General features: G+C 48.0%; 6 protein-coding genes across 7 annotated transcripts; 5 read left to right on the top strand and 1 right to left on the bottom strand.

Moving 5' to 3' along the window:
• Window positions 1–2847: 2847 nt before the first annotated feature.
• Tmem102 (transmembrane protein 102) lies at window positions 2848–6337 on the top strand. Of its 2 annotated transcripts, XM_070001508.1 has the most exons (3): window positions 2848–3532; window positions 3629–4884; window positions 6236–6337. In XM_070001508.1, exons 1-3 carry the CDS (start codon window positions 3319–3321, stop codon window positions 6272–6274), a joined length of 1509 nt encoding a protein of 502 aa, XP_069857609.1. In that variant the 5' UTR covers window positions 2848–3318; the 3' UTR covers window positions 6275–6337. The 2 variants fall into 2 exon arrangements, with proteins under 2 accessions (XP_069857609.1, XP_069857608.1); XM_070001507.1 differs by lacking the exon at window positions 6236–6337 and having other exon boundaries at window positions 3629–5714.
• Window positions 6338–7689: 1352 nt separating this feature from the next.
• Window positions 7690–13237, top strand: Fgf11 (fibroblast growth factor 11). Its single transcript, XM_070001379.1, has 5 exons — window positions 7690–7945; window positions 9669–9779; window positions 9950–10053; window positions 10590–10788; window positions 11259–13237. The coding sequence occupies exons 1-5, from the start codon at window positions 7753–7755 to the stop codon at window positions 11327–11329; spliced, it is 678 nt and encodes a 225-aa protein (XP_069857480.1). The 5' UTR covers window positions 7690–7752; the 3' UTR covers window positions 11330–13237.
• Window positions 13238–13468: 231 nt separating this feature from the next.
• On the top strand, window positions 13469–25927 carry Chrnb1 (cholinergic receptor nicotinic beta 1 subunit). The gene is made up of 11 exons (XM_070001378.1): window positions 13469–13532; window positions 13613–13752; window positions 14650–14694; window positions 15527–15636; window positions 15734–15842; window positions 16163–16310; window positions 16555–16764; window positions 21837–22060; window positions 24128–24300; window positions 24612–24759; window positions 25077–25927. The coding sequence occupies exons 1-11, from the start codon at window positions 13475–13477 to the stop codon at window positions 25215–25217; spliced, it is 1506 nt and encodes a 501-aa protein (XP_069857479.1). The 5' UTR covers window positions 13469–13474; the 3' UTR covers window positions 25218–25927.
• Window positions 25928–27665: 1738 nt separating this feature from the next.
• Window positions 27666–46734, bottom strand: Zbtb4 (zinc finger and BTB domain containing 4). Its single transcript, XM_070001506.1, has 4 exons — window positions 46620–46734; window positions 34621–34688; window positions 33153–34210; window positions 27666–32512 (listed from the first exon to the last, which is right to left on the bottom strand). Exons 3-4 carry the CDS (start codon window positions 34199–34201, stop codon window positions 30574–30576), a joined length of 2988 nt encoding a protein of 995 aa, XP_069857607.1. The 5' UTR covers window positions 34202–34210; window positions 34621–34688; window positions 46620–46734; the 3' UTR covers window positions 27666–30573.
• Window positions 46735–48072: 1338 nt separating this feature from the next.
• On the top strand, window positions 48073–50757 carry Slc35g6 (solute carrier family 35 member G6). The gene is made up of 2 exons (XM_070001377.1): window positions 48073–48179; window positions 48630–50757. Exons 1-2 carry the CDS (start codon window positions 48177–48179, stop codon window positions 49641–49643), a joined length of 1017 nt encoding a protein of 338 aa, XP_069857478.1. The 5' UTR covers window positions 48073–48176; the 3' UTR covers window positions 49644–50757.
• A 278-nt stretch (window positions 50758–51035) lies between these two features.
• Window positions 51036–75118, top strand: Polr2a (RNA polymerase II subunit A). Its single transcript, XM_070001505.1, has 29 exons — window positions 51036–51542; window positions 57648–57780; window positions 57919–58055; window positions 58154–58327; window positions 58516–58797; window positions 59141–59302; window positions 59417–59637; window positions 59767–59899; window positions 61503–61627; window positions 61757–61967; window positions 62774–62983; window positions 63069–63237; window positions 63403–63497; window positions 64217–64420; window positions 65228–65450; window positions 66464–66647; window positions 67021–67192; window positions 67279–67384; window positions 67476–67681; window positions 68606–68830; window positions 68984–69230; window positions 69552–69652; window positions 71823–71927; window positions 72010–72192; window positions 72384–72587; window positions 72763–72949; window positions 73080–73193; window positions 73331–73480; window positions 73564–75118. Exons 1-29 carry the CDS (start codon window positions 51450–51452, stop codon window positions 74718–74720), a joined length of 5913 nt encoding a protein of 1970 aa, XP_069857606.1. The 5' UTR covers window positions 51036–51449; the 3' UTR covers window positions 74721–75118.
• Window positions 75119–108185: the final 33067 nt, after the last annotated feature.

Raw genomic sequence — 108185 nt, 5'->3', positions numbered from 1 at the left:
TTTGATTTTTTGGTCAGTTGTGGGGCCTGAACTCTGGGCCTGGGTGCTGTCCCTCAGCTCTTCAGCTCAAGGCTTGTGCTCTACCACTTGAGCCACTGCGCCACTTCTGGCTTTTTCTGCTTATGTGGTGCTGAGAAATCAAACCCAAGGCCTCATGCATACAAGGCAAGCACTCTACCACTGAGCCACCTTCCAAGCCCAGAGCTCTGGTTCTTGTAGTCTTTATAGGCTTTTCCTTTATAGACCTTTAATTTTTCAAGTGTCTCTGCTTAATTCTCATGTCCAAATATTTAGGACTATCCCATTCTAAAGAGAGAGATTATAGGCAGAAAAAATAAAAGTCCAGTCCACCAATGGATTGTTTTGATCTACAAACATACTAGTAGTTTCCTGACTTCCTAACCCATTATCCTGGCTCCTGGTTCTACTTTGTGTTGGAGCTGTATTTGACCCCTGATTCTGGGCTCTGGTAGCCTAGGTTACTGAAAGCAGTTTCCTGTCCTTATTTTCCAGGGGCTAGGAAGTTGGCTCAGTGGTAGAGTGCTTGTCTCTCATGCATAAGGCCCTGGGTTCGATTTCTCAGCACCACATAAGCAGAAAAAAGCCAGAAGTGGCGCTGTGGCTCAAGTGGTAGAGCGCTAGCCTTGAACTGAAGAGGTGAGGGACAGCGCCCAGGCCCAGAGTTCAGACCCCACGACCAGACCCCCCCCCCCCAATTTTTTTTTCCATTGCTCTTACCTAGCTAAGCTGAGTTTCCTCCGGCCTTTTTATTTTATTTTATTTTTTCTAGCCCTGCTAACTCTTCCGTGTACAAATAACTGTGAAATTCCCAAGTGCTTTCCCTACCAGGACTCCTCCACGTCTGAGGTGGGTGTTCCTAGTATGTCTCTCTTCCACCAGTCATATGTCCATTACAATGTTAGGCCCTGTCTGTTCCTACCCTAAAGTTACCATCACTGAATTTAAGAAAATATCTCCAAGCTGGGAGCTAGTAGCTCATGCCTGAAATCCTAGTTGCTCTAGAGGCTGAGATCTAAGGATTGTGGTTCTAAGCCAGCCAGAATAAGAAAGTCCATAAGAGGAGCTGGGAAGGTAGCTTAATGGTAGAGTGCTTGCCTAGCGTGCATGAAGCCCTGGGTTCAATTCCCCAGTACCGCATACACAGAAAAAACTGGAAGTGGAACTGTGGCTCAAGTGGTAGAGTGCTGGCCTTGAGCAAAAGAAGCTCAGGGATCATGCCCAGACCCTGAATTCAAGCCCAAGACTGGCAAAAAAAAAAAAAAAAAGTTAAAAAAATCCATGAGAATCTTATCTCAAATTCAAAGTAAAAGTATGGTTCAAGTGGTAGAGTGCCTGAAAGGATCCATCACATCCATCCCAAGGGACCACACAGAAGCAGACAGGCACAGGAGAAAGATTATTACAAGGTTTATTAGAGGAGCCATATTTCCCCTAGAGAGGGAACACATGGGATCAATCTCTATCCAGGTATCAGGGGAGTCTCTGGGTAGGAAGTGAGGTAGATTGGAGCTCAGGTGGGTCTGGGCAGAGAGAGGGAGGGGCCAGCTGTATGTGGAGAACTCCAGGGCTAGAAGGGGCTCAGGTATGGATGGAGCTGAGGACCAAAGGTGGGCATAATACTAACAATGTCAACCTAGAGAAAAAGCTCAGGGTCAGCACCTGAGTTCAAGCACCAGAACAGGCACAAAGAAAAAAAAAGAGAAAAAAGGATGGGAAGAAAGAAATAAAATATCTCAGCTGGGCACCGGTGGCTCACGCCTGTAATCCTAGCTACTCAGGAGGCTGAGATCTGAGGATCGTGGTTCAAAGCCAGCCTGGGGAAGAAAAGTCCGAGAGACTCTTATCTCCAATAAATTACTAGAAAACCGGAAGTGGTGCTGTGGCTCAAATGGTAGAGCGCTTGCCTTGAGCTGAAGAGCATAGGGACAGTGCCCAAGCCCAGAGTTCAAGCCCCATGACTGACAAAAAAAAAAAAAAACCTGGACTTTCCTGCCCAGGCTGGCTTTTTTAGGGGGGGGGGGGGTGGGAGAGAGGTGGTTAGACCATGGAGCTTGAACTCTGGGCCTGGGCCCTGTCCCTAGGCTCTTCAAGTCAAGTCTAGCACTCTACCACTTGAGCCACAGTGCCACTTCCAGTTTTCTGGTGGTTAATTGTAGATAAGAGTCTCATGGACTTTCCTGTCCGGGCTGGCTTTGAACCGAGATCCTCAGATCTCAGCCTCCTGAGTAGCTAGGATTACAGGCATGAGCCACTGGCTCCTGGCCAGGCTGGCTTTTAACAGTGAATCCTCAGGTCTGAGGATTCCAGGCGTGAGCCAACTTTTTGTTTAAGAAAGGGTAGGCTGGCCTTCAACTTGCAATCTTTCTACCTCTGCCTCTCAAATCATTTGTAACCTTTCTAAGTTGCAGTCTCTGTCTCTAAAATGAGGAAATCATTATTTCATGAAAGGATCCTTATGTCTAAGTGACCAGGGTATTTCTACTCACACACGAATATAGGACATACCCTTTATTATTTGCTGTTCAAAACCAATTATCCCTCTAACTCCAAGGAATGTTTCTGTGGGGATAGGCTAACCACAGCATACTATATCATCATAGGAACTACAACTTCCATTAGGCACCACTTCAGCTGAATGAGGGGAGAGAAAAAAAAGATGTGGAGGCGTGGCTCCATGGCGGCGCTGTTAAGCAGGAGAAACGAACTACAACTCCCAGGGAGGCACGAGCTGTCTGAGCCATGAAAAGCTGGACTGAACGCTCACTGGAGGCGGGACCAGTCCGGAGCCGCCCCGACAACCTCTAGAAAAGGGCGTGGTCAAAATTTAGGGGCGTAGGCCTATGGGCATCAGGAAGAAGTTACCTGTTGAATCCTTCCGTCCTTTTCCTCCCCCACTTTTGGAGCTACCTGAAAGGGAAGCTACAGATCTATGAACCTCTCCTGAAAAAGAGAGCAAGGGAGGCGAACCAGGGGCGGGAAGGTGAACCTGGTGGACCGGCGGCGAAGACTGGCTAGTGCAATCGGTAGGAAGTGCCTGCTGAGTCAGGTGAGCAGGTTCTGGAGGGGCCGCAACCTGCTTAGGAGGAAAGGGCCAGGACGAGGGAGGTATTCATTTGTTCATTTTTGAAAACTAAGAACTCATTAGCAGCAGGTCCATTTATAGACTTGGGGCACCTACTCGGCCCTGAAAAGAGAAAAGAACCGGAGAGATTTGGGCAGAGAAGGATAGACACGTCTAGGGAACCTCCGGCTGGTTTTTTAAATTGTCCCTAGGCCAAAAAAAAATAACGATCTAGCATGGCTTCCGCGGTCTGGGGGGGTGCCCCCTGGTGGGGCCCACCGCCCCCAGCTCCAGCCCGGCCGCTCACGGACATCGACTTCTGCTCAGGCGCACAGCTGCAGGAACTGACCCAGCTCATTCAGGAGCTGGGTGTGCAGGAGAGCTGGAGGGACGGGCCCAAGCCGGGAGCCGACCTCCTTCGGGCTAAGGACTTCGTCTTCTCTTTGCTCGGTAAGTAACCCTTCTTGCCTGGAGGTAACAAGCAACCCTCAGCTTCACCCCCACCCCACTACGATCCGGCTTTTAGACGACGCTGTTTTCCTTTAGGTCTAGTTCATCGCCGGGATCCCCGTTTTCCGGCTCAGGCAGAGCTCTTGCTGCTCCGCGGTGGGATTCGCGAGGGCTCCCTGGATCTGGGGCATGCGCCCTTAGGTCCCTACACCCGGGGACCTCACTACGACGCCGGCTTCACCCTCCTAGTGCCGGTGTTTTCGCTGGACGGCACCGGGCCAGAGCTACAGCTGGATCTGGACTCCAGTTACGCGTGGCTCCGCCTCCCATGGCCGGTGTGCCAAGCCACGGAGCGGGGTGCCTGGCAGGACTGCCTAGGGCCCCCAGCCCCCGACGAACGCGATTTGATTCTTCAAATCGGTAGCGAAGGAAGAAGTGACAAAGAACAGCAGGACTCTGTGGCCCCGTCGCACGGTTACGAGCCTCCCAAGTCTCTGGGAAAAGCGCCCTGTGACCTCTCAGGGACCGAATCGTCGCAGCATGACGTCACCGATGATGGTTCTACCTCAGTTTTGAAAACGCGTGGTGACGTTCCCGGGGCGGCGGCCCAATGCCCAATCCCCAAACCGTCGGAAGCTCGGGAGGAGTGGCCTACACTGTGCCCGGCCCAGGTGGCCGCCTGGTTCTTTACAACTCTGGCTGAGGTCGCTAAGTCCCTAACCCCGGTGCCGGGCGCCCCGCGCCTGGTGCACGCAGCTCGACACGCGGGTTTCACCACGATCCTCCTGACCACGCCCAGGCCCCCGCGCCGCCTCCTGCTCTTTGACCTGATCCCCGTGGTATCGGTAACAGGTTGGCCCGAAGGTGCTCGGATCCACTCGTGGGCGGGTCCTCTGGCCTCCGAGACGCCTTCCTTCTACTTGGCGCCGGGAGGTGGCACCGAGCAAGCGGGCACCTCCCGCTGGCAGCTCTGTTTTGCCCGCCAGGAGCTGGCGCTCAAAGCGCGCATCCCAGCGCCGCTCCTGCAAGCGCACGCGGCGGCCCAGGCGCTGCTGCGCCCGCTGGTGGCCGGCACCCGGACCGCAGCGCCCTACCTCCTGCGGACGCTGCTGTACTGGGCGTGCGAGCGACTGCCCGCGCTCTACTTGGCACGGCCGGAAAATGCGGGTGCTTGCTGCCTTGGGCTGCTGGATGAGCTGGGCCGTGTGCTCGAGGCCGGGACGCTGCCTCACTATTTTCTGAACGGTCGGAAGCTGTATGCAGGGGCCTGCTCCGTCGCCCTGTTGGCAGCACTGGCTCAGCTTCGCGGAGACCCTGCCCAGGCCCTTCGAGCAGCGGTGGAGGAAGCCAAGGTTGCCCGCAAGGGGGGTGGTTTAGCGGGAGTGGGGGGCGGGGCCCATTAAAGACTCTCCTACTCCGGTGGAAAGTGTTCGTTTGAGAAGCAGGACGAAAAGATGGCTTGTCTCTCCCAAGGGAGACACACTTGTGACCTGGGCCCAAAGTCTGACTTCCAGGAGGCCTCCCTGGGGTTTCTTCCATTCTCTCCACCCACCCAGCCCCCAAACACCCTGCTGCCTCTCCTGCAAATCTCTCCCCAATTCTTTTAAAGTCAGTAGAGATGGGAGAAATGTATTTGCTGACAAAATATGGGAAGGGAGAGAGGTATGGAATACGATCAGTTTGGCATGCATAAAAGAGATATTGCCAGGCGCTGGTGGCTCTCACCTGTACACCTAGCTACTCAGGAGGCTGAGATCTGAGGATTGCAGTTCAAAGCCAGACAAGACAGGAAAGTTCTTGAGACTCTTGTTTCCAATAAACTACCAGAAAACTGAAGTGGCTCTGTGGCTCAAAGTGGTAGAACACTTGACTAGAGTAAAAAGAGCTCAAGGACAGTGCTGAGGCCCAGAGTTCAAGGCCCATGATCTGAAAAAATAAAATAAAAGCGCAGAACTATTGACAGGAGCTGGTGGTTCATGCATGTAATCCTAGCTACTCAGGCTGAGATCTAAGGATGGCAGTTCAAACTCAGCCTGAGAAGGAGTCTATGAGATCTTCTCTCCAATTAACTACAAAAAAAAACAGAAGTGGGGCTGAGAATGTGGCTCAGTGGTAGAGTGCTTGCCTAGCATGCATGAAGTCCTGGGTTCCCTTCCTCAGTACCACTTACACAGAAAAAGCCGGAAGTGCCCAGTCCCTGAGTTCAAGCCCTAGGACTGGCCAAAAAAAAAAAAAAAAAAGCCAGCAGTGGAGTTGTAGCTCAAGCCGTACAGCGGTATCCTTGAGCTTTTTTTTTTTTTTCTGGACGTGGGGCCTGAACTATGGGTCTGGGCACTGTCCCTCAGCTCTTCAGCTCAAGGCTAGCGCTCTACCACTTGAACCACAGCGCCACTTCCAGCTTTTTCTGCTTATGTGGTGCTGAGGAATCGAACCCAGGGCCTCATGCATGCAAGGCAAGCATTCTACCACTGAGCCACCTTCCCAGCCCTATCCTTGAGCTTTTGTGCTCAAGGCACAGTCCCCCCCCAAAAAAAGATTCCCCCCACACCCTGAGGCTGGATCTCATGGCCAACTCCATCTCCACTCCCCTTCTTCATCCAGTTCCACCCTCACTTCCATCCCAGGTTAGGGTGGCTCTCCATTCTCCGGCCCACTGTCATTTCGTCTGACACCTAACCTCTCCCTAACTTCTCGACCATCCAGGGTTCGGTTCAGAAGAATTTCTTGTCCCTCTTCCTCTGAACACCGAGAAGTGGGAAGTGCGGCCTTGTCTCAGCTGTACCGCCTGCCTCTGAGACGGTCCCCACTCCCAGCATCCAAGGAACCCCGGGGTTCCGCCCGCCCAACATCACCCCCCTCTTTCCCAGCGTCTCCGCCCCCCGCCCCGCCCCCGGGCTGGCTCTCGGAGGAGGGGGAGCTGCTGTCACCGCTGCCGCCGCCGCCGCCGCCGCCTCAGCTTCCCACAGCCGCTGCCGCCGCTGTCATCGCTTGCCGGGTCCCGCCGCCAGGCCCAGTGCTTTGACTTCGCCGGACCGGGGCGCTCTACAGAGACTTCCTTACTCCTTCCTGGGGGTCCGGGACACACAGCCCGGCGTGGGGGGAATCTCCGCTGGCGGGGGACAGAGAGGGAGGAGCCTGCAGCTGGAGCCAGCGCCACCCGTCTTCCGGATCAACAAGACAGGACAGGTTGAGGGGCGTCGGGGAAAGGAAGAGGGGGTGCTTCAGGCAGTCCCAGGAGGACAAGAAAGCCCGTCGCAGGAAGCTGTTCTGACTTACTGGGGGCCTGATCACATTTGGGAAGTAGTGACAACGTGGGTGCACTCTTCTTTTGAGGGGCTGGTTAGACTGGAGGGCGTGGGATCTAAACAGCACCAGCTGTTCCTGAGGAAATTTAAGGGGTAATCAGAGAGAGAGACAGAGAGGGAGGGAGGGAGGCTCCTTGTTTTGATGTGACAGGGTCCTCTAGAAAACCACCTGGTGTACAAGCACTGGGAAGGGCTGACTGGGAGGGGACCACCACAGGAGCGGTGGGGTGACGGGTGAGGGAAGGAAGGGGTCTTGAGCAGCTGCAGTCTGTGCCGCCTGAAATGAGGGGGACAGTGAAAAAGGCCATTGTCCAGGTACAAGGTCTGGGTAACCCTTCTCACTGAACTTGGACAGTCTGGAGAGTCTGAGATCTACTGGAAGGTTCAGAGAAAAGCAAAAGGCACCACGGTTGGGTTCCTGCTTGACATTGACAGCGGCTCAGCAAGGGTGGAGCGAGCTAATATCCCCACGGCTGAGGACCCACACCCTTGGATTAGAAAAGCTCTGTAGGCCTGTGGGTGGCCCTAAGATTGGGAGGAAAGGGGCCTGGGGCTATTGGGACTACCTGTGAGGAATTTGGGGGTCTTGGCTTTGGGATAGAGAAAGTGAGGACAAAGACACTGGAGAGGACGAAGGAGGCGAGTTTTCAGTAGGAGACAAAATTCGTGGGTGAGGTCCATTTAGGAGCGCACAGGCTGCTGGATCGGCTGGCTGGAGCGATCAGAGGGGAAGGGTGGGAGCCGGTGGCTGTAGGGGAATCTGGGGGAGTTTGGGGCTTAACCTCAGGTCCTGTGGGTGGGGCGGTGAGTTGGTTCCTGAACATCCACAACATGCCCCGGTGAGAGGGCTCCTCTTGGGGAGCCCAGCGCGCTCCGGGCGCCTGCTGGTTTGGGGGTGTCTCCTCCCGAAGCGGTATGGCGGCACTGGCCAGTAGCCTGATCCGGCAGAAGCGGGAGGTCCGTGAGCCCGGGGGTAGCCGGCCGGTGTCGGCGCAGCGGCGCGTGTGTCCCCGCGGCACCAAGTCCCTTTGCCAGAAGCAGCTCCTCATCTTGCTGTCCAAGGTGCGACTGTGCGGGGGGCGGCCCGCGCGGCAGGACCGCGGCCCGGGTGAGTGCGGCTGGGGCGGGGTGTCCGGGGTCTCTCTGCCTGGGAGCTTAAGGCCAGGGACTCCGAAGAATGCCACCCGACAGTGGGAGGGGTCCCCCAAAGTGGAAGGGGAAGGGGTCAGGACCACAAAGTCTATCGGACCATGCCTCAATTTCCCTCCTCTTTCGTCCAAAACGCCGAGTCTCCTTGCTTTCGAGGGCAAGGGGGGAGAAGGTTTGAGGGGCCAAATCTGGAGCCCCGAACCTCGCAGCTCCAGCCTACCCTCCCCAAACAGGAGTCCCCACCCCCATCATCCTCTGTCTACGTGCTGGTTCTCGCGATTCTTTCAAATCCAGAGCCTAGGGGCCTGGGGGTTTCTTCTGGACGCTGGGTCACCTGGAGACTTTCTGCATCTCGGGCCGCCCCGCCCCCGTTCCGGCTCTCCCCCCTTCTTCCCCGACCTGGCTCTGTTCCTCCCGGTCCAGCTCGCCTAGCTCAGAGCCAGTTTCCCCAGCTCTTCCTCGGGTGTCCTTGCAGCTACCTCGCCAGCCAGGACCCCCCTCCCCGCCCCGCCCCGCGCGCCCTCCTCCTGAGACCTGCGCCTCGAGAGGGGAACCCGGCACCCCCTCCCGTTACCCCCGTGCGACTCTGAAATCGGGCCCCACAGGCTCCGAGAACCCGGTATCAGGAGGAATTCGACACACAGTTCACCTCTGGAGAAAGGCAGAGAGACTTGGGGGAGGGGGTCGTACCACCTACAATGGGGGACAGGGGAAGCCGGCAGCGAAGGGCGACTGGAGAGAAGAGTTGTGAGGGTTAGCATGTGGTCCCGGTCCAGGTCCAGCAGTCAGGGAGGGAGTCCCCTCTGGCCCCGCTCCAGTCGGCTCCCAATTCCCCTAGAGGTAGCCCCTCGCGCCCTCGCGCCCTCGTCCCCGGCTTTCCGCAGTGGTACGGTCCGCAGCCCACCCTCCAAGTGGGACCCGGCCCCCACGTGACTCAGCCTGCCTCTCCATCTGGCCGGCCCCCTCCCCCCATTTCCTTGCTATGGTCTGAATGTCCCCTATCCCAGGCAGGTTACCTGGCTGAAAGTGTGGGAGGGGGGGAACTGAGCCTCAGGGAGAACGTCTCCCGCCCCCCTCCCTCCCCCTCCGTGAGCCAGCAGACTGACAGACAGATAGACAGACAGACAGATGGGTCAGTGTCAGACAGACCGGCGCTGGGCCAAGGCAAGGCTCGAGCCAACCCAGCGGCCGCCGCAGCAGCAGGTGCTGAGTCAGCGTCAGGCCCAGTGCCACCCCCACTGCTGAGGGGGAGCCCCTTCTCTGTGGTCACCTTGACGTCTTCCACCCCACATTCGCAAACACACTGCCCATTCGGCAGCCCTGCTTGTCTCTCTCTCTTTAATGCCTCTTGATGTATCTCTCCTCCTCCTCCTTCCCCTCCCCTCCCCCCTCCGGTTGAGCTGTAGAGTAGGAATTAAGCCATTTAAATAAATTTCAATAAATTAAACTGAAAGCTCTTGGTTAGAGGAAACCCAAGGGACCTACTCCCCACTCCCCCCCATCCTCCCAGCGAATCCCCAGGAGCCAAAGAGAGGTGGGAGAGCTTCCTTGGAGGGAAGAGAGCTGGGGGCCCAAGACCCTCTCCCTTCTTTATTTCTTGTGATCCCGCCAAGTTGTAGGTATGTTTCTGGGAACAGGGATGTCATTTTTCAAAGATGAATCTCTTTCTCTTTCTCTCTCAGAGCCTCAGCTCAAAGGCATAGTCACCAAACTGTTCTGCCGCCAGGGTTTCTACCTCCAGGCGAATCCCGACGGGAGCATCCAGGGCACCCCAGAGGACACCAGCTCCTTCAGTGAGAGGGGAAGCCAGCTGCCGGGGTGGGAAGTGGGAAGATGGGGACAGAAAATTGCTTTCAGTCCATCCGCCCTCCCTGCCCCCCCCCCCACAAGCAGCAGAGACAAGATAGGGGGTAGGGAGAGGCTCAGATGAGAGGACTGAGTACTGATATGTTCTCTCTTCCAGCTCACTTCAACCTGATCCCTGTGGGGCTCCGAGTGGTCACCATTCAGAGTGCTAAGCTGGGACACTATATGGCCATGAATGCTGAGGGGCTGCTGTACAGCTCGGTGAGACAATGAAGCTGGGGGACTGGGGACGCCCCCAATCTACACAACCTTCCTTAGCCTCAGATTTTGCACTCAGGACTCCTCCCCTCGCTCCAGTTTTGGTGGATCACCATCACTACCTACCTTCTCTAGGGTGTATTTAATCCCTGCTCCCCAACCAGCCAAGTACCCCCAGGTTCTTTGGGAGTTCGACTCAGCCTTTTCAAGAGTTCACTTTCCAGCCTATCTCCTCTAGATTTCATTATTACTCATTTCTGCACTCATTCAGGATAGAGATTAAAAGAGAGCGGGGGAAGGAATTTTATTCCAGCCCAGTGCCCAAGTCTGGTTTGGAACCCTCAGTGGCTCACCCAGCTCTTCCTTGTCTTCACTTTACTGTGGTCCCTACATGGGAAGGAAGCAATTTCCTCCCTCCTGCCCATTTCTCCCCCACTCCTCCATTATAACCTGGCTTCTTCTTCTGAAGAGCTTCCTTCCGCCAGTGATGTGTTTTTCTATTTCTCTGTGTATGCCTTTCTGGGTCTTTGTTTCCTCAGCCACATTTCACAGCTGAGTGTCGCTTTAAGGAATGTGTCTTTGAGAATTACTATGTCCTCTATGCCTCTGCTCTCTACCGACAACGCCGTTCTGGGAGGGCCTGGTACCTAGGCCTAGACAAGGAAGGCCGAGTTATGAAGGGAAATCGAGTCAAGAAGACCAAGGCAGCTGCCCACTTTGTGCCCAAACTCCTGGAGGGTGGGTATAAACTCAAGAAGAGGTGGGTCATGTGGGAGGGTCTTGACCTTAACATAGACATTTAGTGGCACACAAATCAGCCTGTGAATGTTGAAACGCTGTTATAACTGGCCAAGACAGAAAGACTTTAACCTTTTGGGGTTTGGGAAGCTTCCTTCTTTGGGTGGAGGTTCTCAGAGGGTAAGTGAAGGGGAAGGGAACTCTTTTTTTTTTTGGTCCAGTCATGGGGCCTGAACTCTGGGCCTGGGCACTGTCCCTCAGCTCTTCAGCTCAAAGCTAGTGCTCTACCATTGTCTTTTTGCTTATGTGGTGCTGAGGAATCGAACCCAGGGCCTCATGCATGCAAGGCAAGCGCTCTACCACTGAGCCACCTTCCCAGCCCAGGGGAAGAGAACTCTTGCAAGGGGTCCTACCTGAGTCTCTGTGTGCCTAACTCTCCTTCCCTGCTCCTTTCTCTCTCCCCTTCACAGTGGCCATGTACCGGGAGCCTTCTCTCCACAGTGTCCCTGAGACTTCCCCTTCCAGTCCCCCTGCCCCCTGAGATGTAGTCCCTGGATTGGAGGCTCCGCGGACTGCAAGTGAGCCAGCCACCACCACAGCCTATCTCTCAGCCCTGCTCCTGGCCCTGCTGTCCACCCCAGCTGCCACACATATGCCCTGAACAGCCACGTCCCATATACTAGGTGCTCTACCCTGAAGAAGCCTAGGGGCTGGCTGCTGAGACTTTTAGAGCCTTAGGTCCCCGAGAGGGTTAGAGAAGGGGATGTCTGAAAATAGTCCTGGCTGATCACTCCATTTTTTTCCCCATCACACTTACAACCCCCAAAGCCTTTTCCTGAGATGGTGCTGGGGGTTCCAAAACTAACAAAGCCAGGACCGAAATATTCCCCACCCCCAGCTCAGCTCTATACTTCTTTTCATTGCCACTGAGCCATAGATTTATAGATCCACGGGAGCTCAGGATTAGTTTCCTTCTGTCCCCATTCTACCTTTTGCCTTGGTCTGGGAAGTTCTTGTACACCAGACACCCCAGACAAGGCCATTTCTGTACTAGGGCTCTTCAACGGAATTCAGACATGCTACCAAAGTCTGTTTGGATCCATCAGGCTTCTATTCTTGACCCAGATGGATCCCTGGCTTCTAAGTAGAAAAAGGCTGGATTTGAGCTCTATCTAGCTGTTGGCCTTCGCCTGAACTGGGACCAGTCTCAAGTCACCAGAGGTTTAACCTTCTTATCCCAGAGACACTCAATACTAGAGCATGGTGTTCTAGTCCTTTATTGGAGCCATATTTCCTCCTTAATCTCAGCTCTAAGACATAGGCCATGACTCTCAGCCCTTCTCTCCAGGATGGATTTAGGGCCTATATAGCCATATTATTGCTCTAGAGTAAATTCTAGACCCACCTTCCCATCTTCTCTAATAATATCTATTAAAAATGAACTCTGAAAAGGACACAGTTATGATTCATAAAGCACTAATTATTTCTGAACCAGGCATGGTTGTAAATGCCTATAATACTAGCACTCAGGAGGCTGAGGTAGTAGATTGAGAAAAAAAAAAATTGAGGCCAGCCTGGGCTACGTGCATAGCAAGACCCTTTGTCAACAAAAGGAATAAATAAACAAGTAACTAGTTCTAGTTGAATCAAGAACCACTTCTTGTTTTTCCTAGATAATTTTCTAAAACTTTTATTCTTTCTTATTTATACATACTGTTTCTAGTTCCTGCATCGTAGATGGGTTTCTGCCAGAAAAACAGAGTCTGGGGAAGGGGAATAGAATTTTGGAGTAATCCTTGGCTTATTATACTTGGGAGGAAGAAGGAGCCAAAACCATAGCATAATTGAACTTGTGTCTGGTTGCGGGGGACATGAACACTTAGCTACCTCAGCAGGAATTCCTTCTAGGTCCCCTTTAAAGCTGAGGTCCTTAAGGATAATGAGTCTAGAATAAAAAAGGACAAATGGGACACAGCCTTGACATTCCCCAGTAAGGAAACCCTAAATTAAGCAATAAGTTCCACCTCTTGTTCCCTATAGGTCAAGGCCAAGGAGGGTGAGAACCTCTTAGGTCCTAGACCTCATACACCTTCAGAGCTTCTGAATAGAATTTGCTTTACCTTACAGCTTATAACCTCAGCCTGGTTTTAAGTACCCCCAAAGGACTTGATGATTCTGAAAAAAAGAAAAACAACAAAACAACAATAAAAACACAGAGCTAGTGGCAGACCTAGGAAAGACTGGGAATCACATTAATGAACTTGGAAGGAGTCTCCTGAGCCACTTTAATCTTGGGCAGGATCGCTAGGTAGGGGTATGCTCAAAGGCTGGTCACTTTTCCTCAGGCTCTTTTACCTCTGGCTTGTTGCAAAAGACGCCCCCCCCCCTATAATTCCCCCTCCCACAGACTCCACTCATTTCCTGGCTCTGCTCCCAGAGAACCAGGTCTCCACGCTTTCTCAATTAAAGACGATTTGTATGACTGAAGTGTTGTCTGTCATGTGTAAGTGGTGAGTGACAGCAGTTGCTGGGGCGGGACTGAGTCCCGAGGGCAGGCAGGGCGGGTGGGCTGGCAGCTGCCCCCCCCCCAGCAACAGGTGCACATTCCTGGGCGCCTCGTCACTTCCCCTGCTCTGGCAGCTCCAGTGGTTCTCAGAGCAAAATCACTGAGCGACACGGCCGGGTTATGGTCTCAGGGGCGCTGCTGCTGCTTTTGGGGGCGCTGGGGGCGCCCTTCGCCCCAGGTAAATCTAGTTCCCCCAAGAGGCAATGACAACGGTCGTGGCCGGGCACAAGGACTTCACTTAGCGCTCTCCTCCTGCAGGCGCCCTTGGCTCGGAAGCTGAGGGTCGACTCCGCGAGAAGCTTTTCTCGGGCTATGATAGCTCCGTGCGGCCGGCGCGGGAGTTGGGAGATCGCGTCGAGGTCAGCGTTGGTCTCATCCTGGCGCAGCTCATCAGCCTGGTGAGGGCGCACGCCGGGGGTTGAGGTTGGACGGGTGGAACGGCTGGGGAGGCGTGGCTTTCGGTAAGGCCAAATGGATGGTCAGCCTTGGGGGCGGGATCTGAGAGGAAACTAGGCAGAAAGATGGACAAGCCGTTAGCGGAGATTGGGTAGAAATCGGGCCAATGAACAAGTTCGTGGGCGTGGCCGCTAGATGGGTCCAAAGTAGAGCTGCCCAGCTACAGGACCGGCCTGTGGGCGGATCTTGAAGTAGAGGGAGTGGTCCTTGAGGCAGGACCGAATAAAGTTCTGGCAGTGGGCGGAGCTATGTGCTGGACAGGTCAATGAATGGCCGTAGGCGGAGATTTGGGTTGGGTGGATTCTAAACTGTGGGCGGGGCCCCTGGACAGAGCCTGATGACAGGCTAGAAGGGTTGGCTTCTAATGAGGCCGAGATCGTAGGAGAGTGTTTCTGAAGTCGAATTTAGGCTTAATCTAATGCGGCCTTTTAAGAGATGGGTTTTTGGACTGACTTACAATGGTGGGTCTCAGAGAGAGGCAGAATTGCCGGGCGCTGGTGGCTCACGCCTGTAATCCTAGCTACTCAGGAGGCTGAGATCTGAGGATCGCGATTCAAAGCCAGCTCGGGCAGGAAAGTCCGTGAGACTCTTATCTCCAATTAACTATCAGAAAACCAAGAGTGGCGCTGTGGCTTAAGTGTTAGAGGGATCGCCTTGAGCTGAAGAGTTGAGGGACAGCGCCCAGGCCCAGAGTTCAAACCCCACGACTGACAAAAAAAGAAAAAGAAAAAAAAAAAAAAAAAAGGGAGAAACAGAGTTTCTTAGGAGAGGCTTATTTGTCCAGCCCGCTCATTTCTATCCACCCTTTTCACCTCTACTCTTTCAATTTTCCTTTCTAGAACGAGAAAGATGAAGAGATGAGCACAAAGGTGTACTTAGACCTGGTATGGAGATCTCCTGGAGTAGGGAAGTGCATTCCACTCCTTTTACAATTTATTAGAATGTCCAGGTCCAGTTAAAAAATATATATACATATATATATTTATATATTTGTATCATAACATCAGAAAATACATTTATAAATGAAACAAAATTTCAGTCATTAATTCCTAAGTGAGACAGATGCAGTCTTCATTCTATTAGAAAAACCAACAGGGAGCTGGAAATGTGGCTCAGTGGTAGAATGCTTGCCTAGTATGCACGAAGCCCTGGGTTCCATTCCTTAGTACCACATAAACAGAAAAGGCCAAAAGTAGCACTGTGGCTCACGTGGTAGAGTGCTAGCCTTGAGCAAAAGAAGCTCAGGGACAGTGCTCAGGCCCTGAGTTTAAGCCCCAGGTCTGGCAAACAAAAACAAAAAAAACAGGTTTGAAAGTAGAGCTGTCGCTCAAGTGGCAGAATACTAACCTTGAGCCAAAATGCTCAGGAATATTGCCCAGGCCCTGAGTTCAAGACCTAGTACTGGCACAAAAACAAAGAAACAAAAATAGGTTTAGGGCCACCAATTTGAATTTCCATTCACTAAAGAATCATAAACTACAGTGTGAAAGCAAAACAGTTTTGAGAAAAGCTAGTACACTCTTGGTTTTATACATTAAAAATAGGAGACCAAGTGAGTGAAAGCAGAGCTATAGCCAGAATCTACAACTCTTCACCACAGTCCATTTCTCCTGTTTGGCTCCTCCCTTGTGTTTTTTTCCTGGGCTTCCTTTCAGACATTTCAAGTCCTTTTCTGGCCTCTAGCCACAAAGAGCCCTTCAGCTTCTTCTTCCCTAGGAATGGACCGATTATAGACTAAGCTGGGATCCTGCAGAATACGATGGCATCGACTTGCTTCGCATTACACCTGAATCTGTGTGGCTCCCTGACGTGGTGCTGCTGAACAAGTAGGATCTTTCCTAAGCCTGGGAAGGTGGTGCCTTGGAGGGGCGGGGCCTCCAAGGGATGGGTCCCTATCCTAGATGAGAGAATCCTTCTATGCAGCAATGATGGAAATTTTGACGTTGCTTTGGATATTAATGTCGTGGTGTCCTCCGATGGCACGGTGCGCTGGCAGCCCCCTGGCATCTATCGAAGCAGCTGCAGCATTCAGGTTTTCAGGCTCCACCTCTTCTCAGACATTCTAACTCCCCAGCAATTTCTATCCTTCTCCACTATCCCCATGACTTTTGCTTTTGTTTGTCCTGATTTTCCACTGACTATCCCTTATACACTTGCTTTGACTTCCAATCTTCTGTGATCCTCCTCCATCTCCCCTTAATAACTCTGATTCCTCTGCACCTCACTTACCTGTCATTTCCTTTAGTGATCCCTATTTCCTTAGTGCTCCATATTTTGTTCTCTCACCATTGACCTTGCCCCTAACCCATTCTTAGGCAGCTCCAGTGACTCTCTCCCTCTCCCCCATTCCAGGTCACCTACTTCCCCTTTGACTGGCAGAACTGTACCATGGTGTTTAGTTCATACAGCTATGACAGCTCAGAGGTCAGCCTGCACACAGGCCTGGATCCTGATGGGCAGGAACGGCAGGAAATCTACATTCATGAAGGGACTTTCATTGGTGAGTGGGTATGGCTCCAAAAATCCATAGGCTTTCTGAATTCCAGTCTCTAACGTATACTGCCAGTGATACTCAATGTAACCCTGTGAGGTCAGCAAGCTGGGTGCCCTATCAACACTTTACAAATATGGAAATTGAGACTTCATTCTTATTAGGGATGGGCTTCCCAGCATAGTGTGCCATACCAGGCGCTGACCCATCTCCCACATCACTGTGCCCTTCTTTTTTTCTGCTACTCCTCCAGAGAACGGCCAATGGGAGATTATCCACAAGCCCTCTCGGCTAGTCCAGCCGCCAGGGGATCCAAGGGGAGGGAGGGAAGGACAGCATCAGGAAGTCACCTTCTATCTCATCATCCGAAGGAAACCTCTCTTCTACCTGGTCAATGTCATTGCCCCATGCATCCTCATCACTCTCCTGGCCATCTTTGTCTTCTACCTACCACCAGATGCAGGTAAGGGGCCTAGCTCAGCTTCTTCCCCCTGATCTTTTTTTTTTTTTTTTTTTTTTTTTGTCGGTCGTGGGGCTTGAACTCTGGGCCTGGGTGCTATCCCTCAGCTCTTCAGCTCAAGGTGAGCGCTCTACCACTTGAGCTACAGCGCCACTTCCGGTTTTCTGGTGGTTTATTGGAGATAGGAGTCTCACGGTCTCTCCTGTCCGGGCTGGCTTTGAACCGCGATCCTCAGATCTCAGCCTCCTGAGTAGCTAGGATTACAGGCATGAGCCACCAGCGCCCGGCCTTCCCCTTGATCTTTAGGCTGAGTTTTCCTGCCAATGGGAACTATCAAGGACTGGACTTCAGAAATCCCAGATTTTCCCTCCCACCAACCCTCCTACCAATAGACTCAACTTTAGGTCCTACATTCTCTCTGCTGCTGGCCTCCCACAATTCCCCTAACAGTCCTAGCCTCTTATTCATGAAACCTCCATTTCCCTGACCAACCAAATTCCAAGCCAAGCCAACTCTACTGTGTCTTTTCTGAATCCTGGAAACCTCCCTCCCTGCACTTTTCAGACACACACTTACGCTTTAACTCTCAATCTCTCAGAAATAATCGTTAACATTTCTCTAGAAACATAATGTAGTTTCAGGGTACCTCTCCCTTAAGTTCTGATCTGGAAATGGGGACAATCCTTATCCTGATGCAGTGGATTATATTAAGTTAACAAAACTATGCCTGAATAAAAAATCAAACAAAAACTATGCCTGACCGGCATGGTTGTCATACTAGCTATGCAGGAAGCTGAGATCTGAAGATCAAGGTGTGAAGCCAGCCTGGGAAGAAAAGTCTGTGAAACTAATCTCCAATTAACCAGCAAAAAGCTGGAAGTAGAGGTATGGCTTAAGTAGTAGAGCACCAGTCTAGACCAAAAAGAGCTAAGGGAGAGCATGAGGCCCTGAATTCAAGCCCCAGTACCAGCAAAACAAAAACAGACAACAACCTATGCTTGGTACTCAGTAAGATATATGTATTTATTGTTTGTTTAGTTGAGTTTTTGAAAATTATCAAAGAGGCTAGGTGCCAGTGGCTCATGCCTGTAATCCTAGCTAGTCAGGAGGCTGAGATCTGAGGATCACAGTTCAAAGCCAGCCCAGGCAGGAAAGTCCATGAGACTCTTATCTCCAATAAACCACTAGAAAACCAGAAGTGGTGCTGTGGTTCAGACGGTAGACTGCTTGCCTTGAGCTGAAGAGTTCAGGGACAGCGCCCCCCAGGCCCAGAGTTCAAGCCCCATTATCGACCAAAAAAAAAAAAAAAAAAATCTAAGAATACTTGTTTTAAGGTAATACAATGAACATGTTATATGTATTAATTGTAATTTTTACAATGACCATTCAAGGTATCAAACTGCCATTCTCATTTTACAGAGAAGGATAGAAGCTGAAATTTTAAATCATGACATCACACAGAGAGGTGTAGTGTCTCTATTGCTACCCCGGTTAAGGCCAGGGTATTTAATTCAAGCCTTTAATCAAATCAGACCTGTAATTCAAAGGCCTGACATCCTTAGTTTGCAATGTCTTTTGTATGCTACAGGTGAATAAGGTACCTTGTATACTATATGCTGCTTCATTGTATACAACATCCTTGTATATCATTTCAATTTTAGATCCTATTGCTATATTTTCTCTGAAAATATATAGAGGTTGGTCCATTCACTCATGCAACTATATTTTTGAGTATCTATATTTTACTAGGCATTAGCAAATGCATGAATGGTGAATGCATGAGTGAATTAAAAAAAAAAAAAGCCAAGTGCAGTGACTCAAGCCTGTAATCCTAGCTATTTGGGAGTCAGAGATTTGGAATAGAGGTTCAAGGCCAGCCTCAAAAGACTCCATCTCCTTGGCTGCCAGGGACTCAGGCCTGTAATCCTAGCTACTCAGGACGCTGAGATCTGAGGATTGCAGTTCAAAACCAGCCCAGACAGGAAAGACTGTGAGACTCTTATCTCCAATTAACCACAAAACCGAAGTGGCACCGTAGCGGTAGAGCGCTTGCCTTGAGCCAAAGAGCTGAGGGACAGCGCCCAGGCCCAGAGTTCAAGCCCCACAACCGACAAAAAAGAAAAGGAAAGAAGGGAGGGAGGGAGGAAGGAAGGAGAAAGAAAGAAAGAATTAATTGGGTTGGGGATGTAGGTCACTGGTGGATTGCTTACCTACCTAATATGACCTGAGTACTTAATGCACCCTGAGTTTGTCTCTCTAACCAGGCCCAGTCATGGTGATACACATTTTAATCTTAGCATTTGGTATGAGATTGAGTTAAAGCCCAGGCTGGGCTATATAGGAAGACTTTGTCTCAAAAACAAATTTTTATAGTTAAAAAAATCTCTGGGCTGAGAACGTGGCTTAGTGGTAGAGTGCTTGCCTAGCTTACATGAAGCCCTGGGTTCCATTCCTTGGTATCACATAAACAGGAAAAGTGGAAGGGGCACTGTGGCTCAAGTGGTAGAGTCCTAGCCTTAAGCAAAAGCAGCTCAGAGACAGTGCCCAGGCCCTGAGTTCAAGTCTTTGGAATGGAAAAAAAAATCCCGGCTCTTGTAGAGTTGTACATTTAGTAAGAGAGTCAATCAAGAAATAAACCTAAGGGGGCTGGGAAGGTGACTCAGTGGTAGGGCGCTTGCTTTGCATGCATGAGGCCCTGGCTTCGATTCCTCAGCACCACATAAGCAAAAAAAAAAAAAAAAAAGCCGAAAATGGCGCTGTGGCTCAAGTGGTAGAGCGCTAGCCTTGAGCTGAAGAGCTGAGGGACAGCGCCCAGGCCCAGAGTTCAGGCTCTACGACCGGACCCAAAAAAAAAAAAAAAAAAAAAAGAAAGAAAGAAACCTAAGCCAGGGACTGGTGGCTCATGCCTGTAATCCTAGCTACTAAGGAGGCTGAGATCTGAGGATCAGGGTTCAAAGCCAGCCTGGGCAGGATAGGCTGTGAGACTCTTTTTTTTTTTTTTTTAATAAGTTTTTTATTGTGAAAGTACTGTACAGAGGGGTTACAATCAAATGAGCAAGGTAATGAGTCCATTTTTCTTTTTTTTTTTTTTTTTTTTGGTTGGTCGTGGGGCTTGAACTCCGGGCCTAGGCGCTGTCCCTCAGCTCTTCAGCTCAAGGCCAGCGCTCTACCACTTGAGCTACAGCACCACTTCTGGTTTTCTAGTGGTTTATTGGAGGTAGGAGTCTCACGGTCTTTCCTGCCTGGGCTGGCTTTGAACTGTGATCCTCAGATCTCAGCCTCCTGAGTAGCTAGGATAACAGGCATGAGTCATGAGCGCCCGGCTAGATAAGGAAGCTTAATGAAAAGATACTTAGTTATCTGCCCCATAGTATGGGGGACATTTGGCCTTGAGCCCTTCTACCTTCAGGCTCCTGATCTCTATCAAACACTACTATGCTCAACACACCAAAATAACATTTTTGTCTGAAATTTTATCTATGTTTCTCAAGCTAGTTGATCTCCATGTCAACTAGCTAATTGTGTATCATTCTTTTGTTTATCCATGACTCTCAAATGTTCTGTAATAGATTAAGCAATATGTTAGGTCACTTTATCAGTCACTACTACATGAATGTTGATCTTTTGAACTTCAAATGGTAAAAGTATACTTACAAACTAAGAAAGAAAGAAAGAAAGAAAGAAAGAAAGAAAGAAAGAAAGAAAGAAAGAAAGAAAGAAAGAAAGAAGAAAGAAAAAAAGGGGTTGTTTGACTTGAATGAGGAAAGGAAAACACTGGCATGTATTTGATGGAAAAATATGCCACACAGAAGAAACAGTTAAGTACAAAGGCTCTCCAATGGGAAAGTCTCTATTTTATTTTATTTTATTTTATTTTATTTTATTTTTTTGTCAGTCATGGGGCTTGAACTCTGGGCTTGGGCACTGTCCTTCAGCTCTTCAGCTCAAGGCTAGCACTCTACCACTTGGACCACACAGCTACTTCCAGTTTTCTAATAGTTTATTGGAGGTAAGAGTCTCACGGACTTTCTTGCCCTGGCTGGCTTTGAACCCTGATCCTCAGATCTCATCCTCCTGAGTAGCTAGGATTACAGGTATGAGCCACCAGCGCCCAGTGGGAAAGTGCCTTATATATTCAAGAAATGAAGGCAGCCAATATAACTGAAAAACTGAATGAAAATAAAGATGAAGACATGATGAAGGCAGGAAACTAATAGGAAAGTCTTGTAGAACATAGTATTTTTCTTGTTCTATTTTTCTTCCTTCCCTTCCTAATTCCCCTCCCCCCCCCCCCACACACACCCCATATCACTATGTAGCTCATCCTCTAGCTTGAGTGCTGGGATTACATACCATAACACCCAAGTAAGACTTTGCTTTCATGATGAAGATGAGGTATCACAAGACAATTTGGGGAAAATGAATGATATAATCTGCTTTATATTTTAACAACATGGTTATAGTGATTAGAGCCAGTGTAGTATTTGTCATCAGTTTCAGAATATATATTGAAGGTAGAGCCAACTGAGTTTGTTGTAAACTTGGTGGGGGGTAGGGGGGGAGAGTGCTACAGGAAAGGTAGGAATTACCATTTATAAGATGGAGGAAACCATAGTGGTGAAAGAATTAGGTTTTGGACAAGTTTTAGATGCCTACTGGCTATTTAAGTGAAGAGGTTGAACAGGCATTTGGACATGAGTTGGGAGATCAGGGAAGTCCAGGCTGGAGAAACAAGTGTAGGAATGATTTGCATACAAACAGCCTTCCTAAAAAGCTTATCTTTGAGGGGCTGGGAAGGTGGCTCAGTGGTAGAGTGCTTGCCTTGCATGGGTTTCATTCCTCAGCACCACATAAGCAGAAAAAAGCCAGAAGTGGTGCTGTGTCTCAAGTGGTAGAGCCTTGAGCTGAAGAGCTGAGGGACAGTGTACAGGCGCAGAATTGAGACCCCACGACCAGCAAAAAAAGAAAGAAAAGGCTTATCTTTGTGTGGGCTGGGAATATGGCCATTAACTCTGCCATAGTGATATCCTTCTGGCAAAGCACTAATCCTTCTGCCTTCCCCTCTTCCCTCCTAGGAGAAAAAATGGGCCTCTCAATCTTTGCCCTGCTGACCCTTACTGTGTTCCTGCTGCTGCTGGCAGACAAAGTACCTGAGACGTCCCTGTCAGTCCCCATCATTATCAAGTATCTCATGTTCACCATGATCCTCGTCACCTTCTCAGTCATCCTGAGTGTGGTGGTCCTCAACCTGCACCACCGCTCACCCCATACTCACCAAATGCCCTTTTGGGTCCGTCAGGTAAGACAGATTCCCGCAGCCTGTGTTCATTCCTTTTTGTCCAGATATTACTCCTCCCTCCCACCAAGTCTAGATGTGTTTGTGTGTGTGTGTGCGTGTGTGTGTATACATATACAAAAGCTGCAAGAGTTTATTACTATCAAACTCTTATTAAGGAAATTACAAAGGTGATTCTTCAGGCAGAGGCAACTGGTCCCCGTTGGATGGATTGAGATTCCATTTTTTAAAAAATAATGTATTGGCCAGTGGCTCACAACTGTAATCCTAGCTATTCAGGAAGCTGAGATATGAGGATCACGGTTCAAAGCCAGCCCAGGTAGGAAAGGCTGTGAGACTCTTAGCTCCAATTAACCATCAGAAAACTGGAAGTGGTAATGGGCTCAAGTGCTAGCCTTGAGCTGAAGAGCTCAGAGACAGTGCTCAGGCCCAGAGTTTAAGCCCCACGACTGACAAAAAAAAAAAAAAAAGACATCAGGCTGGGAATGTGACTTAGTGGCAGAGTGCTTGTGTAGCATGCCTGAAGCCCTGGGTTGTATACCATATACAGAAAAGCTGGAAGTGGTGCTGTGGCTCAAGTGGTAGAGTGCTGGCCTTGAGCAAAAGAAGCTCAGGGACAGTGCCAGGTTCTGAGTTCAAGCCCCAGGGCTGGCAAAAAAAAAGAAAAAAAAAGACTCAAGCCAGGCGACAGTGGCTCACACCTATAATCCTAGCTACTCAGGAGGCTGAGATTTGAGGATCATGGTTCAAAGCCAGCCTAGGCAGGTAAGTCTGTGAGACTTTTTTTTTTTTTGGGGGGGGGGGGTGAGGCTTGAACTCTGGGCTTGGGCGCTGTCCCTGCGCTTTTCAGCTCAAGGTGAGCACTCTACTGCTTGAGCTATAGCACCACTTCCAGTTTTCTAGTGGTTTATTGGAGATATAAGTCTCACAGACTTTCCTACCCGGGCTAGTGCTCCTCAGATCTCAGCCTCCTGAATAGTTAGGATTATAGATGTGAGCCACTGGCGCCCAACTCCATGAGACTCTTTTTTTGGGGGGTCCACTTGTGGGGCTTGAACTCTGGGCCTGGGTGCTGTCCCTCAGCAATTCAGCTCAAGGCTAGCGCTCTACCACTTGAGCCACAGCGCCACTTCTGGCTTTTTTTTTCTTTTTGCTTATGTAGTGCTGAGGAATCGAACCCAGGGCCTCTTGCATGCAAGGCAAGCGCTCTACCACTAAGCCACCTTCCCAGCCCCTCCATGAGACTCTTATCTCCAATAAACCACAAGAAAACTGGAAGTGGCTCAAGTGGTAGAGCACTAGCCTTGAGCTGAAGAGCTCGAGGATAGTGCTCAGGCCCAGAGTTCAAGCCCCATGACTGACAAGAAAAAAAAAAAAAAAAAGGCGTATCAAGCAAAACACTATTCGTTCATACTTATAATCCTAGCTACTCAGGAGGTTGAGATCTGGAAAGTTAAGGTTTGAGGCCAGCCCAGGCAGAAAAATTTGCTAAACTCCATCTCCAAATTAACTAGCAAATAGCAGGAATGGAGGCATAGCTCAAGTTGTAGAGTGCCAGCCAAGCAAGCAAATCAAACAATCACAAGGCCTTCAGTTCAAACCTCCAAGCTACAAATAAAGAAACAAAACCAAAATTTTTTTTTTTTTTTTTTTTGGGGCGGGGGAGTCTGTGAGACTCTAATCTCCAATAAATCACCAGAAAACCAGAAGTGGTGCTGTGGCTCAAGTGGTAGAGTGCTAGCCTTGAGCTAAAGAGCTGAGGGACAGTGCCCAGGCCAAGAGTTCAAGCCCCACAACCAACCAAAAAAAAAAAAAAAAAGGGATTGTGATATGGCTCAAGCAGTAGACTGTTTATCAAGAAAAGTCCAGGAAGGGTTCAATCTCTAGGATCAAAGGGAGGCTGTGGGGACAGGGATATGCTCTTAGAGCTTCATTGCCTTGTCTGTTTAATACTGTGGGGACTATGTGCAGAGATGCACAGGAATGGATTCGTGGAATAGAGTAGATGGCTGCTTACCCCCACGATCTGAAGACATGAGAGCTCCCTAATACAACTCGTTTACTCTACAGATCTTCATTCACAAGCTCCCTGGGTACCTAGGTCTGAAGAGGCCCAAACCTGAGAGAGACCAGTTTCCGGAACCCCAACAGGCTTCTTCTCCAGGAAGTGGCTGGGGTCGGGGAACAGATGAATATTTTATCCGAAAGCCGCCGAATGATTTTCTCTTCCCCAAACCCAACAGGTAGGACCTACACTCAGCCACTTTAGTGAGGAAGAACTACAATTCCCAGAAGGCCTAGCCCATGGTCCAGCACCATGGGAGTTGTAGTTTCCCTTCTGCCATTCCTCTGGGGAAAGATAGCATTTAAAACTTAGGCGAAGTTGCAGAAGTCTGGAGAACTATCCCCTGGAGGGGAGATGCTGAAGGGCCTTTGAAAGGTTTTGAGATATGACAGTCTGTTGGAGGAGGAAGCTGGAGTAGGGTCTAGGTCACAGGCTCTGGTTGTTCTTTTCTGTTCCCGTGGCGAGTTCAAATAGTCTCACGTCTTACAGGTTCCAACCTGAACTGTCTGCCCCGGATCTACGGCGATTTATCGATGGTCCCAACCGGGCTGTGGGTCTACCTCAGGAACTACGGGAGGTCATTTCCTCGATCACTTACATAGCTCGGCAGTTACAGGAACAAGAGGACTACGATGCTGTAAGACCACCGAGCGGGCAGCCGGGCAGGGATTCCAAGGCCCTGGCTTCACCCCCCAAATCCAAGCTCCACCCCTAGCACTCGCTTCAGTTTCTGATTGGAAATATGCTCCATTTGGCCCCGCCCCTGCAGTCCGATTGGTCCTTTACTCCTACTCCTCTACTCCAACACTTTCCAGTTGGGCTGCTCGCTCTTTTCTCGCACCCAGGGTAGAAAGATGCTCACGGGGAGCTGTGGAGGTGGGCTTGGGGGTGGGGGTGGGGATGGAGAGAGATCTGGGCCTGAAGCTTAAGGTGGTTTCTTCGGTCTACCCTCAGCTAAAGGAGGACTGGCAGTTTGTGGCCATGGTAGTGGATCGCCTTTTCCTGTGGACCTTCATCATTTTCACGAGCGTCGGAACCCTGGTCATTTTCTTAGATGCCACGTATCATTTGCCCCCGGAAGACCCTTTTCCTTGAAGACTGAAGGTTAATTGAACCTGTACTCTGAAAGCTCTGTATTTCTGCTTTCTACTCTTTCAGTAGGGATTAGGTCTCTGATTTCCTTTCTGGGCTTTGAAGTGAGATGGAGGGCTAATAAGCTATATGCTTTATATCCACCTGAAATGCTTATCAGCTTACTTACTTAGTTCTTGAAGTGCCATTTGAATGTCAAAACTTTATTAGGGGGCTGGGAAGGTGGCTCAGTGGTAGAGCGCTTGCCTTGCATGCCTGAGGCTCTGGGTTCGATTCCTCAGCACCACATAACCAGGGGGAAAAAAGCCGGAAGTGAAGCTGTGGCTCAAGTGGTAGAGTGCTAGCCTTGAGCTGAAGAGCTGAGGGACAGCGCCCAGGCCTAGAGTTCAGGCCCCACGACCGGGCCCCCCAAAAACCCAAACAACTTTATTAGGATGGCAGAAAATGTCATTCACTGTAATGTGCTCAGCACCTCACACAGTCTGAATCATAGTGCTTGACATTTGTTGAGGAAAAAAAAATTCTGAAGAGATGCGTTTAATTAATAGTGTCTATATTTGCATGGTAGCACTAATTTCTGGTTTTATTTTTCTGTTATCTTGTGCAATAAACACTACGTTCAGGATTTAAAAAGTTATTTCTAAAAGGCTGTATTTGTGAGGAAAGAAAAAATGCATTTAAATACTTAGGTAATAGTTTTGATGCTCAAACCATTGAACTGCTCTATATCTGTTTCCATGCCTGTAAAATGAAGCTAATAATAGTATATATCTCATTCTAAATGCCATGAATGGCTAAGTGGTGGCTGCTTGAGCAGTAGCCAAATGCCCAGTGGCTCACCCCTGTAACACTAGCTACTCAGGGGGCTGAGATCTGAGGATCATGGTTCAAAGCCAGCCTGGGTAGATTGGTCAATGAGACACTTACATCGTTACCACCAAAATGCCAAAAGTGGAACTGTGATTCAAGTGGTAAGTGGACAGTACCTAGGTGCTGAGTTAAAGCCCCAGTACTAACACACACACACACACACACACACACACACACACACACACACACACACACACACACACACACTATCAGAATTTGCAAAACACTTGTTTCAATGTTTTTGGCCTATACAATTTTAAATTTGAACTTTAAATGTAAAATTTGGATGTTTGACCTAGATATTTGGATTTTATTTTAAAAACTACTATGCTTAATAACACTAGACCTGATACTTCTGTTGTCTGCAACATGCTATAGCTGATTAGTGTCTGCACATTCTGGTCAAGGAACTGTGGCAGAATTCCTCAATACTACTGTCTTATCGGATCAGCTTCACACACTTTACCTGCCCATTCCTCCATAACACTAGAAAAAAATTAGGGGAAGGGCAGGGTGTTGATAACTCATGCCTATAATGCTAGCTACTCAGGAGGCTGAGATCTGAGGATCGCCATTCAAAGCCAGCCCAGGCAGAAAGTACCTGAGACTCTTATCTCCAGTTAACCATCAGAAAACCAGAAGTGGAGCTGGCTCAAAGTGGTTAGAGCTCTAGCCTTGAGCAGAAAAGCTCAGGGACAGCCCTTGTTCAATAAAATAGATAAATTTAGAGGAAAGAATAGCAGGCAGAGTTGATGCCAATAGGGAGGACTAGAAAAAGATCACTTCTATGACCAAGACACATGTCCTTTGACTCATTGTACTTTTTTTTTCTTTTTTGTCAGTCATGGGGCTTTAACTCTGGGCTTATGCACTGTCCCTTAGCTCTTCAGCTCAAGGTTAGCACTCGACTACTTGAGCCACAGCACCACTTCCGGTATTCTGAGTGTTTTATTGGAGATAAGAGTGTGACTGGCCGTGTGCTCGTGACTCTCGCCTGTAATCCTAGCTACTCTGGAGGCTGAGATCTGAGGATCAACGGTTCAACGCCAGCTGGGGCAGGAAAAAATGTGAGACTCTTATCTCCAATTAACCACTAGAAAACTGGAAGTGGCTCTGTGGCTCAAGCTGTAGAGCGCTCGCCTTGAGCTGAAGAGTGCAGGAACAGTACCCAAGCCTAGAATTCAAGCCCCACAACCAAAAAAAAAAAAAAAAAAAAGTCTCACAGACTTACCTGCCTGGGCTGGCTTTGAACTGTGATCCTCAGATCTTAGCCTCCTGAGTAGCTAGGATTCATGACAGGGTTGTTCAGGGACACACATCTTGCACCCAGTACTTTGGCACAGCAGTCTGCGTGATGTGGACTCAGTAAATGTTTCTGCCTGGAGGTCAGACCAGTCAGCTAGAACTTAGAAACTACAAGTAACTGAAGCAGCTAGAGTCAACAAGCCCCATATCTATTCAATTGCTGGAAGTTGTCTTATAAGGAAGAATAGGGCTACAAGCCCTAGGATCCCTGTGAACCAGTATGTCCCTTTCCCCCAGACTCACCAGCCACACAAATAATTGCACCTGGAATCCTACTGTGGAGCACAGTTCATTTGTCTTGTTGGTTTATTGGCCTAGAGAGTTGGACACACACACAAATGCGGAGATAAATATTGGTCAGTTTCTCTAAATCAGGGTCCTCACTACTTATAGAGCTACAGTCTGTAGAATTCTAAATCTTGTGTGTTGTGGCACAGAACCAGTGGCTTTCCCATTCCATCACCCTCTTCCCTGGAAACATGAGGAAAGAGGGCACAAACAGACTGGATCATTTTCAACTGACAAAACTGCAAAATCCCAAATTTCCAACATGTGCAACATGAAACTCAGATTCCCAAGCTCAAATACATATAGTTTAATCTCCACTTTGTCACAATCTCATTTGTTGTCCAGAACCTCTAAATTCAGGAAGCTATTTGCCTTAACCATATTGTCAAAAAGTGTCTACAATCTCAATTCTTTCACAATGCCCATGGTTTTAGAATTTTGACCTAATCTGAAATTCAAATTCCCCACCATCTTCAGCCCCTTCCATTTTCCTGTGCCTGTGTTCCTAAGAGGAGTGCAGGTGAAGGGTATAGGGTGACTGTCATCACATCTGTCCCCTGCCTCCATGCTTTCCTCAGTCTCTCTTGTGGTTCCGCTCTGTGTGTGTGTATGTGTGTGTGTGTGTGTGTGTGTGTGTGTATACACACATATATATGTATATATATTTGTGTGTAGATCTCATATATATATGTATATATATACATATATGTATTCTTTATTATTATGTATTTTTCGCAGTTTTTCTAAAGTGCCAGAAACAAGATCAGTGGGAATTTTTAGTGATTTTTTTTTTTTTTGCATTTTTCCATTTAAACCTTTTCCTCTTTTAAAAATTGGAGCTTTTTACATTCAGTAGGAAATTCTTCACGCAGGCTATGGCCAAGACCAAGAAAAGTGCAAAGAGACAGAGGAGGAATGGAGTGACTCCTCTGTATTAAACATTCAGGGAGCCTGTCAAAATCCTTCCCTCACCAGGTGTCAGTGGCTCATGCCTGTAATCCTAACTACTCAGGAGGCTGAGATGTGAGGATCACAGTTTGAAGCCAGCCTGGGCTGTAAAGTCCCTGTGTGACTCTTTATCTCCAACTAACCACCAGAAAACTGGAAGTGGAGCTGTGGCTCAAAGTGGTAGAGTACTAGCTTTGAGAAAAGAGCTCAGGGACAGTGCCCTGGCCCTGAGTTCAAGCCCCACAACCAACCAAAAAAAAAAATCCTTCCCTCCCCTTTCCTATATGCTGGAAGGGTAGGAGGATGCTCCTGGGCCTCTACAAACTTACCTCCCTCCAAAAGCCATGATCTTGTCCTCTCTGTAGTTACTGAGAGGGCAGCCATCTTGGCAAAATAAAACAAGAAGTTAAAAAAAAAAAAAAACAGTAGCTGAGAGAAATGTTGCCATTTTGATGACAGTGACCTTTCTCCCTTTTTAAACTGCAGCTCCTCTAACTCCCACTTGTCAAATTTGTTCCCCCAAACTGGCTCTCCTCTTGACTTGAATGGAGGTGGATGGGATAGGAAATACTTATCCAATTACAGAGCAGGGAGGCTCTGTTTTCAAAAAGAACTAAGAACAAACATTTCTTCTTCTCCCCACTGGAAGGAAAAACGGACCCCTGACCAGGGTTAACTAGTGCAAATTAGGGATTAGGGACTATTTATGGTCCCTGCACCCCTTCCCTAGGCTGGGATCTTTGGGTGTAGGGAACTGAGTCAAAGATGGGGTATAAGGTGCTATTTTGGAGGGAAAGCTGGTGGGGATACCCCAAAGCCCACCAGGAGAGTAGGATGGTCCCCCCCAAACCATCTGGTGAGGACAGCAACACTGGGGAAGATGGGGGGAGGTAAGGGTGAAAGGTCATGTGCAAATCTTGGCTTACCCACTCATTGAATCCCCATAGTTTTTTTTTGTTTTTGTTTTTGTTTTTTTTCTGGCTATTTGGTCTAGTCTGGGAGAAACCATGAGGGGGGAAGCAGGTAGAACATAGATTCTTTTCCTCATCCCATATGGTGTCCTTGGCCCTCAAATCTGGTGTAGCCCAAAAGAGGCCATATGTAAAGGCAGGAAGAGGCATGATCTACTCACCTCTTTTCCCTTGGAAGAATCTGAGGGGTCACTGGATTTGAAAGTCAAGGTAGGAACCAAGAATTCCCTGTCCTGGACTGGAAAAGTGCTCAGTCATGAAACAGAGGTGTATCCTTTCCCCTAACACCTCCTTTGAACCTGGATTGGGCAAGGCCACCTCCAAAGTCTAGGAGCACAGGAAGAAGTATGGAAGATCCAAAGGCATGAGAGCCAAGGAAGGCATGGCATCTGGATGTGAAGGAAACAAGGACAGAGAAAAACCCACCCTTGGGAAGAACGGAATCCGCAGCCATGCTCCCAGGCAGGTGGGTGGGGCAGCTATCACAATGGTCTGGTCCAGGCCCTGGGCCACACAGAATGGAATGTGCTGGAAGCATCTGGGGAAGGACTCAGAAAGCTTCAGAAACAGCAGAGATAATGAAGTGAGAGATGTTTTCCCCCGCCTAGGTTTACCAATGAGGGGAGCAGGTTAGACATTCAGAGCTGGTGGGGGCTGTGAATAGAGATTCAGATAAGTATATTGCTCAGTTGCCCCAAGGGCTGGAGAAGGGGTGGGAGCTGGCCCTGCCCCTCAAGGGGGCCATTCCCTGGAGGAAGAGTGAGAGGGGCACAACTAAAGATCCCTTCCCAGGAGATGGGAAAACTACGATCTCACACGAAGCAGCCTGACCCCTGAGCTCCAGAGACCCCCAAGTCCCTGCACAAAAGTGTGGTGGGGCTCCCAAGGGGCAAAGGAGGCCAGGGAGCTGGTAGTGGTGGTGGGGGTTCAGGGAGGGTGGCATCTGGTGAAACGAGATCCGGGTCCCACAGCCTGGCTCACCCCACATCTCCCTTCTGCGTTCTGTCAACTCCTGCCCTTTCCCCTTCTCCCTTAGGAGGACCTGATGGAGGAAGAATTGGGGGTGGTGGAGTTGGGGGAGTAGGAGGAGCTGCTTGAGGATTCACTGTGTAGCTGAAGACTCCTGGCAGGAAGGGAAGGGCCCCCCCACCCTTCTCATCAGGTAGGACCATGTTGAGAGCAACTGGGAGAGCAGCCAAGTTGCTGAAGTTGTAAGGGTAGGCAGCCAGGAGCTGGGGGCCATAGACGAGCGGGTAGGGCTCCGGATAGAAGGTGACTTTTGCAGCTTCCATCTGGTCCCCCTGGGAAGCCCCCACTGGCCCCTCACCTCCAGCTTTGCCTCTGCCACCGCCAGGTTCCCGGCCACTCCCTATTAAGGCCAGGGGGAATTCCTGCACAGGAGGGTACCCATGGCTGCCCCCCACTGCTACTGGGGGTTCTTCACCCCCTGAGATGACAGGGTCCTGGAGTGAGGCCGTGTCTGGCGCCTCCTCAGCAGCAGCACCCCCACCTCCGGCCTCCCCACTGGAGGAGGACACTTGCATCTCTTGGGGAGCCTCCTCCTTGACAGCCCCAGGCCTGGTGCCAGCACTGCCCTTGGAGTAGGCGATGACAGGAGTGGGGGTCCCCCCAGACCGCTCGGCAGCATGCCTCTGTCCGTGTCGGCTCAGGGCAGCGGCTGTTTTGCACACCTTGGCGCAGTGAGGGCAGGTGAAGCGGGTAGAAGGCCTCCGTCCAGTCCTGGAGCTGTGCGAGCCCCCACTATGGGCTTCCTGGTGTTTCCGAAGCTTCCTCAGGTTGGGGAAGGTCTGGGCACAGTCCCCACAGTGGTGCCTCCGCTCACCGCGTGGCCGCCCTGTTGGGACTTCCAGGGCTGGGCTCTCTTCCCAGCCCCTCCGCTCCAGCTTCTGCCTCCAGCGTGGTGGTCGTCGACTTCGGGGAATCCCATTGCCCCCACTGCTGCCCCCGCTGGTGGCTCCAGCCTTGCGCTTAGGCTTGTAGGAATAGTAGGGCCTCCACAGCTGATCCTCCCCACTGGCCTTTGATTCTTCCTCATTGTCCTCCTCCTCCTCCTCTTCGTCCTCCTCTTCCTCTTCCTCACTCTCATCCACCTCCTCTCCGCTCAGATCCCCAGGACGCAGATCGGTTTCTGAGATGCGACGCTTGACAATGGCCTCCTCTCCAATTCTCACAGTGATCTGACACAGTGGGGGCGGAGCAGGTAGCTGGGAACCCCGGCCTGTTCCGGCAGCGGCTCCCCCAGCCCCCCCGACCCCACCCACGGGCTTGGCCGTGTAAGTCAGAGTCCGCCCTGCCCGAGGATTCCGGCTCTTGGTCTCCTCTGTGGCTGTGCCGGGCCCTGCAGCTGTGGCCGGGCTGACAGTGGTGGAGGCTGGGCGGGTGGGTGTGGCTGCAGGCTCAGGGGGCGGAGGCGGGTACTCCCGTTTCTTGGGGGGTCTTGGGGGAGCAGTGTAGGTGATGACTGAGGCGGCTTGGGCTCCTCCCGTGCTGGCCAGTCCACCCCCTGTTCCACCGCCGCTGCTGCTGCCGCTCCCGTGGACAATGACCGAGGGAGCTGGGTGGGCGAAGGTGATGACCGAGGGGGGCGGGCCAGGCTCGGGGGCAGGTGGGGGTTTGGGTGGGGGGCTGGATGGCATGGCCACAGGGGCTGGTGGGTGGAGGCGTGGAGAAAGGGGGGCCTCAGGAGCTCCTTGGCTGTAGGTCTTGTAGGGCCGCTTGGCTGCCCTCATGGGGAGCAGGCGGTACAGCTTGAGGGTGTTAAGCTTGGGCTTGTAGCCTCCATTGGGTGTCTTCTCGCTGGCTAGGAGGCCAGGGCTAATGCCGTGGAAGGCTCGCTGGTGGGTCTTCAGGTTATAGTAGGTGACAAAGGTTTCCCAACAGAAGATGCACTGGTACCTGGGTCAGGACAACAGGGAACAGGGCAGAAACAGAGTACGATGTCAGAAGCTCTGAAACCAGAGGCTCAGCTTCCTATGTCCTCTATAGCTCTCAAACCTCTATCGCCCACCGCCGTCTGCTCACTCTCCTTCCATGCAGCTTGCCTCGCCCCGCCAGCCTCAGGTGGGGCCCCAGTCCCAGCTCAGCAGCTCCTACCCACTGCATGACTCTTGGCCTCAGCTGTGAATTGGGAATAATTGTGCATTCTAACTCCCAAAGCCTTCTTCTGAAGCACCAATGCCAGAATGGGGAAATGACTTAGGAACAGATGCACTATGGAAATACCAGGTGCCGTTTGGAGTATTATAAATACTGGCAGGCATGGCTACATTCTGAGTCTTCTCCGGTGAGGATAATTTTCTTATCTCTTCTTTTCTTTCCTCATAGCAACCAAGCCAGAGTATGGCAAGCAAGTTGCTGATATATACCAGGAAGGAACTGGGGCTGGAGGGAGGCAGGTTGTTGGTGGGTGAATGATCAGGGGTCAGGACACAAGGGTGGATGTATGACTTGCCGGGCCCCATGCTCTGCCCATTCTCTCTCTTGGCCTCTTGCCCCCTCCCCGCTTCCTCCCATGACCCAGGCCCTGGCCACTCACCTGCGCTCCCCAGTGTGCCACACCTCATGCTTAGTGCGGTACTCAGCCAAAGCAAACACCTTCTCGCAGTAGCGGCAGGGGTACTTCCTCCGCCAGGAGTGCACATTGCTGTGGCGCTTTAGGCTGGACAGGGTCACGTAGGAACGCTCACAGGCTGCACACACATAGAGCACGTGGCCACCCACTACCTTCACCAAGTGCTCAGGGCCACCTCGGAAGCTCACTGGTGAAGGCAGGGCTGAGGCATCCACTCCTGCAGGACCACCAGGGCCAGGGCCTCCAGCTCCCAGTCCTGTAGACACCCGAGAATTGGCTCCCCGTCGACACTGAGCCTCATGGGTCTGTAGCCGCTTGGGATGGATGAAGGTTTTTCCACATCGAGGGCAGGGCAGAGACCGCCTGGACAGTGGAGGCTGTGAGTCTGGGGTCTCCATCTTGTCATCCTCCCACTCTCCATCTGGCCTAGGCCCAGGATGGAAGCTGTCTTCTTCAGGTTGTGAAGTGGCCACAGGGGCTGGAGTGGGAGGTACCCAGGCATCACCTCCCTCCCCTAGGCCTTGCAGGCGTGAGATGCCCAGTCGACGGCCCAGGGCTCCAATCTCTGCTACAGCTGCCCCATCCCCTCCACCATCAGGAAGTGCAAGCCGGGCACTATAGATGAAGTTGAGGACATCAGAGAAGGCAGCTGCTGGGACCCCTGGCAGCTCCAAGACCCGGGGTGGGGATGAAGCAGAAGGGGAGGTTGGAGGGGGAGAAGAGGAGGAGGAAGAAGAGGAAGAATAGGAGGAGGAGGAAGAGGCAGCTGTGGTGGTTGTAGGATTAGGAGCTGAGCCCCCAGTAACTGGTGGGAGGGCAAGTGGGGCTGAAGCTAGCAGAGCCTCTCTGAAGAAAGGACTTGAGGCAGCCAGGACGCTGCGGTGAGCTGGGAACTTGGTGTCTCCGGCTATAAGGGTGACATCACAGAAGAGGCCACGGAGCCGCTGTTCATTGAGCTGTCGCAGGACAGCCGGGGCATGGGATGGATCTGTCACCTCTGCAGGGGGTGGCATGGCGCCAGCCTAGGGAAAGAAAGAGGCCAGGGAGAATCTCAAAGGCTGGGCATAGTTCAGGGGCTTCTGAGTCCAGTTGATGAACTGGGAGGAAGTCAGAGGCTGCTGGTCAGAATCTGGTGGAAATCTGAGTCACAGATGTCCGGGGTTAACCCAAGTCTGGCCAATGTCCAAAACTAGAATATCTAATATGTAGACCGGAAAAAGCCAGTGATATTTTAGGTCACAGTGAAGGCTAAGGCCTTCTATCCTCCAAAGTCACAGATTAATGCAATGCAAACCTCTCTGTCACTGGAAGGAGAAAAAGCTCCCCCATAACCATTTCCTGTCACTCCCCAGCCAGGATAAAATGGATGCCCTTGCTAGCCTGCTCCTAAAGGTGCAATTTCTCCTAGCTACAGTCTGTACAGCATTCTCACCTGAGAACACAGCCAACATGGAGTAGAGTGGGAGATGGCTCAGTGAGTCCTTTCTGCCCAGCCTCCTCCTGTGGAGAAACAGAAACCACGTCAAAGGATCTGTGTGGAAGAGAAAGAAGAGTTGTCAGGATGGAAACTAGGAAGGAAGAGACCCCAGGAAATAGGCACTGGGAAGCTGTCAGGGTCAAAGAGGGTCCCAGATCTGTGCTGTAAACCCTGATCTCTCCCAGGAGCGTGTCAGGTTGCTTGGCCACATCCAATCAGACCTCAAAGCTCACACAGATTATTGCAGTCTTGCGCTCTGTTGGCCCTGAGAAATACAGCAACAAAGTAATTTGTATATTCCCAATTCATCAACACCACAACAGCACAAGCACAGTTCAATTCTCATTGGCTCAGGAAAGCCTGACAGATCACTCTTTTTTTTTTTCTTTCTTTCTTTCTTTTTTCTTTTTGGTTGGTTGTGGGGCTTGAACTCTTGGTCTGGGCACTGTCCCTCAGCTCTTCAGCTCAAGGTGAGTGCTCTACCACTTGAGCCACAGCGCCACTTCGGGTTTTCTGGTGGTTTATTGGAGATAAGAATCTCACGGATGGGGCTGGGAAGGTAGCTCAGCGGTAGAGTGTTTGCCTTGCAAGCATGAGGCCCTGGGTTCGGTTCCTCAGCACCACATAAACAGAAAAAGCCAGAAGTGGCGCTGTGGCTCCAGTGGTAGAGTGCTAGCCTTGAGCTGAAATGCTGAGGGACAGGGCCCAGGCCCAGAGTTCAGGCCCCATGACTGGCAAAAAAAAAAAAAAAAAAAGAATCTCACAGACTTTCCTGACCAGGCTGGCTTTGAACTGTGATCCTCAGATCTCAGCCTCCTGAGAAGCTAGGATTACACTTGGCTTGACAGATCACTCTTAAATGCACTTGGCCCAGTCTTGGGGCTGAAAGGAAATCAAAGATTTGTATGTTGTCTTTTATCACAATGAGTTTATTTATATATCCAAATAAAGCATTTTTTAAATTGGATCAAACTATAGCTACTCAAATTAGGAGAAGGCCTCTTCACAGACTTCCAGTCCTATAAATGTTAGAGAAGATTTATGAACCCAGTGCCAGGTAAGCACTGATGCATGCATAGGACCTTGCTTACTTACTCTGGTCTCCAGAAGGCACTGGAAAGGTCATCAGACCAGCAATGAGGAATCCTGGGTCTCACTTTTTAACTCTGACACTTGGTGGACTACAGATTTGGCTTTAAGAGGGAGCAAAGGCCACCCTCACCTCACCTTTTGCCAAAATGCTCATCCAAAAGGAAGAGCAGGTGACCCAAGCCCAAGTTATGGCACTCATCAGCCAGAGAGCACCTGACAGTTGATTCCCTCCTAGGCACAAGAGGGTCCTGGGTTCTCCTTTTTCGACTGAAAATCTGACTTCCAGAGCCATACAAGCATCTTATCCAAATCCACACAGGCCTGCAGACCTCACAGCTCTAGCTGCTCTCATTCTTCCTCCAGGGAATTCTAGCCTCTTTCTGTGGCATCTTTCCCAAATGTCCTGAGTCACATATATCTTCTGAAATATCCTGCATCAGGAGTTCATCAATTCTTACCCGAAAATTGTTACCCACAAAAATGTTCCTTTCCGGGGCTGGGAAGGTGGCTCAGTGATAGAGCGCTTGCCTTGCATGCTCGAGGCCCTGGGTTCGATTCCTCAGCACCACATAAGCAAAAAGAAAAAAGCTGGAAGTGGCGCTGTGGCTCAAGTGGTAGAGCACTAGCCTTGAGCTGAAGAGCTGAGGGACAGCGCCCAGGCCCAGAGTTCAGGCCCCACAACTGGACCCCCCCCCAAAAAAAGTTCCTTTCCTATTTATGGCTTTGACACCTCTCCTGGACAAGAAGCAGCAAGATGGTAAATAGGGTGGTATTCAAAAGGTTTAGTTTGTAACAACTCGGACTGCCAGACACAGACTAAGAAACTGGTCGAATGTTACGTAGTTCTTGGAACTGGAGGCATAGCTCAAGTGGTGGAGTGCCAGCCATGAGAAAAAAAAAAAAAAAAAGCCAAGTGAGAACTCGAAACCCTGAACTCAAGCCCCAGTACTAACATAAAGCAACAACAAACATTACCCAGTCCATTCCTGGATAGTGAATAGGCTGTATGTCTGGTGAAAGGGACCTTACCTCATTATGGGCTGTGTTCAGATACCTCACCCTTCCATGGCAATCTCTGGACCACTGGAACCCTAACAGCCAGTACTTTATTTGCATTCTTTCTTTTTTTTTTTTTTCCTTCATTACTACCATAAAAAGTTTCAGTTAGCATCCCCACTTTGACTGAGGCTCAGATAAACTAGATAGGTTGCTCAGTTAGTAGCCAGGCTGGGATCCGATCTCACAAAATTTGGCTTCACAGCTTGTGTTCCCCAATGACTTCACGAAACTACGCTGAACAACATACTTATAGCCCCTATTTTAGTGCCACTAGCCAATTTGGCTCTCACCTGTGTGAAAATTAGAAGGCCCCTTCCATCAGGAAAGAATGAGTGAAGTCAATGTCCAATTATAGTCCCCATTTACCCATGTCCAGACCTGCCCACCTGCAGGCTGTATGTTGCAGGCTGGATGAGGGCTGCTATGATATTTAGATGAAGACTTTCAGGATTTATTAGAGCCTCCCTGGACTAACACTTATAGATTATCCAATCATCCAGAATCATCATCATCATGGTCTTTTTGTTGTTGTTGGTCATGAGCCTGGGCACTGTCCCTGAGCCCTTTCACTCAAGGCTAGCTAGCACTCTACCACTTGAAGCCACAGTATCACTTCTGGTTTTCTGGTGGTTAATCAAAGATAAGTGTCTCACGGATTTTCCTGGCTGGGTAGCTTTGAACCGTGATCCTCAGATCATGGTTGAGTAGCTAAGATTACAGGCATGAGCCACCAGCATGAAGCCTCATCATGGTCTTTGTAGATACCATTTGTGAGACATTTTTGTGCAAAGTATTTTATCTGCATCATTTCATTTCAACACTCAAAATGATCATATAATGAGGAAATTAAACATTCAGCCCATTTTTCAGGGAATGTAGTGGTGGAGTGATTGGCCCTTGGTCTTGTTGCTAAACCAACTGAGGTTTGGACCCAGCTGTCCAGATTTCATCTGTCTCAAACTGGGCCCTGCCTGCAAGGGCTCATGATAAATAAAGAAGATGCTAGCTACATAACCCTAGAAAAATTACTTAACTTCTCTGAACCAAAACTGCCTGTCTAAGGATGGGACAAGAATGATTAATAGTCCTCATTTTGTGGGATTGCAATAAAGATTTCTCAAATTGGGGAGAATACTGAACATGTAAGGCATATTTCCATGTCATTATTCCCTATACAGTACAGTCTAACAACTATATGTCTTTTTTATTTTTGTTGCTCATGGGGCTTGAACTATGGGGCTGGGTGTTGTCCCTCAGCTCTTCAACTCAAGACTGGCACTCTATCACTTAAGCCACAGTGCCACTTCTGGTTTTCTGGTGGTTAATTGGAGATGAAAGTCTCACGGAATTTCCTGGCCAGTCTGGCCAGGAAATCTCAGCCTCCTCAGTAGCTAGGATTAGAGGTATAAGCCACCAGCGCCTGGCTTCCCTGAGCTTCCTTTGAGCAAGACTGCTAGCACTCTACCACTTGAGCCACAGCCTTTTCTAGTTATGTGGTACTGAGGAAGTGAACCCAGGGCTTCATTCATACTAGGCAAGCACTCTTTCACTAAGCATAAACTCATTTTTTTTTGTTAGTCATGGGCCTTGAACTCTGGGCCTAGGCACTGTCCCTCAGCTCTTCAGCTCAAAACTAGTGCTCTACCACTTGAGCCACAGTGCCACTTCCAGTTTTTCTGGTAGTTTATTGAAGATAAGGGTCTCACGTACTTTTCTGCCTGGGCTGGCTTTGAACCATGATCCTCATATCTCAGCCTTCTGAGTAGCTAGGATTACAGGCATGAGCCACTGGCGCCCGGCTCTGTGGTATATGTGCGATAGTATTAGGTATTATACATGAGCTAATTTTTATGTGTGTGTGTCAGTCCTGGAGCTTGAACTCAGGGCATGGATGCTGTCCCTTCGATTTTTCACTCAAAGTTAGTGCTCTTCCATGTGAGCCACAGCTCCACTTCTGACTTTTCTGGTGGTTACTTGGAGACGAGTCTCTCAGTGGGAGAAAAACAAAGGAGGGGGCAATAATGCCCAACAAGAAATGTACTCATTACTTTACCAATGTAACCGTAACCTCTCTGTACAGCATCTTTATTTATTTATTTATTTATTTATTGGGTCCAGTCGTGGAGCTTGAACTCTGGGCCTGGGCATTGTTCCTCAGCTCTTCAGCTCAAGGCTAGCACTCTACCACTTGAGCCACAGCGCCACTTCCGGCTTTTTCCTTTTGGCTTATGTGGTGCTGAGGAATCGAACCCAGGGCCTCGAGCATGCAAGACAAGCACTCTACCACTGAGCCACCTTCCCAGTCCCTGTACAGCATCTTTACAAGAAAATAAAATTAAAAAAAAAAAAAAGAGTCACAGACTTCTGTCCAGCTTGGCTTTGAACAGCAATCCTCAGATGTCTAGCATAAGTGAGATAATTTAAAATACATGGGAGAATGTGTGGAGATCAGATGAATTATGTCTTTTTTTTTTTTTTGGTCAGTCATGGTTCTTGAACTCTGGGCCTGGGTGCTGTCCCCGAGCTCTTCAGCTCAAGGCTAGCACTCTACCACTGGAGCCACAGCACCAGTACCAGTTTTCTGGTGGTTTATTGGAGATAAGAGTTTCATGGGATCTCCTGCCCACGCTGGCTTTGAACCTCGATCCTCAGATCTCAGCCTCCTGAGTAGCTAGGATTACAGGCATGAGCCACTAATGCCCAGCGAATTATGTCATTTTTATAGTTGAACATTCAAGGATTTCAGGATCTGTGGGGCATCCCAGAACCAAATCTCCCATGGACACAGAGTGACAATAGTACCAGGTCTTACAATCAATCCTGGAAAATGGAGGGCAGTGATTAAAAAAAAAAAAAAAAAAAAAAAAAAAAAAAACCTTCAAGTTTAAGTTTAGTGGCTCTGTGGTTTTAGGTTTTTATTGTTTTTATTCTTTTATTTTTTTTTAATTTTTTGGTGCCAGTCCTGGGGCTAGGACAGGGCACTGGTGGCTCATGCCTGTGGCTGAGATCTGAGGATTGTGGTTCAAAGCCAGCCTGGGCAGGAAAGTCTGTGAGACCCTTATCTACAATAAACTATGCAAAAAAAAAAAAAAAAAGACTAGAAACAAAACAAAACAAACAAAAAAGTATTAGAGTACTAGCCTTGAGCAAAAGAAACTCAAGGACAGTGCCCAGGCCCTGATTTCAAGCCCCAGGACTGGGGAAAAAAAAAAAAAATCTAAGAAGCATGATGCTGGTGGCTTACACCTGTAATCCTAGCTATTCAGAAGGCTGAGCTCTGAGGATCGTGGTTCAAAGCCAGCCCTGGCAGGAAAGTTGGAGAGACTCTTATCTCCAAATAACCCCCAGGAAACTGTGGTCAAATGGGAGACCGCTAGCCTTGAGCTGAAGAGCTCAGGGAAAAGCACCCAGGCCCAGAGTTCAAGCCCCATGACCGACAAAAAAAAAAAAAAAAAAAAAAAATGTAGGTATGGAACAAATGATAAGAGCATCAGCCTTGAGAGAAAAAGCCAAATGACAGCAGAAAGCCCTGAATTCAAACCCAAGTAGTAGCATCAAGAAAACAAAACAGGGGCTGGGAAGATGGTTCAGTGGTAGAGTGCTTGCCTTGCATGTGTGAGGCCCTGGGTTCGAATCCTCAGCACCACATAAGCAGAGAAAGCTGTGGCTCAATTGGTAGAACACTAGCCTTGAGCTGAAGAGCTGAGCGACGTCGCCCAGGCCCAGATTTCAGGACCCATGGCTGACAAAAAAAGAAAAAAAAAACCCAAAACAACAACAACAATGGTAAATGAGAAAGAATTTGCTTACAAAATCTGACTGGAGCCAGGTGCTGGTGGCTCACGCCTGTAATCCTAACTACTCAGGAGGCTGAGATCTGAGGATCTCGGTTCAAAGCCAGCCTGGGCAGGAAAGTCCGTGAGACTCTTATCTCCAATTAACTACCAGAAAAATGGAAGTGGCACTGTGGCTCAATTGGTAGAGTGCTATCCTTGAACTGAAGCGCTCAGGGACAGCGTCCAGTCCCCATGACCACCACCACCACCAACAAATCTGACTGGAAGCTGGGCATGAAAATTATTACCTATAATATGCAAGAAGAAATATACCCTCAGGAGGCGAGGCAGGAGAATGACAGTTTGAGGCCAACCTGGACTATATACAAGATCCTGTCACAAAAAGAGCAGGGGAAGCTGGGTGCTGGTGACTCATGCCTGTAATCCTAGCTATTCAGGAGGCTGAGATCTGAGGATCATGGTTCAAAGCCAGCCCAAGCAGGAACGTCTGTGAGATTCTTATGTCCAGTTAACCACCAGAAAACTGGAAGGGGCTCTGTGGCTCAAGTGGTAGAGCTCTGGCTTGAGCTGAACAGCTGAGGGACAGCGCCCAGGCCCAGAGTTCAAGCCCCATGAGTAACCAAAAAAAAAATTTTTTTTTATAACTTGATGACATTCCAGGTACAAATTGCCTGGTATATTTCTAGGGGCTTTTACACATACCTTACAGTAAGTGTTCATCCAATTTTTTTTTTTTTTTTGTCGGTCATGGGGCCTGAACTCTGGGCCTGGGCGCTGTCCCTCAGCTCTTCAGCTCAAGGTTAGCACTCTACCACTTGAGCCACACAGCACCACTTCCAGCTTTTTCTGCTTATGTGGTACTGATGAATCAAACCCAGGGTTTCATGCATGCAAGGCAAGCACTCTACCACTGAGCCACCTTCCCAGCCCATCCAATTTTTTGGTGTGCCAGTTCTAGATCTTGAACTCAGGGACTAGGAACTGCCCTGAACATTTCCGATGACACTCTTCCACTTGAGTTACAGCTCTGCTTCCAGCTTTTTGGTGGTTAATTAAAGGTAAGAATTTCACAGACTGTCCTGCCTGGCCTGACTTCAACCTGTGATCATCAGATCTCAACCTCCTGAGTAGCTAGGATTACAGAAGGGAGCCATTGGCACCCAGCTACAGGCTCCCAATTTTACACAAGAGGGAACTAAGATTCAGAAAGGGATGTACCCTTTGCTCAAGGTCAACCAGCTTGTAAGCAGCAGAGTTAAGATTTGAATTCAGGCCTAGCTGCCCCAGATGATGAATACCTCTCAGCCATACCGCTGGATCCTGTCCTGAAGGGCATATGGTGGGCCAACTGATTACATAAATCACACAAAGCCTCACATGCTAAGTGCTAAATGTGTCATGTCTGACTCCACCCTTTCCCTCGGCGGGCCCCCAAACCTAGCTGTCACCACGTCTGGCTGAAACTGTGAGAGCTTGGGAATGGCCCTGCCCTTGACCTCCCTCTAATTCAAGTCCTTTTTTTTTCCCCCCGGTAATGGGGCTTGAACTCTGGCCCTCAACACTGTCCCTGTGCTCTTCACCTCAAAGCAAGCACTCTTCCATTTGAGCCACAGTGCTACTTCCTGTTTTCTGGTGGTTAATTGGAGATAAGAGTCTCACGGACTTTTCTTCCTCAGGCTGGCTTTGAACCACAATCCTTAGATCTCAACCTCCTGAGTAGCTAGGATTACAGGAATGAGTCACTGGCACCTGGCTTCAAGTACTTCTTAACACTCATGGTCCAAAGTCATAGGCTCCTAGCTAGCCTCCTGTCTATAGGTATACCTTCCACTCTGCTTTCCCCCATCCAGAGTCAGAATTCCTAACTGGTGATCCTTAGTCATTATGCCAGGGCCCAAAACTATCCCAGATCCCTACTGAGTCCAGAATGAAGTTCAAATTCCTCCAATAGGCACTCAGAAGCCCTGGTTGAGCTCCAGGCTCCCCTTAATCCCTTTATCTTTCTTTCTTTCTTTCCTTCCTCCCTTCCTTCCTTTCCTCCTTCCTTCTTTTCCTCCTTCCTTCCTTCCTTGTTAATACTAAGACTTTAATTCAGGGTCTTAGTGCTGTACCTTTTCCACTCAAAGCTGCATCTCTGGGCTGGGAATGTGGCTTAGTGGTAGAGTGCTTGCCTAGCATGCATGAAGCCCTGGGTTTCATTCCTCAGTACCACATAAACAAAAAAGGCCAGAAGTGGTGCTATAGCTCAGGTGCTAGCCTTGAACAAAAGCAGCTTGGGACAGTGTCCAGGCCCTGAGTTAAAGCCCCAGGACTGGTAAAACAACAACAGCAACAAAAAAAAAAACCCAAACCCTGCATCTCTACAACTTGAGCCACACCTCCATCATTTCCAGTTTTGTTTTGTTTTGTTTTGTTTTTGTTTTTGTTTTTGTCAGTCATGGGACTTGAATTCAGGGCCTGGATACTGTCACTGTCTTTCACTCAAGGCTAGAGCTCTAGCACTTCCAGTCACAGCGCTAGTTTCAGTTTTCTGGTGGCTAATAGTGCAGATGAGTCTCATGGACTTTCCTACCTGGGCTGGCTATGAACCTAGATTCTTAGATCTCAGCCTCCTGAGTAGCTAGGGTTACATGTGTGAGCCACCAGCACTGGTGGCTTTTTTATTTTTAATTATTTTATTTTCACTTCCAGCTTTTTGATGATTAATTGAAGATAAATAAGAGTCTCACTGACTGCCTAGGCTGGCTTAAGACCTTGATCCCCAGACTTCAGCCTCCTGAATAGTTAAGTATTACATGCATGAGCCACTTTACCAGTGTTCCCTTAATTTTGACTGTGCCATTCTCTCCTCAAACACCCTGTGTGCGCTCTAGTTTCTGCATGCCTACCTCCATGCTTTTGCCTAGACGGGGTAGGGGGGTGGAGGGTGAGGGCTTTCCTGCCAGCAGTGCCCTTTCCATGACTTCTCAATACAATTCCAAAATGTTAAGATCGAACTGAAATGCAAGCTCTTCGTTGAGCCTTACAGACTCACAGAACAATAATCTCTCCTTCCTCTGATTCATCAACATTGTGTGCCTCTATGGCCAGGACCCACATAACACAACAGCAAAGACCTAGGTTCTCATGGCCTACGCTGGGATTCCCAAGAGCACACTTGTCTTTGGAAATGGAAAGAGTGCAAGTGGGAGAGTTCGTGAAGATGTTCAGAAAGGTAGCAGAGCACAGCTTCAAGGCCACAGATTCAGCCAGGTGCAGTGGTTCATGCCTGTGATCCTAGCTACTCAGGAGGCTGAGATCTGAGGATTGCAGTTCGAAGTTTGCCTAGGCAAGACAGTCTATGAAATTATCTCCAGTTAGCTAGGAAAAAAAAAAAAAAAAGGAAGTGGAGGTGTGGCTCAAGTAGTAGAATGCCAGCTTTGAGCGAACAAACTAAGGGACAGTGCCTAGGCTCTAAGTTCAAGTCCTCGTATGGGCACAAAACAAAACCACAGATTCTAGAACCCAATTGCATGGGTTCAAAATGAGCTTTAACTCTCTCTAGCTAAATAACTTAGGGGATATTGCTTAACTTCTCTGAGCTTCAGTTACCTCAACCTGAAAAAGTGAGGTACTCTGAGTACCTACCATGAAGACTGGATAGACAATGGGATGTAAAACCCTGGGAACTGTGCCTGGTATATAGCCCAAACCAAATGTTATGGCTATTATTATTAGCAAAGCCAAGAGAAAGAGATTCTTGGTCCTGGCAGAGGGCTGCCAAGGGCTGTTTCTGCTTCTCAAGTCTGTTTCCTATGCACTCTTGGAAGGTAAGGTAGGTCAGACAGTAAGACCCATTTTACAGGTGTGGAACTGAGGGCATGCTCAGGGAAATGCCAGTGAGGAAGCTGCAGAGCCGCCATAACTCTTGATTGTGGTGTAGGGCTACTGTCTTGCACCTGCTGTTCAGGCCTCACATGGCAGCCAGTTCCCTCCCCACACAGAGGATCCAGCCAAGGTACCCTCCGACCTCCTTGTCTGCACATATCCTCCCACAAGCCAGGCGCAGTACAGTGTATACAACTGGAGCAAACAGGCATGTACGCATGCGTGCACACATGCATGCACGCGTGCACACACACACACACACACACACACACACACACACAACCTACTGAAGGGCCCAGGCCCCAAAGGTGAAGAAAACCTGTTCTGAGGAATCTGCCTACTGAGCAAATTCTGTCTGAGGCCCTTCTAATCACAGGAGTGGTGCCCAGTGTGCGTCAGAGATCCCCCGCAAGGAGGAGATAGAGGGAGAGGATGAGTGAGCAAGAGCGAGTGAGCGAACGAACCGGGAGGAGCTGAAAACTTCACATCTTTTTTTTGTTTTTTTTTTTTCCATTTTAGTGACAAAAGTCACACCCGACCTTTACATAAACATGGCCAAGGAGCCACTCTGTCTAAGCTCACTTCCCTTGCAGGCGCCAAGACTCTCCTCCCAGTGACCCTGACCACTGGGTGAGGGGCAAGCAACAGACCCTGGAAAAGACAAGCCGTACCACCCCATGCCTCCTGCCTGCTGCTCCTACTCTGCCCATATTTATCTCCCCGACTTTCTTTAACATTCCTTTGGCAGCCCCACACCACCAGTTAAGCACAAGAAAGGTAAGCACACACACAGCTATGGCTGGTCTCTGGATCTAAGGCCCACATTGCCCTGTCATGCCACCTCTGGCCCCACAAATGTTTTCTGTTTGCCTCCCAACCCTACAGACAGTCCAGACAGGCCCCCACAAACAACGTCACCAAAGAATCCTGTGGAGGATGGTGCAAACACACAGCCTTCTTGCTTGGCTGCCCACAATCACACAACTTGCATATCCCACCCAGAGCCCCTCACACCGGTGCCAGCAGACCCGCAGGCACCCTAGACACACCCTAGGGTTTCTCACTTCCCTTGTGGTCAGTGGGATTTGAGTTCCAGATAGGCAAATCCCCTTGCAACTTGCTCATCACACACACAAACCTAGCCATCCGCCTGACCTCGCCACAACTGGACCACACCTCAGCAGAGCTACAGAAACAGGACCCTGACATCCCTTCTGACTCAAAAGTCCGCAACTTGTCCCTTCAAATGGAAACATCCTGGCGCCCTCCATAGCATATACCCGACAGGCCAGCCACTCAGAGAACAACTGTTTACATAAACAGTTCCTATGTGCAACTCAAGACATGCGTGCAAGAAAACATACATGAACAAACTGTGCTCAAGGTATTATGCTCTCCTTAGAATGTCTGTCACCCAGAGCCACAGAGCCATATCTGGTAATTCTGCTCCACAACACTGGATACCCCTCCTGGCTGTCTATTTCTATGGCCCAGTTGAGGGCCTTACCTGGACCCTTGGGTGCTAGAAGAGCAAACGGTGGTGCCCAGGGCACTTTACCTTGCCCCACAACACGGCAGGGAGATACAATCTCCGAGACTCGCAGCTACAACCCTGCCCCGACGGGCTGGCGGTTCCGGGGGCTCCTGCTTTCAATGCACACCCCGAACACCCCAACTCTGGGGCGCTCAGCGGCCCACCCCTCCCCCCCTCTCTGCCTGGCTCCTACGCCATCGCCCTTCCAGCAGTTTGCAGCGCTAGCCCGGGCTCACACCCGCCCCACCCCACCCCCAACCTGCCCCACAGAGGGAGGGGGACATGAGGCTGCAGAATTAACCCTTCAGGAGTGAAGGCGACCCCCCTCCACCCCCTTGATGGTCCCGGGTAGTTGGGTCCCCCGGCCACCGCTCACTCGGACGCCATACCAGGGCCCTCCTTTAGTCCCCCCCCCCCCAGCGCTGTGTGCTGCCGGGGGCGGGGCCTACTCAGCCCCCGACCCCTGCGCCCCCAGGTCAACTCCAAAGGGGAGCGGTCTGGGCGTGGGGCGCGGCCGGGGCCCCCGCGGCGCCGGGCAGCGGGGAGGGGTCCCGGCAGTGGGCTCCGGTCCGCCCTGGCTCTGCCCGGTTCGCCCCGGGGCCCACCTGACTGCGATGGCGCCGTGTCCACCAGGCCCGGCTCATCACCGTGGCCGCCCCCGGCCGCTCCGGTTTCGCCCGCCTCCAGCTCTGGCTCTGGCTTCGGCCCGGGCCCCCCCAGCGCCCGGCCCCGGCCCGGCCCCGCCGCCGCCGCCGCCGCTGACATCATCGGCTCCCCCCGCCCCGGTCCTACCCCCACCCCCACCCCCGGAAACAGTCCCCCCCCCCCCCCAGCGCCACCACCGCCGCCGAGACGAGGCCGGCGCAGCGCAGCCGGCACCGGCGGCACCAGGCTCCAGCATCCGATGGCCTCCGCCAGGCCGATCCCACGCAGGGAACCGCGAGGCGCAGGCCCACGGATAGGGTGGACACCGCGCGGGGGCATGCTAGGCTGCAGTACCCCCGAGGGGCGCACGACAACCCGCTCTGGGAAGGACACCCCCTGCCCGCCCTTTCTCCACGCGCCCTTCATTCCGCGGTGACACACGCGCAGAATGAGCACACACAACCCATCCTCTGGGGTCGCAGATACAGGGTGGAGTCCGTGAGACCCACAGAACCCGGGTCAGCACGTTCATGGGGCTTCCTTGGGCGCGCGTGTACACATACACACAGAGGAATGTGTGGGGATGTCACTGGGCCCACAGGCAAGAAGACTTTAACCCTACATAGTGAAGCACATATCTATGACAACCACATCAGATAAACATGCAGCTGAGCACTTTGCCTCCACCAACAGAAATAGCCACATCCATATATTTGTACATAAATACAGATGTTTTGCTGTGGCTTATTTGCACCAGCAAAACACCAGGTGGAAGTAGACCCCGAAACCTTCCTGAAATTCCAGAGAGGAGATCTCAGAACTCCTCTCCAACTCTGGAAAACTTTAAAAAATTCAGGATGGGGCTGGGAATGTGGCTTAGTGGTAGAGTGCTTGCTTAGCATGCATGAAGCCCTAGGTTAGATTCCTCAGTACCACATAAACAAAAACAGAACAAACAAACAAAAACTTAGGAGCTAGCTCCTCAGAACTACTCTCCTAAAAAGTATGACAGGTGCTGGTGGGTCACACTTGTAATCCTAGCTACTTAAGAAGCTAAGAGCTGAGGATCTGGGTTTGAGGCCAGCCCAGGCAGGAAAGTCTGTGAGCCTCTATCTCCAATTAATCAGCGAAAAGCCAAAAGTGCAGCTGTGACTGAAGTGGTAGAGTGCTAGCTAGCCTTGAGCAAAAAAGTTCAAGGACAGCATCGAGGCCCTGTTCAAGTCCCAGGACTAGCAAAAACAAACAAACAAAAAAACCCTTTATGAAATAAGATGAGACAAAACTAAGTCCAAAGAAGCCTCATCATTAAGCTAGTTATAAAGAGAAATGAGAAAAAGGAATCAGACAGAGGGACAGATATAAAACACACAGTTGGAATTAATGAGAAAACAGGCCCACCCCCCTCAGGAAGGTTCCAGGGAAAGAACTCTACCCCCACTCCAACCAGGTCACAATGGCTGGAGCTCTGAGGGGCTCAGGCCCCCTGAGCCAGGAGGAGAGAGGAAGTCCAAGGAAAGATGGTGAGTATGGGGGGAACAGAGGGTGTAGCAAGGGCAACACTGATCCTGGTCATCCTCTTTCCCCTTCTCCCCTAAAACTCCCCAGTGGTCTTAGACATACCCACAAATGCAACACCCAGAAGTCCCTAGAGCTTGTGATATCACAGAGATATACAACATGGGAAGCTGTCCCCCACTTGCCAACAGAACATTCCTCAGTTATTGTTTTTCCCCTCTCAGGAACAACCTGCCCAGAAAAACATGATGCTCTGGGACTGTTTACTCCCTGCTTCCCCCTAGATACTTAAGGCTTACATTGTACCACATAATCTATTTTTCAGACCCTTTTGAGCTCCTACAAGTTCCTCTACTATCCCACAGACAGAATTTCAGATCAGTCTAGCATTTAAGCTGCCCTAAATCCGCCAGACTGTAGGTGTTCTCGTGTTTGAGTTCCTTTCTCCTTAACAGGCTGGCAGTCACCCCTACTTCAACCTGCCTGACTTCACCCAGCCATCACCATCCTCCAGTCCGCCTGGCCTCCCTTCGAACCAGCGCTGCCGGCCCTCCGATGCCACCAAGGGCCTACTTGTAGCCCTGCTTGGTGGGGGCCTGCCTGCTGGCTTTGTGGGTCCTTTCTCCCGTATGGCTTACCAGGCTTCCCACTTGCCCTCACTGGAGCTGCTCATCTGTAGATGCCTCTTCCACCTTCCCATTGCCCTGCTACTTAAGCTTCGTGGTGACCCTCTCCTAGGACCTCCTGATTTCCGGGGGCGGGCCTTCCTCCACGCTCTGCTCAATGTCCTCAGCATCGGATGTGCCTACAGTGCAGTTCAGGTGGTACCTGCAGGAAACGCTGCCACAGTTCGTAAAGGTTCTTCCACCGTGTGCTCTGCCCTCCTCGCACTCTGCCTCGAGAGCCAGGGTCTCAGCGGCTATGACTGGTGTGGCCTGTTAGGCAGCACCTTGGGACTGATCATTATCGTGGGACCTGGACTAGGGACATTGCAGGAGGGGACCACGGGCCTCTACACAGCCCTGGGCTATGTGCTGGCTTTCCTGGGAGGCCTGGCCTTGTCACTGGGGCTTCTGGTCTACCGCTCCCTGCACTTCCCCTCCTGCCTACCCACAGTGGCCTTCTTATTTGGCTTGGTGGGGTTAATTGGCTGTGTGCCAGGACTGTTTGTGCTGCAGACCCCCGTGCTACCTAATGATCCTCTGAGTTGGAGCTGTGTGGGGGCAGTAGGGATCCTTGCCTTGGTGTCCTTTGTGTGTGTGAGCTATGCAGTCACCAAGGCCCACCCTGCTCTGGTGTGCGCTGTCCTGCACTCTGAGGTGGTGGTTGCCCTCATGCTGCAGTATTACGTGCTCTATGAGACCGTGGCACCTTCTGACATCATGGGAGCAGGAGTTGTGTTGGGTAGCATTGCCATCATCACCGCCCAGAACCTCAGCTGTGAGAAGCAAGGGCAGGTGGAAGAGTGAGATCGAACTTGAGTGCCTGGGGACTTTGGGGGGGCAGGGGTAAATAGCAGAGACGAATACAAACATGGGAGAACAAGTGCCTGGAAAAGAACTGATATGGGGATTCAAGCGTGACTGGGGACTTGGTGGAGGGGGGAAACCTGGAAGATCGAAAACAAGTCTGGGATCCAAGGGACCTCACCCGGGCTTTGGGAATCAGGACATAACTAAAGGCGTACTCTTAGATACAAGGGGTTGAGGCAGGCTAGCTATGGGCCATGGGGAGAATTTCCCTGGGCAGCAGAAAGCAATGGGCTGGAGTGTGCAGGTGGTCAGGCAAATAGGCAGCAGCTGCTGGGGGGAGGGGAGTGTTGCTGTTCCCCCTGGAGGACAGTTTCCTTCCCTCTTCGTAGTGCCCACCCCCCCCCTTGGGGTGGTGACGTGACACTAACATCAAACAAGGATCACTGGGTATTTGGCTATGGAGCGGGTGTGAAGTTCTACATCGCTCTTATTGGAGAATCCCTTGGGATCCCCGCCTCCCAGTTTGTTTCTAATATATTCCAGAAGTGGAGGATTTCCTAAATGTTCGAATTCCTCGGCCCTTAACGTTCCTAGGACTTTCATATCTCGCCCCGTGGTTATTCTGTCCCTCCCCGCCCCCCCCGCGCCCTCCCCCCCCCCGGGTAGTAGCAGTCCCGTGATCTCTCTCGGACAGCAGCCAGTCCTTCCAAAAAGCAGGCTTTCGAGCTGAGGCTTCTTGGAGCGTCTCAGGCTGGGGGGATCTGGGTCCAAGACTCGGTACAAGCACTCCAGTAAAGTCCAGAAGACGTCCACTTATCCCCCGGAGGTCGCTCGACAAACAGCGGCTACTTCCGGACCAGCAGTTGGATTCGCCATCTTGATCTGCTCATACATATTCAGCGTTGAGACTGAATATTCATGACCAACGGCGCTCCTCCCCCTCCCCTCTCCAGCTCACTCCCCCCCCCCGCCGGGATCGACTCGAGAGGACCCGACCGGCCCCGCCTCCACCACCGACTCGCAGAACAGACCATTTTCTACCTGGAGGGGGGGGAATAATGATTTTATTTTTTTTGGCTAAAGATGATACTTTACTCCAAAATAGAATAAAGGCGGCCTAACTTTATCTTTGATTTTTCAAACTGTCAATGGCAGTGCTAAGCGGGGGGCTGGCGAGGGGAAGAGGTGGGATTAGGAGAACACCCCTCCAGTCATTTCAAAAGCTCACCCAAGCAAGGGAGCCCGGGAGGAAGGACCAACCGCTCCAGCGCGCGCTCCGTGCAGGCCGGCGCAGTCGGCCCCGTAGCGCAAGGGAGGGCGGGAAAGGAAGGGGCGGGGGAAAAGGCAGGGGCGAGTCTATAAAAGGCGTCATTCGGCCAGTTCGCTTCTCAGAAGCGCCGAGAGCGCGGCCGGGACGGTTGGAGAAGAAGGTGGCTCCCGGAAGGGGGAGAGACAAACTGCCGTAACCTCTGCCGTTCAGGAGCCCGGTTACTTATTTATTCGTTACTCCTTTTCCTCTTCCTCCTTCCCCCCCAAAACCTCCTCCTTTCCCCGCTTTTTTTTTTTTTCTTTTTCCTTTTTGGGAGCTGAAAAACCTTCGCGAAGGGATAGAACGGTTCCTTTCGCTCCTTTTCGTTTCTCCGCCTCCTTCCCTTCCCCCTCCCCTTCCCTCCTCCAGCCTTTTCCTCCCTACTCGGGGAGGTCCTTCCCGCTGGCCGCCCCGACGGGATCTGAGTACCTAGGCGGAGGTGGCGCAGGCTTTTTGTAGCGAGGTTTGCGCCTGCGCACCGCGCCCGCCTCGCCATGCACGGGGGTGGCCCCCCCTCCGGGGACAGCGCATGCCCGCTGCGCACCATCAAGAGAGTGCAGTTCGGAGTTCTGAGTCCAGATGAGCTGGTAAGCTGTGCCGCCTCACTGCTGTTGCTTCCCGGCCGTGTCTTGGGAAATGTGGCTGTTCTCACTGCTTATGGGTGACCTGCCCGAGATGATTGGATTGGTGGCGCCGAGGCCTTGCGAGGTCTAGCTTCAGGGTTGCCAGAGTTTAAATTAAAAGGATTTAAGCAAGCTTAGCTCCCTGCCCAGGGTTTGTCCAGGGCAGAGAGAGGGTTACCGAGTCTTTCTTTTAGAATAACCGACATTCAACGAGTTGAGTCCTTGGGGCCCTTTACAAGTTTCATTAGGATGCCAACCTCAGGTTTTTACCCTCCTCCTCCATGTATTCGTTGAATACCTGCTATGTGACAACACAGTAGGCGATGGGGGATAAATAGATACACAGCGCAACAACCCAGACAAAAGACTGCCTCTTAGAGCACTCGTGGGCAAGGGAAGAAAAGACAGACAATATACAAGGTTAAATGAATAAAACAGTTAATGACAAATGCCTTGAATAAAATGAAAGGAGGTAATGTTATGGAACATAACTAGGGTGGAACTGTTCATGTTTTACTTTCCCGTTTCTTTAAAACATCAATGTATTGTACAAGAAGATTACATTTTAACATAACTATATGTGCATACAATGTACCTTGTTCAAACTCACTTCCTTCACTCACATTCCACCTCCACCATGGGGCTACTTTAAATGAGATGGTGTCACAGTCTGGGAAGGCCTGAGAAAATGTCATTATCCAAATGGTAATCATCTCAGCTATATATTCTAGGGCAATAGTGTTTGTTGTTTTGTTTTTAGGTGAAGGAAACGAGCAAAAGAGATGGTGGAAAAATTAACTTGGTTATGCTATAGAGGGTGGAAAAGGCCAGTGTGGCTGAGGTTCAGTGGGTATGTGACAGCTGGACCCATGGGATATTGTAAATCATTGTAGAGGATCAGTATTCTATTTTCAGTAGGAAGCTATTGGACATTTATAAGCAGGAAACAACAACTTATATATACATGTAACATTATGCATACAAATGTATGCTACTGTAGTTGTTCTTTGAAAACGGGGAACAGCACTTGGGGGTTGAGCTAAGAGGATTGTTATTTCAAGGCCCGCCTGAAGTACAAAGCCAGACCCTATCTACCAAACAACCCAAAACTTAATGGGAAACAAGGATAGGTGCAAGGAAGACTACTGAGGAGGATAATCTAGGGGAGAGCTTTTGATGACTTGGAATTTGGGTTTTTTTCCTTAGAACTAACAGGATAGCAGAGAGAACCACTGTGTTCGTGAATGGAAGCATTTTTGTTAGGGGAGGAGGCTCAATTGTGTTAGGGCTCAGCATCCTATGTAACACAGAATAAATTTCAAATAGTGTTAGAATAGAAAGCACCAGAAAAATACAGAATTTGAGGACTGATACCAGATGTAGAAACCCTTAATAATAACTAAGTGACATTGTTTTATTACATAAACATAAGAGCCACTTCTATTTTAATAGAGGATCAAAGCTTAAGCAGTATTTGCAGTGTGATAACAAGGCTAGTTTTTTTTTCCCCCTTGATGCTAGGAAAGAAATAAAGTCATATGCTAGGCAAGTGTTCACTACATCTTCAGCCCTTGTCTTTTTTGTTTTGTTTTGTTTTTTATTTTTTGGTTGGTCATGGGGCTTGAACTCTGGGCTTGGGCCCCTGTCCCTGAGTTCTAGTATAATGCTCTACCACTTGATCCACAGCACCACTCCCAATTTTCTGGTGGTTAATTGGAGATAAGAGTCTCTCAGAGGGGCTGGGAAGGTGGCTCAGTGGTAGAGTGCTTGCCTTGCATGCATGAGGTCCTGGGTTCAATTCCTCAGCACCACATAAACAGAAAAAGCTGGAAGTGGTGTTGTGGTAGAGTGCTAGCCCTGAGCTGAGGAGTTAAGGGCCTAGAGTTCAGGTCCCACAACCGACAAAAGAAAAAAAGAAGTCTCATAGACATTCCTGCTCAGGCTGTTTTTGAACTGTGATCCTTAGATATCTTCTGAGTAGCTAGGATTATAGGTGTGAGCCACTGGCACCAGGCTCAGCTCTTGTGTTTTTGGTTGTGTGTGTGTGTGTGTGTGTGTGTGTGTGTGTGTGTGTGTGTGTGTGTGTGTGTGTGTGTGTGTGTGTGTGTGTGTGTGTGTGTGTGTTGTAGATCTTGAACTCTGGGCTTGGGCAGTATCCCTCAGCTCTTCAGCTCAAGGTGAGCTCTCTACCACTTGATCCACAGTGCCACTTCCGGTTTTCTGAGTGGTTTATTGGAGTTAAGAGTCTCAGGGAGTTTCCTACCTAGGCTGGCTTTGTGAACCATGATCCTTGGATCTCTGCCTCCTGACTAGATAGGATTACAGGCGTGAGCCACTGGCGCCTGGCTAAGCTTTTGGTTTTTTTAAGAGGTATTTTTAAACTATTCATCCTCTTCTACCTCACAGGAATGTGCTACCATGGCCAGCTTCACTAGATTCATTAATACATATACAAGGAACATACAAAAAATAAGGAATTAGCTGGGTGGAGTGGCTTATGCCTATAATTCTAGCTACTCAGGAAGCTAAGACCTGAGAATCAGATCTGAGATCATATTTGAAGCCAGTCTGGGCAGACAAATCCTCCAAACTCTTCAGTTAAAAATATGGAAATGGAGGTATGCTCAACCAAATGAATGACAGGACCTAAGTTCAAGCTTCAGTACCAGATACAAAAAAAAAAAAAATCAGGAGGCCGGGCGCTGGTGGCTCACGCCTGTAATCCTAGCTACTCAGGAGGCTGAGATCTGAGGATCGCGGTTCAAAGCCAGCCCGGGCAGGAGAGACTGTGAGACTCCTATCTCCAATAAACCACCAGGAAACCGGAAGTGGCGCTGTAGCTCAAGTGGTAGAGCGCTCGCCTTGAGCTGAAGAGCTGAGGGACAGCGCCCAGGCCCAGAGTTCAAGCCCCATGGCCGACCAAAAAAAAAAAAAATCAGGAATTATATATCTGCTAGAAAATGAGGATGGATAAAAGTTTTGAATAGACTTCACAAAAGTACAGGTGGTCAGTAAAATAGGATTACTAGTAAAAACCCGAATGAAAATTTTCCTCTAATCTGATTTTTTGCTACTGGCAAAAATATGGGAAAATAAACATGTTCTTACATTATTAGTAGAAGGATAGATTGGTAACCTATTTGGAGGACAGTCTGATAATTTTATCAGTCAGTGTTTATATCCCTTAACCAAACATACCGATTTTTTTCCCCTAGTCCTGGGGCTTGAATTCAGGGCCTGGGCACTGTCCCTGAGCTTTTTTTGCTCAAGGCTAGTGTTCTACCAGTTGAACTACCACTGCAATTTCAGCTTTTTGGTAGTTAATTGGAGACAAGTGTCACAGACTTTCTTGCTTGGACTGGCTTTTGAACTCTGATCCTTTAGATCTTGGTATCCTGAGTAGCTAGGATTACAGACATAAGCCACTGGTGCCCACTTGCCACTTTTTAAAATATTTATTTTGAGGGCTGGGAAGGTGGCTCAGTGGTAGGGTGCTTGCCTCACATACTTGAGGCCCTGGGTTCAATTCCTCAGCACCACATAAGCAGAAAAGGCCAGAAGTGGTGCTGTGGCTCAAGTGATAGAGTGCTAGCCTTGAGCTGAAGAGCTTAGGGACAGTGCCCAGGCCCAGAGTTCAGGCCTCATGACTGACCAAAAAAAAAAAAAGTTATTTTGAGGGGTGGGTGGAATGGGGAATGTTGGGAATTGAACCCAGGTTTTTATGTAGGATAAACTACACAGTCCACCACTAAGCCATACCCTCAACTCCTATAGACTCTTTGAGGAAGAGCATGTGCTTCCTGGAGAGTCCCTGGTCCAGTTTTGGAGTGGCTGGAAGTGGAATTAATCATTGGGAAGGTTACTGACTTGTTGAGCATAAAGTTTGAGCAGAGTGAGGTGTGAAAAGTATTGAGGATGATTATACTTGGGTTTCTTGTGTTTTGTCTGTTCTGGTGGCCAAATTTCATGTCTGTTGTTTCTTCTTTTTCTTCTTTTTTTTTTTTTCTTTTTTTTTGGGTCCTGGGGCTTGAACTCAGGGTCTGGGTGCTGTCCCTGAATTTTTGTGCTTAAGGCTAATGCTCTACCACTTGAGCCATACCTTCACTTCTGACTTTTTTGTTAGTTTTTGGAGATGAATCTCATGGACTTTCCTGTCCAGTGGCTTTGAATCATGATCCTCAGATCTTAGCCCCTAGGATTACAGGCATGAGATACCACTGCCCAGCTGTTTTCACTTTTTTTTTTAAGTTTTATTCACCATGAGCAAGTCATCTTCATATTTCTCATAGGATACCAAGCAGCTGGTGAAGTATAGCCTTGAGAATTTAATCACACATCAGGTCTATCTCCTTGAGGTAGTCATATTATACATTCTTCAACTCAGGGACCTCATGCTTTTTGCTGGTCCAGCATTTTGTTGGTTAATTGGAAATGGAGTTTCATGGACTTTTCTGCCCAGGCTGGCCTTGAGCCATGATCCTCCAGGTCTCAGCCTCCTGAGTAGCTAGAATTACAGGCATGAACCATCAGCACCTGCCTCTGGTGAAAAGTGGCCATTTATTGAGCATCAGTTATATCCTGGGCTTAAGCATACCTGATTTCAACCCGGGTCCTGGCTCCACCTTTCTAGGGATTCCAAGTGTTCACTTCTACCAAACTGTCCAAGCACCGGTTCTCCTAGCATATCCATCTGGATGTGGAAATGTTCAGGCAATTCAGGCCCTTTAGAAAAGGAGTAAGTGGTAAAGAGCCAGAACTGTATCTGAGTGCCTTGTTGATCGAGAGGAGTTGAGGAAGAGTTGGCAGGGCATGTTTGGGACATCATACCTATATTATTAACATAGGTTGCAGATGCAGAGAGGTTCCCGCAGAGCCTCAGATTCATGGACTTTGTTTTATCTTAGAAGAGGAAATAAAGCATTGTTCCCCACCCCTTCTTCCAAAAGAATAATTTTTCTTTTTTTCTTCTTCTTTTTTTTTTTTTGGTCGGTCGTGGGGCCTGAACTCTGGGCCTGGGCACTGTCCCTTCAGCTCTTCAGCTGAAGGCTAGCACTCTACCACTTGAGAGTCAGCCCCACTTCCAGCTTTTTCTGCTTATGTGGTACTGAGGAATTGAACCCAGGGCCTCATGCATGCAAGGCAAGCACTCTACCACTGAGCTACCTTCCAGCCCCTAATTTTCATTTTTTTGTAGTTAAATCTTGTAGATACCAATGACCTAGAGTTTATCCTAGAGAGAAGTCTGGGGTTCCATTGTAGAGGTAGGCAATTCTATAGAGTTCTGAGTCCATTACATTCTCGTATAACTCCTACTCTTGGAGTACATGGTGACTGGAACTGGCTTTTTGACTTGTGATACTTAACTTTGGCATTTCCAGAGTTATAAGCGTACCAGTCTTTTCATCTTCTTGTTCCAAGTTAAACACGGTTCTTATATAAATAATTCAGGGATTCCTTTCTGGGTTTTTTTTTTTTTTTTTTTTTTTTTTTTTTTTTTTTTTTGGTACTATTCCTGGAGCTTGAACTCAGTGCCTGTGTTCTGTCCCTGAGATTTTTTTGCTCAAGTCTAGTGCTTGAGCCACAGCTCTACTTCTGGCTTATTTGATAGTTAATTAGGATAAGAGTATCACAGACTTAACTGCTTGTGCTGGCTACAAGCTAATCTTCAGATTTTGGCCTCCTGATTACAGGCATGAGCTACCAGTGCCCAGCCTTTTTATTTTTATTTTTACTTTTTTTATTTTATTTTTTTTTTGGTACTGGGCTGGAATTCAGGGCCTTATACTTTTGCTCGGCTTTTTTCTCTTAGTGATGGTGCTCTACCACTGGAGACACTCTTCTAGTTCTAGCTTTTTACTGGCTAATTGGAGATAAGTCTTGCAGGTTTGTCTGCCCAGGCTGGCTCTGAACCTTGATCCTCAGATCACAGCCTCCTGGGTGCTAGCATTGTAGGTAAGAGCCGCCATCACCCAGTAGTTTGGAGTTTTCTTAGAGTTCTAGTATGAAGGCTAGAAAGGAACTAGAAATCCTATTTAGTTGTTATTGTACTTTTTTTTTTTTTTCCCACAGAAACGGATGTCGGTGACAGAGGGAGGTATAAAATACCCAGAGACCACCGAGGGAGGTCGTCCCAAGCTTGGGGGGCTGATGGATCCCAGGCAAGGAGTGATTGAACGGACTGGTCGCTGCCAGACATGTGCAGGTAAGTGTCGGGCCAGAAGGATCCCAAAGGGAAGGATTGAGGCTTGAGTTATTAATAGGCTGGTATGGAAACCTGGAGACCTAGTCTCTGCAGTGAGGGGGAGCTAGGATGAAAGTAACAAGATGTATGTTTTCATAGGAAACATGACAGAGTGCCCAGGCCACTTTGGCCACATTGAACTGGCCAAGCCTGTATTTCATGTGGGCTTCCTGGTGAAGACAATGAAGGTCTTGCGCTGTGTCTGCTTCTTCTGCTCCAAACTGCTTGTCGATTCTGTGAGTGGGGCATAGGCCCTAGCTTAGGAGGGAGGGAGCCTACTAACTGGAGGAACAAGGGGACAAACTCAATTGACCATGCTTTGCTTTGTTTCCAGAACAATCCTAAGATCAAGGACATTCTGGCCAAGTCCAAGGGACAGCCCAAGAAGCGGCTCACACACGTCTACGACCTTTGCAAGGGCAAAAACATCTGCGAGGGCGGGGAGGAGATGGACAACAAGTTCGGTGTGGAACAGCCTGAGGGTGATGAGGATCTGACCAAAGAGAAGGTGACTGGGGATAGCGGACACTGGGGGAAGGAAGGGCCTGGAACAGAACATAAAGGCCTGGAGGGAGGCTAGAGAATGCTGTAGAAAGGTCAAGAAACCAGAAGGACACAGAAGAACTGAGAGGGCTGGCCTAGTATGGCAAAAAGTGGCTGGACATGGAGGAACTTACGATCTTCTTGTCTCTGAAGGGTCATGGTGGTTGTGGGCGGTACCAGCCCCGAATTCGACGTTCAGGCCTGGAATTGTATGCTGAATGGAAACATGTGAATGAAGACTCTCAGGAGAAGAAGATTTTGCTGAGCCCAGAGAGAGTGCATGAGATCTTCAAGCGAATCTCAGATGAGGAGTGTTTTGTGCTAGGCATGGAGCCCCGCTATGCTCGGCCTGAATGGATGATTGTCACAGTGTTGCCAGTGCCCCCGCTCTCTGTGCGGCCTGCTGTGGTGATGCAGGGCTCTGCTCGAAACCAGGTCAGTGGCTCTAGGACTCTGCCTTTTGGATAGATGGTTAGGTATCTAAGGGGAGAGATCCTTGTAGAGGGGCATGTGCTGAGGGGTAGATGGGTAGATCTGACATGGAAAATAAGTGCCCTGCTGCCTGTTAGCTGTGCAACTTTAAGGAGACGTTTAGCATGGTTAAAGTTTATTGGGGGGGGGGGGGTGCTTCTGTATTGGTAAAATGAGAGTGAGCAGACCTGGCTCTGACTCCTAGTATGGTGTGAGGAGGAGAGCTCCACTGTGTGCCTGGCAAATGCCAGCTTTAAAACCCATTTGGTGGTGGCTGTACTCTGATGATACTGACTTTCCACCTCAGGATGACTTGACCCACAAACTGGCTGACATTGTGAAGATCAACAATCAGCTGCGGCGCAATGAGCAGAACGGAGCGGCTGCCCACGTCATCGCAGAGGATGTGAAGCTCCTCCAGTTCCATGTGGCCACCATGGTGGACAATGAACTGCCCGGCTTGCCCCGTGTGCGTCTCCACACTCCCACCCCAATGGATAGGAGCCTGGGTGGGGGCCAATGCAAATGCTGAGAGAAAGGCCCAGTACTGACTGGGTTGCCTCCTGGTCATGTTTCCTCACAGGCCATGCAGAAGTCCGGACGTCCCCTCAAATCCTTGAAGCAGCGTCTAAAGGGCAAGGAAGGCCGGGTGCGAGGGAACCTGATGGGCAAGCGAGTGGACTTCTCAGCCCGCACTGTCATCACTCCCGACCCCAACTTGTCCATTGACCAAGTTGGCGTGCCTCGCTCCATTGCTGCCAACATGACCTTCGCGGAGATTGTCACCCCCTTTAACATTGACAGGTCTGTCCCAGTCCAAAGCCCTGTCCAGAGTGGTGGGTGTTGGGGGCTTCTACTTAGGGCTTTAGGGTGAGGAGGGCAGCAAAGGCTCTTTGGGAATCATTTTGTTCAGAGTACTTTTTTCCTTCCTAGACTACAGGAACTAGTGCGCAGAGGGAACAGCCAGTACCCAGGAGCCAAGTATATCATCCGAGACAATGGTGATCGAATTGACCTGCGTTTCCACCCCAAACCCAGTGACCTTCACCTGCAGACTGGCTATAAGGCATGTAGCACTAGGGCTGTGTGTGTGTGTGTTGTGCACGTGCGCGCGCGCCTGTGTGCACGTGTGCATGTAAGCATGCTGTCAATATTGGGGCTTGAACTCAGGACTACTGTACTTTCCCTTAGCTTTTTTGCTTAAGGCTACTACTATACAACTTAAATCACACCTCCACTCCCCCCACACCCTTTTTTTTTTTTGGTGCTGGTCCTGGGGCTTGAACTTAAGGTCTGGGTGCTGTCCCTGAACTTTTTTAAAAGTTCAAGGCTAGCACTCTGCCACTTTAGCCACAGCTCCAATTCTGGCTTTTTGCTGGTTAATTGGAGATAACAGTCTCATAGACTTTGCTGCCTGGGCTAGCTTTAACCATGATCCTCAGATCTCCTGAGTAGCTAGAATAACAGGAGTGAGCCACTAGAGCCTGGCTTAGGCCAGATCTTTTTTAGTCACTGGAGCAGTAGTCTTTCTGGAATGGGCGCTGACCACCTGTGACTACTGTTCATTAGGATCCAGACTTGTTGAATGTCTTTTTAAATGGTTTCTACTACCCCACGTCTGTTGTAATTGCTCACCACTGGCATCAAGGTGGAATGTTATCAACCCAAGGGCAAGGGGAAAGGGATCCATGCAGAATCATGCAGAAGGTTTCACATTTGTTGTTTTTTTATTTTCTTCTCAGACTGAGTCCCTTGAGATTGGTGGTTCCTGCTTTTTTTTTTTTTTAATTTTTTTTTAATTAAAAAAAATTTTTTGGGGGTCTAGTTGTAGGGCCTGAACTCTGGGCCTGGGCGCTGTCCCTCAGCTCTTCAGCTCAAGGCTAGTGCTCTACCACTTGAGCCACAGCGCCACTTTCATCTTTTTTCTTTTTGCTTATGTGGTGCTGAGGAATCGAACCCAGGGCCTCAGGCATGCAAGGCAAGTGCTCTACCGCTGAGATACCTTCCCAGCCCCTGGGTCCTGCTTTTTATCTCTACCCATGACAACCTAGTGTCTGGCCCAAAGTGGGGGGGTGTCTGACAGGTATTTCAAGTGGCATAACTCCACAGTATTATTTTTTTCAATCTGTAAGGGACTCGGGTACATTGTAATTGAATTCTTAGCATACTTTCTTCACTGAGCTCTTTTCTTTCTTTCATTTTTTGGTCAAAGACTGGAACTTGAACTTCCTACGAGCACTTTTGCTCATTGGCTAGCACTCTACCAACTATGCTATGCCTCCACCCCCCAATGTGTTTTTTTGGTCATGGGCTTGAACTGTCCCTTGGCACTGTACCTGAGTTTCTGCACTCAAGGCAAGCACTCTACCACTTTGAGTCACAGTGCCACTTCCAGTTTTCTGGTGGTCAGTTTGAGATAAGAGTCTCACAGACTTCCCTGCCAGGGCTGGCTTTCAACGGACATCTCAGATCTCATCCTTCTGAGTAGCCAGGATTACAGGTGTGAGCCACTGGGTGCCCAGCCCCACGTTTCTTTTGAAATACAGTTTCACTTTCCCAGGCTGGCCTTCAATTTGTAATCTTGTTTTCAGATTCCCAAGGGCTGGGATTACAGGTGTGTGCTCTGATGCCTAGCTGACTGAGCTTTTTTCTGTACCTTGCCTCCTTAGGTGGAAAGGCACATGTGTGATGGAGACATTGTTATCTTCAATCGTCAGCCAACTTTGCACAAAATGTCCATGATGGGGCATCGGGTTCGCATCCTCCCTTGGTCTACTTTTCGCCTGAATCTTAGGTCAGTTTCCCTGACTGAGGGAAACTGGCTGGGATGGAAGCAGGTTAACATGGGAGCAGGCTGCACTGCTCCTTAAATGTCACTGAAGACATCTTCCCAACTCTGAATATTCTCTTTCTTTTGCTGCAGTGTGACAACTCCATACAATGCAGACTTTGATGGAGATGAGATGAACTTGCACCTGCCACAGTCTCTGGAGACTCGGGCAGAGATCCAGGAATTAGCTATGGTGCCTCGAATGATTGTCACCCCCCAAAGCAATCGACCTGTCATGGGTATTGTGCAAGACACACTCACGGCAGTACGCAAATTCACAAAGAGAGACGTCTTTCTGGAGCGGGTGTGTAGTCTAACAGTCGGCTTGGGTGGGCGTTCAAGAGGGGTCTCTGGGTTGGCAAGAGGAGACCAGGGAGGAAGAACGGTATTTTTTTTTCCTTGTCCTGTTTTGAACTATAAATGAGACTTACCTGGTAAGGTGGAAAGAAAAGTGCTTAGGAAAGATCAGAGGCCAGAAATAGTGTATGGCTTTAACTCTCCATTTAGTTCCTTGAAATTTTGTGTAATTTCAAGTATTCCTGCAAAATAAAGGTGAAAATAAATGAACCCTTGTTAAGATTTTGCATATCTGTTTCTTTTCCTTTCACTTCCCTATTCCCTCCCTCGCCTCCCTCCCTTATTTCCTTCCATTTTTTTTTTTTTTTCCTTTCTTTCATGTGTGCCAGTCCTGGAGGCTGAACTCAGGGCCTGGGTGTTGTCTCTGGGCTTTTTTGCTCAAGGCTAGTGCTCTACCACTTGAACCACAGGTCTACTTCTGGCTTTTTTTTGGGGGGGGGGGTAATTGGAGATAAGAGTCTCATGTACTTTCCTGCCTGGGCTGGCTTTGAACCATGATCTTCAGATTTAAGACTCCCGAGTACTAGTATTACATACATGAGCCTGTAATATTTTTCTTAAAACTAGCATAAGCTAATTGTTTAAGCAGTTATATTTTAACTTTTCTTTTTAACTGAAAGTTTAGAAGACACTTTCTGGCATCATTTTTAGCTCTTAAATTGGTTTTCTTCCTTGGGCAGGGAATCTTCCTAACATTCTTCACTTGTGAGACTGAAGTCTGATTTTGCATCTTTCTTGATATTTGTCTCATAGGGTGAAGTGATGAACCTCCTAATGTTCCTGTCTACATGGGATGGGAAAGTCCCACAGCCAGCTATCCTTAAGCCCCGGCCCCTGTGGACAGGCAAACAGATCTTCTCCCTCATCATACCTGGCCACATCAATTGTATCCGTACCCACAGCACCCATCCTGATGATGAAGACAGTGGCCCTTATAAACATATCTCTCCTGGGGACACCAAGGTAGGGACTGGTTTCTGGATATATGGGGCCAGGATTTGGATTTGGACATGAGAAACTAGAACAAAACTTTGGTGTTTGTCTGCAGGTAGTGGTGGAGAATGGGGAGCTGATCATGGGAATTCTGTGTAAGAAGTCTCTTGGTACCTCAGCTGGCTCTCTGGTCCATATCTCCTACCTAGAGATGGGCCATGACATCACTCGCCTCTTCTACTCCAACATTCAGACTGTCATTAACAACTGGCTTCTCATTGAAGGCAAGTATGGTGGGCTCTACCAAGCCCTCTCTTGGTCCTCTCTCACTCAGGAGTCTACTTCTTACTCTTGTTTTTCCATTCCTTTCTCTTTTCTTCCTTGGATTTTGTTGTACCTTCATTGGTTAGGAGTCCAGATATGGTGCTGATATTTCTTTTTCTCTCTAGGTCATACCATTGGCATTGGGGACTCTATTGCTGATTCTAAGACTTACCAAGACATTCAGAACACTATTAAGAAGGCCAAACAGGATGTAATAGAGGTAAGAGGAAAGGCTAGGAAGAGAAGAATAGGCTCTCAAGGACTTTGGACTTAACATCAATAAGAGCACAGTGGGAGCTGGATGTCAGTGGCTCACGCCTGTAATCCTAACTACTCAGGAGGCTAAGATCTGAGGATCATGGTTCAAAGCCAGCCCAGGCAGGAAAGCTGTGAGACTATTTCCAATGAACCACCAGGAAACTGGAAGTGACGTTGTGGCTCAAGTGGTAGAGTGCTAGCCTTGAGCTGAAGAGTTGAGGGACAGCACCCAAGCCCAGAATTCAAGCCCCATGACCAAAAAAAAAAAAAAAAAAAAATGCACAGTGGGGCTGGGAATGTGGTTTAGTAGTAGAGTGCTGGCCTAGCATGCATGAAGCCCTGGGTTCGATTCCTCAGTACCACATACACAGAAAAGGCTGAAAGTGGTGCTGTGGCTCAAAAGTGGTAGAGCACTAACCTTGAGCAAAAGAGCTCAGTGACAGCACCTAGGCCCTGAGTTCAAGCCCCAGGAGCTAGCAAAAAAATAAGGGCTGGGAAGGTGGCTTAGTGGTAGAATGTTTCCCTAGCAAACATGGGTTCAGTTCCTCAGTACCACATAAACAGATAAAGCCAGTAGTGGCACTAGTAGAGCACTAGCCTTGAGCAAAAGCAGCTCAGGGACAGTGCCCAGGCTCTGTGTTCAAGCAAGGATTGATGTCTCACTGAAAATTTGGCTTCCAGGTCATTGAAAAGGCTCATAACAATGAGCTGGAGCCCACTCCAGGAAACACACTGCGTCAGACGTTTGAGAATCAGGTGAATCGCATTCTCAATGATGCCAGAGACAAAACTGGCTCCTCTGCCCAGAAATCTCTGTCTGAATACAACAACTTTAAGTCTATGGTGGTGTCTGGTGCTAAAGGTTCCAAGATCAACATCTCCCAGGTGAGGAACCATGTCTTTTCAGTAAGGGTCCACATTGAAGTCTAGAGGAGGAATGTAGAAGGAGGTGGGTGTATGGGGGAAGGTGGAGACAATATTGGAAATTATTAGTATTTTCTTACAGTGCTAGAGGTTGAACCTAGAGTTCACAGATGTGCTGGGAAGTTTTTGTTTTTCCTTTTTTTCCTTTTTAAATTAAGTAGTTGTATAAAGAGGTTACAATCCATAAGTCAAGTTATAAGTACAATGCTTCATCATCAGTGTTACCCCTTCCTTTTTTCTCCTCCATTTTCTCCCTCCCATCCCTACCCTTACATGTTATATAGTTTATTTTTACATCATGTTCATTAAATGTAATGATTACACTGGGCATCAGTAGCTCACGCTACTCAGGAGGCTGAGATCTGAGGATCACAGTTCAAAGTGAGCCCAGGCAGAAAAGGCCAATAGACTCTTATCTCCAATTAACGATCAGAAAACCAGAAGTGGCACTGTGGCTCAAGTGGTAAGAGTGCTAGCCTTGAACTGAAAAGCTGAGGGACAGTGCCCAGGCCTCCCTCCATTCCTGTGTCCCATCTCTCTCCACCCCCAAAAAAACCTTTCTGATATTTGTTTTGATAAGCAGTACTTTAGTTGTTGAGAGGAGTTACACCTTTGAATTCCTCCCCTAAGAATAACTTTATTTTTGTGTAAATGCATTGAAACCAGTATGTGTTATGCACAGTTGCATTTTAGATCTAGCTGACTGTGGAATCCTTATTCTCAAGGCCTTAAAAGGGTTAATTGCAGGCCACCTTTTCTATTTTCTAGGTCATTGCTGTTGTAGGGCAGCAAAACGTGGAGGGCAAACGGATCCCATTTGGATTCAAGCACCGGACTCTGCCTCACTTCATCAAGGATGATTATGGGCCTGAGAGCCGTGGTTTTGTGGAGAACTCCTACCTGGCTGGCCTCACACCCACCGAGTTCTTCTTCCATGCCATGGGAGGGCGTGAGGGTCTCATCGACACAGCTGTCAAGACAGCTGAGACTGGTGAGGCCTTCTTCAGGGTACTCCATTGCCTGGCTCAAAAACCTCTGGGGAGGGGAGATTCTCAGCCCAGAGGCTACTTCCAGAGGTGATATTTTGCCTCTGTGGAAAGCTTAGAGACTAAAGTTCAAGAATTAGCTGAGGGGCTGGGAAGGTGGCTCAGTGGTAGAGTGCCTACCTTGCATGCACCAGGCCCTGGGTTCGATTCCTCAGCATCACGTAAGCAGCAAAAGCTGGAAGTAGCGCTGCGGCTCAAGTGGTAGGGTGCTATCCTTGAGCTGAAGAGCTGTAGAACAGCACTCAGTCCCAGAGTTCAAACCCCACAACTGACCAAAAAAAAAAAAGAGCTGAGCTCAGTGCTACAATATTTGTCTGTATTGTGTTACTCGGGGTTTAATCCCCAGCACTGCAAAAGAAGAAAGACAAAAACCCTTGTTTAGATTGCTTTAGAGCATTCAGTGGTATCGGATAGACCCTGGTTTACTTAGCGCAGGTAGGTAGTTCTTAGGGGAAGCAAGGTGCTCAGTCCATCAGGTGGTAGCATGTTTTGGTAAAAAAACATTGGAAGTTGGGCCCTGGTGGCTTATGCCTATATAATCCTGAAGCTATTCAGGAGGCTGAGATCTGAGAATCACGGTTCGAAGCCAGCCTGGGCAGGAAAGTTTGTGCAATTTTTTTTTTTTTTCTTTTTAGGCCCCCCCCTAGTTTGTGCAATTTTTATCTCCAATTAACCACCAACAAAACAGAAGTGGAGCTGTGGCTTAAGTGGTGGAATGTCAGTTTTGCATGAAAAAGCTCAGGGACAGTGTCCTGGGTACCAGCACAAAACAAAAAGTCTTAAGAGAGGCTTTGAGTATAGCTCAGTGTGTGCCTGATGTGCAAGTGGCTACTAACTAGTAGTACAGGGGGCTACTAGCAGGCTTTACAGGAACCATGTGGGTTTAGACCCCAGGTTGGATCTTTGGGCTTTATTCTCTTTACCTTAGTTTCTTCTGTTGACTTCATCTCCTCCACAGGCTATATCCAGCGGCGGCTGATCAAGTCCATGGAGTCTGTGATGGTAAAATATGATGCAACTGTGAGGAACTCCATCAACCAGGTGGTGCAGCTGCGCTATGGCGAGGATGGTTTGGCAGGCGAGAGTGTTGAGTTCCAGAACCTGGCCACGCTTAAGCCTTCTAACAAGGCTTTTGAGAAGAAGTAAGGAGGAGGGCAAGTGGGTGGTTCATTCCCCTGGGTCTTAGGGCCTGAGTTATAGGTTTTCCTCCCTTTTTCCCTCCCAAAAGAGGTGGTCTGAAATGTGTCTTATACTTGTGAATAACTTTTCGCACATTTTCCTGACTATCTAAAACAGTTGCTCAATGAGGAGGAATGAAGGCAGATTTGAGATCTGTTCCTGCTTTGTCCCTAGTGATGGTATAATATAACATAGGGACAGGTACATGCTCAAGTCTTATTGGTAATCCTTGGCCAAGTATCTTGCCTCCAGAGCACTGCTTGGCACCTCACTCTGATATAGGGATGAGAACCTGGACCCCACCTGTCCCCTTAACTCTCCCTTTCCCACTTGCAGGTTCCGCTTTGATTATACCAATGAAAGGGCCCTGCGGCGCACTCTGCAGGAGGATCTGGTAAAGGATGTGCTGAGCAATGCACATATACAGAATGAGTTGGAACGAGAATTTGAACGAATGCGTGAGGATCGAGAAGTGCTCAGGGTTATCTTCCCAACTGGTGACAGCAAGGTACATGTGAATGGGAAGTATTAGGCTGGAGACATGCTTTGCTGGATGGCTGCCCCCTGACTGTCCTCCTTCCAATCCCTCCTCAGGTTGTCCTTCCCTGTAACCTCTTGCGCATGATCTGGAATGCTCAGAAAATCTTCCACATCAACCCTCGTCTTCCCTCTGACCTGCACCCCATCAAAGTGGTAGAGGGTAAGTAACTCCTTAGGAGGGCTCCCGACTAGTCTGGAGGATAGGAGTCTGATCTTGTTCTGACGATCTCTTTATTCTTTGTTGGTCTCAGGTGTCAAGGAACTGAGCAAGAAGTTAGTGATTGTGAATGGGGATGACCCCCTAAGTCGGCAGGCTCAGGAGAATGCCACATTGCTTTTCAATATCCACTTACGGTCCACACTGTGTTCCCGCCGTATGGCTGAGGAGTTTCGGCTTAGTGGAGAGGCTTTTGACTGGCTGCTCGGGGAGATAGAGTCCAAGTTCAACCAAGCCATTGTGAGTGTTGTACTTTTCTCCTTGGCCTTGTTTTTTGTGTTATATTTGTTTGTTTGTCTAGCTTCCACTTTTGGAATAATAGCTCTCATTCTTTGAAAGTCTGCTGTATACCAGCAGCCTTGGTGCATTATGCCTTTGTACCATAGCAACCTTGAAATGATCCTGGGAGGAAGATTTCAGTTCCATATGGCAAGTGATAAAACTGAGGCTCGAATGATTATAGTGTATGATAGTCAGACAGAAAATAAATGTCATGACTAGGGTATGAAATAGTATTATTTATTTTTCTAAAATGCCTTTGACTATGTAGAGATTTTTTTTTTTTTTTTTTGGTGGTGGAGGGGCAGTGCGGGGAGGTATTTGAATACTATGGATTGAACTTAGGGAAACACACTCCAACCACTCTTCGGTTCCTATGTGCCAAATTCCAATTTAGGTAGAAGGAATTGGAGGGAGTAACTAGAAGAGAGTTGCATCATAATAATTATAGGCATGCCTCTGAATTGATACAAATCAGGAATGTATTAGGAAGTAAAACAATACACTATTAAAAAATTAATGACTTCCAGTGCACATTCCTATAATTCTAGCTATTCAGGAGGCTCAGATAAAAGAATCAAAGCCCAAAGCCAGCTTAGGCAAAGAAATACAAGAAACTCTTCTCTCTAATTCACCACCAGAAAACTGGAAGTGGAGCTGTGGCTCAAAGTAGTAGAGTCCTAGCCTTGAGCAAAAGGGCTTAGAGACAGCACGTAGGCCCTGAGTTCCAGCCCTATGACCAATAACAAAAAAAAAAACACATTGATACATATATATGTATACATATATGTGTACATATGTATATTTTTAAATCACTCTGCCTTTGCTCAACTCATTCACAAAGCCAGGCAGGGTTGGCTTTGTCTGATGGTAGCTTTTCCTTAGGCCCATCCTGGGGAAATGGTTGGAGCTTTGGCTGCACAGTCTCTTGGAGAGCCTGCCACTCAGATGACCTTGAACACCTTCCACTATGCTGGTGTGTCTGCCAAGAATGTGACTCTAGGTGTGCCCCGACTCAAAGAGCTCATCAATATTTCCAAGAAGCCAAAGACTCCTTCACTTACTGTCTTCCTGCTGGGCCAGTCTGCTCGAGATGCGGAGAGGGCCAAGGTAAGGGACAAGGAGCCATGAACCTCTTGATAGGAAGAAGAGGAGGTAAACTCCCCCCAGCATCAAGTGTTGGAGACTCCTTCAGTGTTCAGATTTCAAGAGACCTTTGGAGCTACCCCAGTGCCTGTGCCATGAGTCCCTTTCTCTCCCCAGGACATTCTGTGCCGCCTGGAGCATACAACATTGAGGAAGGTGACTGCCAACACAGCCATCTACTATGACCCTAACCCCCAGAGCACCGTGGTGGCAGAAGACCAGGAATGGGTGAATGTCTACTATGAGATGCCTGACTTCGATGTGGCCCGAATATCTCCCTGGCTGTTGCGTGTAGAACTGGACCGGAAGCACATGACTGACAGGAAGCTGACCATGGAACAGATTGCAGAAAAAATTAATGCTGGTATGTCCAGCTTCGGAGTCCTGCCTGGGCTACCACATCTGTTGTGTTCATAGCACTTGAGTCCTCCTGCCATTTGTATACCAGCTTTGCTCTCTTATTGGATTTCTTCTCTGGGGTCTTCATACCTTACAGATAGATCTGCACTCACTTTCTTTATCAAGTGTGCCCTGTCTCTGTCTAGAGGGAATCTGTGGCAAGTTTTTTGAGGGAGGATAAGCCAAAAGAATACCCTATGCAAGGAGAACTGCGTATGGGCAATGATAAGGAAGCATCCTGCTCATTGTGATCTTCTTTCTCATGGCTCATTGTTTTCCCTATTAGGTTTTGGTGATGACTTGAATTGCATCTTTAATGATGATAATGCCGAGAAGCTGGTCCTTCGTATCCGCATTATGAACAGTGATGAGAACAAGATGCAAGAGGTAAACAGGACCTAAGGAAAAACAGGCATTTTAGCTGTTAAATCCTGAGTAATCACCAAAGAAGGAAAGATACATTGAAGGTCCAGTTGTACCCACCTAATTTAGAAATAGAAGTAGTGGTTAATAATGATTGTTAAAACTTGTAGCAGCAAAAATCTATGGAATCCAAAGCACTATCCCATGAGACAAAACAGATGGCTTTGGGAAGGGCGCTTCTTATAACCATATCAGGCTGGCCTTCCTCCAGGAAATATTGCTGTTGACTTTCCTGAAGCAATATACATCTCAAAAAGCAGGGGTTGAGAGGTCTGCTGGACAAGAGAAATTACTGTGTCCTTGGGAAGGTAGTGTGACTCTGGGGATATAACAAGACCTGTGAAAATATTTTCATTCATCTGGGCATAGCTCCTGATAAGTTATACTTGCTTGCATATGAGGATGCCTGCTGCTGGCTGGGTTGTTTTTGTTTTTGGTTTTTTTTGGTCGTGAGGCTTAAACTCTGGGCCTGGGCCCTGTCCCCTCAGCTTTTCAGCTCAAGGCTAGCACTCTGCCACTTGAGCCACAGCGCCACTTCAGGTTTTTTGGTGGTTTATTGAGATAAGAGTCTCAAGGACTTCCCTGGCCAGGCTGGCTTTGAACTGTGATCCTCAGATCTCAGCCTCCTGAGTAGCAAGGTATGAGTCACCAGTGCCCGTCCTGTTTTTTTGTTGTTTTTTTTTTAAAGACACATTTTCATTTAGGCTGGCATGGCATCATCAACTATATAACCTAGTTTGACCTCAGACTTTTAATTTTTCCCCTCAAACTCTTTGTTGTTTTGCTTTGTTTTGGGTCATGGGGCTTAAACTTTGGGCCTGGGTGCTGTCCCTGAGCTCTTCAGCTCAAGGTGACATTCTACCACTTGAGCCACAGTGCCACTTCTGGTTTTCTGATGGTTAATTGGAGATAAAAGTCTCACAGACTTTTTTGCCCAGACTGGCAAAAAAACTGTGATCCTCAGGTCTCAGCCTCCTGAGACCACTGGCACCCAGCCCCCTCAAACCTTGATCCAGTCTTCTGAGTGTTAGGATTACAGGCATGTGCCAACATGACTGGTTGTCTGCTACTTTAATAGTAAAAACTGAAGAACTCACTAACTACTAAACTGTCAGAGAATAGTTAGGAAAATATTAGACCTGGCATATATGACTCAGGTAGTATTTGTCTAGCTAGTACAAGGCCCTGAGTTCAAACCCTACTACTACCAAGAAAATATTACTATCTGAACATAATACACTCATACATTAAAAGAGGTCTCTTTTATCCCCCCCCCCATTTTTTCTATTGGCCTGAATTAACTGTACAAGAGGGTATTTCATTATGATTTATACTTAAATGGATATAGTGTAATCCAGTATTTCCCCTTTTTTTCACAAAAGAAGTAATTTTTAATTTGTACAAGCCTGGCAAGCACTTAGCTAAGCGCCAGAAGCAGAATAGGGAATACTATCCATCTGGCTACAGCACTCAAATGCCACACATATTTGTGAGGGACCAGATGATAGCTGTGAAAAAGAAAAAAAGCCAGCGGACCCATTGCACACAGCTCTAATCCTAGCTACTCAGGGGGCTGAGATCTGAGGATCATGGTTCAAAGCCAGTCCAGCAGAAAAGTCTTTGAGACTCTCCAATAAATTACCAAAACAAACAAACAAACAAAAAAACTAGAAGTGGAGCTGTAGATTGCTAGCCTGGAGCAAAGAAACTCAGGGACAGTGCTCAGCTCCCAAGTTCACCATTCCAGGAGGCTGAGATTGAAATTTGGAGCCAGCCTAGTCAGATTAATCCGAGAGACTGTTATCTCTAATTAACCAGCAAACAAGCCAGAAGTGGAGGTGTGGCTCAAGTGATACAGTGCCAGCCTTGACTAAAAGTAAAGGCACAGTGCCCAGGTCCTGAGTTCAAGCCCCAATACTAGCATAGGGGAAAAAAAAAAGAACAAACGGTTAGAGTAGTGGAGTATAGATGCCTCTTCCTAGGTTTCTTTTACTATTGTAATATGATACAATAGTCTTACAGGAGCCAAGGTGACACTGATGGCTGATTGTTGAAGTCCTTAGAAGGCTGTCATTTGGGATGGAGCAGTGAAGAGAAAAGAAGGTTCTATAATTGCTGACTTCTCTTACTGCAGGAAGAAGAGGTGGTGGACAAGATGGATGATGATGTTTTTCTACGCTGCATTGAGTCTAACATGCTGACGGATATGACTCTGCAGGGCATCGAGCAGATTAGCAAGGTTGGTCTTTCCCCATCCAGCCACTCTTCCCCTCTCATCCCCTGCCCTGCCCTACCTGACTAGAGCTAGTTCTGCCCTCCAGGTGTACATGCACTTGCCGCAGACAGACAACAAGAAAAAGATCATCATCACAGAGGATGGAGAGTTCAAGGCCCTGCAGGAGTGGATCCTAGAGACGGATGGCGTGAGCTTGATGCGGGTGCTGAGTGAGAAGGATGTGGACCCTGTACGCACCACATCCAACGACATTGTGGAGATCTTCACGGTGAGTCTTGAGAGCATGCTGCTTGTGGCCCTTCCAAGGACTCTCACCTTACCCCCTTACTCTGCTTTCCACTCAGACGATTTCCATGCCCACGCATACTACTTCAATCTTTTTTGAGTGAGATGCGCTGACCCCTGACTTACCTGTGGATCTGGGGAACAGAGCCCTGACCACCTCAACCTTTATTGTAGGTGCTGGGCATTGAGGCCGTGCGAAAAGCCCTGGAACGGGAGCTGTACCATGTTATCTCCTTTGATGGTTCTTATGTCAATTACCGGCATTTGGCTCTCTTGTGTGATACCATGACCTGTCGTGGCCACTTAATGGCCATCACTCGACATGGAGTCAACCGCCAGGACACCGGACCTCTCATGAAATGCTCCTTCGAGGAAACGGTAATAGCAGATTGGGAACAGAGTGGGAGGCAGGAGCTCAGTAGGAGCGGGAGTGAGTGTGGGTCAGTTGGGGGCCATTGGTACTGCCCTTGAAGGTTGAGTTGCTCCTCTGTAGTGGAGTTGTCTTGAGTTGTATGTGTAGAGAGGTTTAACAGGGCCTGTTCTCGTTGTTTAGGTAGACGTGCTTATGGAAGCAGCTGCCCATGGGGAAAGTGACCCCATGAAGGGAGTCTCTGAGAATATCATGCTGGGCCAGCTAGCTCCAGCTGGCACTGGCTGTTTTGACCTCCTGCTTGATGCAGAGAAGTGCAAGTACGGGATGGAGATCCCCACCAATATCCCCGGCTTGGGGGCTGCTGGACGTGAGTATGATAGCTTCAGCTGCACAGAGCCTGCTAGGTCTGTGAGGTGGGGGTGAGGCAGGCCATGGCCAGAGGGTGTCCGTGGTCCCTGGGTGCTGTTCCTCATGAGTTACTTTGGGCTTCTTTGCAGCTACTGGCATGTTCTTCGGCTCAGCACCCAGTCCCATGGGAGGAATCTCTCCTGCCATGACACCCTGGAACCAGGGTGCAACTCCAGCCTATGGTGCCTGGTCTCCAAGTGTTGGTGAGTGTCCTGGTCTAGGAGGAAAGCCCTATGGCGATCCAGAAGCAGCTGGGCTGGAATGGTGGATGGTCAGGGCAGTGGAGGCTGAAGAGGGGGCGTAGGGGCGCTGGGTTTAGCTTGTTTTTCTTCCCTTCTAGGGAGTGGGATGACTCCAGGGGCAGCCGGTTTCTCTCCCAGTGCTGCTTCTGATGCCAGCGGCTTCAGCCCAGGGTACTCTCCTGCCTGGTCTCCCACGCCAGGCTCCCCAGGCTCCCCAGGCCCCTCCAGCCCATACATCCCCTCACCAGGTGAGTGACCGCTCTTAATTTCCTCCTAGGTCCTTAGCCAGTTTTCCCATCACTTACCTTTGTTGTCTGTTTCTCTTTCACAGGTGGTGCTATGTCTCCCAGCTACTCGCCTACGTCACCTGCCTATGAGCCTCGCTCCCCTGGGGGCTATACACCCCAGAGTCCTTCATACTCCCCGACTTCGCCCTCCTACTCTCCGACCTCGCCATCCTATTCTCCAACCAGTCCCAACTATAGCCCTACTTCACCCAGCTACTCGCCGACCTCACCCAGCTACTCGCCGACCTCACCCAGCTACTCACCGACGTCACCCAGCTACTCACCAACGTCACCCAGCTACTCCCCAACGTCACCCAGCTACTCACCGACATCACCCAGCTACTCTCCAACTTCACCCAGCTACTCCCCAACATCTCCCAGCTATTCACCGACATCTCCTAGTTACTCACCAACATCACCCAGCTATTCCCCCACATCACCTAGCTACTCACCAACATCTCCAAGCTATTCGCCCACATCTCCAAGCTACTCACCAACTTCCCCGAGCTACTCACCCACCAGCCCTAACTACTCTCCAACCAGTCCCAATTACACCCCAACATCACCCAGCTACAGCCCAACGTCCCCCAGCTACTCACCTACTAGCCCGAACTATACACCAACAAGCCCCAACTACAGCCCAACCTCTCCAAGCTATTCCCCAACTTCGCCCAGCTACTCCCCGACCTCGCCAAGCTATTCGCCTTCAAGCCCACGGTATACCCCACAGTCTCCGACCTACACCCCAAGCTCTCCCAGCTACAGCCCCAGCTCTCCCAGCTATAGTCCTACTTCACCCAAGTACACCCCAACCAGCCCTTCCTACAGCCCCAGCTCACCAGAGTACACCCCAACCTCTCCCAAGTACTCACCTACCAGCCCCAAGTATTCACCCACTTCTCCCAAGTATTCGCCTACAAGCCCTACTTACTCGCCCACCACCCCCAAGTACTCACCAACATCTCCCACTTACTCACCAACCTCTCCAGTCTACACCCCAACCTCCCCCAAGTACTCGCCTACTAGTCCCACCTACTCCCCTACTTCTCCCAAGTACTCCCCCACCAGCCCCACCTATTCGCCCACTTCCCCCAAAGGCTCTACCTACTCTCCCACTTCTCCTGGCTACTCGCCCACCAGCCCCACCTACAGCCTCACCAGCCCTGCCATCAGCCCCGATGACAGTGATGAGGAGAATTGAGGGTAAGAAGGGCACGGCAGCAGCTGGCTAAGGCCAAGGCAGCCTTCGGAGCTCTGCAGTCCTCTTCTATGAGCCCAGCTCCCTTGTACATAACCCTTGTGATAGTTCTCTGTTGAAGTTCTGGATCCCATTTTGGATGGGGCTTTTTGTCTTGTTCTCTCCTTGTGCTGTCTCTGAACTCTGACCTAGCTGTGGGGTTCTCCCTGGTTCCTACCCCAAGCTGGCCCCACATTGAAGGTCCTTTCTAGCCTGAGGCTTGATTGGAATTAGATGTTTTAACTTCATAGGGGCGTTCTGCTCTGGATCATACTTATGATCTTTGGGAAGGACAAAGCTTAAGCTGCCTTTTTTCTGTTATTTTTTGACGTTTAAATAAAGTTTACAAATTTTGACCAAAAGTCTGTGTGTTAAGTCCTTTATTGGGGTTGTAGCGAGGCAAATATTCCCAAGGCCCCTGTGCCCTTCCTAGAAAAGTATACAAGGGGTTAGTGCTGAAGCAGTAAAATGATTACCCTTAATCCCACCACTAGGAGGCACATTTTCTTTTTTATTTTTTTGTATACTAAATGAGTTTCTTTTAACAAAAAAATTCATTGTCATCTCAGATGAAAATGAACTATGGATATATTTTGATGCAGAACTTAAAAGGATTTGGGAATAATTAGCTGCTTTTTGTTTACCAGTTTTCTTTTTTTTCCTCTCGTCTCTTAGTTGTGGGGCTTGAACTCAGGGCCTGGGCACTGTGCCTGAGTTTCTTTGCTCTAGGCTGGTGCTCTACCACTTAAAGCTGTAGCTCCACTTCCAGTTTTCTAGCAGGTAAATGGAGATGAGAGTCTCATGGACTTCCCTGCCTAGCTTTGAACCTTGATCCTCAGATCTCAACCTCCTGAGTAACTAGGATTATACAGTGGTGTGAGCCACCAGCACCTGGCTACCATTTCTTTTTCTTTGATTAGCCCTTAACACTTGTTTTTAGCCAAGGTGTCTGTAAGTACCCCAGGCAGGTCTAGAACTCAGGATCTATTTGTTCTAGCTCAGTGCTGTAATTACAGGTTTGTGTGCCACTACATCTAGCTCCAATTAGCTTTTTTTTTCCTTCCAGTACTGGGATTTGAACTCAACTTCTCGAGAGGCAGTCTACTATGGAGTCAGTCACAGCTCCAATGATTTTTTTTGTGCTGGTTGATGTTCACTTTTTGCCTAGACCCATGCTTCACCAAGATCTATGCTTCCTTTAGGAGTTGGTGTATCAGCCTTGGATCACCACACACAACTTTTTCCATTGAGATGCAATCTAAACTTTTTGCCCAGTCTGGTGGCAAACCTTGATCCTCTCCGTTTTATCTTCCCAAGTACTAGGATTACAGATGTGAGCACTTCCATTAGCAACTTTTTTTTCTTTTTGGTGCTAAGATGGAGCTTGAGCTCTGGGTCTGGGTCTCATGTTCTTACTCAACCTTCTTTTTTTTTCTTTTTTTTGTTTGGTTATTGGTGGTGGTGGTGGTGGTGGTCGTCGTCGTCATGGGGCTTCAACTTTGGGCCTGTGCTCTGTCCCTGAGCTCTTCAGCTCAAGGCTAGTGCTCTACTATTTGAGCCACAGCATCACTTCCGGTTTTCTGGTGTTTTTAATTGGAGATAAGAGTCTCGGACTTTCCTGTTGTGCTGGCTTTGAACCGTGATCCTCAGACCTCAGCCTCCTGAGTAGCTAGGATTATAGGCATGAGCCACCAGCAGCCCGCATTCACTCATGGCCAGCAGTCTACCGCTTGAGGTGTACTCCAGTTCCAGCTTTTTACTGTTTGTTTTATTTTTAAACTTTTTTGTGCTGGTCCTGGGGCTTGAACTCGGCCTGGGTGCTGTCCCTGAGCTTCTCTTGCTCAAGGCTAGCATTCTTACCACTTGAGCCATAATGCCACTTCTGGCTTTTTCTGAGTAGTTTATTGGAGATGAGTCTTGCAGATTTTTCTGCTCCAGGGTAGCTTCAAACCACAATCTTCAGATCTCAGCCTCTTGAGGGGAGTACCTAGAATTTAGGCATGAGCCACCAACACCATTAGCACTTTTTTTTTTTTTTTTTTTTTTTTTGTCGGTCATGGGGCTTGAACTCTGGGCCTGGGCGCTGTCCCTCAGCTCTTCAGCTCAAGGCGAGCGCTCTACCACTTGAGCTACGGAGTCTCACAGTCTCTCCTGCCCAGGCTGGCTTTGAACTGCGATCCTCAGATCTCAGCCTCCTGAGTAGCTAGGATTACAGGCGTGAGCCACCAGCGCCCGGCTTAGCACTTTCTTAATGTGCATATCAGACTCCCATGTTGCCTGCAATGTATGTATAACTTATTTAGCTATTTTATATTATTTTTTATTTTGAAATATTTCAGAGAACTCCCTGGTTTGGGTTTTGGTTTTTTTTGTGCTTTAGATATATAAATGTAAAGCCTATAATCTTCCTTTCTCCACCTCTAACTTAAGAAAATGAATCTTGGTTTCCTTTATATGGTCCAATCACTGTGGGCTTCTTATTCAGAGGACACTGTCATGTTAAATTTTATGTTAGTGGTTATTTTGTTTTCCTTGAGAATATTTCAGGTGGGCTGAGGATGTAATTCAGTGATAGCATTTGTGTAGCATGTGGGAAGCCTGGGTTCAATCCCAAGCACAATTTTTTTTTTTTGGGGTCAGTTGTGGGGCTTTAACTCTGGGCCTGGGCGCTGTCCCTGCGCTCTTCAGCACCAGGCTAGTGCTCTACCACTTGAGCCACAGTGCCACTTCTGTTTTCTGTTGGTTGGTTAGTTGGAGATAAGAGTCTCATGGACTTGTCTTCTCAGGCTGGCTTTAAACTGTGATCTTCAGATCTGAGTCTCCTTAGTAGCTAGGATTACAGGTGTGAGCCACTAGCACCAGGCAGTTGTTTGTTTTTTTAACCCTGTGTGTGGTGGCTCATGTCTGTAACACTAGTTACTCTGGAAGCAAATGTTGGCAGGACCATAGTTCAAGGCTAGCCTGTGTAAGACCATTTCAACCAGGTGTCAGTGGCTCATACCTGTAATCCTAGCTACTCAGGAGGCTAAGATCTGAGGATCATAGCTCAAAGCCAGGCAAGATGGCTTGTGAGACTCATCTCCAATTAACCCTCTCCCCCCCCCCCCCCCCGCAAAAAAAGCCAGCTGTGGCTCCAGTGGTAGAGTGCTAGCCTTGAGCACAAACTTAAGGACAGTGCTTAAGGCCATGAGTTTAAGTCCTAGGACTTATAATCCTAGCTACTCAGGAGGCTGAGAGATTTGTGGTTCCAAGCCAGTGTGATCAGAGATTCCTGAAATTCTTACCTCCAATTAATTGCCAAAAAGCCTGAAGTGGAGCTATGAATCAAGTGGTAGTGCACCAGCCTTGAGAGGAAAAAAAGAAGCCAAGCAAGAGTACATGGTCAGGGCTGGGAAGTTGGCTCAGTGGTAGAGTGCTTGCCTTGTATGCCTGAGGCCCTGGGTTGAATTACTCAGCACCACATAAATAGAAAAAGCCGGAAGTGGCGCTGTGGCTCAAGTGGTAGAGCACTAGCCTTGAGCTGAAGAGCTCAGGGACAGCGCCCAACCCAAAGTTCAAGCCCCACAGCAAACAAACAAACAAAAAAAAGAGTGCATGGCCATGAGTTATTAGTTATTATTAGTCCTAGTTATTAGCATGAATGTGTGATGGCATGCACGCAAACACCACACACACACACACACACACACACATACACACACACAGTTTATAGCTTCATTGATGTTAAGGTTTATAGCTATTCATTTTTATCCTTTAACCACAGAACAGATGTTATTACATTGATGTAATATATACATTAATGATAGATGTTTGTTACAATATTACCAACATAGGAATTCTTGCATCTGTCCAATGGTACACATATAAGATTCTTTCTAGGAATATCCTGAAAACAGAATGGTAGATGATTGTAAGTATATTAGTATTGTGGTTTCAATGTATAACTCTTCTGGACCTCATGTTGAAACCAATCCCCATTATAGTATTAGGGGCTGAGCCTTTTGGGGAATGATTGTCAGGAGGTTTCTGCCCTTGTGAAGGAAATGTGCTGTTATAGAAGAGGCTTTGCAGTTTGCCTTTCTGTCTGTACTGCTCTGCTGCCGTGTGAGAACACAGGCTTCTTCCTTCCACAATATGAGGACATTATTTGTCCCTCAAGAGGATGCAAAAGACTGGCTACTGGTGGCTCTGGTCTGAAATCCTTACCATTCAGGAGGCTGAGATCTGAGGATCATAATTTGAAGCAAGCCTGGGCAGAAAATATCCAAGAGATTCTTCTTTCCAATTAACCAGCAAAACAGTAGAAGGAGAGACCTGGCTCAAGTGATAGAGCACCAGCCTTGAGAGAAAAAGAAAAGGGAGCCGGGCGCCGGCAGGTGGCTCCTGCCTGTAATCCTAGCTACTCAGGAGGCTGAGATCTGAGGATCACAGTTCAAAGCCAGCCTGGGCAGGAAAGTCCGTGAGACTCTTATCTCCAATAAACCACTTGAAAACCAGAAGTGGCGCTGTGGCTCAAGTGGTACAGTGCTCACCTTGAGCTGAAGAGCACAGGGACAGTGCCCAGGCCCAGAGTTCAGGCCCAGAGTTCAAGCCCCACGACCTATAAAAAAAAAAAAAAAGAAGAAAAGGGACCATGCCTAAGTCCTAAATTTAAGCCCCAATATCAACACACACACACACACACACACACACACCAACTTCCTCTTTCATGAAATGGATGTCTCTTCCCCATTTGAGTTAGCTTCACTAGAATAATTCATCTTTGTTCTCAGTCTTACAAAGAGAATCCTTCCTTGTATAATCATTACATATGTTTCAAATTAAAAAAAATTTTAAAGAATCCTTTCATTGTCCCTCCATGAAGTATTATGTGTGCTGTGGTAGTTTCTTAAAGGAAACTTTTATCAAATAAGTACTATTTTATCTCATTGGCTGAAAAGATATGTTTATGAATAATTACTAAATTTTATTTTTAAAAAATACAACACTTTGAGCTGGGAAGGTGGCTCAGTGGTAGAGCGCTTGCTTGCCTTGCATGCGTGAAGCCCTGGTTTCAATTCCTCACCACCACATAAGCAGAAAAAGCCAGAAGTGGTGCTGTGGCTCAAGAGGTAGAGCACTAGCCTTGAGCTGAAGAGCTGAGGGACAGCCCAGGCCCAGAGTTTAGGCCCCATGACCAAAAAAAAAAAAAAAAAAGGAAAGAACACTTCTTTTTTTTTTTTTTTGGGTCTGGTCGTGGGGTCTGAACTCTGGGCCTGGGCATTGTCCCTCAGCTCTTCAGCTCAAGGCTAGCGCTCTACCACTTGAGCCATAGCGCCACTTCCGGCTTTTTTCATTTTGCTTATGTGGTGCTGAGGAATTGAACCCAGGACCTCAGGCATGCAAGGCAAACACTCTACCACTGAGCCACCTTTCCAGCCCCAGAAACACTTTTTTTTTTTTTGGGTGCGGTTGTGGGACTTGAACTCTGGGCCTGGGCACTGTCCCTCAGCTCTTCAGCTCAAGGCTAGTACTCTACCACTTGAGCCACAGCGCCACTTCCGGCTTTTTTCTTTTCTTTTTTTTTTTTGGTCGGCCGTGGGGCTCGAACTCTGGGCCTGGGCGCTGTCCCTCAGCTCTTCAGCTCAAGGCGAGCACTCTACCATTTGAGCTACTGCGCCACTTCCGGTTTTCTGGTGGTTTATTGGAGATAGGAGTCTCACGGTCTCTCCTGCCCGGGTTGGCTTTGAACCGCGATCCTCAGATCTCAGCCTCCTGAGTAGCTAGGATTACAGGCGTGAGCCACCAGCGCCCGACTTATAATGATTTTTTTTTTCTTTTTGCTTATGTGGTGCTGAGGAATCGAACCCAGGGCCTCATGCATTCAAGGCAAGCGCTCTACCACTGAGCTACCTTCCCAGCCCAACACTTCTTTTTGAGAGAGAGTTATGTTCCCCAAGTTGGTCTCAAACTGGCAATTATTGTCCTGCCTGAGTACTGGAATTACATGCATGTGCCTTCTCCCTTAAGAAATTCATGGGACTGGGAATGTGGTTTAGTGGTAGAGTGCTTGCCTAGCATGTATGAAGCCCTAGGTTCGATTCCTCAGTACCACATAAACAGAAAAAGGCAGAAGTGGTGCTGTGGCTCAAGTAGTAAAGCGCTAGGCTCAGGGACAGAGCCTAGGCCCTGAGTTCATGCCCTAGGACTGGCAAAAGAAAAAGATACTTGTTTAAATTACAAGATACAATTAAAAAAGCCAGGGCTGGGAAGGTGGCTCAGTGGTAGAGTTCTTGCCTTGCATGCAAGAGGCCCTGGGTTCAATTCCTCAGCACCACATAAGCAGAAAAAGCCAGAAGTGGCACTGTGGCTCAAGTGGCAGAGCACGAGCCTTGAGCTGAAGAACTCAGGGACAATTTCCAGGCCCAGAGTTCAGGCCCCACAACTGACACAAAAAAAAAGGAAGCCAGTATTATTATCAGTTCAGCCTCAGATGACTCAAACTTTTTGCCACATCTGCAAAGAACTATAAGGTCTTTAAGCTACAAATAAATTTGAGAAAGTAGAGAAATTTGCAAGGATGGTATTATTCAAAAATATAAAGGATTAACTTGTGTATCTGTCTTTCCTTCTTGCTTTCTTTACTGAGATTTTCTTTTCTTTTCTTTTTGTCAGTTGTGGGGCTTAAACAAGGACTTCAACAAGGGCGGTGAACCTAAGCGAGAAGGAATAAAGGGACAAGAGACACGAAGAAGGACAGCAAGACAAGGATTCTGATCAAGCTGCCAATTTTTATTTATCACACAAGGGTATTTATATGCTTGGACTTAGGGCGTGTTGCAAAGGTGGTCCTTAGTAGATTTAGGGCGGGGTGAAAAAGTCTGCAGGGTGTTTACTTTAGGCCATGGTGAAAAGGTGGGATTCTGTAAACTCACCCTCAGGTTGTTCCAGTGAGATAGTTAAGCCTATCTATCCCTTAGCTCCTCAGCTCAAGACTAGCGCTCTACCATTTGAGCCACAGTGCCACTTCCAGTTTTCTGGCGGTTTATTGGAGAAAAGAGTCTCACTAACTTTCTTGCCCAGTCTGGCTTTGAACCATGATCCTCAGCTCTCAGCCTCCTGAGTAGCTAGGATTACAGGTGTGAGCCACCGGCACCCAGCTCTATCATCGCCAGAAGCCCGTGACTCACACCTGTAATCCTAGCTACTCAGGAGGCTGAGAGCTGAGGATCACAGTTCAAAGCTAGCCTGGACAGGAAAGTCAGTGAGACTTTAGGGCACCCAGCCCTAAATTAATTTTTTTAAGTAGTTATACAAAGGGACTTCCATTCCAGAAGTCAGGTTGTACATATAATGCATCTTGATCAGTGTTACTCCTTCTGTCATTCTCCTGGGATATTTATAGTTTTAACCCTGGAATGTCCAGTGTCCTGTGAAACACTCAAGTCTCAGATAATTTGGACAGGTTTGTTACTTTATGGATAGGGACCAGGGCTCCTCTGGCCAGACCTGATTTCTCTCTCTCTTTTTTTTTTTTTTTTGGTCCGATAGTGGGGCCTGAATTCTGGGCCTGGGCACTGTCCCTCAGCTCTTCAGCTCAAGGCTAGTGCTCTACCACTTGAGCCACAGTGCCACTTCCGACTTTTTTTCTTTTTGCTTATGTGGTGCCGAGGAATCGAACCCAGGGCCTCATGCATGCAAGGCAAGCGCTCTGCCACTGAACCAACCACCTTCCCAGCCCCCAGACCTCCTGATTTCTTATTATTCCTTCTCCAGAATCTCTGTGTGTGTGTGTGTGTGTGTGTGTGTGTGTGTGTGTGTGTGTGTGTGTGTGTGTGTGTGTGTGTGTGTGTGTGTGTGTGTGTGTGTGTGTGTGTGTGTGTGTGTGTGTGTGTGTGTGTGTGTGTGTGTGTGTGTGTGTGTGTGTGTGTGTGTGTGTGTGTGTGTTGGTACCAGGGCTTGAACTTAGGGCTTCGCACTCTCAGTTGGCTTTTTTCTTTTTTCTTTTTTTTTGGTGGTTGTGGGGCTTGAACTCTGGGCCTGGGCGCTTGTCCCTCAGCTCTTCAGCTCAAGGCGAGCGCTCTACCACTTGAGCTACAGCGCCACTTCCGGTTTTCTGGTGGTTTATTGGAGATAGGAGTCTCACGGTCTCTCCTGCCCGGGCTGGCTTTGAACCGCGATCCTCAGATCTCAGCCTCCTGAGTAGCTAGGATTACAGGCGTGAGCCACCGGCGCCCGGCTTCAGTTGGCTTTTTTCACTTAAGGCTGGTGCTCTACCTTTTGAGCCACACCTCCACTTCTAGCTTTTTGTTGGTTATTGGAGATAAAGAGTCTCACAACATTTTCTGCCCCCTCTGGATTTGAAAGTTGATCCTCAAATCTCAGTCTCCTGAGTAGTTGGGATCACAGGCTTGAACTACCAGCACGTGGTTCCCAGAGTCTTTCACCCTAACTTCTCTGTATCCATAGGAAGCAGACTCAGCTTATCCAATCAGGAGGAACTTCTTGGTGGCCATATTGCCACCACAGAACCTTGTCATTATCAGGCTTCAAGCTCTTGCTGTGAGAAGGAAACAGGAGGCAGAACTTCTTGATCAGCCTCTTGGATGACTCTTGCTCTCCTAAGACATAGCCCTGGGCTTAGCTCAAGGCTCAGTGCACTCAGTAATGAGGTCAGAGTTCACTACTAGGTTTGCCTTTACAAAAGTACATCCTTGCAATTTAGAATCTTAGATAAGAGGCAACTTTAAAGATGCTTTTGCTGAGCACTGACGGCTCACACCTGTAATCCTAGCTACTCAGAAGGCTGAGATACGAGGAACATGGTTCAAAGCCAGCCCAGGCAGGAAAAGTCTCTGAGACACTTATCTCCAATGAACCAGCAAAAAAACAGAAGTGGTGCTGTGGCTTAAAGAGGCAGAGCACTAGCCTTGAACAAAAAGAGCTCAGGGACAAGTCCCAGGCCCTGAGTTCAAACCTCACAACTGACTGAATAAATAAGTAAATAAATAGGGTTTTACTGGGTCCTGGTAAATCAACTGAAAGTCCCCAATTTTACTCCCTGCCTCCTAGTCTCTTTATTTAATCTGAGACCAATACCCTTGAAGATAGCTGAAGTACTGTACCAAAGTGCAGACTTCCCACCGCTGCCGTGGAATAAAATCTCCTTTCTCTGCCTTTTACCATGTCTTTATTTGGCATATGGAGGTGATTCCTGGACTTTCGGCTTGGGATCTAAAAGCACACCTGGGGCGGGGGTTGAGGAATCCGTCATATCCATCCCAGGGGACCACGCAGAGGCAGGCAGGCACATGAGAAAGATTATTATAAGGTTTATTAGAGGAGCCATATTTCCCATCTCCATATTTGTCCGAAGGGTTATGAGAAGAGTGTTAACTTGTCTTCTACATTCCTCTGGGATTAGTGTGTTCTTAATGAGACCCTGGGAGCTTGCCCTTCCATTGTGTAGGATGGAAATGAAAACAGAAGCAAGCTCTCCCCAGCTAGCAACTGTGCTGGCCTCATGAGCCTGTTGTTTAAAAGCTGCTCAGTTTGTGGTATTTTGTTTTGTTTTGTGCCAGTATTGGGGCTTAAACTCAGGGCCTGGGACTGCCCCTTAGCTTTTTCACCAAAGACTGGTGCTGTACCACTTAAGCCACACCTCTACTTCTGGCTTTTTGGTGCTTAATTGGAGATCAGAGTCTCATGGACTTTCCTGCCCAGCTGGCATTGAACCATGACCCTCAGATCTGGGCTTCCTCTAAGTAGCTAGGATTACAGGTGTGAGTCACTGGCACTCAGATTTTTTTTTTTTTTTAATAGCACCCAGACTAGAACTGTTACTATCACCTTTTGCTTACACAGCAATGAGTTTGGTTGTTACATACATTTTGCATTTGTTAACTGTTCCTGGCTCCTGACTCACTCCTCAAGGCAAGCCACAGACATGCCAATCTTCCTGCCTCTTTCTGTCAAAAAAAAAAAAAAAGAAATCCCTAGTATCTCAGAAGGCTAACATCTGAGGACTGCAGTTCAAAGCCAGCCCAAGCAGGAAAGTCCATGAGGCTCTTAGAAAAAAAAAAAAAAAAAAAAAGCCTAAATAGAGCTGTGGCTCAACTGGTAGAATGCTATCCTTGAGTAAAAAGGTTCAGAGACCTGCGGAGCGCCAGTGGCTCATGCCTGTAATCCTAGCTACTCAGGAGGTTGAGATCTGAATATCACAGTTTGAAGTTAGCCTAGGCAGAAAACTCAGTGAGACTTTTATTTTCTTTCTTTCTTTTTTTGTCGGTCATGGGCCTTGAACTCTGGGCCTGGGCGCTGTCCCTCAGCTCTTCAGCTCAAAGCTAGCACTCTACCGCTTGAGCCACAGCGCCACTTCCTGTTTCCTGGTGGTTTATTGGAGATAAGAGTCTCACCTACTTTCCTGCCTGTGCTGGCTTTGAGCCAAGATCCTCAGATCTCAGCCTCCTGAGTAGCCAGACTTACAGGTGTGAGTCACCAGCACCTGAGTCAGTGAGACTCTTATCTCCAAAAAACGACTCCAAAAAGCCAGAAGTAGCACTGAGGCTCAAGCAGTAGAGAGCTCACCTCAAGCAAAATGAAGCTAAGGGACAGAGCCCTGCACATCTGTTGTCTAGGGGTCAGCCTCAGGGCCAGCTTTACCTAGAGTCCTCCTCTCGCAAGATTCCAGCAGGACGTGAGACAGGGGCTCAGACACTGAGGATGCCTCTCCTAGAGCAGAAGCCATGAGCTACAGCAGTTGCTCACCTGTAATGCAACTACCAGTCCCAGGATATAGCTGGGTAAGAAGTTTTAAGGCTGAGGCCTGGACTCCCTGAGTGATTTTCTCCAAGCAACTCAGTTGTACACTAAAGTTTAAGTCAGGAGGTTCACGCCTGTAATCAGAGCTACACAGGAGGCAGATATCTGAGGATCACAGTTCAAACTTAACCCATGTAGGAAAGTCCATGAGTCTCTTATCTCTAATGCACCACCCAAAGCCAAAGTGGAACTGTGCCTTGAGTGGTAGAGTATGGATCTTTAGTGAAAGAGCTATAAGACATCACCCAGGGGCTGGGAAGGTGGCTCAGTGGTAGAGCGCTTGCCTTGCATGCATGAGGCCCTGGGTTCGATTCCTCAGTACCACATAAGCAAAAAGAAAAAAGCCGAAGTGGCGCTGTGGCTCAAGTGGTAGAGCGCTAGCCTTGAGCTGAAGAGCTGAGGGACAGCACCCAGGCCCAGAGTTCAGGCCCCACGACTGACCCCCCCCCCAAAAAAAAAAGACATCTCCCAGGTCTTGAGTTCAAGCTCCAGAACTGGCACAAAAAAAAAAAAAAAAGGAGTTTGCCCTCCAGCTTTAAGGATCCATGTGTAGCAGAAAAAGTATTCCAATTAATCCACTTTGTGATCATCTCCCTTACCTCTCTGAGTCTGTTTTTTGTTGGATTTCTTTTTCCAGTCCTGGGGCTTAAACTCAGGGCCTGAGCACTGTCCCTGAGCTTCTTTTACTCAAGGCTAGCACTCTACCACTTGAGCCACAGTGCCACTTCCAGCCTTTTCTGTTTGTATGGTACTGAGGAATCGAACCCAGGGCTTCATGCATGCGAGCCACATTCCAAGCCCTGTTGGATTTTTTTTTTTTTTTTTTTTGGTCCGTCGTGGGGCTTGAACTTTTGGCCTGGGCTCTGTTCCTCAGCTCTTCAGCTCAGGCAAGCCCTCTACCACTTGAGCCACAGTGCCACTTCCAGTTTTCTGAGTGGTTTATTGGAGATAAGAGTCTCACATACTTTCTTGCCTGGGCTGGCTTGAATCATGCTCCCCAGATTTCAGCCTCCCAAGTAGCTAGGAATACAGGCATGAGCCATTGGCGCACGGCAGATTTTATTATTTTTTGGCTGGTCCTGGAGCTTGAACTCTGGGCCTGGGCACTGTCTCTAAGCTTTTTTGTTCAAGGCTAGCACTCTACCACTTGAGCCACAGCTCCACTTCCTGCTTTTTGATGATTAATTGAAGATAAGAGTCTCAAGGACTTTCCTGCCTGGGCTGCCATCAAACTGCAATCCTCAGATCTCAGGCCTCTGAGTAGCTAGGGTTATAGGCATGAGCCACCAGCACCCAGCTGTCTAGGTTTTTTTTTTTTTTTGGTCCAGTCGTGGGGCCTGAACTCTGGGCCTGGGCGCTGTCCCTCAGCTCTTCAGCTCAAGGCTAGCACTCTACCACTTGAGCCACAGCGCCACTTCTGGCTTTTTTTTTCTTTTTGCTTATGTGGTGCTGAGGACCCTGGGGCCTCAGGCATGCAAGGCAAACGCTCTACCACTGAGCCACCTTCCCAGCCCTAGGTTTTTTGTGGTTTTTTTTGTTTTTTTTTTTTTTGCCTATGACGTAGGGTATATAATTTTACCACAGAGGCTTGTCAAAGGATTAAATATGCCGTACTGTATAGCCGGTTATAGGTCAGGAGGAGAGCACTTACCTCCCAATAATACAGTAACAACAACAATATATATGTTCAGTGCCAAGTGCTGGTACCTGGGATAGAAGAGAGATACAGTAAACCGCAACCATCTGGTTATATCTGGTTAGTATTAGTCCTCCAAAGCAAATGACTTATGAAATTTTGCCCCTAGTGTTATAGATTTTTTTTTTTTTGGTCAGTTGTGGGGCCTGAACTCTGGGTCTGGGCGCTGTCCCTCAGTTCCTCAGCTCAAGGCTAGCACTCTACCACTTGAGCCACAGTACCACTCCCGGCTTTTTCTGCTTATGTGGTGCTGAGGGATCGAACTCAGGGCCTCAGGCATGCAAAGCAAGCGCTCTACCACTGAGCTACCTTCCCAGCTCCCAGATTTTTTTTTTTAATTATGAAAATACTGTACAGAGGGGCCCAGATTTTTTTTTTATGGTGCTGGTACTAGGTCTTGAATTCAGGGCCTTGACCTTGAACTCATGTGTTGTTGTTTTCTTGTTTTGTTTTGTTTTGTTTTTGGTTTTGCCTGTCATGGGGCCTGAGCTTTGGGCCTGGGCGCTGTCCCACAGCTCTTCAGCTCAAGGCTAGCACTCTACCACTTGAGCCACAGCGCCACTTCGGGCTTTTTCTGCTTATGTGGTGCTGAGGAATCGAACCCAGGGCCTCATGCATGCAAGGCAAGCACTCTACCACGGAGCCACCTTCCCAGCCCAAAGCTTTAACTTTTTTTTCTTTCGGTCCTGTCATGGGGCCTGAACTCTGGGCCTGGGCACTGTCCCTCAGCTCTTCAGCTCAAGGCTAGCACTCTACCACTTGAGCCACAGCGTCACTTCCAGCTTTTTTCTTTTTGCTTATGTGGTGCTGAGGAATCGAACCCAGGGCCTCAGGCATGCAAGGCAAATGCTCTACCACTGAGCCAACTTCCCAGCCCCTTGTTTTTTTGTTTTTTTTTTTTTCACTCAAGTCTGGTGCTCTATTACTTGAGCCACACTTCACAGTTTTGGTTTTTGGTGGTTAATTAGAAATAAGAGTCTCAGAGACTTTTCTGCCTCTGCTGCCTTTGAACCCCAATCCTCAGATCTCAGCCTCCTGAGTAGCTAGGATTTCAGGATTACAGCCATGGCCATCAGTACTCAGTTCTATAAAAAAATTAATTCATATATGTTATCTAAAACCATTAAAAAAGGGTTAGGAGGGCTGGGAAGGTGGCTCAGTGGTAGAGTGTTTGCCTTGCATGCATGAGGCCTTGGGTTCAATTCCTCAGCACCACATAAACAGAAAAAGCTGGAAGTGACACTGTAGTTCAAGTGGTAGAGCACTAGCCTTGAGCTGAAGAACTGAGGGACAGTGCCCAGGTCCAGAGTTCAGGCCCCACAACCAACAACAACAACAAAAAAGACACTAACAATAAATAAATAAATAAAGCTTAAAAAGAAATAAATAAATAAGTAAAACCAGGTAAGGATTGTTTTCTCCTTTTGTTCCCTCCTTCAAATATTGGTATTTTAAATACTCCATCCAGAAGTGGTGCTGTAGCTCAAGCGGTAGAGCCTGAAGCGATGAAGAGCTGAGGGACAGCACTCAGGCCCAGAGTTCAAGCCCCAGGCCAAAAAAAAAAAAAAAAAAAAGGAGTATAATATAAAAAAAAAAATTTCCATCCAATTCCTTCTGCCAAGAGGTCAGAGAATTTGTCCAGGTAGCAAATCACAAATGTTGCTTTACACCTCCTGGGGCACAGAAAAAGTGTAATTCTGCTGGACTTTCCAAGGTAGGAAAGCAACAATGGCTTACATACAATGCTGCTGAGGGGCAAGCAAGGGAAGAAAGGCCTATGGGAAAGGGTGTTGGGGTTCCCTTAGATTTTAGGCAGACTGAAATTGCACATTTAAAAAATTTGTGAGCGCTGGGTGCTGGTGGGTTGTACCTGTAATCCTGGATACTTAGGAGGCCTGAGAGCTGAAGATTGAAGCCAGCCAAGGCAAGAAAGTCTGTGAGATTCTTATCTCCAATTAACTAGAAAAAAGAAGTGGAGCTCTGTGTGTGCGTGTGTGTGTGTGTGTGTGTGTGTGTGTGTGTGTGTTGTGTGATTATATAATTTTTTATTATCTTTAAGTGGCTATACAAAGGAGTTTCAGTTCAGCATGTTAGTTATGAGTATAATGCATCTTGATCATGTCACCCCTTTCAACATTGTATCTTTGTTTTTGCCAGTCCTGCGACTTGAACTCAGGGCCTGAGCACTGTCCCTGAGCTTCTTTTGCTCAAGGTTAGCACTCTACCACTTGAGCCACAGTGCCACTTCCATATTTTTCTGTTTGTGTGGTGCTGAGGAATCAAACCCAGGGCTGCATGCATGCTAGGCAAGCACTCTACCACTAAGCCACATTCCCAGCCCAGCCCACACTGTATCTTAAAGCTTCTTCTTTCAATGGCTTCCTATATGCATTATGCTCACAAATTCATTTTTGTCTGAATTTAGTACCACAAACAATTTCCACAGTGGAAAAATTTTAATGTGTTTAATTTTTTAATTGACTCGTGCATTTATACATGCCTTGCCTAAGAGATCTGAAGCAGCTTCCCTTGAAGCGTAAGGATGTATGTTCACTTTGACCACTTATCTCCTCCTTGGAGAGAGGCCAGGAGGACTGACCCCTCACAGCCAAGACAGAACTGAGTCAAGACACATCACAAGGCCAAGTCTGACCGAAGTGACAAAGGGTGGAGGCCAAACCAGATCAATTACGTTAGCCACCAGACCAGGGAACATGTCCCCAACAGGCCATGTGTTAAGCTATGGGCTGACAGCTGAGCCAGGGATGGAGTGATCAGAGCCCACCCCCCCCAACCCCACCCCCACCCCCCTCCAGGAGTCCTTCCCTACCTACTACTTCATACCTTCCTTAGACTGAGTCTTGCCTGGAAGCAACTATGAACCAGGTGAAAAACTGGAGAGAGGTAGAAGACTCATGACCTGAGAAATTCCAGGTTGGTGTCAGTGGCTCATGACTGTAATTGTAGCTACTCAGGAGGGTGAGATCTGAGGATCACAGTTGGAAGTCAGCCCAAGCAGCAAAGTCCATGAGACTCTTATCTCCAATTAATCATCAAAAAGCCAGAAGTAGAGCTGTGCCTCAAGTAGTAGTGTGCCAACCATGAGCAAAAAAGTTAAAGGTCAGTGGCTCAGACCTGTAATAGTAGTGACTTAGGAGGCTGAGAGCTGATAATCACAGTTTGAAGCCAGCCTGAGTAGAAAAATTCACAAGTAGCCGGGCGCCGGTGGCTCATGCCTGTAATCCTAGGGACTCGGTAGGCTGAGATCTGAGGTTCAAAGCCAGCCCGAGCAGGAAACTCCGTGAGACTCTTATCTCCAATAAATCACTTGAAAACCGGAAGTGGCGCTGTAGCTCAAGCGGTAGAGTGCTTGCCTTGAGCTGAAGAGCACAGGGATAGCGCCCAGGCCCAGAGTTCAAGCCCCATGACTGACAAAAAAAAAAAAAAAAAAGAAAAGTTCATAAGTCTCTCCATCATCTCCATTTAATAAATAAAAAGCTGGCTAGAATGCCAGCCATGAGCAAGATAGCTTATTGAGGAATCTTTAACTTATTTCTTACATAGGGAGCAGGAAATGTCCATCCATGTTTCTCTCTCTTCTTTCTTTCTTCCTTTGTTTCCTTCTTTCTTTTTTTCTCTTTCTCTTTCTCTGTCTCTCCCTCCCTCCTTTCTTTCCTTCTTTCTTTCTTTTCTTTCTTTCTTTCTCTCTCTCTCTCTCTCCTTCCTTCCCTCCTTTGTTTGTTTGTTTGTTTCTTTTTTGGGGGTCCAGTCGTGGGGCCTGAACTCTGAGCCTGGGCACTGTCCCTCAGCTCTTCAGCTCAAGGCTAGTGCTCTACCACTTGAGCCACAGTGCTACTTCCGGCTTTTTTTTTCTGCTTATGTAGTGCTGAGGAATCGAACCCAGGGCCTCAGGCATGCAAAGCAAGCGCTCTACCACTGAGCCACCTTCCCAGCCTGTTTCTTTCTTTCTTTTTTTTTTCTTTTTTTTTTTGGGGGGGGGTCCAGTCATGGGGCCTGAACTCTGGGCCTGGGCGCTGTCCCTCAGCTCTTCAGCTCAAGGCTAGCACTCTACCACTTGAGCCACAGCACAACTTCCGGCTTTTTTCTTATGTGGTGCTGAGGAATTGAACCCAGGGCCTCATGCATGCAAGGCAAGCGCTCTACCACTGAGCCACCTTCCCAGCCCCTCGTTTCTTTCTTTCTTATCCCCCTTTTTTGACCTGTTCTGCTAAAATAAATCCCAAACTAAAACTTGAAAGAAAAGAAGGAAGCAAAAAGGAAGAGAGAACAAACTAGAGGAAAGAGAAAGAAAGGAAGGAGGAAGGAAGGAAGGAAGGAAGGAAGGAAGGAAGGAAGGAAGGAAGGAAGGAAGAGGAAGGAAGGAAGAGAAAGGAAGGAAGGAAGGAAAGAAGGAAGGAAGGAAAGTTATTTAGAGTGTAACACTGAGTTCAAGATCTGGTTCCTGAAAGCAAAAAAAAAAAAAAAATTAAATACATAATGGGCCTGAGAATGTAGCTCAGTGCTGGAGGGCTTATTTAGCATGCACAGCATCCTGTGTTCAAGCCACAATACAGGCACACACACACACACACACACACACACACACACACACACACACACACCTACACACACATGCACACACAATACACATACACTGCTTACTGTGTCTTGTGTTGCCAGGTGCCAAACCCAATCCAGAGTGATAAAGATTCACAAGGCAAATAGTCTTGCACTCAATGGGTTGTATAATGTAGCAAGGGAAGCAGATGACAGATATAACTGGTGGCTAGTAAGACAACAGAAACGCATAGCATTATGATGGGGAATAACACAGTAGGGGAAAACCACAGGGGAAGTGAAGCAGGACTTTGTGGGGACCAGATTAGAGGTGTTATAAATTTATTATACTGACTCTTTGATTTATGATAGGATACTAAGTTCTGATGAAACAGATAACATGAGTCACAATGAGTTATAAGTCATAGCACTTAGCCATCTAACTTACCACACTAGATCTGGACTGTATTCTCCTGTTGTTCATCAACCCCTGCCCATATCATCCCCATGTGGTCCCATCATCTCTCTCCTCCCTAACCTTAATGATTGTAGGAACCATGGCTCACTGCCAGCATCTGGAGGGAGGGAGGCCCAGATTTCATGTCACTGGGCTTTGGAAAATAACAAAACTCAAAATTTGAAGTACAGGGCTGGGAAGGTGGCTCAGTGGTAGAGTGCTTACCTTGTATGCATGAGGCCTTGGGTTCGATTTCTCAGCACCACATAAGCAGAAAAAGCCAGAAGTGGCGCTGTGGCTCAAGTGGTAGAGCACTAGCCTTGAGCTGAAGAGCTGAGGGACAGCGCCCAGGCCCAGAGTTCAGGCCCCATGACCGACAAAAAAAATTAAAAAGTAAAAAAAATAAAAAAAATTGAAGTATAGTTTCTACTGAGTGAGTATAGCTTTTGCTCTGTTGTAAAGCCAAAAAAAATTATAAAGTCTTTTTTCTTTTTTTTTTTTGTCATTCACAGGGCTTGAAGTCAGGGCCTGGGCACTGTCCCTGAACTTCTTTTGCACAAGGCTAACTGTCTACCACTGGAACCACAGCACTACTTCTGGCCTTTTCTGAGTAGTTTATTGGAGATAAGAGTATCATGGACTTTCTTGCCCAGGCTGGCTTCGTGCTATGATCCTCAGATCTCAGCCTCCTGAGTAGCTAAGATTACAGGCATGAGCCACTGGTGCCCAGCTGTTTACTATTTTTGTATCCTGTCTATCTGCATGTGTGTGCATGTACACCCCCCACCCCCACATACACACTTGAACATGCTCTGGTCTTTTGCAGGTACTCTGGTGCAGTAAGACTGTCAGCAAGAAGGTCATCACCAAATGTGACCACCTCAAACTTTCACTGCCAAAACTCTGAGCCAAAATAAATCTCTTTCTGTTAAACAAACCCAGTCTGTGATGTTGTATTATTGACAACAGAAAATGAATTGATGCCAAGGCTAAGTAAAGAAGGATTACAGAAGGGAAGGGCTGGAGGCATGGCTCATATGGTATGCCCTCCAGGCTTTCTTTGTAGGAGACCAAAAGGAAGAAATGAAGGATCAGCCATGGTAGGAAGCTTACACCTGTAATCCTAGCTACTCAGAATGCTCAGGACTCAGGTTCAAAGCCAGTTCAAGCAAACAAATCCAGGATGCTTTTATCTTTTATAAGATAAGATAGTGGCTCACATCCTGTAATCATACCTACTGAGGAGGCTGAGGCCTGAGGATCACAGTCCAGTCAGGTCGGGCAGAAAGTTCATGAGAGTCTTACCTCCAATTAACCAGAAACTGGAAGTGGCATTATGGCTCAAAGTGGTAGGCTTGAGCAAAAGAGCTCAGGAACAGTGCCTCAGAGTTTGAGCCCAGAACTGACACAAAAAGAAATTTTAATAAAAGAAGAAAGAAAAGGAAACAAGGATTGAGGTTTAAGAGTAGGAGATTTAGTAAGAGGCCTGGGGAACCTGTTCAGTGGGAAGAGAAGGACAGGAAATTCATCAGCATAATAGATGGCTGGGGCTGGGAATGTGGCTTAGTGGTAGAGTGTGTGCCTTGCATGCATGAAGCCCTGGGTTCAATGCTTCAGTACCACATAAACAGAAAAAGGCCAAAGTGGCGCTGTTTCTCAAGTGGTAGAGTGCTGGCCTTGAGCTAAAAAGAAGCTCAGAGACAGTGCCCAGGCTCTGAGTTCAAGATCTAGAACTGGTAAAAAAGAAAGAAAGAAAAAGAAAAAGATGGGTGGTCATGGTGGGTGTAAGAGTGGATCCAGGACAGGGTCCTGACTTGTTTGACTGATAAACTGACTGAACTAAATAGACTTATTAATTTTAACCAAAGTTAAGTGTGGTGGCTTAGGCTGAGCATGGTACAGGTCTCCCATACTGTCCTGTTTGAGCATGTAAATTCCTTGTCCCGTGAGCCTCCTCATTTCCAGCAAGCTGGGAGGGACCATGACTATCTACTCGTAGGCTGTGATTGTCATTTATTATTTATTAGTCATTGCTGGCCTGGAGAGGTCAGATGGTATTCATTCATTCATAAACTTTAGCTGGTCTTGGGAGCACATAGCCAGAAAGGTATAGTATCTACCATGACAGGCCACAGGAAGTTCTTTTTTTCATATAATGGATCTTAGGAAAACTAGGTCTCTAAACAAAACAAAAGAAAAGAAAATGTCTTCTTTCCTTCATTATTATGGTAGAAAATTTAAAAGTATAAGAGAACAGGGGAAAAAAAATCTGGCAGATTTTCTTTCAGTATTTTTCCTACACATTTCCCAAGTCATTTCCGATCAGTGTCCTAAAATGTGCAAGTCAATTTTAACTTTGGCTGCAAACCAAGAACAAAAAGGTTAAGTGTATTGAATTAATTTTTCAAGCAAAGTTATGAGATCTGTCGTCTCCAAGGGTCCAGTTCTGTTTTTTTCCATTAGTAGGTGTGATTCCTTGCCTGACAAAGGCAGGTAATGATTCTTGCTCCTTGGCAAAGCTTCCTGCTTTACACCTTTATTCCTTCTTTGTCCAAATGAAAAAGCTGCATTCATTTGATAACAAAAATTAAGTTAAGGCTAGGCACCACTGTGTTCACATGCCTGTCATCCTACCTACTCAAGAGGCTGAGATCTAATGATCACAGTTTGAAGCCAGCTTGCCCACCCCCCGCCCCCCCGCAAAAAAAATGCTGGGGCCGGGCGCTGGTGGCTCACACCTGTAATCCTAGCTATTCAGGAGGCTGAGATCTGAGGATCATGGTTCAAAGCCAGCCCGGGCAGGAGAGACCGTGAGACTCCTATCTCCAATAAACCACCAGAAAACCGGAAGTGGCGCTGTAGCTCAAGTGGTAGAGCGCTTGCCTTGAGTTGAAGAGCTGAGGGACAGTGCCCAGGCCCAGAGTTCAAGCCCTACGGCCGACAAAAAAAAAAAAAATGCTGGGAACTATTTGTGCTGGTACTAGGACTTGAACTCAGAGCCTGGGTGTTGTCCCTGAGGTGGTTTTTGTTGTTGTTGTTGTTGTTTGCTTTTTTGCTCAGGGCTAGCACTCTATCACTTGAGCCATAGTTCCAGTTCCAGCTTTTTTGGTAGTTAATTGGAGCTAAGAGTGTCATGAGCTTTCCTGCTTGGGCTGGCTTCAAACTGTGATTCTCAGATCTCAGCCTCCTCAATAGCTAGGATTACAGGAATGAACCACTTCCTAATGATGACTAAACATTAATTTTATATGAGTTATTTTGGTTATATAAGTAAATTTTGATAGCCTGTTCTCTTGTCTGGTAACTGATAACTATATAATTCCTCTTTTTAGCCCATTCTTTTCTTCGCTTCAGCTTCACATTTGCAAAAGTTTCAATTGTGAGTTTTTGTTTTATGTTGGTATTAAAGCTTGAACTTAGAGGCCTTATGATCTTTGGCTTGGATTTCCTGCTTATGGCTGGTTCTCTACCACTTGAGTCACCCCTCCAGCTCAGCTTTTTGCTAGTTTTTTTGGGTCAGTTATAGGGCTTGAACTCTGGCCTGGGTGCTGTTCCTCAGCACTTTAGCTCAAGACATGCACTCTACCACTTGAGCCACAGTGCCATTTCTGGTTTACTGCTGGTTCAATGGAGATAACAGTCTCATTCACTTTCCTCCCTGGACTGGCTTTGAACTGTGATCCTCAGATCTCAGCTTCCTGAGTAGCTAGGATTATAGGCATGAACCACCAGTGCCTGGCTTTTGCTATTATTTTGGAAAATGGAATTTCATATTTTCTGCTCAAGCTGGCCTCAAACCTCAGTCTTCCAGATATCAGTCTCTTGAGTAGGTAGGATTACAGAGGTGAGCCACTGACACATCAAGTCTGGATTGTTCTAAGAGTGTCTCTAAAAGTTGAAATCGAATAGACAGTACTTCTGTTATCATGTGAACATAATATCATGTGAACAGAGCCCAATAGTGACCTACGATTTAGAGTTTGTTGCTAGTATTATCCAGATTTTTTGTCTCTGTGGCAAATTTGTGAGGAAACAACTTAAAAGGAGGAAAGATCTAGTAGCTGAGAATGTGGCTTAGTGGTAGAGTGCTTGCCTAGCATGCCTGAAGCTGTGGATTCGATTCCTCAGTACCACATAAACAGAAAAAGTTGGACGTGGCGCTGTGGCTCAAGTGGTAGAGTGCTAGTCTTGAGCACAGAGATGCTCAAGGACAGTGTCCTGGCCCTGTGTGGATGGTGTCCAAGCTCCAGGACTGGCAAAACAAAACAAAACAAAAGGAGGAAAGATCAGAGGTTTTTGGATCCGAGGTTTTGGAGGTTTCAGAGGTTTTAGTCTGTCCATGGTCATTAGCCTTTGTTGTTTCTGGATCTGTGGTAAGATAGAACTTTATGACTAGGTGGCAGGGAAAACTCACTCAGCTTATGGTATCTCAGATACAGAGAAGATGGACAGGAGTAGGCCAGGGTAAAACATCTTAAAAGGGACTGACTTCCTCTAACCAGGCCCCACTTTCCACCTTCCACATCCTAATGATCTATTCAAATTGCATTAATCCCTTAATAAAGGCAGGGCCTTCAGGATCCAATCACTTCCAAAGAGCTCCACCTCTGAATTTGCTGTACCAACACCAGGCCTTCAATATATGGCGGGGGGGGGGGGGGGGGGGGGCGGGGAAGAGGGCACTTTGTGTTCAAACTATAACATTTTTTTTCTTGGCAGTGCTGTGGTTTGATTTCAGGTGCCAGCCTACCGTCTGATCCAAGCCCTTCTTATTCTAGTTATTTTTCAGATAGGAACTTCCTTTTTGCCCAGGCCTGCTTAGATTGTGATCCTTCTATTTACATTTCTAAAGTAGTTGGGATGACAGGTACATTCCACAACAACCAGTTATTGATTGAGAGTACGCTTTCAAACTTTTTTTTTTTTTTGATCAGTCGTGACGCTTGAACTCTGGAGGTTAGTGCTCTACCACTTGAGCCACAGCGCCACTTCTGGCTTTTTCTGTGTATGTGGTGCTGGGGAATCAGACCCAGGGCTTCATGCATGCCAGGCAAACACTCTAAGGCGGAGCCACCTTCCCAACTCAACTTCCAGTTTTCTAAGTGGCTTATTGGAGATAAAAGTCCTGAGCACTTTCCTGTCTGGGCTGGCTTTAAACCTCGATTTTCAGATCTCAGCCTCCTGAGTAGTTGGGATTATGGGCATAAACCACTGACACCCTGCTGCTTTCAAACTTTTTGCCGGTGCTGGCCTTGAACCACAATCTTTCTGTTTTCACCTTTTGAGTAGATAGGATTGATTATAAATGTGAGTTACTGATACCTGGCTCCAAACCACAATACTCTTCAAGCACTCAATCCCATAATCTACTTGTTACTCCTAGGAGAATGTGTCAAGTATTAGGGTCCTTGATGCATGTCCTAGCAATTAAATAGAATCTTTTTTTTTGGGGGGGGGAGGGGTTCCGGTCCTGGGGCCTGAACGCTGGGCCTGGGCGCTGTCCCTCAGCTCTTCAGCTCAAGGCTAGCACTCTATCACTTGAGCCACAGCACCACATCTGGTTTTTATTTTTCTGCTTATGTGGTGCTGAGGAATCAAACCCAGGGCCTCATGCATGCAAGGCAAGTGCTCTACCACTGAGCCACCTTCCCAGCTAAATAGAATCTTAAAACTCCCCCCCCCCCATTTAAGCCATGAATTTATTCTTTTTGCTTGTTGTTGTCAGTTGTGGGGCTTAAACTCCGGGCCTGGGTGCTTTCCCTGAGATCTTTTGCTCAAGGCTAGTGCTCTTCTACTTTGAGCCACAGCTCCACTTCCAGTTTTTTTGGTGGTTAGTTGGAGACAAGAGTCTCACAGACTTTCCTGCTCAGGCTGGCTTTGAATCACAATCCTCAGGTAGGAAGTGGCGCTGTAGCTCAAGTGGTAGAGCGCTCGCCTTGAGCTGAAGAGCTAAGGGACAACGCCCAGGCCCAGAGTTCAAGCCCCACGACCGACAAAAACAAAAAACAAACAAACAAACAAACACAATCCTCAGGTCTCAGCCTCCTGAGTAGCTAGGATTACAAGTATGAGCCATCAGTGCCCAGCTATGAATTTATTCTGTGTGGAAATTTGTCTTGAACTGTAATTCCCTCCACCCCCTCTCTCCTTTTTATGGTACTAGCGTTAGAACTCAGGCCCTGGGGTTGCTAGTCAGAAACAACATCTCCAGTAATGCCTGCAGCCATTTTTCTTTTTTAGTTCTTTTTATTTATTGAGTGTGTATGCTGGGGTGTGAACTCACAACCCCACATGTTCTCACAGCTGGTGCTCCACCACTTAAGCCACCCCTCTAGCCCTGCTTTTTGCTGGTTATTTCAGAGATGGCATCTCACAGACTTGTCTGTCCTGGCTGGCATTGAACTGGTGTCCTCCTCCAGATCTCATCCTCTTGAGGAGCTAGAATTACAGGCATGAACCACAACTTCCCAGCTTCTGAGAAATACTTGCTTCTCAGAAAAGTTCTCTGATGGTTCCATTTCCACATAGGATTATAACTCTAATGAACGTTTTGTCTGACGAGTTGAATTGTCTGTTTCTCTAATGACATGTTTTCTATTTATTAACATATATTTCCGTTGTAGAGCTTGAACTCAGGGCCTGAGCATTGTCGCTGAGCTCTTTTGGTTTTTATTTTATTTATTTAAATTGTTTTTGTCAGTTGTGGGACCTGGGTGCTGTCCCTCAGCTCTTCAGTTCAAGGTGAGTGCTCTACCACTTGAGCCACAGTGCCACTTCCAGTTTTCTGGTGGTTTATTGGAGATAATAGTCTCCTGGACTTTTCTGCCCCATCTGGCTTTGAACCAGGATCCTCAGCTCTCAGCTCCTGAGTAGCTAGGATTACAGGCATGAGCCACCAGCGCCCAGCCCTGAGCTCTTTTGTACAAGGCCACCACTTTGAGCCACAGCACCACTTCTGGTTTTCTAGTAGTTAATTGGAGATAAGTCTTTTTTTTTGCGGGGGGGGGGGGGGGGGAGGGGGGACGGGACTGGTCATGGGGTCTGAACTCTGGGCCTGGGCACTGTCCCTCAGCTCTTCAGCTCAAGGCTAGCACTCTACCACTTGAGCCACAGCGCCACTTCGGCTTTTTTTTTCTTTTTGCTTATGTGGTGCTGAGGAATCGAACCCAGGGCCTCATGCATGCAAGGCAAGCGCTCTACCACTGAGCCACCTTCCCAGCCCCTGGAGATAAGTCTTAGGGACTTTCTTTCCTGGGCTGACTTTGAACTGTGAGCCTCTGATCTCAGCCTCCTGCATAGCTAGGATTACAAGCATGAGCCACCAGCACCGGCTTTTATTAGAGGAGGGGTTGGTTGAGGGGAGTTGAACTCTGGGCCTGGGCGCTATCCCTCAGCTCTTCAGCTCAAGGCAAGTGCTCTACCACTTGAACCACAGCGCCACTTCTGGTTTTCTGGTGGTTTATTGGAAATAAGAGTCTCATGGACTTTCCTGCTGGGGCTGGCTTTGAGCCATGATCCTCAGATCTGAGCCTCCTGAGTAGCCAGGATTTCAGGCGTGAGACTGAGACTTGAACTCCGTACCTGACACTTTCACTCATTGGTGAGTGTTCTATCAACTGGGTCAACCCCTGTTTATCAGTCTTGATCTATCTCGCTTCTGTATGATGTTGGTCCTCTTCCGATGCATGGAGATTGCTGGCAATGACAAGGCTGGGGCCTTCTTCCCCAAACTAAGGCACCCTGGCTGAAGGCATTTCAAAACTGCAGAGGTTCTTCTTCCCTGGATCAGCCCATAGAATTCTCTGCACTTTTCCTGAGGCAAGAAACAAGACAGTCATGTGAGAAATGTTCTCCCTCTATCTGAAGGCAAAGAACATCCTTATCTCTCATGACACATGCCCAGAGAGAAGAGTCTGAATATACTTGTTGTACAAGATTCCTCTGGTTTATGACCCTTAAGTCATATTTCTTTGCCTGGTAGTATTTCTCTATTATTCTCCATTTCTACATGGAACTTAGCACAAAAACACACAAATTTCCCTCTTTGTTTGGCTCTTCACTTTCTCTTTCTCTTTTTGATAAACACAAAGGTGTTTATTTCAACCATTTCCAATTTTGACAATCATGCAAGAATCTCAGTCTCTCCAATGTTTACACTAGGAATAAAGTTAAAAAAATTAGTACCCGGGCGCTGGGTGGCTCATGCCTGTAATCCTAGCTACTCAGGAGGCTGAGATCTGAGGATCACGGTTCAAAGCCAACCCAGGCAGGAAACTCCATGAGATGCTTATCTCCAATTAACCACCAGAAAACTGGAAGTGGCACCGTGGCTGAAGTAGTAGAGCGCTAGCCTTGAGCTGAAGAGCTGAGGAACAGCGCCTAGGCCCAAAGTTCAAAGCCCAGGACCAACCAAAAAAAAAAAAAAAAGTTTAGGGCTGGGAATATGGCTTAGTGGTAGAGTGCTTGCTTAGCATGCATGAAGCCCTGGGTTGGATTCCTCAGTACCACATAACCGGAAAAAGCTGAAAGTGGCACTGTGGCTCAAGTGGTAGAGTGCTAGTCTTGCGCAAAAGAAGCTCAGGGAAGCCAGGCACCGATGGCGCACAACTATAATCCTAGCTACTGAGGAGGCTGAGATCTGAAGATCAAGGTTCAAAGTCAGTCCGGGCAGGAAAAACGTGAGACTTTTATCTCCAATAAACCACCAGAAAACTGGAAGTGGCACTGTGGCTCAAGTGGTAGAATGTTTGCCTTGAGCTGAAGAACCCAGGGACAGCGCCCAGGTGTGTGTGGGCCACTAGAGCCTGGCAAGAGGTCTTTTTTTTTTTTTCTTTTGGGTCCGGTCGTGGGGCCTGAACTCTGGGCCTGGACGCTGTCCCTCAGCTCTTCAGCTCAAGGCTAGTACTCTACCACTTGAGTCACAGCACCACTTCCGGCTTTTTTCTATTTGCTTATGTGGTGCTGAGGAATCGAACCCAGGGCCTCAGGCATGCAAGGCAAGCGCTCTACCACTGAGCCACCTTCCCAGCCCAAGAGGTCTTTTTTGACCAAGCACCAGTAGCTCTCACCGGTTCAAAGCCAGCCTTGACAGGGTTTTTTTTTTTCTTTTTTTGCTATTTTTGTTTTCATTTCTTTTTTTTGTCTTCTTTGTTTATCTATCTTAGGGAGGGTAAGGGAAGACAGAAATGGAGTGACAGAGGATGAACAAATGCATCAATATTACTTCATAGACATTATGTTGACAATGAAATACACAATGGAAGGAAATGACAATGGAAGGAAAAAACTGGGAGAGAATGAGAGAAGGCGTGACATTGTCTAAAAAGAAATCTATTCTTCACTTGACTTATGTAACTTTAGCACCTCTATACATCACCTTTACAATAACCATAAAATTAAGAAAAAATTAGTTTAGAGCATGAAGGTGAGATTTTAAATGACACACTTAGGATATAAACTCCAATCTGTAATAATGAATTCGAAGTTTGAAAGCTATTAAACAAAGAATGCAAATCTAATTGATTCTTCCCCATAATTGCTATGTACTATAAAATCACCTCAAACACAGACTTGGCAAATACTGAATAATTTCCCCCATATTGGACTAGGTTACTGTGAGTCTCCACAGCACTCAATTGATTGATACCCAGTCTTCTTTTGTCTTTTGTTTCTAGTTGTTCTTTGTTTCCTGAAGGCTCTCCTACCACATAAAAGTTTCATAATTTAAATTTATATTCTCACTTGTGAAAATCTGTCTTTGTCAATTTTCAGATGCAGCTGGGGACTCTAAGAGGGCTAAGGGAACAATTTTCCCCTATGGTAATATTTAATTTAAAAAATTACCTAAGTGTCCTAGATTTTCTCTGCTGATGTATATATTGTACTACTTTTCCTCTAGGGTTCTGTCTAGCTGGGCATTCTGCCTAGAAACTTTGTGCCTAACTGATATAGAAAGGCTTTAATTTGGAGGGCTGATATCAACTGTTCAACTACAGATTACCCCATAGAAGTTAGAATATTTTCTGTCAAAGTGGTTGCACTGCCATTTTCAGAGTGGCCACCATCTCTCTCAATAAGCTGTTTTGTTTTTGTTTGTCGTGGGGCTTGAACTCTGGGCCTGGGTGCTGTCCCTTAGCTCTTCAGCTCAAGGCTAGCACTTGAGCTACAGCACCACTTCCGGTTTTCTGGTGGTTTATTGGAGATAAGAGTTTCACGGACTTTCTTGCCCAGGCTGGCTTTGAACCGTGATCCTCAGATCTCAGCCTCCTGAGTAACTAGGATTACAGGCGTGAGCCACCGGCGCTCGGCTAATAAGCTGTTTTAATTAAGCCACATCTTGTATCTTCTTAACCCCTACCTCATTGCACAAGATTGTGAACCTAATTTCTGATTAATCGAACAAGGGGCAATAATGTTAGGAAAAACCTGGGTGGACTGCCTGCCCAGCTATTCACATACTTAACTTTCTGTAAGTAGCATGCCCTGCTGCAGAAGTAAAATTGTTCCTTGCTGAGTTCTTCTCAAGTTGGTGTCCTCATTTCTACTCAGATATCCCAAGACACTTCCAACAATCCCAAATGCTAGAATAAGGAACAGTTTTTCTGGACTGATCCCTGCATATTAGAAGCCTGAATTTCCCTCAGAAAATCAGTTTACTTTTTCTAAAGACCAGGACAGCAGCAGCTCAGCCATGTCAAGATGTATCTGAGGGAAGAGGGTAGGAGATTAAGGAAGATACATACACAATCTACGGAAAGCTGGGACCAGGCAGACTGTCAGCAATCAGAAATCTGGGAGACTAAGCCAGGCACTGGTGGCTCATGCCTGTAATCCTGGCTACTCAGGAGGCTGAGGTCTGAGGATCACGGTTCAAAGCCAGGAAAGTCTATGAGACTCTTATCTCCAATTAACCATTAGAAAACCGGAAGTGGCGCTGTAGCTCAAGTGGTAGAGCACTTGCCTTGAGCTAAAGAGCTGAGGGACAGCACCCAAGCTCAGAGTTCAAGCCCTACAACCGACAAAAAAAAAAAAAAAAAAAAGAAAGAAAGAAAGAAAAGAAATCTGGGAGACTAAAGCAGCTCTCAGTTTATTGTTTGGCACATTTATTTATACAGGGTTTTTGCACAAGGAAGGGCAGGGACAGGTCAAGATATGATTGCAAGGAATATGATTGCAAGTTCAATTGCAATTAAATATCATGCAGAGTGTTTTAAGACATTGAGGGGATTCAAGCTATGAATGTATGTATGTATTTATTCATTTTTGACTATTGTTGGCCTTGAACTCAGGGCCTAGCACTGTCTTTGAGCTCTTTTTCTCAAGGCTAGCTCTCTACCACTTTGAGCTACAGTACCACTTCTGGTGGTTTTTTGGATGTTACTTGGAGCTAAGAATCTCACAGACTTTCTGCCTAGGCTGTCTTGAAACCACAGATCAGATCTCAGCCTCCTAAGTAGCTAGGATTACAGGCATGAGCTACCAGTGCCCAGCTAGCCTTTTAATCCTTGGAAAAATCATGTGTGCTATTCGTGTAGGGGAAGACTTCTCTACCTGTATCTTTTGTAACTAAAGTTTTTTCAACCCAAGGTGGTTTCAGAGTCTGACCAGTTTCCTTGCAAATAAGCCTGCATTTGTGACCAATTGTACTGCTACTCATTAGAATGAAGGTTGGTTACACAAATAGATTTTAGTCTTTCATGGCAAAGGACGAGCTTGTTTATTTAGAGCATCTAGCTCATTGCCTAATAGAAGTATCATTTGTCCCAGAGTAGTCTGGTATTAATCTTAGAATCAAAATTAACCCGTGTCTCAAATGTTTGGGAGCATATAGGTTTATTGCATGGCTGGTATGAATGTTATTGGCCATGTGGATAGCAAAAGTAGCAAAAGAAGCTATGCATAAAATAATAAATGAAGCTACTCATTTGTATCTTGCTAGCTACTCATGCATCTCTTTTGTACCTTGTAAGCCTATATTACTATGCCAAGGGCTAGTAAGATTAGTAGGGATCATGATGAATGGTGGCTGGTTTAAAACTAGAAGATCCTTCCCTCTGTACGAGTGATGCAATTTATCAATTTACAATGACTACAAGTCATGTTCCACATTCATCCATACTGAGTGGTATTGAGTGAGCCCGCAACGATTATGTAGGGATGGTTCACACAGGCACAAGTACCTATTCATTCTGTGCCTACTCCCCCGAGATCTAATATAGAAGAGCTGATCAAATTGATGAAATCAGTAGGCATCAAAAGTTTCCATAAGTCTTGCTGTGCAGATCTGTGTGGGCATGCCAATGCTGTGTTACCCAACCTCCTATGATTGGCATATCTATAGTATTAGAAGATTTGTGTGTGTGGGGGGGGGGGCGAGACTTGAACTCGGCCTGGGCACTGTCCCTGAGCTTTTTCCACTTAAGGCTAGCACTCTACCACTTTGAGTCACAGTGCCACTTCTGGTTTTCTGGTGGTTCATTGGAGATAAGAGTCTCTTGGACTTTCCTTCCCAGGCTGACTTCAAACATGATCCTCATATCTAAGCCTCCTGAATAGCTCTGGACAGATAAGAGCCACTGGTACCAGCCTTGAAGAATTTCTTGACCATAGTACTTAGGGATGGTTACTCTTTGACCAGGAAAAGGCAAAAGGAAGTAGTCAATCTCTCCATGGAGGAGGAGTAGACAGCTTATACTTAATCTTGTAAGAAACACAGACAAGGCAAACAAGGTCATCAAGGAGTTTTGAAGGTTTTAGTAAAGCTAACTCCTATAAATTGTATTATCTCATTCTATTTATTTATTTATTTAATTATTTATTTATTTTGGTCCGGATGTGAGGCCTGAACTCTGGGCCTGGGCGCTGTCCCTCAGCTCTTCAGCTCAAGGCTAGCGCTCTACCACTTGAGCCACAGCGCCACTTCCGGCTTTTTTTTTCTGCTTATGTGGTGCTGAGGAATCGAACCCAGGGCCTCACGCATGCAAGGCAAGCACTCTACCATTGAGCCACCTTCCCAGCCCTCATTCTTTTCATGTCCAGTAGCATTAAATAACATTGTCTTTTTATGTTTCTTTTATATCTGGACATACTTTAGGGGACTCAAAACAAATAGGAGGAATAGAAGTTAATCCCAAATAATTAAAGAATCTGTTCTCAGGTTGTGCGTGACTATTGAATGTTTCCCCAACCAATCTGGTATCACTAGTTGTTACTATGAGAGAAGGGGTGTTTCAAGTAGTAGGGTGAAACATTGGAGGGGAAGGCAGATCCATCCAATCAATTCCCTGGGGTTTGTGCAGGACTTACCTGAACAGTTACCAATAGTAAGAGACAGAAGAATATATTTCCAAGGATCCTCCCAAAGCCTCTATTCTTTCTTTCTTTCTTTCTTTCTTTCTTTCTTTCTTTCTATCATGGGACTTGAACTCTAGGCTTGGACTCCATCCCTCAGTTCTTTTTTTTTTTTTTTTTTGTCGGTCATGGGGCTTGAACTCTGGGCCTGGGCGCTGTCCCTCAGCTCTTCAGCTCAAGGCGAGCGCTCTACCACTTGAGCTACAGCGCCACTTCCGGTTTTCTGGTGGTTTATTGGAGATAGGAGTCTCACGGTCTTTCCTGCCCGGGCTGGCTTTGAACCGCGATCCTCAGATCTCAGCCTCCTGAGTAGCTAGGATTACAGGCGTGAGCCACCAGCGCCCAGCCGTCCCTCAGTTCTTCAGCTCAAGGCTAGCACTCTACTACTTGAACCACAGTACCAGTACCATTTCCAGTTTTCAGGTGGTTTATTGGAGATAAGATTCTCATGAACTTTCCTGCCTGGACTAGATCCTCAGATCTCAGCCTCCTAAGTAGCTTGGATTATAGGCATGAGCCACCAATGCCTGGCTTGGGGCAATTTTTTTTTTTTTGTCAGTCCTGGGGCTTGAACTTAGGGTCTGGACACTGTCCCTGAGCTTCTTTTGCTCAAGGCTAGTGCTCTACCACTTGATTTGTTTTGTTTTTTTTGGGGGGGTCCGGCCGTGGGGCCTGAACTCTGTGCCTGGGAGCTGTCACTCAGCTCTTCAGCTCAAGGCTAGCGCTCTACCACTTGAGTCACAGCACTTCCGGCTTTTTTCTTTTTGCTTATGTGGTGCTGGGGAATCGAACCCAGGGCCTCAGGCATGCAAGGCAAGCACTCTACCACTGAGCCACCTTCCCAGTCCCTGCTCTACCACTTGAATCACAGCGCCACTTCCAGCTTTTTTTGTTTTTGTGGTACTGAGGAATCTAACCCAGGGCTTTGTGCATGCTAGGCAAGGTGCTATTTTTTTTTTTTTAATTCAAAGTGCTTTAGACAACCTGAAACCGTGTGTGTGTGTGTGTGTGTGTGTGTGTGTGTGTGTGTGTGTGTGTGTGTGTGTGTGTGTGTTTACGGTATTGAGTTAATAATTTTTTTTTTTTTTTGGTCCAGTCATGGGGCCTGAACTCTGGGCCTGGGCGCTGTCCCTCAGCTCTTCAGCTCAAGGCTAGCGCTCTACAACTTGAGCTACAGTGCCACTTCCGGCTTTTTTCTTTTTGCTTATTGGTGCTGAGGAATCGAACCCAGGGCCGCAGGCATGCAAGGCAAGCGCTCTACCACTGAGCCACCTTCCCAGCCCCATTTTTTTTTTAATATTAGGCAGCAGTACCAGTTATACTATTTTTTTTTTTTTTTTGGCCTGATTGGGTACCTTGCGTTGTTTTGTTTTGGGGGGTTTTGGTGTTGGTGGTGGTGGTCATGTGATGTGAACTCAGCGCCTGGATGCTGTCCCTGAGTTTTTTTGCTCAAGGCTCGTCCTGTACTACTTTGAGCCATAGTGCCACTTCTGGTTTCTGATGGTTAATTGGAGTCAAGTGTCTCAAGGACTTTCCTAGCCAGGATGGCTTTGAACAATCATCCTCACATCTCAGCCTCCTGAGTATGTAGGATTATAGGCATGAGCCACCAGTACCAGATGTGAATTGTTTTTGTAGCTTAAACCATCCTCATCTCTTCTTGGTAGTCCCCAGGTAAAACTTGAAGTCCCCTCATGATATCACTACTACAACTTCTACCTAATATAAGCCTCACTGTTCCTTTGAAATAGGACCCTAAATTCCAGTCCTGCTTGATTGAGGTCCTTGATCACTGGCCAAAGGCCAGTGGCTCACTCTTGTAACACTAGCTATTCAGGAGGCTGAGACCTGAGGATCATGGTTCAAAGTCACCCTGGGCAGGAAAGTCCATGAGACTCTTATCTCCAATGAACCAGCAGAGAACCGGAAGTGCTGCTGTGGCTTAAAGTGGTAGAGCACTAGCCTTGAGCTGAAGAGCTGGAAGAGCCTCCGGGGCCAGAGTTCAAGCCCCACAATTGACCAAAAAAAAAAAAAAAAAAAGGAAGGTAATGGGAAGTAGGTGGCAGCACAGAAGTCCAGCCTCCACTCCCTGTTGTGGCCCTGTAGAGAGTCTCCATGGTTGGCTATTTTAGTCTTGAGGAGAAGTAAAAGTCACTGCCCCCACTGTTTAGAAGAGCTTGGGCTGGCCCCTCTTTCCATTTTGTGGAACCAAAAGATTGCCCTGCAAACCTGGCTTAGATCATCATTAGCCAATGGACCCCTCTTTTACAGTGGGGACAAGTTCTGGGTTTTCTCATTCCCCCACTAGAAGCAGCCACACCCTGAGGAGATTATTGTTCTTTTGCTGTCTGCACTGTCTAGACAAGTGACTAGGCTTCCCACAATTAAAACATTCCTGGTTTGTGGCTGGTCCTTTTACGACTTTGAGAAGAGCAGCTGCCCAAGCAGCCCCTAGCACGCGAGCAGCCCTTGGTCTCTGCGCAGGCGGACTGTTTCTCAAAGAGCACTCATTGTCCAATGTGGCTGAAAGGCTGTTTTACATGTAGGATTGGCATTTACAAAAGCCAAC

This window comes from Dipodomys merriami, unplaced genomic scaffold (assembly GCF_024711535.1).
Source record: "Dipodomys merriami isolate MVZ:Mamm:240054 unplaced genomic scaffold, mDipMer1.0.p SCAF_59, whole genome shotgun sequence".
Classification (NCBI taxonomy): domain Eukaryota; kingdom Metazoa; phylum Chordata; class Mammalia; order Rodentia; family Heteromyidae; genus Dipodomys; species Dipodomys merriami.
This window is presented reverse-complemented; position numbering and strand designations above follow the sequence as displayed.

Bases quoted from the DNA above. Each gene is read 5' to 3' on its own strand.
- Tmem102 (XM_070001507.1), top strand. From the start codon at position 3,319: ATGGCTTCCGCGGTCTGGGGGGGTGCCCCCTGGTGGGGCCCACCGCCC. The intron at 3,533-3,628 runs GTAAGTAACCCT...GTTTTCCTTTAG, and splicing joins CTTCGTCTTCTCTTTGCTCG to GTCTAGTTCATCGCCGGGAT.
- Fgf11 (XM_070001379.1), top strand. From the start codon at position 7,753: ATGGCGGCACTGGCCAGTAGCCTGATCCGGCAGAAGCGGGAGGTCCGT. The intron at 7,946-9,668 runs GTGAGTGCGGCT...TTTCTCTCTCAG, and splicing joins GCGGCAGGACCGCGGCCCGG to AGCCTCAGCTCAAAGGCATA. The intron at 10,789-11,258 runs GTGGGTATAAAC...TCCCCTTCACAG, and splicing joins TGTGCCCAAACTCCTGGAGG to TGGCCATGTACCGGGAGCCT.
- Chrnb1 (XM_070001378.1), top strand. From the start codon at position 13,475: ATGGTCTCAGGGGCGCTGCTGCTGCTTTTGGGGGCGCTGGGGGCGCCC. The intron at 13,533-13,612 runs GTAAATCTAGTT...CTCCTCCTGCAG, and splicing joins GGGGGCGCCCTTCGCCCCAG to GCGCCCTTGGCTCGGAAGCT. The intron at 13,753-14,649 runs GTGAGGGCGCAC...TTTCCTTTCTAG, and splicing joins TGGCGCAGCTCATCAGCCTG to AACGAGAAAGATGAAGAGAT.
- Zbtb4 (XM_070001506.1), bottom strand. From the start codon at position 34,201: ATGCCACCCCCTGCAGAGGTGACAGATCCATCCCATGCCCCGGCTGTC. The intron at 32,513-33,152 runs GTGAGTGGCCAG...GTCCTGACCCAG, and splicing joins TGGCACACTGGGGAGCGCAG to GTACCAGTGCATCTTCTGTT.
- Polr2a (XM_070001505.1), top strand. From the start codon at position 51,450: ATGCACGGGGGTGGCCCCCCCTCCGGGGACAGCGCATGCCCGCTGCGC. The intron at 67,385-67,475 runs GTAAGTAACTCC...TGTTGGTCTCAG, and splicing joins CCCCATCAAAGTGGTAGAGG to GTGTCAAGGAACTGAGCAAG. The intron at 67,682-68,605 runs GTGAGTGTTGTA...GCTTTTCCTTAG, and splicing joins CCAAGTTCAACCAAGCCATT to GCCCATCCTGGGGAAATGGT.